This window comes from Oryza sativa, chromosome 10 (genome assembly GCF_034140825.1).
Source record: "Oryza sativa Japonica Group chromosome 10, ASM3414082v1".
Lineage (NCBI taxonomy): Eukaryota > Viridiplantae > Streptophyta > Magnoliopsida > Poales > Poaceae > Oryza > Oryza sativa.
The window spans coordinates 23,587,763-23,724,850 of record NC_089044.1 but is presented as its reverse complement, the minus strand read 5'-3'; the positions used below and the strand labels follow the sequence as shown (position 1 = coordinate 23,724,850).

General features: G+C 44.9%; 19 protein-coding genes and 1 long non-coding RNA gene across 24 annotated transcripts in view; 11 read left to right on the top strand and 9 right to left on the bottom strand.

Annotated features, from left to right (window-relative positions):
- Nucleotides 1–510, bottom strand: part of LOC4349500 (probable inactive shikimate kinase like 2, chloroplastic) — a 2,871-nt gene extending 2,361 nt beyond the window's left edge. The window contains exon 1 of the mRNA NM_001423112.1: nt 198–510. Coding sequence (NP_001410041.1) covers nt 198–410 — 213 coding nt within the window. The 5' untranslated portion in view covers nt 411–510. The remainder of the gene's footprint in view (nt 1–197) is intronic.
- A 482-nt stretch (nt 511–992) lies between these two features.
- On the bottom strand, nt 993–7,109 carry LOC4349499 (lysine-specific demethylase JMJ706-like). Of its 2 annotated transcripts, none has more exons than XM_066304461.1 (11): nt 6,923–7,002; nt 4,975–5,384; nt 4,696–4,852; nt 4,399–4,618; nt 4,230–4,283; nt 4,064–4,143; nt 3,700–3,977; nt 3,217–3,618; nt 2,821–3,143; nt 2,483–2,746; nt 993–1,883 (listed from the first exon to the last, which is right to left on the bottom strand). In XM_066304461.1, exons 2-11 carry the CDS (start codon nt 5,363–5,365, stop codon nt 1,476–1,478), a joined length of 2,577 nt encoding a protein of 858 aa, XP_066160558.1. In that variant the 5' UTR covers nt 5,366–5,384; nt 6,923–7,002; the 3' UTR covers nt 993–1,475. The 2 variants fall into 2 exon arrangements, with proteins under 2 accessions (XP_066160558.1, NP_001410040.1); NM_001423111.1 differs by having other exon boundaries at nt 1,015–1,883; nt 6,664–7,109.
- A 14,037-nt stretch (nt 7,110–21,146) lies between these two features.
- On the top strand, nt 21,147–24,378 carry LOC4349498 (probable xyloglucan endotransglucosylase/hydrolase protein 29). Its single transcript, XM_015757492.3, has 3 exons — nt 21,147–21,607; nt 21,718–21,818; nt 23,557–24,378. The coding sequence occupies exons 1-3, from the start codon at nt 21,421–21,423 to the stop codon at nt 24,238–24,240; spliced, it is 972 nt and encodes a 323-aa protein (XP_015612978.1). The 5' UTR covers nt 21,147–21,420; the 3' UTR covers nt 24,241–24,378.
- Nucleotides 24,379–25,423: 1,045 nt separating this feature from the next.
- LOC4349497 (uncharacterized) lies at nt 25,424–27,474 on the top strand. Its single transcript, XM_015758706.3, has 2 exons — nt 25,424–25,933; nt 26,686–27,474. Exons 1-2 carry the CDS (start codon nt 25,448–25,450, stop codon nt 27,250–27,252), a joined length of 1,053 nt encoding a protein of 350 aa, XP_015614192.1. The 5' UTR covers nt 25,424–25,447; the 3' UTR covers nt 27,253–27,474.
- A 6,739-nt stretch (nt 27,475–34,213) lies between these two features.
- On the top strand, nt 34,214–35,685 carry LOC4349496 (protein HAIKU1-like). The gene has a single exon (XM_015758711.3). The coding sequence runs from the start codon at nt 34,409–34,411 to the stop codon at nt 35,291–35,293; it is 885 nt and encodes a 294-aa protein (XP_015614197.2). The 5' UTR covers nt 34,214–34,408; the 3' UTR covers nt 35,294–35,685.
- A 1,405-nt stretch (nt 35,686–37,090) lies between these two features.
- LOC136353678 (uncharacterized) lies at nt 37,091–42,343 on the top strand. Its single transcript, XR_010737070.1, has 2 exons — nt 37,091–38,456; nt 41,971–42,343. It is a non-coding gene; the product is annotated as an uncharacterized lncRNA (long non-coding RNA).
- Nucleotides 38,715–41,577, bottom strand: LOC107276704 (putative WEB family protein At1g65010, chloroplastic). The gene has a single exon (XM_015758261.3). The coding sequence runs from the start codon at nt 41,513–41,515 to the stop codon at nt 38,885–38,887; it is 2,631 nt and encodes an 876-aa protein (XP_015613747.2). The 5' UTR covers nt 41,516–41,577; the 3' UTR covers nt 38,715–38,884.
- A 789-nt stretch (nt 42,344–43,132) lies between the features above and the next one.
- LOC4349495 (uncharacterized) lies at nt 43,133–46,152 on the top strand. Of its 2 annotated transcripts, none has more exons than XM_015758708.3 (7): nt 43,133–43,426; nt 43,495–43,596; nt 43,887–44,001; nt 44,689–44,804; nt 44,922–45,110; nt 45,278–45,417; nt 45,796–46,152. In XM_015758708.3, the coding sequence occupies exons 1-7, from the start codon at nt 43,290–43,292 to the stop codon at nt 45,975–45,977; spliced, it is 981 nt and encodes a 326-aa protein (XP_015614194.1). In that variant the 5' UTR covers nt 43,133–43,289; the 3' UTR covers nt 45,978–46,152. The 2 variants fall into 2 exon arrangements, with proteins under 2 accessions (XP_015614194.1, XP_015614193.1); XM_015758707.3 differs by having other exon boundaries at nt 45,278–45,423.
- Nucleotides 46,153–46,779: 627 nt separating this feature from the next.
- On the bottom strand, nt 46,780–51,351 carry LOC4349494 (cinnamoyl-CoA reductase-like SNL6). Its single transcript, XM_015758710.3, has 4 exons — nt 50,949–51,351; nt 50,131–50,340; nt 47,270–47,616; nt 46,780–47,156 (listed from the first exon to the last, which is right to left on the bottom strand). The coding sequence occupies exons 1-4, from the start codon at nt 51,252–51,254 to the stop codon at nt 47,060–47,062; spliced, it is 960 nt and encodes a 319-aa protein (XP_015614196.1). The 5' UTR covers nt 51,255–51,351; the 3' UTR covers nt 46,780–47,059.
- A 15,718-nt stretch (nt 51,352–67,069) lies between these two features.
- On the top strand, nt 67,070–68,556 carry LOC4349493 (uncharacterized). The gene is made up of 2 exons (XM_015757227.3): nt 67,070–67,699; nt 67,802–68,556. Exons 1-2 carry the CDS (start codon nt 67,122–67,124, stop codon nt 67,905–67,907), a joined length of 684 nt encoding a protein of 227 aa, XP_015612713.1. The 5' UTR covers nt 67,070–67,121; the 3' UTR covers nt 67,908–68,556.
- A 621-nt stretch (nt 68,557–69,177) lies between these two features.
- LOC136353661 (uncharacterized) lies at nt 69,178–71,243 on the bottom strand. Its single transcript, XM_066304793.1, has 5 exons — nt 71,043–71,243; nt 70,708–70,966; nt 70,330–70,615; nt 70,108–70,239; nt 69,178–70,044 (listed from the first exon to the last, which is right to left on the bottom strand). Exons 1-5 carry the CDS (start codon nt 71,156–71,158, stop codon nt 69,755–69,757), a joined length of 1,083 nt encoding a protein of 360 aa, XP_066160890.1. The 5' UTR covers nt 71,159–71,243; the 3' UTR covers nt 69,178–69,754.
- On the bottom strand, nt 71,232–73,374 carry LOC136353662 (serine/threonine-protein phosphatase 7 long form homolog). The gene is made up of 4 exons (XM_066304794.1): nt 72,371–73,374; nt 71,929–72,298; nt 71,434–71,844; nt 71,232–71,341 (listed from the first exon to the last, which is right to left on the bottom strand). The coding sequence occupies exons 1-4, from the start codon at nt 72,547–72,549 to the stop codon at nt 71,255–71,257; spliced, it is 1,047 nt and encodes a 348-aa protein (XP_066160891.1). The 5' UTR covers nt 72,550–73,374; the 3' UTR covers nt 71,232–71,254.
- A 3,429-nt stretch (nt 73,375–76,803) lies between these two features.
- On the top strand, nt 76,804–80,057 carry LOC107279122 (uncharacterized). The gene is made up of 2 exons (XM_066304847.1): nt 76,804–77,084; nt 78,813–80,057. The coding sequence occupies exon 2, from the start codon at nt 78,816–78,818 to the stop codon at nt 79,443–79,445; it is 630 nt and encodes a 209-aa protein (XP_066160944.1). The 5' UTR covers nt 76,804–77,084; nt 78,813–78,815; the 3' UTR covers nt 79,446–80,057.
- A 7,375-nt stretch (nt 80,058–87,432) lies between these two features.
- LOC4349492 (inositol-tetrakisphosphate 1-kinase 5-like) lies at nt 87,433–89,150 on the top strand. Its single transcript, NM_001423110.1, has one exon. It carries the CDS (start codon nt 87,562–87,564, stop codon nt 88,588–88,590), a length of 1,029 nt encoding a protein of 342 aa, NP_001410039.1. The 5' UTR covers nt 87,433–87,561; the 3' UTR covers nt 88,591–89,150.
- A 2,597-nt stretch (nt 89,151–91,747) lies between these two features.
- LOC4349491 (NADH dehydrogenase [ubiquinone] 1 beta subcomplex subunit 10-B) lies at nt 91,748–93,679 on the bottom strand. The gene is made up of 3 exons (XM_015758591.3): nt 93,333–93,679; nt 93,170–93,234; nt 91,748–91,976 (listed from the first exon to the last, which is right to left on the bottom strand). The coding sequence occupies exons 1-2, from the start codon at nt 93,616–93,618 to the stop codon at nt 93,203–93,205; spliced, it is 318 nt and encodes a 105-aa protein (XP_015614077.1). The 5' UTR covers nt 93,619–93,679; the 3' UTR covers nt 91,748–91,976; nt 93,170–93,202.
- Nucleotides 93,680–93,822: 143 nt separating this feature from the next.
- Nucleotides 93,823–94,746, top strand: LOC9269879 (protein SAMBA). 2 transcript variants are annotated; one of them, XM_015758594.3, is made up of 3 exons: nt 93,823–93,977; nt 94,065–94,175; nt 94,350–94,746. In XM_015758594.3, the coding sequence occupies exons 1-3, from the start codon at nt 93,863–93,865 to the stop codon at nt 94,421–94,423; spliced, it is 300 nt and encodes a 99-aa protein (XP_015614080.1). In that variant the 5' UTR covers nt 93,823–93,862; the 3' UTR covers nt 94,424–94,746. The 2 variants fall into 2 exon arrangements, with proteins under 2 accessions (XP_015614080.1, XP_015614078.1); XM_015758592.3 differs by having other exon boundaries at nt 94,342–94,746.
- Nucleotides 94,747–96,839: 2,093 nt separating this feature from the next.
- On the bottom strand, nt 96,840–97,814 carry LOC107276615 (uncharacterized). The gene is made up of 3 exons (XM_015758589.3): nt 97,515–97,814; nt 97,399–97,440; nt 96,840–97,291 (listed from the first exon to the last, which is right to left on the bottom strand). Exons 1-3 carry the CDS (start codon nt 97,735–97,737, stop codon nt 97,179–97,181), a joined length of 378 nt encoding a protein of 125 aa, XP_015614075.1. The 5' UTR covers nt 97,738–97,814; the 3' UTR covers nt 96,840–97,178.
- A 1,986-nt stretch (nt 97,815–99,800) lies between these two features.
- On the top strand, nt 99,801–109,684 carry LOC4349490 (uncharacterized). The gene is made up of 19 exons (XM_015758585.3): nt 99,801–100,177; nt 100,294–100,456; nt 100,750–101,058; nt 101,151–101,240; nt 101,768–102,214; nt 102,311–102,418; nt 102,512–102,642; nt 102,722–102,854; nt 102,927–103,290; nt 103,422–103,909; nt 104,020–104,199; nt 104,285–104,443; nt 104,790–104,864; nt 105,099–105,243; nt 105,410–105,603; nt 106,305–106,517; nt 107,858–108,502; nt 108,591–108,701; nt 109,194–109,684. The coding sequence occupies exons 1-17, from the start codon at nt 99,966–99,968 to the stop codon at nt 108,494–108,496; spliced, it is 4,050 nt and encodes a 1,349-aa protein (XP_015614071.1). The 5' UTR covers nt 99,801–99,965; the 3' UTR covers nt 108,497–108,502; nt 108,591–108,701; nt 109,194–109,684.
- LOC4349489 (probable plastid-lipid-associated protein 3, chloroplastic) lies at nt 109,645–112,201 on the bottom strand. Its single transcript, NM_001423109.1, is given in 3 exon segments — nt 109,645–110,169; nt 111,039–111,234; nt 111,510–112,201. Coding segments are annotated over 3 exon segments (1,125 nt in total). The 5' UTR covers nt 112,121–112,201; the 3' UTR covers nt 109,645–109,851.
- Nucleotides 112,202–116,448: 4,247 nt separating this feature from the next.
- Nucleotides 116,449–122,182, top strand: LOC4349488 (homeobox-leucine zipper protein ROC3-like). Of its 2 annotated transcripts, NM_001423107.1 has the most exons (12): nt 116,449–116,675; nt 116,878–117,150; nt 117,234–117,499; nt 117,630–117,747; nt 117,852–118,040; nt 118,127–118,651; nt 118,745–118,852; nt 118,953–119,168; nt 119,240–119,414; nt 119,565–119,833; nt 119,935–120,030; nt 120,904–122,182. In NM_001423107.1, exons 2-12 carry the CDS (start codon nt 116,965–116,967, stop codon nt 121,402–121,404), a joined length of 2,649 nt encoding a protein of 882 aa, NP_001410036.1. In that variant the 5' UTR covers nt 116,449–116,675; nt 116,878–116,964; the 3' UTR covers nt 121,405–122,182. The 2 variants fall into 2 exon arrangements, with proteins under 2 accessions (NP_001410036.1, NP_001410037.1); NM_001423108.1 differs by lacking the exon at nt 116,449–116,675 and having other exon boundaries at nt 116,767–117,150.
- The last annotated feature ends 14,906 nt before the right edge of the window (nt 122,183–137,088 follow it).

Sequence of the window (137,088 nt, the reverse complement as noted above, 5' to 3'; positions counted from 1 at the left end):
GATCCCAAATTCCTGATTGCCTAATTGGGTTTCAGGGTCAGTGAGTTAAAAAAACTCCATTGCTGCTTAATTGGGTTTAGGATTTAACGGACAGAGACTGTGACCCGCGTAGATAGATAAACTAAACAGCAGAAGAGCAAGCAAGCAAGAAGATGAAATACTAGTATGTGGAGAGAAGAGCAGGTTGCTTTGCTTGCCTCGTAGTCTTTCGCTGGGGCGGTCGATGACGAGACGGAGGCGCGGGGGAGGGGGCGGGTCGGCGGTGGGAAGGCACCAAGAAGAAGAAGAGAGCGAGGCCAAGGTGGGCGAGCGGGAGGCCTGAAGCAGCAGCAGAGAGTGGCGAGGTGGGTCGGGATTGACGGGGAGGAGGAGGAGGGCGGCGGGGCGGAGAAGCAAGTGGAGGCCAACATGACTCACAGTCACAATCAGCAGCCGGTGAGGAGTGCAGCAGGCTCAGCTGCAGCACCGCCACCGCAGGAGGAAGAAGATGACTCCCTCCATCTCTCTCTCACTTCCCTCTCTTTCTTGGGCTGGGCCGGGCCTGGCCTGGCCTTGTACAGTACGTTGCAGTAACATGCAACACCGTGCGACAGACACTACGAGCCAACCTTACATTGTAGCGAGGGTGTGTTTACTTCGCGAAAAGAAAATTAATTTTTATGTGTCATATCGGACATTTGACTATTTGACCAGATGTCGGAAAGGGTTTTCAGACACGAATAAAAAAACTAATTTCATAACTCGTCTGGAAACCACGAGACGAATTTATTAAGCTTAATTAATCCATCATTAGACTAATTAAGCTTAAAAGATTCAATGTAACGTTTTTTGAAAAAAAAAAAGGAACTAAACAAGGCCTAAATTCCCTCACATGAGATGATGCCTACCCTAGCCTACCTTGCTGCATCATCACAGTTTGGGAAAATTCAATTGCAACATCTCAGTCACCACCAAACATCATTCCATACCATTGCATATTTGCATTCCATCCAGAAAGAACGATGATTCACTATTGAATCAATGGCATTAAGCAGCAGATTAACTTGATGGAACAAGCGTATGAAAGAATACAGTTAGCTATAGAGTAGCAGCAGCTAAGGTTGCTGACAAAGAAGAAGAAAAATAGAGAGATATAATCAAAGGGTAGAGCGAGGTCCTATAGTGTGTGTACGTCACTTGCAGTGCAGGCATCAAACAGCAGCAAAGCAGTGACCCAGAACCTCCAGCAACAAGAATCGTCATGTGTCTGTCTCTTCTAACCGTGCCTAGATGTGCCTCAAATTGGAGGCACTGCTGCACAAAGAATCGATTAACCAGCCTTCTAAAGTCAGTCAGCTTCTGTGCTAATCATTTATATTCAACCTCATCGATCCATCCCAGCCCTATCATTTCGTGTAGTCAACAGCCCCACCTAAACAAGGAAATCTTTATCTCCATCAGAGGTTAGCACCTGCGTCAGCATTTTTTTCTAAATTCTAAATTGCAGGCCAACAACCAAGCGACTTGTCATCCCTTGTAAATCTTTGCCCTGAACTGCCCTGCTCAACCACTCTGTTCGTGCTAGAAGAAGGTAGCCGGATTTTCAGTCGCTTTGGTCGGACTTCTGCAGCAGCATCTCTACTCATTTCCACAAACTCTCCTCGGAAAGAATAGCTGGTGGATGGATACGAGTACGACTTCTGCTTTGCAGAATAACTGCTCTCATCCTGCTGAGTCTCCAACTGCCGCCGCTTCATCCTCCAGTGTTCTTCACCACATGAGGAGGATGAATTCAAATTCTTCATACTCATACGACCTGAGGGAACTGAACAGTGACCATAGTCTTCTGGTCGCTTATTGTGCTGTTGTATTTCAGGGCGCACCTTCTTCAACCGCCTGAGAACCTGATTCCAGTATTTTACATCAGAACCAAAAGTAAGCACTATCTAAAATAGGACAACTAAATGCTATGGGCCCGTATGTCATCCTTCATATAAAGACCCTTGGACCTTGGTGTAAAATGGTACAGGAACTTAATTAATACATAACTAGAGCTGCAACTTATTTATTTATGACATGATTGCCCATTATTATCTATCAAATGACCTCGACAACTGGAGATGCCTGGCCATTTATATAGCATGTCATTTATTCTTACATGAAGTATTTTCCCTTAAACAGTGCAATTACTCCCTCCGGTTCCATTTTAATTGACATTTTGGACAATGACACGGTCTACAAGATATATCTTTGACCTTATTTTTCTACTATAATATATATAATAAATAAATACATGTTTACTTTTATTATAGTGCTTTAAAAGACAAATCTATATATGTTGTTTTAGTTTCTTTAAACTAAATATTTTTAAAGTTATTGATGGTCAAAGTTATAAAAAATTGATCTCAACCTTGTCCAAAACGTCAATTAATTTAGAACCGGAGGGAGTACCTAAAAGTTGATGATAAGCCAAAGGGGTGTAAAAGATGAAAATTTAACGTACCTGTTGATCAGACAAGTTTGATGTCTTGGCATCAGATGCAGGCTTTACTGATACGCCAGACCTGCGCTTGACTCGAAATATTTCAGATTCAGAATCTGAATTTCCACTGTATTCCACAGCTGAAGCATTACAAGAACCAGTTCCGTTATTAGCATCAGCCATGCTGGATGAATTTGCACCCACAGCATCAGTTCCTTTGACTAAAGGTGAGCTGATGGTTTGCTCGGTGGTGGAGTATAATTGGTCGGCTTGATTAGCACAGACCTAAATAAAATAACAAGAACATTAACCCAACAGAAAGATAACAGCTGGAAATATATGCATGATGGTAAACCTACAATTGCTTCAGCAAGAACAGGCACATCATGTTGTGCAAAAGATGTCAGTGTTGACGTTGCAGGAGAACTCTTTGCAGCATCAGCAGCAGTTGCTCCTGAGAAGGCATCCTCTATCAAATTTACTTCAGTGTTCCTGAGGTTCCGAGTTATCTCAAAAAATGGCTCATTCTTTTCGGCCTGCTTGTATGAGTCAAAACCACTTATTTCCTTATCCAAGCAAATATCCTTCTCAAATTTTCTTGATAGAGCTTCTAGCTCCTGTATGTCCTCCCTAACGTAGACAACCTGGTTAGATTTACAAGGGCAGCTCCGGAGTTCTTGTTCTGCAGTCCAATAACCAAAGTATTAGGTAAAATACAAAAGAAAGTGCAAAAGAGCAATGCTAACATTTCCTACCGTGATGAAGACAGACTGGGTCAAAGTTGCATCCACACAACACATGTGTAATGTAGCAATCACGCCGACACATGCTACATGAGAGATTCGGGTATGTTTTTGGCTTATAATGTATCTGAGAGCCCATTTTAGCAAGTAGGCCACGTGTGTTTCTCTGGAATCGCATCAACTGCACAAAGCAAGACTTCAAACAACGCTGTGAATGTGGATGCTCAGATTTATTGAGGGATTTTGGGTCGCTGTTTAACAGTTTGTGGGACAGAAGCACTGCAGAACGGCAAAGTAACTCCTCGTGTGCAAGCAAGGGTGTTCTGTTCAGAAGCGCGTAGCGTCTGCTGGCCACAGAACCCAGAGGAAACCAGTCACTGATAGCAAAGTTGACAGCCTCGCCACAATTGAAGCCTGGGTAGTTGAAACATTCCTTAGAATACTATGCATATGATAGTGGCGTTATAACACATGCACAAACTGAAAGATACATACCGTGGCTGAAACCCGCGTGGTAGGAACGAGGGAAAGTAATGACAAACTCCCCAGGTTTTTGCACAGCTTTATAAACAGGAACGTTGTGGTCTAACAAGACATTTGGGGGGAACATTGTTGTCTTCCCCAAGAGAACATCAAATGCTGCATCCTCTCCTTCACCAACCAAAATATCCTTGTTGTATACAAACTGGCTAGCCACCTTTTCAAACCCAGGAGCAGCATCACCCGGTATGCCATACCATGTCTTAAATGCCCCACAATGATGGTAATTGATGCTGGTCATATGAATAAAATGTCAGAACACCAGTATTAATTACGAGCAAAAAAGAAAGAGTAACCATGGAGAACCGAGAATTTATACCTGTACAAATAATGATCTTCCACATGCCAAGCAAACATGCTGAAGAGCATCCCGATATAAAGCATTGGATCTGTTACTCCCTGTTTTGGATGAGTGTAATACAATCATGAAATTTTGGCCATGTTAAAGAATGTGAAACACATTAAGTAGTAAATAAATGACTTACTGGAATTGGTGTCTGCAGAAGTCTAAGCACAGAATTGGAAAGCCGTGAAAAATTCTACGAAACAAAAAAATACGATCAGTAAAACACATACTACCAGTGAGCAAATATTTAAACATGCACTCATGTGACGACACATCCACACACACAAACACAGAAGAGAGTTAGTCACCTTCAAGTTCCAGTTGCTTTTCCCAAGTTGATCATGAGGAGAAGAGGAGAAAGCACTACCATCAACATCACAGGCATATTCAACAAAATCCATTTTACCAAAAGCAATTTCGCGCCAGAATTCCTCCTCCACGTACTTAGCTGGGAGACAACTAGCACTTGAGTATTTCTTGGCGAACACCTTGTTGGCCATTTTCTCATAATCCCGGAAAGTGTACTTTCTGCAAAATCATGCCAAGCATCATGAGACCTGGGAGATAAGCAGCCAATAATGAAAATGAACCAAGAAATACCACACCTTTCGCTCATGAAGAAAGTGACCGTGTCATCTTCAGCCCATTTGGCGAGGCGAAGCGGCTGAACCCTGGTCATGAACTTGAAACCAGGCTGTTCCTTCATCAACACGACACCAGCAGGAACAGAAGCGCTTACTGGAGATACGATTTTGCAAATTCCTGGGGAGAAAATAATAGCCCATGATCATTCATTTAGAAAGTAAGATTCTGCGTAGACTGGCAGATCAATCAGTAATACACTGTCAACAGACGATGAGGGCAACGAGAAACGGAAGCAGTACCGTATTTCGAAGCCACAGGTGCAATCTTCTGTATATAACCAATGGGATCCTCGAACTCCTCCTTGGTAGGATAGTACACAGGGCATTCTTCGATCTTGTCAATCCATTCTAGGCTAGACATATCAAACTTGTCCACCCTGCGCTTTGCAAAAGGGTCCTTGTTCTGGGTGGTTCTGCTAGGTAGAGCTGTGCCATTGTTAGCATGCAACCTGACCCCGCAGTTTGCGGGAGTCCTTAGCGCATCCCCACCGCTCCTTGCGGGCACCGGAGGACCGTCGCCGGCATTGTTCTGAGCAGTCAAACGCATCCTCTCAAGCCGGCGCCTCTTGAGCGTCTCGAGGCCAATCCTGACCTCCGCAGGAAGACAGTTCCTGCCCTCCACCTGTTGCATAGGTGTTTCTGCCCTCCACCTGTTGCATAGGTAAACGGACACATTACGGAATGAAGGAGCAACGAAGAAGGTTCATGTGCAAAATCTGGGAAGGCCAGTGGCATTGACCAACAGAGACAGCAGAGTGAACAAGCACCAACGGTTTGTATGAATTGGTCACAGCCAGGTAGCACCGAAAGAAGGGCAAGTCCCAACCAAGTCAAAGAAAGCTACAGTATTGGATTCAGACACGGCACATTGGGGTGGTTTTCCCCTACCACAGCCAGAAGTCACAATCAACCAGCCATTAATTAATTGTATTAGTATTTTAGTTGTATAAAAAATGGTAGCAGTGCTGCATCTCTAACGATTCGTGGCAATGGTGGGTGCTCACACGAACAGAAACCATTACATGAGTTAGAGAGAGAAAATAACGGCGGATTCAGATTGAGGATGAGGAGAAGAAGGGCATATAAATGTGGAGTAGTACAAAAATGTAGGGCCTTGGAAGAGAAAAAGAGAAGAAAAGGTTAAAATTTTTGCAGTGGACTGGACGTGGTCAGAGGGGGGGAATTACGCACATGCGATATGACCAGGCCATTTTAGAGAGACGAAGAAATCGTCAAAAAAGAAAGATGAGAGGAGAGGAGATGCCCCCTGAACCCCACACGGCAAGAATGGAAGACCGCCTCTTGACTACTCTACTACAGTAGTAGTAATATCCCATCCATACAGAGAGTAATGAATACTAAAAACTACTCCTACTACAGTAGTACTCCAGGATGGAGGAACGACTAGTGGTGTGGTGGTAAATGAAATGAATTGAGCGCGTTGACTTGTGGCCCGGTCTAAGGTAAGGTAAATCTAGGTGTCAATCTAGTCTTGCATTCTGTTGCAGCGACCCGGGGCCAAATTAGGATTCCAACTTTCTTGTCTCTGTTTGATTAGATACCGGTGGTTCTGTACCTCCTCTCCTCTACGCGTCGTCGTCAAATTAAGATTAAGGAAGAAGAAAAGTGGTACTTTTTCCAAACATCAACGGACGGACGGCAATTAGTAGTAAGAAAAAGAAGGCGGTAATCCGTGGGGCTGAGGAGGGTGAGGGAAAATGGTGTGATTTGATGAGGAATCTAGGGTAAATTGGATGGGGGGGAACAGACAACAAACTAGATTGTAGTATTGCGGTAAAGGAGGGTGCGAAATTAAGGAGGAGAAGAGCTTCTTGCACCAGATCTAAAAGAGGGTGCGAAATTAAGGAACGCAAGCAAATTGTAGTCCCGGTGGGAGAGAGAAGAATTTGTGAGAAAGAGGATGGTCACCTGGAGGATCCCCTCCCCTGCTACTGCTCGCCACCTCCCCTCCCCTGTCGACGATGGCGCAAGGAGCCGAGACGGGAGACTTTCTTTCTTTGTTTTACGGCAAGGGGGGAAGGTAAGGATGCCACATTCCCCTCCGGCGGCGAGCCCTGCCCTGCCCTGCCGTGCCGGAGTGGTAGTTAGCTGGGGCGTGCGGCGGGGAGCTCGGCAATGGGCGGGCGGGCGGCGGAGGAGGAAAGAGGGGAACGGAACGGAGGCGTACCGTGCGTTGCGCGGGGACTAGTTGCGTTGCCCCTCTCTCTCTCTCTCCTCTCGTGTGGTGTCGTGTCGTCACAAACACACAAAAAAAAAAGGGTAGGAGGAGGGGTGGGTTGAGACTTGAGAAGATGATGAAACGGAGTCCGGTTGCGGTAGGAAGGAAGGAGGAAACAAAAGCAGCCACTCCATCTCTCTCTCTCTTTCTCTATTTATTTATTATTTATATTATTATATGCTCATGTTCTTTTCGCTTTATTTGCTTCGCTGTTCTACTGGCACCGGTTTTTCTTTTCTTTTTCTATTATTATATTTGGGGTCTTGCAGTATACTAACTACTACTCCCAACTAGGCTACTACAGTAGTATAATACTCCACTACTACTCTGTTTATTATTTTTCACTGTTATTATATATTGGAGGAAAGGAGAAAAGGAGTAGTATTTTCCTTTTATTTACTTATTTATTACTCCATGACGGGAAAGGGAGAAGAGAGCCCGTGACGGACTCCATCCGTTTTGCGTTTTTGCAACTTGGCTCTCCTCTCCTCTCCTCTCCTCTCCTACTGTTGGTATAGCCACCCAGCTCAGCCTCAGCTGCATAGTATCCTGTATGTATGTGTGTATGTTGTCGACTGGTTTGCCTCGCAAACTTTTTCAATACTCTATCTACTAGACGCCTCTCCAAGTAGCAGCCTACTACGATTAGTAGGAAATTAAGGTAATACAGTAGCTAGCTGGATGAAAGCAAGGAACAGCCAACCAACCCAACCCAACCCAACCAACTAACTAACCAACCAACGTCTTCCTTCTCTCCGATATTCCATCCATCTACTACTTCGCCGGTTTCATTTTGGAACAAAATTAACAAGCAAATCTACCCTCTCCTTACAACATCTCCAACAGCTTCTTCATCAAACTCTCCAAGTTAAATTTTAGCAACTTCAACAGAAAATAATACTCCAACAGACTCTCTACTCAGATGGCCAAGTTAAATGACTGACTAAACTCCTCTCCTAACTGGTCAAATTTGGCCATCCAAACAGACTAGGCCCCACCATCTCTCCTCTCTCACGCCATCCTCCCTCTCTCCGTACCCGTGCGGCCGTACCCACCGTCGCACCTTCGTCGTCCCCAGGCCGCCGCCCCGCCGCCGTCGCCCCCAGGACGCTGCCGCGCCGTCCGCCGCCCTCTGCGCCGCCCCACCGCGCCGCGCCGCCCCCACCGCCTCTGCCAGCGACACCGCCGCCCCGTCGTCGTCGCCGCGCACAGCCACCACTGGCCCGTTGTCGCCGCGCCCACCTCCGCCGGCGACATCGCCGCCCCGTCTTCGTCGCCACGCACGGCCACCGCCGGCCCGTCGTCGTCGCCGCCGCGCGGCCACTGTTGGCTCGCCGTCGCCGTGCACGGCCACCACTGGCCCGTCGTCGCCCCCACCTCCGCCAGCGACACCGCCGCCCCGTTGTCGTCGCCGCGCACGGCCACCGTTGGCCCGCCGTCGCCGCAAGCAAAAGGGGCTTGGAGAAGAGGGGGGAGCAGGATGACGACGTATATAGGCTGACAGGTGGGTCCCGCTGTCATAGACCTAGAATAGAGAGGATGAATGGAGAGGTTGTTGGAGTAAACAACGAATTAACTTGCCAAATTAAATAGAGAGTTGGCTAAATAGATATTTAGAGAGTGGGATTTGAAGAGACCGTTGAAGATGCTCTTATCTTCTCTTCTGTATAGTCGATCTCACACTTCCGTTCCGTTGTTGTTCTTCTTCTTCTTCTTCTTCATGGCCGGCCTCCGTACTGTTGTACTCCCGGCCCCCTCGTCCTAGGGACACAAGAAATAAGACATCACAAGCCATGCCTGACCTTTAGCCTAGCTTAGCTGCCTAAGCAACTTGTATAGGCTATGTTTAGATTTAAGGGTGTAAAATTGTAAAGTGCCACATCGAGTATTATATAGGATGTCGTATGAGGTGTTTAGACACTAATAAAAAAATAAATTATAGAATCCGTCAGTCAACCGCGAGACGAATTTATTAAGCCTAATTAGTCCATTATTAGCAAATGTTTACTGTAGCACCACAATGTCAAATTATAGAGCAATTAAACTTAAAAGATTTGTATCCCAAATTAGTCGCAATCCATAGGATTAGTTATTTTTTAGCTTATATTTGATATTTATGAATGTCTTCAAACGTTCGATGTGATAGGATATAAAATTTTAGGGTGGGATCTAAAATTACATACGGTACGGTACCTTTGCCTCCCAAACTACCTTTCCTCCTGTCCATTAACTATAATACTGCTCCTTGCCTCCTTGGTCACTCGCGGTTGCTCTACTTTAAAGGTTTTCTCAAAATGATTATTTTCTCTATTTGTGCAAAAAAAATGAAATATGCATCATAAAATGCTCTATATTCAGGTCCTGTTTAGTTAAAAAAAATTCATGCTGTCACATCGAATGTTTAGACACATGCATAAAGTATTAAATGTAGAAAAAACAACCAATTACACGGGTAAATTACGAGACGAATCTTTTAAGCCTAATTGCGCCATGATTTGACAATGTGGTGCTACAATAAATATTTGCTAATGACGAATTAATTAGGGTTAATAAATTCATCTCACGGTTTTCTAGTGGAAACTATAATTTGTTTTGTTATTAGACTACATTTAATACTTCAAATGTGTGTCCATATATCCAATGTGATAACCAAAACCAAAAAAAAATTCCCCAAATAAACATGCCTCATTCATGCAGCAAATCAAGATTAATTTCTATTTGTTCAACCCATACAACATTTAAAGTATGAATGAGTTTTTATTTCACATGAAACGACAGAGCACTTTAGTCGATGAGAATTAATTTTAAAATAATAGATGTCTTGGTGTTTTTTGTCTTGATATTTTTTGTTTATGGGATGATCAAATTACGGTAGAGGGGTATTACCATTCTCAATACTCATACACAAGGTAAAACACAAACACACACAGAAAATATTGTTATGTAGTACTAGTACGACAGACCAAAACTACGTTAATTTCAGTATCAGTATAAACTAGGGAAATTAAATAATCGAGGAGTATATACTACTAGCACTGTATGTCACTACACTGGATCAGGTCAGCACTGACGGGCTCAAACCATCAACTTTGACGGGTTCAGCTCCCGGTTAGAGATTAGTGGTCACTGATGACTTGAGTCACCTGTAACGGGTGAAGACCCATCAGAATTAAGAGCCACCTCAAACGGCCCCCAACTAAAACCCATCACAGGTGAGAGTTACCTCTGACTGGTCCCAACCAAAACCCGTCACAGGTGAGAGTCACCTCAAACGGCCCAACTAATTGGGGCCGTCACTGGTGTGAAAAAAAAGGGGAAAAAAAGAGAAACACCGTCCTCCTAGGTTACCATCACATTCATTTCGACCGATTGCATTTGGCATTCACAAATCAAAAAAATCGTCACAATTCTTCTTTGTTCCATCGCAGTTGTCCCAATCACAAAATAAAATCACAAGAATCTCAATCACCATAGGACTCAGAATTATCAATCACAATAGCAACAATTGGAACAATATGAACAACACAAGACAAAATACATGGGTGAAAGAGGACTTGCTGGCAGAGGGCGGAGGCGGAGGCGCAGCTGGAGGCGTCGCCGGCAGAGGCGGCGGAGGTGGAGACCGCTGCCGCTGTCGGGCCTCGGCCGCCTCCCCTCCCGCCGTCGGCCACCACCGCGCCATGGCTCCAGATCCGTCGTCCGCCACCGCGCCTCCCCTCGCCCCTGCCGGATCTGGCAACCGGACCGCCGCCGCGCCTCCCCACCTGCCCCTGCCGGATTTGGCGGCCGGGCCGCCGCCGCCGCCGTCGCCGGCTCGGCACCGCCGCGCCTCCCCTCCCGCCCCTGCCGGATCTGGCGGCCGGGCCGCCGCCGCCCTAGCCGGCCCGGCGCCGCCGCGCCTCCCCTCGCCACGGCACAGAGAAAGAGAGGAGAGATAGAGAGAAGAAGTGGAAGAGATAGAGGAGAAGTGGAGAAGAGGGAGCCGGCCGGCCTTATCTCCTCATGTGGGCCCCGCTGGGAGAGGAGACATATATATACAGTGGCAGAAGTCATCTCAAACGGGCTGGGACTTAAAAGCCGTTTGAGGTGAGTAAACCTCGCCTCTGACGGGCTGTCCGGCTGCGACCCGTCACAGATAACTAGTCACCTGTGACGGGTTAGGACTTAAACCCGTTTGAGGTGAGGTAACCTCACCTGTGACAGGTATCCCGTCAGAGATGTGAGGATCTGGTGTAGTGTGTATAAACCCAAAAGAAAGAATATAAAAGAGGATGAGGCAGTTGGCATCTGGTTATGGCGTGCATACCACTAGAGTCTAGCAGCGGAAGGTAGGTTGGTGGTTGTTAATTGTTGCTGTTGGCTGGCTGCTCCCAAGTCCCAACTCTCAACCCAACATCCTTCAAATATTTATGTATAAATTTCACATATACTTTTATCAATTTAGCACAAAACTATACATTTTAAGATGTGTACAACAGATTTAACATCATACCTTTTTTTTTTATGAAACTACACATGTAACATCAGTTTTATCATAACACTACAACTTTTTTTGAACTCTAAAATCTGTAGTTATAATTTCATCATCACTAAATCTGTAATTTATCTGTAATTTAGTGATATGATATCTTAAAACTAGTCATCCTAGCTAAGCTATCTAATCGTCCTCCCTCGTGGGGGAGATAGAGGTGCATGTGATGAGGGATCCATGAGAGAGAGCCATCTCTGACGTGGGCTCACCTCTCAGAAATCCATCCCTTGAACTTGAGAGGAGCTTCTTCATGTGCACGCGGGCGTGGCCAGCAATAACAAGCAGGTGTGTTCGGTTGCATATGCCATGCCAATTTCATTCGTTATTGTTACAAGTATTTTTTTGTGTACTCCTACATGTGGGCCGGTTGACTAGTGGAGTAGTAGTACGTTGGCTAGTGGAGCAGCACCACCGCAGCACTTCACTAGCGGAGTATAAATTGTTGCCATCGCCTTGCAAATGCAACACGAGCTTAGCTATGGAAAAAGAAAACACTTTTACCGTGGAGACTTGAAACAAATTAAGCTGGACTGCTTCAGGACTCAAGAGGAGAGCATTCAGGTCTGAAAACACAACCCCAGCAGTCCAGCACGCACTCGCCACTCTCGCTCCTACGGAGTGGAGTATATCCATCCATCTTCTGAAATGCGCTCTCTCCTGTAAAAAGAAAAAAAACAATCTTTATTTCTAGTTACTTAACCAACAAATATATAGCTAAAAATAAAACCCCATTATTTAAATACGTATGCTAGAAAAAAACATATGAACGAAAAAAAACACATGAATCAAATTAAAGTAGATTTTTTTAATTAATTCTATACGAATTGAAAACATATGAAATAGGAATAGAAGCCATTAGCATATGATTGATTGATTATTAACTACTTTAAACTTTAAAATGGAATTGATATGGTTTTCAAAACAGCTTTCTATATATTTTCTTAAGAAAAAACAGCCTTTAACATTTGTTTCAAAATAAGTTCATTTTTATCTTTATACCTACCTTAAGTCTACAAATCAAGTAATATTATCTCTTAAATACTCCTTACCTACCGTACTAGTTTATTCTCCTAAACATCCACTCTCTTTTTTTTAAAACAATCCACACAAAACAGTGCGACGTTTCTATTGATAGAGTAGAAAAAAAAACCCCATCCGTCTCTAAATTAGTTCTTTTCCTATCATTTGATTCACTGTTAAATATACTTTTATGTATACATATAGTTTTACATATTTTACAAAAGTTTTCGAATAAGACGAACGATCAAACATGTTTAAAAAAAGTCAATGGCGCCAAATATTTAGGGACGAAGGGAATACAAGCTATTGCTCTAGGAGATTATAGTCAAGAAAAGAAAAAAGCAACAACCACACCACGCGTTTACATTTGATCTAGATGTTGAAAGCAAAACAAGCATACAACACCCCTAAGAAACGAATCTTCTGAACGATGCTGAAAGCATCGCCGTCGCCCATCCTGGGGAGCTAGGACGCGGTTTTCACCTAAAAAAGCATTGGGAAGAGGAGTAAACACGCAACAATGCCCCCAAGGGTCGAGAATACGACACCCGCAGGCATCGTCGTTGCTAGCCCGAAGGCTAGGCTTTTAACCGTAGTTTTCCTACCCTCCTGCGAATGCCTATCAGGTTCAGCAGCCAACCACCATCTAAAGCCTTTCAACGCGCAGCCACCGCACCAACGTCTCGCTGTTGGCCGGCCATCAAAGCAGGATTTCAACCTCCGACGCACACTAGATCCATCCATGTAAACGGGTTGGAGAGGGAGAGGGTGAGAGAAAAATATGGATACCCTCTTCTCCGCACTTGCCAGCATAGCGTTGCCATCTGGTGGCGGCAAGGCGCCACTGAAAGAGGACAAACGCCTGGAGAGGAACTTGTCGTAGTCTTCAAAGCCCACCTCATGGCGCTACTCGTCGTCGCCTCGGCCAGGCTGCCGTGTCATCCGCAGCAGGTTGCTTGGTCGCATTGCTGTCGACTTTGCCGTCCTCCCACAACGGCGGTCTCGTCGCCACATTGGTCATGTCGCCCTGGTCGCCTCCACACTGCACTCGCCAACACGAGCCACCCTGTCGCGCTCGCTGGCCACTCATGTCCCAGCGCCGCCGACACCTTCATTGCAGGCCATCGCACGGGGCTCCTGTTGCCATCGACGCCGCTCACACCGACCACGGCGTCATGCTGGTGTTGACGCTGCTAGCTCTGTCGCGCCGTCCACAGCCTCGCGTCATGCGGCGTGTCGTCCCCGCCCCCGTCTTGCACCACCGCCCGCACCGGCTGCTCCCTAGCCAGTTCTGAGCGAGGGCGCCAGATTTGGTTGTGGGGGGACCGGATTCGCTGCCCCCATGCGGGAGAAGCTGTCGCTGCCCTCTGACTTCCAAGCTTCGCCTCCTCCTCCCTGCGCCAAAGGTTTGGCCCTGCCGCCGTCATCCTTGCTCGCTGCCCGGTTCTCCTAGCGGCACACTACGGCGACGGCGAGACGGAGATGAGGAGGTGAGGCGCGGCTTCCCTCAATTATCACACTTTTTTTCTATGATGTGTCCTTTTGCTAATTCCTTAAAAATTTTAAAAGAATATTATTTTTTTATATATTATAGGATGGATGAAGTAGTAATGTCACCTGTACTAATTTTCTTTTTTTTCCCAGCTATACTAGTCTACTGCTACTCCAGACTCCAGGCCTCCGCCTTTCCGGCCGGCTGATTGCTTTTGTGTTTCCTGCAAGACAAGCCATATTTCTTGTTGTTTGTGTGTGTGGCTCCCTCCTCTCCAGGCGCCACAGAATTGTACAGTACACTTTGTTGAGTTGGCGTGTTGCAGGCCACGGACATGGCCGTCACGTCGCCTCACCTCGCTAGCTTCGTACTAGTGTACTGTAGCACTAGTACCTACATAAAAAGCCATCCATCCTTTCCTGCATGGAGTAGGATCAGGCAGCAGGAAGGAACGGAGGACGTTTCAGTTTGGAGCAGCATTCGTTTTCGTTTCCTTTCCTTTGTGCTTTCTTGTGATCCACAGAATACTGAACGGATATGATTCTCTCACTCCGATCCTAGCTTTGTGGGGGAGGGGAGGCTGCATTGCATGCGCGCGTATATGTATGTCGTGGTCGATCGTCCTTCCAGTTCCATGTGGAGTAGGAGGAGTATTTATCTCTGGGATTCGATTCATGTATATATGATGAACAGAGCTCAATCGATATAGATCGCTAGCTAAGAATCGATCCAGAATATACTGGACTACTCCACTATAGTGGTAGGTACTAAAAGTACTTGATACATATGCTTCCATTCCTTTTGCTTTTGCTTTTCTACTTGCATTGCTGGCCGCCTACCTAAGCTTGTGGCACCAAATAACCCAGCCTCACGCTCCAAGGATATTAATTTGACCAGATCGATTCCTACTACATGTGCTTTTGCCATGCATCAAACCGTATACCACTGGCTGGGGCGGATCCAGGAAAAAAAATAGGGGGCTCAATTGTACAGTTTCTTCAACCTACAGCCATTTAGGAACCTTTAGTTTATTATTCATGGTAGAAAAATTAAAGAGGGTGCTTCAGAGGTATCCATAGATCTTGTGGGTGTAGAAGGGACTCGAGTCCCCCCTGCAGCCACGTTGGATCCGCCCCTGCACTGCCACATGGACCGGTTTAATTAATGTCATATCTTAGCTGATTATGCTATATATATATATATATATATATATATATATATATATATATATATATATATATATATATATATATATATATATATATATATATATATATATATATATATATATATATATATGCTCTCTCTAAGTAGTTGTAGATCGATCCTGATGCATGCCAGTTTAATTATTTGACATTTTACACTACCAAATATTGATATATATACGTCGTTACTTTTTAAAAATGATGAAGTGATCGAACAAGCCTAAACAGAAAAAGGCACATCTACCATTCCATAATCTATCCACGTGCGCGCGCGCGCATATATATATATATATATATATATATATATATATATATATATATATATATATATATATATATATATATATATTGTTTGGTGCTCTATGGTGCCCGGGCACCATTGTTGAAATTGAGTATATACCCAATTCAAATGAGTATGAAACTTTTTCAATTACTTAGGTATTAACATTAACTACTTTACTAACTAGTTCAAAGCATGTTTGTACTGAATTTGAACTTGTTTTTGTTAGATTTTGATTCTAGGTATATAGCATCCATACATATAATTAGTTAGGTATGTAATCATGGATTGTGAAATAAAGTTAAATTTGAGTTGTTTTGTTGATAGGTATAGATATGAATCGAATTATTATAACTAGGTATATACTCACAATTTGAAAATTTTGAAAAATTTGAGTGATTTTGTACATTAGATACCATGGTGCCCGGGCACCATGGTGCCCCATATGAGTGTCCTATATATATATATATATATATATATATATATATATATATATATATATATATATATATATATATATATATATATATATATATATGAGTGCTCACTACTACTACACCACAGGCCGGATCGATCGAGTACGTACGTGGGTGCATTTGAGTGACAGATCTCCAGATACACGAGAATTGAAGCAGCAGCTGGTCCATCATCCCATTTGGCCGGAGCCCGGATGCGGATGATCCTTTCCACTCGGACCTACTTACTGACACCATACACAAATCTGACCAAATTAAAGGCCACACGCACGAATTGGAGTAATCCATCCATTACAGATACAGAAGTGGGACGGTGAGAAATTAAATTTGAAAATATATTATTGATTTATTTTTATCTCAAAAATATCAGGGATAAATTTTTTTAGCAGGAATATACCGTCGATCTCGCATAAACGGTATGTGAAAAAGGACGTGGCGTGACGACGTGGCGATAGCGCGAGACTGTGCGGTCTCACGTGACGTAATAATGAGACCGAACGATCTCTCATAAATAATCAGCGAGACCGAACGTCTTGTCCAAAGGTGCTGCTTAATTTGTGATTAATTACTCTAATTAACTACCCCTCTATCTACTTTTGATAGTCATATTTTCAAATCTGAAAAATTTATTTTTGATAGGCATATTTCAATTCAACAATCTATCATATCATCTTAATGACTTTCTCGGATTTAATGCGTGACTCTCCATTCTTCAACACAAGATTTGCTACATGAGCATCGAAAAATGTAAATATTAATGAATCTTTAACACAAGATTGGCTACATGAGCATCGAGAAATGCAAATATTAATAAATCGCTTGTTTACGAGGAATGACTGGTAGCATGTTTAAATGGATGATAAGTAAAATTGCTTATTCTTGCTCTGTGTGCCAAGACGACGAAATATGACTATCAAAAGTAGCTGGAGTGAGTATTAATCAATAATAATTTGTAAGTAACTAATAATTAATTAATCACTAATTAATAATTTTCAATCGCCATGGCAGTCGGTATCGCTGGATGGTTCAGTCGGTCTCGCGGTTAACGGTTATGCGGAATCGACGGTTTACATTCCGAATAAAAAAAATAAAATCAACAGTATATTTTTTAAATTTAATTCGGACGGAGAGGTATAGTATGTTCTGCCGATTCTAGTTTAATTAATCACAGTGAACTTTTTTTTTAGTGAGAGAGCGTGCGCAATTAGTAGTGCTGTCTTTGACATTACTACCGGTACGAAACTCCTACTTGCCCTCTCCGTACCGTCTACACCAGGTAGGATATTTCATATTACCCTGTAATTCACGTTTTCTCTTTCTTTCTTGTTTAAAGAAGTCCGTCAAAATATTTTACCAGAACACTCACCTTTGAATTATTTTTTTTCTTATTTTGCACCATTAACTATTAAATACAGTTAATTTACTTTCTAATGGTATTTCTCTTTATTTCTTTATCTATTAATTGTATTTGGAACTGCACTGAAATTTAGTAGGATGATATATGCATTATCCATTATGTACAACTTAACTAATCCTACATCTTAAACGCTTTTAAAGAATTTGTTAGTACTGGTTAACAAGGTTGAAAACTCCTAAGATTAACTTACACATTGATATTTTAAAGTTCAAGCAAAAGTTAAAGAATAATTTTAACTTTGATAATGGTGTCACCTAGATAAATCAGCTTAAAATACGACTTATATAAAGAGGAAAAATAATATTATTAAATAGTAAAACGAACAATTTTCTAACACTTGAAAGGTAAATTGAGAATAAGATAGTTTGGGGTTAAATAATCTAATGAGATAGTACGAGGGAGCTAAATGGATTCTTCTTCTTTCGTCGTTGTGGTGCACACAGCAATTGTTGTGCGCGTGAGTGACCTTATACAGATGTAGGCCTGTTGTGGGAGTCGTCAGCCCAATGGGCCAGCCTATTCAATTAAGGGGCCCAATATTATTCTACAGGGCTCATCAGCACCGTCCATCTCAATATTCTTCTCCTCACAAGGGACGACGTACGGTAGTCACAAAAAGAAAAAAAAAGCATTTTCGCCCGTTCAAAAGCAATGTAAAAAGGCGATACTGTTAGTGTTGATTCTTCTCATACAATTACATTCAATTAACATATCATAATTATTATTAAAGAGTTCTTATATTTTTCTTGATAATTGCAGTGATTCCTTGCACAAAGCACTGACAGAGATGTGAAGTGCCCTACTCCAATGCATGCTTGAACTTTTCCTCTATGCTTACGAATAAAACCGGCTATATTTGAGACTTTGGATATCCTTGCCTAGTGATTTTTCTTCTATGCTTACGAACAAAACCGGCTATTTTGAGACTTTGGATATCCTTGCCTGGTGATTTTGTCGGATGATAAATAATAGAGAAAATCCAAGGAATGTTATTGACAAGCGTCAAATTCAATAAATACATTGGCAACGCGAGTTCTATAAACTGTCATCATGCAAGCTACTTTTTCCTATAAATGTCATCGCTGTTAGAATTCCTTCCATCCAGTCCCGTTGAATGCAACATTCAGCCTATAGCATTTAACGAATGTCTGCTAATTAACATAACCTAACAGTAATGATATTTCTGTGACAAAGTTACTGATACGATGGCATATTATGAAACTCACACTTATTGATGGTATTTTTAAAAAGTTAGACGCTTATCAATAGTATTTCTTGGATTTTCCTCAATAATAATAGTAGAGGATACTTTTTCAGTGATATTTTCACCATAACATTTTCATTCCACATTTTTGTAGGCTTAAGTTATTATATTATGAATGTTCGTCAGCCGGGGTGCGAAGTAGCTAGCCAGGTACCAACTACTCAGAGACGACTAATTAACAAGAGGACGGCATGCATGCGCTGCAGGTTGGGAGTCGTATATGCAATATTAATGCATGGTGACCTCAGCTCATCGTCCTGATCAAGTTGAATTGTGGACGGGTAAAACATCCTAATCACTCGCGGATGGACTAATTAATCAACACTTGGCCGGTGCGTGCGTGTGTACTAGCTATCGTGACATGGAGTACACATGTAAGACCATCGCTCCATCGGCTACTTGATATAAAATTAAAAATTACAGAGAAAGAGTGTTAGCGCAGCCGGGCTGACGTTCCCGTTAATTGTAGAATTATTGGCAGTAGCTAGCCAGCGAATAATTTGCTTTCCAGGTCGATCGCGCCTCCCGGCAGGAAGGCACACGTACACGATGTGGACAAGCTATATACTGTATATATTTTTTTAAAAAATACTATGGCATAATTTAAGATCGATCAAGTCAATATACGCCTCGTGGTCCATGGGTATATCATTTATCGTTGAACAAATAATTAGCCCTAAATATAACCACCCATATCTATGACTAAACTTGAGTAGACAAGTTTCACCACACAAGAAACCTTAACCAAGTTGGCCTATGCTCACTATATATATATATATATATATATATATATATATATATATATATATATATATATATATATATATATATATATATATATGTATGTATGTATGTATGTATGTATGTATGTATGTATGTATGTATGTATGTATGTATGTATGTATGTATGTATGTATGTATGTATGTATGCCATATACCAAATCCGCTATATATATATTTATACTAGATAAATGCATTTATCGTCCTCTGCAAAAATAATACTATTCATCACCATGTTTCCCATGCAATTTGTTCGGAGCGAAATTAATTTATTTGGAAATATAATCACATTAGTTCAAAATATAACATAATTATTATAGTTCTTTTTTTTTATAATGGATTAAATCTGGTCTTTGCTTCAATACAAGCTACAACTACTTGTTACAACTGTAAGCATTTCTGGAGGTTTTTATGTGAATTGAAGAAGTACCACGTAGGTGAAAATGACTAGGAAAAGGTTGTAATTTAGTTGGGAAGAGAAAGTAGGTAATGAGAAATTAAACAAAGATATGAGGGGTAGGTGGAGAGATAGTTTCATTTCGAGACAACTTGAGTGTAGTAATAGCCTTATTTTGGATGGAAGAAGTGCATAGCCACCAACAACAAGGAAGGGACACAATTTATTCATTAGCCTACAATGGATTAATTCTATAAAATACATATTGTAATATCTTTACAACTATATTATTAATATACCTTGGTATAGAGTTATGATCTAGATTTATCACGCAAATTGTATAGATTTTTAGATTTGCAAAAGAAAAAAAATTCGACAGTTATTCTCCCCTAAACATTTGAATTTTCATCCATTGGACATACTTCAAGATACGTGATGACGAGAGAGGGGAGGTAAGATTCGCGTGGGCTAGACGGGAATTGAAGCTGGGACACATGGTTCTCCTCTCGTCGTGGTAACTATTTGTGTGCTAGTGGGAATTTGTGATATATAAGTGCAAGTTAGTATAAATTATATTCTAGTTACATGCTAGTTATTACAATGTAATTACAATAATTTATTGTGTAGTTATATTGGAAAGTTTTTCATCGAATTTTACATAGCTAGCTTTCTTTCGTAGCTTTCTTTCAGTAAGATAATACTATAAATAGATTTATTATTATTATTTCTGGATGATATATGGATACTATTTTCATCCCAAAATATAGAGATAATCCCTTATATACTACTGAAAATTGGTCTGATCCCTTATATGCCACTGAAAATTGGCTATTCCCTTATATACCATTGATCCAAATTTGCACATCCTCTCATTCCACTCCCGTCAGTTGACCGTGTATTGACCATTAATTCTCAAGGAAAAAAGACTTATTTACCCTTCTGAGTATAGGACATGCCTAACAACTCAGAGAGGGCAAATATGTCCTTTTTACTTGAGAGTTAACGGTCAATACACGGTCAACTGACGGGAGTGGAATGAGAGGATGTGCAAATTTGGATCAATGATATATAAGGGAATAGCCAATTTTCAATGGTATATAAGAGATCAGACCAATTTTCAGTGGCATATAAGGGATTCTCTCCAAAATATAAGACACTTTGGATTATCCATAATATTTTTGGAGGAAGCAGAAGCAGAGTAGGAGCGATGTAAACTGAGTAGGAGTAGATGTAAAGTGATCCCACGCGCAGGTATCTCGTTGCTTGTACCAAAGCTTGCCCATAAATTTCCAAGCCTTAAACTGTCTACGCAAAACACAAGAGAGAGAGAGAGAGAGAGGAATGAGCTGAATATATAAATATGTTGATGGAGACATGCGCGCGCACAGGAGACGAACGACTTGCGAAAAGTTCACCTTGCTTAGCTTTATGGAGTACCAGTAGTCAGTTTGCTTTCTTTTCTGCATATTATTATATATGCAACGACGCGACGGTCAGATCGATTTATAGCAGAGCAGTAGTTACGTTGATCGATCAGTTTGAGAGTTTGCTAGCGCTAGATAGAGCTATAGTATAGGGCTCGAAGATGACGACGAGCTCATGGAGCGGCCTGCTTGTGATATCCTGTATGTTATTGATGAGCTGGGCGGCGGCGGCGGTGGACATGTCGCCGGTGCGGTTCGACGCCGCCTACATGCCGCTCTTCGGAGGGGACAACCTCGTTCCCTCGCCTCACGCCCGCACCGTCCTCCTCAAACTCGACCGCTTCACCGGTAATTTGTTTATTTATGAATACTAATTAATTTGATTTATTGCTAGCTAGCATGTATAGAATCAATCGATCAGTCCATCGATCAATTAGAGATAAATATATATGCCGCAGGTTCTGGATTCGTGTCCAAGTCGGCGTACCACCATGGATTCTTCAGTGCTTCCATCAAGCTTCCTCATGACTACACCGCCGGCGTCGTCGTCGCCTTCTACGTATGTCTTATACCAACCTTCTTCAATTTTCTAAATTATGATATCGCTATCTCCAAGTTAATTCATACGTACCGTACGTATGTGGATCGATCGATCGATTAATTGATCAGTGCTAACTAAAAGTTAATGATCAATTAATTTGTTTGTGCCCAAACTAATTTGTGCTTCAATCTAGCTCATAACCAATTTAATTTGTGTGGAGTACGTACGTTGTAACGATTATGAATTTGGACGGTGGAGCTACGTACCCTCGCTGTTATCTTGTTGACAATTTAATTTCTTTTTGCAACTTCGATCGATCTTTTGCGAGCGAGCATGGTGTTATCTTGTTGACGACGTCCACCTGCAAAAGATCGACGTACGTAGCAGCCGTGCACTCATCTCATCTTAATTAATTGGTCCGTTAAGTTGGTACGTGTTAAGTTAGTTGGTTCATAAATTCTAAGCAATTGTGTGGGTTTGAAATTTGGATGGCGATGACAAAGGCAAAAGGCAATATGTATATCAATAGAGAAAGGTCGACAGATGGGTGGTGGATATTAATAAACCTATAGCTAGTTATCTTATACTCTGTCCGGACATAATTAATTGACATTTTCAAACAACTATAGTATATTTTTTTAGAATTACATAGCAACAACGCGGAGACTATAGTATATAATTTACAAAGAAAATAAGCCTGCAAAACATTTGTCTGAAACGCAAAGTTATAAAGCTGAGCCTACTAATTAACATATTTTTTAATGTGAATTTTGAGTTGATAATTATCACGTATTTTCTCTACCCCATAAAACACTACTCAAATGATGTCGGATTAGATTATTTTAAGATAGAGGGAGTGCATACTACACGCATATAGCTGAGGTACCTATTTGTTTGTTATTGTCGCGCTCGATTAGTAGGTGAGTGCGCATTGCACGCGCGCACATATGCATATATGCCGCCACACCCAGCATATCCATCCATTATACTCATTGGCCATATTATGCATATGGAGTATATACATCGGGCAATGCAATAGGGTATAGTAGCTAGCCCATGCCCGGCCTCCATCAATCAAAAATCGCCGCCCAATCTTCTTTTCTTCTCGATGGGTGGAGGAGATTGATTATTCACCCTCAATGGTAGGCGACATGTACCTGTCACACCTTTTCCTTTTTCCCCCTCTTCAATTTTATAGCCAAAAAGCAAACAAATATATACTAGAATACATGTATATACTAGTATACATACCACACAAATATATCTTGTACGCATAACAAATAAATATCACCAAATTTTTTTCAAAAAATATACTTCCAATAATATTATACATATGTATAAAGTATACATATGTGTTTGTATTTATTTGTATAACGGATTTATACTCTTAAAAATAGCTGATTTTTACTTTAAAAAAATTTCTAAATTTTCGATGATATTTATTATGTCAGTTGGTATTACATCCGTCCAAAATATAGCAATCTAGACTGGAATGAGATGTTTTAGGGCATTGTAGAACTACAAATATAAGGCATGTCTAGACGTTTTAGGATGGAGGGAGTATGTATAATGTGTATACTCAGATTTTGTGTCTTTAGTGAGGGATTTTTTTTTTCAAAAGTGACGGCTGTATGCTACACCTATTCTACGTGTGCGTGTTTGCTAGTACGTACTACTGTACGTATTTCCTTGGGTTGATTTTAGAGACCAGTAAAAACATCACAAATTAATTTATGTTTGAATACAATGCATGCAGCTGTCCAATGGCGACGTGTTCCCGGGGCAGCACGACGAGCTGGACTTCGAGCTGTTGGGCAACCGGCGAGGCCACGCATGGCACGTCCAGACCAACATGTACGGCAACGGCAGCACCGGGCGCGGCCGCGAGGAGCGCTACCTCCTCCCCTTCGACCCCACCGCCGCCCCGCACTCGTACGCCATCGCCTGGACCCCCGCCGCCGTCATCTTCTACATCGACGCCATCCCCATCCGCGAGCTCGTTCGCTGCTCCTCCGGCGACTACCCCGCCAAGCCCATGTCCGTCTACGCCACCATCTGGGACGGCTCCGCCTGGGCCACCGACGGCGGCAGGCACAAGGTCGACTACGCCTACGCGCCCTTCACCGCCGTCTTCTCCGACCTCGTCGTCACCGGTGGTACTGACGACGACCACTGCGCCGCCATGGGCCTGATGACGTCGGAGGTGGCCGTGATGACGCCGGCGAAGCGCGGCTCCATGCGGCGGTTCCGGTCGCGGCACCTGACGTACAGCGCGTGCTACGACACGGTGCGCTACAACGGCACCGGCGTCGTCTTCCCGGAGTGCGACGAGTCGGAGCAAGACAACTTCCACGCATGGGGCGAGTCCAAGCGTGTCATCAACAGCAGATCCAGTTCCAGCGCCACATACGCCACTGGTTCAGGCGTGCGCATCGACTAATTTATTTACTAGTACTGTGTAATCTCAATCATGCATTATTCCACCAGTTGATCCTGCTTCTAGATGATCGATGATGAGTTTGTACGTACGTGCACACTGACACATTTTCCAGTTCATATATATACTCGTATTTCCTTCGGTCGTTCGATTCGATTCGATTCAATTATTTGGTGATTTTGCTATCAACCGGGTGTACCCTATGATCTTTTATATCTCAATTTTTAAAAGGGTTGCATGCATGTTAATTCCTATACTATAAAAGATAATAATAATGATAGGTGACATCTTTGCCACCAGCTTACCACCACCAACTTTTTAACTTGTTTTACAAATTAGTTATTGATGACATTTTTTGATATTTTATTTGGATTCCAGTGAATAGACTGGGCATTTACCCATAGCAAAGGCATGTGCGTTTTACTAGTGTTTTGCGCTTTGGTTATTCTAGGATCGACGGCGCGTTTTGCGCACCCTAACATACAGTTAATTAATTATTCCAACTAGTGTAGTGGCTAGCATTTTTTTTAGAAAATGTAAAATAATAATTATATTTAGTGTTTTTGAAATATAGTAGATATTTTTTTAGATAATAAATATAGTAGATATAATTTCACACTTTATCGTGAACACAAAAAAATATTAAAAATGATAGTATAATTATGTTTAGAATGGATTAATTGTAATGTAAAGCTTAAAGAATAAAATAGATACTCCTACTTGTATGTCCCCACAATTTCAGTTATCCATGTTTAACACAACTATTTACTCAGCTCACGTGTTTCATTAACAAATGGATGATAAAATAGTTAAACGCTAAATGTAAGGGTGGCAAATAGTTATATGCGGCCTTGGTGTCAGCCCGTAGAGACTAGCAGGCCAGGGTTGAGGTTGAAGGCGTACATGTGCTAGATGGACTGGGCCGTAGTACGTATGTGGGCCTAGTTGCAACGGCTAGTAGGTGGCGTGTAGACGGAGACGGGAGGCGAGGCGAGCGGCGCCGCGGAACGGGACAACGGTCATATTACCGACCGTTGTACTCCACCACCCACGAACGAACGAACGGCTACGCACTTGCGTTTAAACTTTAAAGCAGCAGCAGCAGCAGCCGCCGCCTCCGTCCGTCCGTCCGTCTCTCTCTCTCTCTCTTCTTCTCTTGTCAGTCTCGCGCCTCCTCCTCCTCCTCATACGCAGCAGCAAGCAGCCAAGCATGGAGACGCCCCTCTCCAGCAGGAGGATCACCCGCTCCATGGCCAAGGCCTCCGCCGCCGCCCCCGACGCCACGTCCACGGCCCACCCGCCGCGCCCCGCCCTGCACGACATCACCAACGACTCCCCCATCGTCGGCCTCGCCTCCTCGGGCCTCCGCACGCCGGCCTCCACCGCCGCCAAGGCCCGCCCCACCAGGGCCTCCCGCCGCACCCCCGGATCCGGCGAGGCACTCCTCCGCGGCCAGGTCAAGACGCTCCTCCAGAAGGTCCACCACGACGCCTCCTCCTCCTCCTCCTGCGCCGCAGCCGCTCCTCCCTCCCCCAACATCCTCCGCATCCACGCGCCCATCGGTCTCGCCAGGTCGCCCGCCCACCTCCTCGCCCCCACGCCGGCCAACACGCCGCACCTCACCGCCGCCGCCCCTCACGCCTTCACCATGACGGTGCCATGCGTCCTCGAGGAGGAGTTGCTTTCCAAGCTGCAGGTAAACATTAACCTAATTTTGCCCCCCCCCCCCCCCCATTCCTCCTCCCTTGCTTGCTTCCCAATATGGTTTCCTTTGCTTCTGTTCCACCAATCAATCATGCGTGCAATCATTTTCTTCAAATAATCCAATCCAATCCAATCTATATGTGTGTGTGTTTTGTTATGCGCGAAATTGCTGTTCTAGCTGTAGGACATCCAACATTAGGCGAATTCTGTTCGATTAACCATGCGTCGCAGCAATCATTTTCTAGGATAACATTTCGTTTCTTCACTTGCTGCCCATTCCAAATATATTAGACCCAAGGATTCAGAAGATGGTACTGTATTTGCTTATTGCTGCGCTTACATTACCTGTAACACGACCTCTGCATTACGTAATGCAGATTTGACAAGGACATTTGTCAGGTGTTGTACATGAAATTCAATTTGTCTATATCTTCAGTCTGGTATTGATTCTACACTGGGTGCTATTCTGTTGGATTGTTCTAAGATAGTAATGTTTGGTTTCCTGGCTTGCTGCATTCAAAATAGATTGGACAAAAGGATCCAGAAGATGCTTATCGCTCTTCTTACATGACCTGTAACACCAACTCTGCACAAGGACATTTGTCATGTGTTTGCAGTACATACAGTAGTACATGCATAAACTTACTTGCCCAAATGTTTGTGTTTGTGTTTGTGAAGCTATCCATGTGTAGTTATTGTTGCAATTGGTCTTGAGCTGATTTGGTCCCTCTGTCTGTGGTGCAGGTCATTGCAGATGCCCTGCCGCCACCTCCAGCTCAGGCGGAGGAGAACCACCTTGGAGAGTGCAACCGTGCACTGGTGTTCGACGACTCCCCCGGGAAATCGGACCTGTCCAATGCTGCCTCGGTGCTCTCGTCGTCGTCCCTCTCGTTCCAGGACAGCAGCAGCACCGACAGATCACCGGACGACGACAGCTCATCGGCTTGGTCAATCCAGGTCAATGCCAGCTCCGAGAAGGGCGACGAGGACACGTTCACTGATCAAGACCCAGAGGAGGAGGAGGAGGAGTGGCTAACAGAAGATGATGATGATGATGAGTGCTTTGATGATCTGTGTGAGGGGATGAGCAAGATGTCTGTGTTTGACGATGAGGAGGAGGAGGACAAGAAGGCTGGGCTGCCTGCGTTTCAGGGGAAGCACACCAGGTTCATCTACGACAGCGACGGCGAGATGGAGAGGGAGGACGTGGCGCATGTGCCGGTGGAGAACTGCACCATGGTTCTGAGGGGCCTGCCGGTGCCGGAGGGGAAGCATCTCCGCTTCCACGAGGTGGAGGAGGATGAGGAATAGAATGACATTGCTACCAGTGATACACTTCGCATCCAAGCAACAAAAACAACATTGCTACTATAGTAGCTTCTTCTTTTTCTTTTCATCTGGACAGACACATTGATTCAGTCTACTGCAATATAATGCCTTCTGTGTTTCGCTTCATGTTTCAGTTCTTCTGAATGCCTTTTGAATGTTACAACTGAATAATGCAATGCAATGCAAATATGCAATGTTCCATTACCCTTCGTTCAGTTGCATGTTTATGTGAAAGCATCAATTACCCTTCGTTTTTCGAAAGAAGGAGAAGAAGTTCAGACAAGGTCTGAACTTCAATTCCTGTTAGCTGCCTGGCATATTACTATTTGCAGAGCAATTTCTTTCTTGGCCCAATTGGACCATTCCTGATACTGGAATGTGGAAACTATCCGAAGGAAGAAGAAATCATTAAATCAACGAAGCAATACAGGGAGATGGAGATTAAAAGATTTTCCCTCCATTTAATATTACAAATCGTTTTAACTTATCTTTAAGTCAAAATTCTTTAAGACTAAATTTATCAAAAACATAGTGACATTTTCAACACAAAATAAGCATACTATCTAAATGCCCCCTCCGTTTTAGGTTATAGATGTCAAACTGCTTTAAATTTGATTAAGTTTAGAGACAAATATAGTAATATTTACACTACCAAATTAGTTTTTATTAAATTAATAATTAAATATATTTTTATAATAGATTTATCTTGGATCGAAAATATTACTATTTTTTATACAAACTTGGTTAAACTTGAAACAATTTGATTTTTTGACCAAAGTCAAAACATTTTATAACCTGAAACGGATGGATGGATGTAGCGCCCGTTCCGTCGTGGCGCCTAGCGGGAAAATTATCTCCTAAAAACCCTAATTTCGAAATTTGTTTCTTCGCTTGTTGTCTAGTGTCCGTGCCATCTCAAGATCTCAATCCCCGATCTATCGTCGAGTTCAATTCCGAATCCAAATCCTTCCAAATCAAATTCCTCCGCAAAAGTCCATTTTGCCTCCCCCAAGGTCGATGGGTCGAATCCCGCTCGGCCCATCTCTCCCCCGGCCCCCTCTCTCCCGGGCGCCCTCGCTCTCTCTCTCTCTCTCGCCCCCTCACCTCCCCGGCGCGCTCCGATTCCCCCCCCCCCCCCCCCCCCCGCTCAGCTCCGCTCCGCCTCGCCCGCGCGCCGCGCGCGCAAGCGCGTGAGCCGCCCGCGCCGAGCCGAGTCTTCCCTCTCCGCTCCCTCGCTGCCGCTCCCCGCGCTCGTTCGCGCGCGCGCCCGCGTGGTTGCCGCCCGTGTCGCGTCGCGTCTGCGCTGCCCGGTCCCGCTGCCCTGCCGCCTGCAGCCGCGCAGCCGCATGGCCCCGCGAGCCAGCGCGCGTGCCCGAGCCGCGCCACTCCATCCGCCGCGCCTCCCGTTGCAAGCCGCGTGCGCGTGCCGTGGTGGCCGACCGCCCGTTCGCCGCCGCCGTCAGCCTCTGCACGCGCCTGTCGCCAGTGTCGCCGCTCTGCTCCAAACCGCCCCGCCGTCATCGCCGTCGTCATCGCCTGGCCCCGCCACTCCGCGCGCAAGCCGCCAAGGGACGGAGGCAGCATCCCTCCTCCCTCTGCCGCGTCGCCCCCGCTCACCTCCCCCTTTTTCCCGAATCGGCAAAGGGGCAAGCCCCCTTTCTCCCCCTCCTTTTCCCCTTTTTCCTCCTCGTCGGCGTCATCCTCCCTGTCGCCGCTTTGGCCGCGACCGCCGAGCGCCAGCTCGCGCCCTTGACCGCGCAAGTCGGTTCCCAAACCGACATTGCCGCCCATTTAAACCCCAGCCTCCCATTTCCCTTCCTCTTCCATTCGCCTCCGTGCCATTGTTGCCGCTCCCGTGCTCTGTCCCGCCTCCGCCGTCCATCGCCAAGCGCCGGGAGAGCCGGTGCGTTCGTGGACGCGGAAGGGGACTCCGGGCGCGCCCTCTTTTTCCTCTTCCTCGGCCCGAGGCCGGAGAGATCACTCCCGCGCCGTCGGCCTCTCGTCACCGCGCCCGTCCCGCACGGTAGTGCCTCCCTCCGTTCTTCCTCCTCGCTCCATCTCCCCCCCCTTAGCTTTCGGTAGTAGCTCGAGTAGTCTCCCCGAAGTTAGCCGGCGCCGCCCCGACCGTTGCCGTCGCTCGCCGTGTGCTCGCCGCCGTCGCCGCCCGAGCTCGGAAGCGCCGCTCGTCGCCGGCCTCGCTCGGCGTAGTTCCGCCCAATCCGACGCTAGCATCGGATTCCCGTAACCGCGTAGATGCTCTCGCCGCCGGGAATTAGCCCCTAGTGACCTCGTCGCCGTTTCCCCCTTCTCCCGCCGCCGGTTGCCTCCGCCGCAATCCGCCGCCGTCGAGCAACCCCCAGCAAATCCGAGCCGTTGGTTCGTCTCCCCTCGTCACGTGCAACCGCCCGGTGTGCTCGCTTTTGCCCGTATCGCCGTGGTTCGCTCCGTCGCTCGCCGCTGTCGACCGCCGTCCGTTCCGGCCGGCGTCGTCGTCTACCTCCCGCCGGCCCGCGTGGCAGCCACGTAGGCGCCACGTCGGCGCCAGCTCAGCCTAGACCGGGTCGAGCCGACCCCGGTCAGTCCCTCCCCGTGCGCGCGTTCCACCGCGAGCCGTGAGGCTGCGCGTGGGCCCGCCACACCTGCGTCCACCGCGAACCACGTGCGTGCACCACGTCCATCCTTCACCCTAGCGCCGCGCCGCGTGCTCCCTCCGCACGGTGAGCCGAGCCGCTGACCGCGCGTGGTGAGCCCGGTCCACCAGACTCTCTATCCTTCCTCCGCGCGCGCGCGTCTTGGGCCGCCTTGGGCCACCTTCTTGGGCCGGCCGGCCCGTTAAGCTCGGCCGAGCCGCCCTTTCTCTCGGGCCGCGCCCTAGCCGCCCGAGGGAAGTCTATATTCCCTCCCTCTCCCTTTTTCTTTTCTTTCTTTTCCAAAAAGGATTTAATTAAATCCTTTTCCTTTAGACCAAAAATCCAATAATCTTAGAAATTCAATATCTTCCCTACCGTAAATCCGTTTGACTCCGTTCAACTTCCAAAATTCCCCAAATCTCGAGATCTATCTAATGGCACGCTTAGAGGTCATTAATAGGGCTTTATTTTCGCCGTTTGTTGAGTTGTCCCATTTCGCGTGTAGTTCCGGAGCCCGAAGACCCGCAGTGCGAGGATTTCGAGGATCAAGCTCCAGATCTCGAGCAAGGCAAGCCACCTTTGAACATCTTGAGCCTATATTTGAAATTTAATTATATTGCTTGCAAAATATTATGCATTGATAGGATCGCACTTAATCTGTTGTTCCGTCTGCAAGGCAGATTGGCGGACCTGCCTAATTTGTTGCATTTGATCCTTCCTTTTTTAATTGTTATACCATGTCCCCTTGTAACCACCCAGTTGCGCCTCGATATTCGTGCACTCTGTGCGAGTATCGACGGTCACCTTCAAACTTAAAATCTGAGAAACAACTTGGGTAAAACTTGGGTTTTACAAAAGACTTGGAAAACCCGACACCTAGGTCGGTGCTTGCGAACTAAATGAATTTCTAAAACCGCGGACCGGGGAACGTACCGGGTGTACGGTTTTCCCGCTCCCGCACTTAAGGACCGATTCCTTGGAATTTCATCCGAACATAGGACAAGTACGACCACATGGGTGGAATGGGACACCCCTGGCTGAGTAACTAGCTTATCAGGGGAGCCATGATGCCGAGAGACATGTGGATTCGCCGGGGTGGTGTCGGAGAGGACCCCCTAGGCTTCCTGGCACAGTATGGTCTGGGACCTAACCTGTTGTTGGTCTGGGACCCCTCTCGTCGGCATATGGTAAGCCTGTGTCGGCTTTGGAAATGCCTTGTCATGAAAGCTTGGAGGTCTCCCGACGTGGCTGATCCCCACGGGCTGGGTGATCCGGATTAGTAATGTCGTGTGGGTAAAGTGTACCCCCTCTGCAGAGGTTAACAAACTGTTCGAACAGCCGTGCCCACGGTCATGGGCGGATGTGAGGTGATTCCTAGCGTAGTTTTGTTTGACAACTGCTTGTGAAATTACTGTTGTGAAAAAGGGTTCGATGTTTGAAAAATCAGCAGCTGACGGGATCAGCTAGGCCCGGGTGGCCGTTTGAAAAGCTGTTGGCCGGGTGCCAACCTTGTTTTAAGATCTAAAGATTGATACATTGCACATACTCCGACCGGACGGGACGCACTGTCTCAACCGTGTCGTTTGAGAAGCACTCACCTAGATGTTTTTAGAAAAGAGTTCAAATAAAATCAATTACGAAAACAACAGCCTTTCCTTGAAGCCTGCATTAAACACTTATTTCCCCTAGCTTGCTGAGTACTCCCGTACTCACCCTTGCTCTATATAAATATCCCCCCAGTTGCTGATAAAGATGAAGCGGATCCTGCTGATGAGGAGTTCTTCCAGGAGCAAGCCGGTTACGATGAGTTTTAGGGTTTCGGCCTAGTTCCCAAGTCGCGCCTGTGTTGTTTGGTCCAAGTCCCGGCTTCCGTTTCCCTTTTGTAATGCAGTTGTAAGCTCGGGATCTGTCCGCAGCCCAACATGACTGTACTCCTACTCTATAATAAAGAGACCTCTGTTGCTGTGATATTCTATCTTCCTGTGATACCAGCACTGTTTCCTGGGACTGGTATCGATTAACAGGTTAATTTAGAGCGTCACGGGCTAATTCCAGTCGGGACTAGCTCGGGGCGTGACAATGGAGTAATTAATTTGAAGTAATTTAATGAAATAACAGATTTAGTGAAATTAATTTGAAGTAAATGATTTGCTTTTTTTTATAAATTTAGTTAAACTTAAGGAAGATTGATAAGAAAAAAGTTTAAACGATTTATAATATAAAACGGGAGGAATATTATAGTATTTTTGTTTTTGAGGGGAAGTGTATTATAGTACTTGAGGAGCAAAAACGACATGCATCGTCGTTGACTGTCATTTTGTCTTGTTTGGCTTTAGTTTCCTTGCTTTCGCTTGGCGTTGCCCTGCCAACATCAGCTTAGTTTCCCTGCTAATTACGTCTTCACAAATTTCCTGTTCATAAATAAACCCTACTATGTCTTCACAAAAGCTTGTTATTCCTGCAGTTTTCCACAAGTTCGGTGTTATCGCAAGGAAAAAAATGTTGAGTTCAGAAGAAGACGTTTCTCAAAAAAAAAAAAAGTTCAGAAGAAGACATGGAATAATTTGCTGGATGTGCATGCAACAGCTGGCCCAAGTCAACTTAATCGGTTGATGTAAGAAAGAATGTTTCTTTTACACAAAAAGGAAATTATATAAGCAAAGCAGGTATCTCGAGAAATTATTAATTTGTCTAGCTTGTTCAACTCTATTTCATAAGTAAGTAGAACCGATCTCCATAGCTTGGCGTTTAGATTAGCTTATGAATTAGGTTGGGTTTTTTTAGGACGGAAGGAGTAGTTCCTTATGTCGGTAGAACATGTCGTTTGGGGCTTTCTGCAAAGGTCCAGAAAAAAGACTGAAGTTTTACCTCATTCTCAGTATAACGACTACGTTCAGTAAAGAAGCAGTATCATTTCCCTTAATTTGATACAATATCAAGATGTCTCAATAATCATTACTATCAAAATCATTATGCACCTTGTATGCATATACAGATACTCTTGTACTGTACTAGATTTATTTTTGACCTGAAGAAGCAGGACTTGATGATTGTTAGCATCGTTGTTGGTCAATGGCTATTAGTAGTAGCTATGACTGTGTTTAGTAGGTCTTGGATTCCATATTCAGAACGCGGAGGATAATATGTGGTCATCTGGACACGCTATTGCAATTGCAGGCATTGATATCTGAAGCGCGTTGAAGTGGAGTGCCCTCTAGCTCCCTCCCTGCTTGCTGATGCCGCAGTTCGTACGTGAGTTTTGGTTAACGTTTGAGTAAATTAAGATAAGCACCCGTGTTAAGTCTCACCGAATAAACTGAATAAGAAGAAGAAGGCACATCCGATCCTATCACCTATGGCGATGTTTGTTCAATACTTGAGTCCTTTTTTTTAGATAAATACAGTACTTCGGTCTGGTGTATTTTGTGGTGCAATTTAACTCCATAAATTACTTTCAGAAATGTGCAGACCTAGCAATGTAATTTCAAGGTCTAGTAATGTAAATGAGTGAAAGAAAACATGAAGAAAATGAAAGCTGCTAGGGTTTGCTGGCAAGAAAGAGAGGATTGAGAACCAAAACTCGTCAAAACAAACACAAGTGAAATGATTTGGTTCCACTAATTTCGTGTATTATTAATTGACAGTTTTGTGCGAAGGAAAAAAATACAAAGGGGTTTTCTACACAATTCTAGATGCAATTTTTTAATCCTACAAAATATGCCATGAGTACAAGGTATGCTCATAGATAGTTAGATGGATAAATGACTCTTTTTATTTACATTAGTAATTTAAATGTGTATTTTTAAAGTAAAGTGACTTGTCTAAATAAGCTGGATTACCCTTTATACATTTTACTTTAATCTCTTTGTCTCCTTTATCTTGCAGAGACTGTAAATTCATGAGGTGATGAGATTATTACTGCAAATTGGATATGGAGAAGTTGTTCTTTTTTTCTTGTGAAAGAGCGAGAAGTTGAGACTGAGAAGAGCAGCCAGCAATGGACACAGGAAATGGGAGCAAGAATCTTGCTATATGTACGACCGAGCCGTACGATTTGTTTCCGACCGAGTCATGCAACCAATCACTGAAATTATGCTTATACATACACCAGTCCAATGGATGGGTCGGACGTATAGCAATTTCGTGGGAGCAAATAGGGATCAGTAGTACTGTAGTAGTAGTAGATTCGCTTGCCGTCACTCTCGTCCCGTTTGCCGCTGCACTGCACTGTTGCCCTCGGCCGCTGGCTGCCTGGATTAGTGGTGGTGACCCAAAAGTCAAGAAAAGAAAAAACAAGTTGCACTTGCAGTTTTGCGGCTCACTTCCCCTTCTCCTTCCCCTTCCGTGTGCATCCCGGCTTCCTCTAGCTCCGCCCTCGACGCCAACCCCACCAATCCGCCGCCTCCATGCCCTCCCCTTCCTCCCCGGCCTGAGATTAGCTTCGCCGCCGCGCCCAATCGCCCCGCCCTGCTGCTCCCCGCCGCCGATTCCGTCCCCCGTCCACCGCCATGGATCGCAGCAGCAGCAGCAGCAGCAACAGCAACCCGCATCTCGGGGTCAACAAGCTCGGCCGCAACATCCGCAAGGCCACGCCACCGCCGCCGCAGCCGCAGCCGCCGTCACGCCCGCCGCAGCCGCAGCCGCAGGTCTACAACATCAGCAAGAACCAGTTCCGCGACATAGTCCAGCAGCTCACCGCGGGGACCCCCTCCCCGCCTCCGCCGCCGCAGCCACAGCACCAGCACCACCCGCACCGCCCGCTGCCGCCGCAGCACCAGCAGCCCAAGCCCCCATCCATGCGCCTTCAGAAGATCCGCCCGCCTCCCATCTCCACCCCCGTCGCGCGGCCCCCTCCCGTCCACAACCACCAGATCCCCAACCCTAACCACAACCCCGCCTTCCACCGCCCACCGCCGCCGCAGCCCATGCCCATGCCTATGCCTGGTCCCCCCGTCTGGGCTGACTCACCGGTCACCGCCTACATGCGCATCCTCGAGAACTCCCTCTTCAGCGCCACCCCGCCAGGCGCCGCCGCCGCCGCTGCCGCTGCCGCCGCTGCTGCTACGGGACAACAGGCCCCTCCGCACCACCCTCATCCCCCACCCCCGCCGCCGGTGCCGTCGCCAGGGATACTCCCCTCGCCGAGCGGCTTTCTCAACCTGCTCTCGCCCACGCCCAGGTCGCCCTACCCGCTGCTATCGCCGGGCTTCCAGCACCCGGGGCCACTCACGCCCAACTTCCCCGCGCTGTCGCCGCTGCCGGGCACTGGGATCCTGGGTCCAGGGCCCATGGCTCCGCCGTCGCCTGGCCTCTGGTTCCCGCAGTCGCCGTCAGGGCTGCTCTCGCCCTCCGGGTTCTTGCCAATTCTGAGCCCAAGGTGGAGAGAGATGTAGTGCACATCGCTCGCCGCAGCGCAGCACAAAGCTCCCGTGAAGGCCACAGCCGGGTAACATTTGACGCTAGGGTTGTAGCTACTGTGAGGTGAATTGGTCGCTGCCCCGGAGATGGGCGCAGGTGGGTTGCAGCTTCGGACACCACTATTTGTTGCTCTCACTTACTGCTTGTGTGATTAGTCAGTCATTATATCAGTCAGTCTATAAGGTGGTTGCTCATATATTTGTAATTGTATAACTGGGAAAGTTTTTAATTCATTCACTTCTCTTAGCTGCAAAAACCTGGACAGCAAAAACTGGGCATGTTGTAGTTTAGACTCTTGAGTGATTAGGCTTGAAACATGTAATTGTAAAACTTTAGTTCATTAAAGATTAGCCCTTTCTCACTGTTATTTTGCTTACGAGTGATGTTTGGTTTACCTACTCTTGAGCAGAATGTTTGCCCTACCTTTTTCTTTCCTAGGGGGAAGCTAACTTTTAGACATCAGCTTGACAGGAGATCAGCAACTCTGTCTTATTTGTACCAACACCTATCAGATGAGAGTTGAGGTTTAGTACATCATTGTTATCGCTATCACTTTTTGAGCGCTTGCCAGATATACTCATATATCTTTACAGTAATATGGAATTAATATTCCTTATCCCTAAGTGTGTGATGTATATCTTTACATTGTGATAGATACCGCAGCAATGTTACTTTCGAATTTGGGAAATGCCACAATGTGAATCATGCTAGTCTTTTCATGCATCCATGGAGCTTGATAAGCTTGGTTAGTTGGTTGCATATCCATGGTTGAAAAGTATTGGTTACTGGTTTCTGCCAGGGATATATATACCTTTTTGGTCCCAGTTATTAGCATCCAAAAATGTCCATATACCTTTTTGTACGAATGGGGATACACTGATATACTCTTTGGCTCTTGTATGCTACTGATTCATTTTCTTGTGTACCTACAATGTGTGATGGACCCAAAAGTTATGCAACACACTACCAATAATATATCCTCTGATTGAAACTTTCAATGTGCAAAAAAAAAAATTCTAGATAAATTTGATATTTCTTGAAATGGTGTGGTTGATGTGTATTATTCTGTGCATCACAGAAATGCTGTTGCTTTTGCAAGTGAGGGTTCCTGGGTTATCTTAATTTTCTTCTAGGTTCTAGCCTTTTGAGTTATATGGCTTATTATAGTCTGCTATTCCTCTGTTCTAGGATTAATTTGACATCTCCTTGTGAATCCTGGCCTTGTAATGATAAGGTAGGGAATAACTTAAGGGTGGTTCGTGTTGTTCTCTATATATAGGCAATCAGTATTCTTTGTGCACCTCATACCTTTGTAAGTTAAAGAGTATTATTGCAATCATTATCAAATTTTGTAAGTTAAAGAGTATTATTGCTATCATTATCAAATTTCATGGTAATGGCATGATAGTTTTTCTGAAAAGGAACAAGGTGTATGACCATGCCATGCTTGCTTGTCGAAGCTAGGGCAGCTTCCAGAAAGCAATACCGTTGCTACATTGTGGTATTGTTGCATAATACTTTCAAGGATGAAAATTTGAATCTCTGGATGGCTTTCTTTTACAGCTTTTGGTCCCTTATACTCCGGATTCAGGGAATCTCATGCTGCACATAAGTAACCTTTCCAATTCTCTTTACCTGTTCTAATGCAATACTGGTATTTCTCCACTTATTTTGAAGAAATTAAAGACATTGCATTTGCCATATCAACTACACCATTGCACCATACTTTCCTGCTGTTTCTGGTCTGTATCCAAGCATATTTGCTTCAGGGTAACAAGTTAAATACCAGGGTGACACGAGTGACAAGTAATTAGCCAGCTGTAACTCTAGTGTTTTTGAAGGCTTGTGTTGGTTAGCAGGCGTGCCAATCATGCCGGATAGCTTAGAAGCGTTACACTGTCTTTGTATTCGTGAAGATAAATTTGGCAGACGTGGTACAATTTTTTTTAATAAAAAATGTAAAGCAGTACTAGCTGTTTGCCTCGTCGTAGAAGTAGAAGGGATATATTCATTTGGTGATGCGGTATTTGTGTAAGCAAATGGATGTTGCTAATGCTTGGCGTGTCCGTGTGGAGAAGAAGAATAAATAATCCTTGCATAGCTTTCCGGGGTCAGCCGAAAATATGGGCAATTACAGGACGTAAGACATTTCTGTGGTCAAGTAAATGACGTGGCAAATTCCAGTTTACTTTAAGGGACATATATTTGCGTGGGGGCCGTGGACGGCTGACGTGGAAATGGGCCAGCAACCTTTATTTGTAGTGCTTCATTATATTGCTTGCTGATTCTGGATCTGGTCAAATCAAATCTGGATCGAATTCTTCACATTCACAGGTTAGAGCGTACTGCGTGTGGCGAGCAGATTAACCCTCTGTTGATCTGGCTGGCACCACTTGACTGGCTAAGCTAAAATGCTCTTCTTATACAAAGTGGCTGTCACCATCACTCATGTACCTTGTTTTTCATTTTCTTTGTAAGTATTTTTTTTGGTCACTTTGTTCTTGTGGGATATAATCGGCGTGTTCTTTGCAATTTGCAAAAGAAAAGCGGGGAGAATATGGCAAGAGGCAGGCACAGCACATATACTAGAGAAGATGATGATTATGATAGTGATGTGCTTCCAGTCCACAAACCGGCCTCTATCCGAGCTGGTGGAGCGCCTGCTGGTAGCCTGGTAGTATGTTGTTTGTTTGGCAACCCACAATTATCAATAATACAAGTATGTACTCCTTTTGCCTTGACTAAACGAGACATTTCTTATACAACGAATCTGGACATGTAAGACATTTCTGTATTCTAATTATTTTGGGAGAGAGGGAGTATCTATCTACATATTGCTACTGCTAAGCTATTACTACTAGGAGTACTCCAGAATCTGATGAAGACGATTAATCCAATCCATCCTGCAGGCTGCAGGAGGACAGGAGTGGAGGGAGACGGACCACCACCCATGTATCTGCATCTGTATCATTCCCAGTGGCCCAGATCTATCGATATGATAATGATGATGATGATGATGATGGGAAAGACAAATTAATTATTGACTTTTCAAAGCACACCCTCATCCGCCTCGCTGAAATCTTTGACCAGGACGACGACTACTGGAGCCTGCAGCCGCCTGATGCATCCAATCCAACGGTAACAAACTGGGGGACCTCTTTTCTTATCTTCTCTTCCCTTCTGTTATTATAGTACTAGTATACTCCATGATGAATATCAACGGTTTTAGATTTCAATTCTGCTAGCATGTCCAACTATCATGCCTACATACTGAGGGAGTAGATAGTACTTTTTTTTTTTTTGAAAGGAGTGGGAGTAGATAGTACTAGCAGCTGTGATATTTATTTAACAGCAAAATGGGTGATTTCTGGATTCAGAGTTTCAGACATTTCATATGGATACATGTTGCTTCTGTACGTTTATGGTTCGGTGACAAAATCACTCAATGGGTACAAATTAACGAGCCTAACACTAGTACCAAAAACCAATAACCTGAACATATATGGAGTAGTTGCGAGGAAATTAAAGAACGGGTTGTTAGCATAGGGTGTACATGGAATTCGAGTTTAAGATACTAGTTTGGCATGGCTGTTCAACTTGGTGAAATGAGCTTTCTTCTTGAGCAGGCTCCCGAATTTCTTCAGCAAAGCCTTCTTCTTCTTATGCTGGTTGTGCTGCTCCTTGTTGAAAGACGACGTCGGCCCATGAATCAGCGGTCCATTCATCTGCTCTACAGCTGCATCGTCTCCCTGCGACTCGATCTCCTCATCGTCGCTCGACTCATTATCATCGTCGTCCCTATGCTTGCTTATGTCATCTTCTATGATCTTGCTGTTCTCAAGAGTCTTCACCTCCATTGCTAAAGCCTCCTCCTTTCCATGCTTCACTATCACCTGCTGCTGCTGCTGCTTCATGATCACCGTCTCCACTTCGACGTGCTTAATCTCATCCTCTTGGGTTCTCCTGTTGCTGCTGTTCACATCATCTCGCACATTGTCCATGGGCGAGCAGATCATCTTCCGGAACATGTTGTGCTGCTTCTCTGGGCTCCTGATAGCCGCCACTCCATTAGCCGAGTACTCTCCTGCTAGCTTCCTAGCTGTGGAGGCCTCTGCAACCAGTGAAGAGAGCTCATCGATCTTCGCTTGCGCAGCGGCCTCTCTCGTCCGCAGGCCGTCGTACTCTCGTGCAATGCTCAGTAGCTCCTCCTCCTTCTCCGCAAGCGTCTCCTTCAACCTTAGGCTGCTGATTTTCTCTTCTTCGGCGGTCAGGTTGGCCTCGGTCATCTTGGACTCGAGCAGCCTCAGCTTGGCCTGCAGCTGAGCCTTGTCATCCTTGGCAGCATTTGCTTCTTGCTCTGCTGCTTTCAGTGATCCCAGCAACTTGTCCATTTCCAGCTTCATCAGTAGTACCTTGGATTTCTCTGTGCCTTTTGCCGCCTCTTCTTCTTCGGCTTTCTTCGCAGTTGCCTCTGCTAGTAGCTTTGAGAGCTCGTTGGCCTTTGCCAAGGCAGCTGTCTCTCTGAGACGAAGGTCAGTGACCTCATCATTCAGAGCAAGCACTTCCTTCTCCTTTCTTGACACAAGGTCCTTGAGGCCTACTGTGCTCTCGGACTCATCAGCTGTTTGTTGAACGCCAGTAGATGAGATGCTACTACCTTCTGAATTGGTGAGTTCAGATTGTTTCAGTTTATCAAGCAGCTGGGTTCTCTCTGCCTTGAGCTCCTGCACTTGCTTCTCTGCAGCTCCAAGTGACACCATTAGACTGCTCATCTCTGACTTGATAGAGCTCATTTCTTCTTCTGATCTCCTGATCATTTCTACAAACCCGGCCTCTTTCGATGCCCATTCGTCGTTGGAAATCTTGGCTTCTGAACCCAGCTTCTCAACTGTCTTGCTGATGCATTCAACCTCGCTCTTGGATTCATCAAGCATTAGCTGGTACCTGTCCTGTGCATTCTTCATCTCTGCCTTGAGCTCGGATATCTGAAGCTGTGCACTGTCCAGCTCTGTCTGTTTTGCCAGTACACGTTCCTTGGCTTCTCTTGCTTCCGATGACACTTCGCGCAGCGCAGCCGCTAAATCTTCGACGGCCTTCTTGGCCTTATCCCTCTCATCTCTGGCACCATCGAGCTCCTGCTCAATCCTGATCTTGTCTTGAGACAGCAGGCTGATCTGCGAGTTCACCGTCTTCTCGTTGGTGACAACCTGCTGATGTGCTTCGTTGAGCAGCTTATGTTGAGAGGTCAAGCGATCAATGGTGGCCTGCAGCTGATGCGACTCCTTGGTTGCAACGTCGAGGCGCCTGTTGGTCTCCAAGAAGCACTCCTTGTACTCGCGCGCTTCCTTCTCCAAGGATGACACCTTCTCTTTGAGCTGGACGACCTGGGATTGCTCGTGCTGCAGCATGGATTTGCATTCGTCGAAGCTGCTCGTCAGTGACTGGAGCGAGTCCTCGTTGGATTTGTTGAGAGAGGAGAGTTCGTGGAGGCGAGCTTGAAGCGACTCTGCCTTGGTCTTCCACTCCTGGGCGGCGAGGTTGGCATCGGCCTCTGCCCTCTTGGCGTAGGCGATGTCAACCTTGAGGCCATGGAGAAGCTGCTCTGCTCTGCCCACGTCCTCCTTCCGAGACGCCTCTGCGTTCTGGAGCTCGGCTCGTAGCCCGGAGGCCTCGGACTCCAGCTTGGCGACGATCGCCGTGGCCTCCTCTGCTTTCGTCTCCAGCTCCGACTGGAGGCGGGACACCTCCGCCGCCAGGGTCGCCGCCTTGTCGGCGTTGGCGTCGGCGATCTGCCTGGCCGTGTTCGTGGCCTCGACGGCCAGTGCCAGCTCGTCCTTGACCCTGCCGAGCTCGGCGGCGAGCTCGGCGCGGCGCAGGTCGATGGCGTGGCACCTGGCGTTCCAGTCGCGTTCTTTCGTCTGCGCCAGGTCGATGGCGAGCTGCTCACGCTCGATGGACTTGAAGCGCTCGAGGTCGAGGGCCTCCTCGGCGGCGCTCTGAGCGGCGTGGGCGTCATCGGCGAGGCGGCGGGCGAGGGAGAGGTCGTGGAGGAGCTGGGCCTTGTCCCTGTCGATGACGGCCAGGTGTTCCCGCGCGTTCTTGAGGTCCTCCTGCACCGCGTTCAGCTGCGCCTGCAGCAGCTGCTCCGCCGCCGACGCCGCCGCGGGCCTCGCATTCGCTCCGCGCGCTTTCTGCATTCTCTTCGATCCACCACATATCAACCGATCAATCTAAGAAATCTATAAAAACTGAATTCGTTGATCGATCGATGAGAATGCATTTGATCCAAGTTAGTTGGGGAAACGTACATCGGGAGTTGTGGCCCGGGATGCCTTGAAGGATCGTCGTTCTGGCTTGGGTATGTCCATGGAAGATTTGTCGAGCAGCGCATTCGCATTCGCATGCGCATTGTTGGAGGTGGAAGCAGCTGATGATGGCCTGACCTGCTGCAGCCTAGCAACTCTAGGCACCGATGAGGAAGCCCTGCAGACGATTTAGCTTTGATCACCATCTATCCATCTTGTTACTCCAATTAAGAGAATCAAATACTAGACATGAATACATATCTGACGACTGACTATTGATGCAGCAGCAGCAGTAATAAAGCTAGTATTAGATGCCTTAAAATTAACACAGTGCAAATGCAATGCAGGGAGATGCACACATACTTGGGCTTGGATGCTTGCTGCATTTTGTTGGCCGGCCGGAGCGTACAGTTTTAAGTTGAGAGATGGAGCATGCTGCAATGCACACAGACAAATGATCTCTCGTCCTATTTGTTAGTATGAGCTACTCCTATATGATAGTATCGATCCATCGATGATATATCCAGGTCCAGTATGGCAACAATGGACGTGCTGGGCTGTTTCGTCCCTTAATAATTATGGCATGCAGACCACTACTCTAATGTTATACGCATGTTGAGCTGGTGATGATCGATACGATCAGTGCTTTTGCCTGACGTTGATGCCCAACACTAAACACGATTACATCATACTCTTTAACTCATGGCCCCATGTTTGACACACGTACTATTCTTCTTCAAGGTTTTATTTTGCTTGATGATTTCTTATTTAAAATAATGGCATGCCAACACAAACCTGAATTCTAAACTCTAAAACTAAGGAATTTTGTGGCTTCCAAGTTATGGCAACTTTGAGGAATAAAAAAAATATAGTTGTTGATGTTTTATATGTGAGGTGTATGAATAAATGCAGTTGCATAAGATTTTTGTCTTTCAACTTGGGCCTTATTATGGTCCATTTGATCACTCAGCCTGTCGAAATACAGCTAGTCGCCCCAATTGTCTTATTATCAAAGACACCACCACCATTAGTGAAGTGTTTGAGAGCACAAGCAACTATCCAGCTCCAAATTAAGGTTCTTATATATTACTGAATGTGATATTTTTGTGTCCCCAAATTTTGGATCCATACCAAGTGTATAATATAAAACGGTATTTCTTGACTATAACAGATGATTTTTTTTTGACACCAACAGATGATTCGTTGGTTGACAGTAGTACCAACACAGATGCAAGTAAAACATGAATCTGAATTCTGAAGTTGTCCGTTCAAAAAAAAAAAAAAGAATTCTGAAGTTGTCGAGGAAGGAGACAAAAAAGTGTAAGTTTACGGAGTTTGATAACTGGGCCATTGGACCGTTCGAAAAAGATAAGTGGGCCATTGGTATGAGGCCCAGCAGATAGGCATAAGGCGAGGCCAGCCCATGGGGCAGTATTCCTTTCTTTCAACTTTTGGCAGAGTCCATGCTTAGTGGCTAAGCTAAAGCAGAGGAGGACGACAGACAAACTCAAGTGAAGACTGGAGATTTCTTTCTTTCTTTCATTCCTTTCCTCCTGCGAGTGCGAGTGCGATCCGGGGCAAGGCAAATCCGATTCCGAGCTCAGAGGCATCAGGCGTCGAGTTCGTCGATCGATCGCTGCAGAGAAGCAGAGAGAGATCGAGAGAGATGTGGGTGGAGATTCTGTGCGGGCTGTTGGCGTACAAGATCATCCGCCGCGTCTTCTTCGCCGACTCCGACGACCCCGCGCACCTCGCCGACCTCGATTCCGCCCACTCCGACCTCTGCTTCGCCCTCGCCTCCAGGTTCCGTCTCCCGCCCCCTCCCCTAATCCTCCCCCGATGCCCTAAATCCCCTATCTCCCTCCCTCCAGGCTCGAGAAGCTCTACTCCGCCCGCTGCTTCGTCGGCCTCCGCATCCCCGACCCCGACGCCGGCGAGCGCCAGCATGTCGACCTCGTCCTCCTTACCAACAGGTACGTCCTTCCTTTCGTCCCCCCGTCTTCCGCCCCATTAGTACCTCTACCCTACATCCCCTGCTTATTACAGATTTCTTCAATTCTATGTACGGATTTGTACCACCTCTCTACTGCACCTCACAAGTTCACAACACTAGAATCGACCAATCCACACTGGCCTTCACTGTAATTTGCATACCGCACTACAATTCATGGATCATTAATGTGTGCGTTTGTATCATCCATGTTCAATTACTTGTGGGGATATTGCTTTGTGCAACCAACTTCTCACCTTCTTTCCTCAACAGGGAGGTCATGGTAGTGGCTATCCACAACATTTCTGGTTTTGTTGAGGTCGATAAGGATGGCAACTGGACTTGCCCCAGTGATAAGAAGAACAAGCATGGTGTTATCCCAAACCCGGTATGTCATTTATTTCCTTCACTGCCTCATTATGACCCATTGCCATTGCCTCTTGCAGTAAGGCACCATGTATATTGCAACTCTTGTTTTCATTCGGTGCTATACTCTTGGGTGAAAAAACAAAAAACAAAGGCAACATACATAATTAGGCTCCGTTTGACATTTTGGTAGATTATGGTCATCTTGCTTGGTGCAACTTCTTTTAGACATTTCAGCGTTCGGCAAATTTCTTTTCTCTCGATCTTTGTTGCAGATGATAACTATTATGTTCCGAAAATTTGGAATAGTTGTGAGAAACATAACAGTTGATGGCATATTTTTCTAACCTTAAGTTTATATAATTAAAAGGAACTGTACCGATTATAAATTTCCATTTCCACAGCAACTTCAAAGTAAGTTATAATGATGCTAACTGTCATTGGTCAGTGAGGCTTACAACAAACTCTAACCTGTGTACAGATTCTGTCTTGTGACGAAAACTCTTCATGTTGAATTCTTCTGTCAGTAAACTTTATGCTGCTTAGTCCCTTACTCCCTTGCTATTATTGTCTTCCAAACCATAAACATATGTGCATATCAGGTCGGAATCTGATTTGGGATTTTGAGTGTTTGAGCGTGCACAGTTGATAGCCCTTCTCATGTTGAGCATTTTGTTTTGCTAATTGTTTCTTACATTTTGTTCTGTAGGTACTGCAAGTCAATAGACTGGCTGCCAATCTTCAATCGTACTTGGAGAAGAGGGGAGCAAAACTGCCTGATGGTCATATAACTGGAAAGATTGTACTGCCAAATCCCAACTGCAGGTTAGTTCTTCATATTGAGCTATGTTCTTTGTGATCGTACTTGCAGAATTTTTCTTTCTGTTTTTTGTTTGTCTTTTTATTTTTTAAGTTTTAACTATCTAACAAGTGCTCCACCAGGCCTTCCTATGCCATCACTCTTCAACCAGAAGTTATCTTGTACGATCAATGGAAAGATCTTAAAGCAGATTCCAAAGGTGGACTTTCAACATGGATTAAAGGTGCATTCAGTGGAAGCAAAGGTGACATGCAAGATTCGTTACTCCAAAATCTACATTTCATTCTCAGCACGTCGCCTATGTGGGACAGGTAAAGAACATGGCCATGAACACTTAAAGCGAACAGCCAAGAAGCAATCTAAAATTTATTCCGATAATCGAATCGCAGCCTATCACAGAACATCCGTTACCTGTTAGTTCTGCACAAAGATGTAGAGGCTGAGGTCAAACTTTTATAGTTGATATTTCCTTGTGTAGGTTGGAACTCAAAGGGGACAGGAATATTCTTGGTGAATTCATTGAATTCAAAGGCAGGCACGATGATATTCAGGCCTTGAAATGTCTGAAGAGATCAAAAGTTTGCCGATTCATAGTCCAGAAATCAACTCTGTTTGGAGGTTTTGGTAACTTTTCTGCACTGTACCTTCTTGTTATTCTGTTTGCGAAGCACTCCTGTGAACGTACATGGGTCGAATAATACTCTAAGGTTGTCAGAAAAATGCATTTGTTTCCTGGAAGCTATGCTAGTACAAAATGAAATAAGAAATGAGAATAGATCAACTGATATGCACGGAAATTGCTTATTGATGTCTTGCACTAATTCATATTTGTAAAATAAAAGGTGATGTCTTGCACTAATTCATATTTGTAAAATAAAAGGTAAATTATATAATTCAGTAGCAGTAGATGATTCTGTTGTCATAAATAAATGAGATAATTAGCTTGATTGACTTGCTACATTTACCTTACCTGGTCGTTTTGTTATTGCATTGCAGGTCGGTCAAGAGTGCAAATATTGTATTCACCACGAGATTATCGTGCTGAAGGAACTTCATCCTCTGAATGGAAAGAGATATCAGTGAAACAATATACAGAAATTCTTTTTCAGCCATTGCACTCGAAAAAAGTTAAGAAGTTCAAGCTGTCAAGTGTTGCTTCTGTGACACTGAGTGCCTAGTGAGTTGAAATTTTATCCACGGGGTACTTCCTGTTGCAGTAGTATATAGAGTACCTTCCTGGCTTCTGTATGTGCTCCTCAGTTAAAGTTTGTCTTGTTGTTTCTGTACACCAACCTGTACTTACTTTAAGATGTCAGTTAGCATGAAATTAGAAAAAAATGAATGATTTGAATATGCCTCTTAATCGTTGATATTTAGTTTCATATCTGTCACTGGAAGCGGAGTCCCTATCCCTTCACAGTATTGCTGGTAGGGATTGTCGGTCTAGTTTATTTTGTTCTTTCTTCATCTATGCGCTAAAGATGTGAGTGGTCATTTTCTCTTCTCCGGACCCACCTCATTGATTCACAAGATGGACCTGGAACATTTCCTTGCTGGCCATGTGCTTTTAGTCTATGAATTCGTATGCATCAAGAAAATCGTGTACAAATTGTCAAGGAGTTGTGTTGTTTTGGGACTAAGGGCAGAAAGATAAGAGAAATCGTGAACTGTAATACATATTGTCAACGAGTGATGTTGTGTTGCGACTCAAGAGAGGGCAGAGAGATAGGAGGGACGTTTACAATGCTATCTGTATCTGACTGACTAGGGTCTCCGTCAGATGTCAAACATGATTTTATTATTATTATTTCCCATGGTTTTTGTTTAAAGGTTGGTGATCTTGACCTCTTTGGATAGGGTATTTGATGTTTGTCAAAGTTGTGGTTAAACCATGATAATGGATGGATACATTAAAACTGATGTGCAACTATATCTTTCTCGTCCCTTCAACATGACTACATCACAAAATGGCTTTGCATAGAGAGTTAACACAGCTGCAAATATATTTTCCTAGTGTTTGATCACCTAGGGATTTTGTTTGTTGGTATATAAGTAATCATTGAAATGATCTTACCCTCTGTAAGAATGGAATACATGTGGCAGCTTGGCCATGTACAACATGTACATTTGACCAAACCAAATTTCCCTCCCTTTAGAGGAGAAAGAATAAAAGAAATAGAAGAAGATACAAGAGGAGTAGTACATGTCTAGTTGCACGTGTGATATATAAAATAAAGGAAGGCAAATCCCCTAGTTTAATTTAATTTATGTCCCCGTATACGCCACTGGTGAAGTCCAGCATGAGTTTGTTGAGCTTCTTTGTGTGGATCCTCTGTGGGATCACCTTGAGCTCATCACTGCAATTTGCAAACAAATAAAAAGGTCCATATTAATCAATTGATACTAATTCATATTAATTAATTAATTAATCTAATCTAAATGACGAAGAAGAGGAAGACGATGAAGGAACCTCGGCGGCGCAGGGGGTCGCGGCGCGGCGGCGGAGGAGATGAGCATCTGGGCGAGCTTGGCGGCGTCCTCCGGGCGGCAGATGGCGTTGTTGAAGCAGAGGTAGCGTCCGTAGGCGGTGGGGCACTCGTAGGCGGCGATGTGGGCGTCGGCGAGGAAGTCGACGTCGACGGTGACGAGGACGCCGTGGTCGTACATGTCGGGTGCACCCTTGAGGTAAGGGTGGCCGGCGGTGAGGCCGGGGCCGGTGAGCAGGCCGGCGTTGATGGCCACCATGTCTACTCCTCTGTCCATTGCCAGGGCCCACGCCGTCCTCTCCGATAGCGTCTTGGCCAGAGCGTGCCACAGCTGCAATTGATTTAAACACAATGTCACTCTCACTCACTGTGCAATTCTTCTTCTTCCTAACACAATTCATCAATAAGCTATAATCCGCTACTTGGATGGCTGTCAATTTCATGATCCAATGAACAAGTAAATTATTAAAGGAGTCTGATACTACCTCTTTTTTTTTAAGAGACAATCCATTATATGCCACTGAGTTTGTCATAGCTCTACGATTTGCCACTGACTTTGTCACGTTCTATAATATACCATCGACTTTTACTTAACTTCTATGATTTACCATTGCCGTCCAGTTAGTCTCCGTTAGTACTGTACAATTTTGTCCAAATGACCAAAATACCCCTGGGATAAAACTTCCAAAATGTGGACAAAAATTCTGAAATACCATATTATAAACATAAGATTGTAAACATTCAAAATTTGTCCAAAAACTTAAAGTCTGACATTTCAGATTTTTTATCCAAAATTTGAAAGTTTTTGTCTCAGGGGTATTTTGGTCATTTGGATGAAAGTGTACAGTACTAACGGAGACTAACCGGATGGCGGTGGTAAATCGTAGAAGTTAAGCAAAAATCGATGGCATATTATAGAACGTGACAAAGTCAGTGGCAAATTGTAGACCTATGACAAACTCAGTGGCATACAATGGATTATCTCTTTTTTTATGTAGGAATATCGTATCTAGTAAACAAAGGAGTAGGTGATTATAATAATGAAGAGAAGCAGAAAAAGGGTGGGCTGGGATACGTGTGATCGTTTTCCGTAGGTGTCCTAATCCCAACAGCTCAAGAGTCGCACTCATTCATTCGACGTGCATGCGTATGCGTATGCGTGTCCATCCTCTTCTCTTCTTCTTCTTGGCGCAGCCACACACTCTCAGCTGGTTTGGGAATGAAAGAGGACCTTTTGTTGCGGTCAAGACTTGCCAATTCTTCTCTTGGACACCTGGATTGTACTCCACTTATCAGGCGAAGCAAGAGTTGACATATTCAGAAGCCACCCACACTAGCTAGTAGTAGCAGCTTGTTGTTGCTTTTACTCTCAAGGGTTTGGTTTGGTTTGGTTTGTTGTTGAACCTGCTGCTTTGCATGCTTGCTTCTAGATAGGCTTTGCTATTAGTGTTTGCGATACAAAGAGGGAGGGAGGTTGGTAAGAGGGAAAGCCTTGATGTTTAAGATGACCCTATTTATATCGGTGATCTTTGTGTGAGCGAAATTGAATTGCTTGCACACTTTTGTACTACTAATACAAGCACTAGGAGGATTGGTGGCGAAAAGGGAAGTGATTAAATATTAAGGTGTAGTCACTCATGTACTAGTGGCTCTGGTGATGGCGAAAGGTACCGGCCGCCAGCCACCCAGCCAGGCCATATATGGTTGAGCTGAGTAGAATTGACCGGCCATATGGTATAGTACAAGTATGTACTATCTCCGTTCTAAAATCCGTGCCCAACATTTGACCGTCCGTCTTATTTGAAAAATTTATGAAAAATTTAAAAATATTTAGTCACACATAAAGTACTAGTCATGTTTTATCATCTAATAGCAATAAAAATACTAATCATATAAAATTTTCAAATAAGACGAACGGTCAAACGTTAAACGTGAATAGTGTAAAACTGCACTTATTTTGGGACGGAGGGAGTAGTGTAGTACTCCCTCTGTCCCATGATATAAGGAATTTTAAGTTTTTACTTGTATTATTTGACCACTTGTCTTATTCAAAAAAAATTGTGCAAATATAAAAAACGAAAAGTTGTGCTTAAAATACTTTGGATAATAAAGTAAGTCACAAAAAAATAAATAATAATTCCAAATTTTTTTTGAATAAGACGAGTGATCAGAGAGTGCAAACAAAAACTCAAAATTTCTTATATTATGGGACGGAGGGAGTATATTGATGAGTAGAGTAACCTCCGTACTTGTAAAGGAAAATCGTTTTTGACAGCGACATGGTCTCCAAAACACAACTTTGACTTCTTATTTCTATAAAAATATTTATTGAAAGTGATATATGTATACTTTGATGAAAGTATTTTTCAAGACAAATCTATTCATATAATTTTTATATTTTCAACCTCAACAAACTGAGAGTTATTCATGATTTATATTTGTAAGGTTTGACTTAAATTTTGTTCTAAACGATTTTTTTTATGAGTATAGTGTAGTACTCGGTAACATTTGTTGTTGTTGGGTGGTGCATGCAATAACTAGTTTGTTCAGCTACTTGGACCAGCGCTACTGCCGTACCAATATTACTAATTTGCCATTGCGTTATCAATGAGCGGTGTACTGCTGTGCCACTAGTTGATCGAATCGATCAGTGACGACACGCATATATGATAGAATATAATAATAAAAGGATCGGCATGATGCGAATCAAGTGAATTGCAGATTTTGAGTGGAATAATAATACAGTAATACTAATAAAGAAAAGTACTACTAGTACAGTAGAGTATTATTAATAATTGAAAATAAAAAGAAAGGAAGATGGAGGAGGAAAAGGGAGCACACGTGCCTTGAATCTTCTGCAGAAGGTGAGGTCGCTCCAGGTGTTCTCGTCCAATTGCAAGGCAGCGTCATCGTCCTCCTCCGGCTGAGGCCTCCACACGACGGCGGTGACGGAGGAGTTGAAGACCACCCTCTCCATGGTGTCCGTCTGCGCGCACGCCTCCAGAATGTTGTGCGCCGCTCGCACCTCCGCCTCCACCATACCCTCCTCCTCATCCTGTTTTTTTTTTTTTGGTAAATTCAATCAGTTAGGATTAACATAATACATAATCAAGCCAAGTCATTCTCATGCTCCTACTCCGGCCGGTAGTTCGCCGGAGGAGCAGTGTGTACATGCAAAGCAGGGCAGGGGCATTAATTGATTGACGCGGAAAGGCTGGTTGGTAGGTGCAGTTATTAGTGTCATCGGTCATCCTCTTCTCGGAGCCAGCTAGCTGAAACTAGAACTGTGGAACTGGAAGGAGGAAGAAGGAGCTAGATAGATGATGATGATGATGATGATATGAGGCGCGCCATTGCCCATTAATGAAAGGGCAGCAGACCCAGCTCAGCACCATCTCATCTCTACTGTACTTGACATGCCAAATTAATGGCCGGCTCGATCGGTGCCAACCTAGCCATGCTCTCTTCCAGTATCATGCATCTACTAGTAGTACTATCCTTGACCTTGAGTTGTTAAGGATTGCGTAGTATCATCATCCTCAGATTTATGTATGTATGTACATATGCACAAGTAAGTAAAAAAAATGAAAAGGCTTGGTTTGATGCATGATTTTGTATGTAGAGCTAAATCGATCGAACAGGAGGAGAGAGAGAAAGACGTACTAGGAAGCAGGAGTGCGATTGCGATTGCGAGGAGGAAGGGGTGTTGAAGATGGCGAAGAGGCCGGAGCAGCCATGGACGGCGTCGGCGATGGCGTGGTAGTCCAAGGGGTCGGCGCGGAACAGCTTCAGGCGGGGGTGCTGCTGGTACTCTTCTTCTGGATGGTGGTGGTGGTGGGGGTAGGTGGCGGCGTGGACGGTGTAGCCTCGGCGGAGGAGACGGGCGACGAGGGCGTGGCCGAGCGGGCCGGACGCGTCCATCACGCACACGCTCTTCTTCTCCTCCTCGTTGCTCTCCCTCATCCTCATGCCCAACCAAAACTTGTCAACGACCAACAATAAGACGAGAGAGAGAGAGCTGGAACTGGAAGAAGAGATAGATGATGATAAAGCGGCCTATTGCACTACCCATCCAACTCCAGCAACCTTATATATACACTTGTACTCTGCCTCTCTGAGAGAGAGTATCTAGAAAGAAACAAAGAGAGAGCACGGATGGGGATGTGGGGGTTGGAATCGGAATTGGAGCCGGCCGGATTCGGAGGTGTCTTCAATTCTACTAGCTTGTTGCTTCATTCAAAGGGTGTGTTGTGTAGCTAAGCTAAGCTGCGCTGTGCTGTGGCCGCCAACAAACCAAACCATCCATACAAGAGAAGAATTGAAAGAGAAAAAAATACTCCCTCCATTTCGAAATGTTTGACACCATTGACTTTCTAGCACATGTTTGACCGTTCGTCTTATTCAAAAACTTTTATAAAATATGTAAAATTATATGCCTACATAAAAATATATTTAATAATGAATCAAATAATAGAAAAAGAATTAATAATTACTTAAATTTTTTGAATAAGACGAACGGTCAAACATGTTTAAAAAAGTCAACGGCGTCAAGCATTTCGAAACGGAGGGAGTACTAATCAACAAGACGTACGACGACTCTCGACTCTCATCGATCAACCTGCCTGCGGGCTGCGGCCGTTGTTAGTTGGGAGGATGACGGGCAGATATCAGTTAGTTGGCCGATTCATCGCCCTTCCTTCCTTCGATTAATTCTACCCGTTGGATCATTCGATCACTAACCTATACCGATCCATCCGCTTAACTGCTTCTTTAAATGTTTAATTAACTATTTCTTACTCTTAATAATTACTTATCATCAACTGGAGTAAAAGCTTATACACTTAATTTTGTGCCCATCAGCATCAGTCGGGCCACCTGGAGCTTAAGCCACCATGTAATTAAGGTGGCCACGTATACACTTAAATTACCCACTGGCCAGTCTCCACTTCCACGTGATCATGCATATATGGACGACGCATCTGCACATCCACCATTCCATCGCCATTCAACCAATTGTAAATCTCCTCTTCTGTAGCCACCAGTTCATTGCTACTCCTTGACTCTACGAGTATGTACGTATCATGCATCTAGGATCGCCCATGGACATACTAGCTTTAACAAAAGGATGTGTTTTTTTGCTCATTAGGATAACAAAACATGTGACCTCTTTCCTAGCTCTTTCTTTTCCTAGATTATAATTAATTAGCATAAGATTGTGCTCTTTCATTAAATATATATTGGGAGAAAATACAACCCTTAAGGATGTGAAAAGGGGAAAAGCACCTTATAAGTCATATACACTGTTTGGTAAGAACTCCCGAAATCACTTTGCTCATGCCAGAGCCCAAGTACGTCCTAGCTTCTTTCTTAATTTTATCAAAGAGGTTGGCTGTCATGGTCTCCTTGTGCTAAGATTCATCGCTTCCTCTCATTTCAGATCACCCAAACGACGACGAGGATTAAAGTGCGCAATCCCCATTTTGAAACACTTGTCATGTTTACTAGTGTCTCTCATTAGTCTTGCCCTTTTTGGGTTGCTTCCCAAAGCTCAAGATCGAGCTGATGATAGGCCATCCAAGTGGTTACCGGGTTTCATATTCTTTTCTTTTCGTGTATATGCAATTGGCCAAGAGGTGGAGAGTCATTTTGACTTCTCTACAGCAAAGAGGTTAGTGACATTTTGTCATTCTCTGGTTGCGAGCCGATCCCAAGTCTAAACCATATTTTGAATGACCAACCACGTGCAGAATTTGTATTTCCCTGGCGTCCATGTTTTCCGAATCAGTGAATCGAAGCCCGTGCTTTGTTGCCCCTAGACGGCACTGTGCCTGGTAGACTGACGATGCTGGAGTAATGCCCATGCACAATTTGATCAGGTTCCTCACCCTCCAACTGGATGTTTCCTAGCTAGCTCTTCATTTTCTCAAATATTATCACGATGTTCTTCCTTTTCTAAAAGAAAATCGTGTGTGATCAGATAAGTCATGGATGATCCCACCTCACCAGCAGACAGCAGTAAGTCAACTTTCCTGGCTATATCAAGCTGTTGGTGTGCCATTCAGTGATGGAGCAAATTAAACAGGCCAGGCGATCGTTCAAGGATGCACTCGCATTTCGGTTGCGAGGGAGGTGCATTAATTAAACAGTGTCGTGCGTGCGTGCAGCACCGGAGATACAGTTGCTCGCTGGCCGCTGGAGTACCTCTCCTTCTTTTAATTTCTTCCTCACTTTATAAATGAAATAAGTACTCACTCCGTTGAATATATTCAGTCGATCGGCCTACTAGTATACTATTGCACATGAAATTAAACGAGGAAATTATATAAGGTGGTTTAATTTGATTCGATCGGCGGAAAACCATAACCAAAATTGCCTGTCTGTCTAGTATCTGCCCGCCTGCCTGTACTGTGGTCTGTGCACAGCTAGCTAGCGCACACAGCAACCGTCCATCCGTATGATCGAGATATTGCATTCGATCACCAATTAATTCACCTGCAATCCTAATCGAAATGAAAGGAGAAAATAATTGGTATATTCTGCTATATATATATTGTTAAAAGTGAGGTTTGCTGAAACGCCATCTCACAGATAGGCCGGGTTTCGTTAAAACTTCATTATTATAAGAAGGGCGTCAACACGTTACAACACCGTTTCTTCTTGATCATTAAATGAATTTTTGCATTTCTTTTTCTTAGCGCGCGAGCCGATCAAAATACCCCTCGATCTGGATTTCATCTTTTTTTCTCTTTCTGTCTCTCCCTCTCCTTAGCTTTGTGGCCATCACCGGCGAGCTCATGTGTGGCAGCCTGCTGTGTCCCTGGCCTGTAGGCTGTAGCTCCTCCTCACGCTTGGTCGGTGCTATATATAGATCCAACCGTACGTCAACTGGGAATTAAGCACCATCATCTATCGAGCTCCCACACAGCCATCGATCATTCTTGAGCTCGCTCTCAATCCACCACCAATATTATTCTCGTACGTTGAGCTCCGTCCGATACCTAGCTTGGTAAAGGAAAGGGAGAGAACTCTGCCTCGCTCAATTGTCGCAGGAAGGCATGCAGAGCTGCGTGTTGTGTTATGTTAGCTAGACTGTTACTGTTGAGTTGTGATCCAAATTTATTTGCACTTAATAAAGGCTACCTGGGATGCCCGGGGGTGCGGGGGCGGAGCCCCCGCGAAACAGATCGTCATCCCTTTTAGGGTTCTACCAGATATATACCTCTTGTAAGCCGTCGTACGGCGATGTAACCTCACTCCAGATATAGTGAAGATATTTTGCTGGCTGGCGCTCGTGGTTTTTTTCTCTCCTGTTTTAAAAGGGTTTTCTACGTTAAATCTTGTGTCTTCTGTGATTGATCTATTGTTTTTTATCGTTTGTTCGCTTTATCGTTTTCTAACAGTTAGTTGCTGTCCTGTAGATCGACTAGTGGTGATGACTGAGAGAGTTAGCTAGTACTCCATACAAGATTAGCTGGTATATATGGCTTGCTAGGTGGTTAGGGTACGTAGTAGCTACCATAAATTAAATGACCGAAACTAAGTCGCGATCGATTGGTCTTCTAAGCCATCATTCCGTTCCGCGTGTTTACGTGCTCTTTAATTAATTGTTAACTGTACTAGACTGATCGAATGGATATGGATCGAGCGCTATACAAACTAACTCATTGCTTAATTAGCATGTGATATATATGTCCCTCGCTACTAAGTGGAGTATACTGGATTACTACAGTGGAGTGGAGGAGTATGTTCCACACACACATTCGATCAGTTTGCACGCAGCTGGCAGAGTACGTATGTGTCTATGCATGCGACACTGTTGCATTCAAAAGGCACAACTTAATTTTGTGGATGTAGTTAATTAGCACAGATCATTAATTGTTGAAGTTACGAAGCAAATCGTCGTGATATCATTTGATTAGTTTGGTTCGGTGTGCTGGTGTTAAAGCAAAAGATGTACGAGGTCCAGCACTTAGCGAGCCTGAATTGCATACTGGACTGGAGTACACTCCAAGCAGCAGACAAGGACAACCAATTCCATGAGAAATTAAGTTGAAAAGGTTGTTGGTGCTGTGTAAATTAATTTAACTAAAGTTGGATATAGAGACAAATTATCTTTCCGTTTTGGCCCATGAATTATTTTAGACCCACAAACCTCAGCTCTTTCCAGGCCTAAATTAGCCCAACCATTCTAACCGCAAACCAAGGCCCAAGTTTGGTGGCCCATCCTCATCCCCTCCGCCGGACAAGCTCAGGGAGATCCATCGATCGATGCAGAGGAGAGGAGGGAGTACAAGGACGGACCACATCGGAATTCAATTCGGTACCAACTCTCTTTCTTTCCTTTCTTATCCATACCGTGCTCTTATCTTTCTGCTGCGATCATCAGATTGCGCATTAACAACTTCCCTCACTAGCTTAGCTTCTAATCAGGTTTGCACTTTACAGTAAAATGCTAGTATTGCATTAGTTGCTCACTTCAATTAGAATTACCTCCAGTACAGTATATGCATGAATTAAAAAAAAGTGAATATATAGTAGGAAAGGACCTAATATCAATTAATTAGAAGGGGTGAGACTTCGAACCCAGACCGGCTATCCCACCATCTTGTGGAGCTAGCCGAAAGACCCCCTGAGTGTTTCTCAGTATATGCATGAATTCACTACACATTCTTGAAATGTGTTAGTTACAGTTGGTGTATCTAACAAAATTAATTAGTTACTTTTCACTATAGTAAGGAATAATAATTAATACTATTTCGCTGCATACAACTCTATTGGTGCTCCATATTATCACAAAAATTGTTAAATATGTGATCCAAATTTTGGGTCCACAATATATTCAAATAAGTTTACTAATAGAACTTAACTATTAGGATTAGTTCCCTAGTATGACTCTAAGTCTTTACCCACTAGTACTCCTCGATATCTCTATGTATCGCTTGTAAGCCGCACGGGGAGGGTGTGTAGTCTAATATGTCCTCCGTTTGTATCAATTCATCTATAGTGATCATTGCCGGTCTACGCCCGTGGTTTTTTCCCGTAAGGGTTTTCCACGTAAAATTCGTATATTCGTTACGCATATATTTTCATAACAAAAACAATGAAGTCGATCGGATCCTTCCTTGTTCTAACACATTGAATTAGCGTGTCAATGATATATACCTTCAGCTTTTAATTTGGATTGACTTGTATGGCTTTCAGCACTGGCCAATGATTGTTTTTGCCTCATTTTTCAGGTCTCCATGTTGTTCTTATACTGTTGATCACGGGTTGTTTGGTTAGATTTATTGCTTTCAGAGCTCACCGTTTCTCTTGTACTTCTTGCTCGATCTCCATCTTGTTGACTTGCATAGCATTTGTTTGCTGCAAAACACTACGACTAAGCAAGCTAGTAAAACTGCATTATCTATCCTAGTGGGTTTTCTGATAAACATTTTTAGTGGGAAAAGACACAGGGTTTCGATCGGCTTCCTGTTGTGCATGTTGACAAGTTTTTGTGTTAATTTGTCCAAACCATAAAACAGGACTAATTTCTCCAAACCTTGTGAATCGTGATATAATATGAGTAACACCTTGTTTATGGCTTTCCAGATCGAATGATGCTGGAGGCATCTTAGAATTAGTCGGTGGCATGCTGATCGATGGAAACAGTTCTTTTCATCATCAGATCATCTAGTAAAGAATTGGGCCCTTCTTCTGTTCCAAGACAAAAAAAAAAAGTTCAGTAGACCTTTTTGTTTCAGATTCAATAGTCAGTGCTGGTAAGGATATATATGGCTGAAGTTTCACCTTCTGAACAATACGAAGGATGGGAAATATGTTGTAAATGTAGCCGGACAAAGTAAGTGTTCTGAGGGGTCGTATCAAGAGGACTTAATTGTGAAGACCTTCAGTTATATATTTCATGAAAATATAAATCTCTTTTAATTTGGCATCACGGTGAAGTTGTAATTGATATGCTTTATGCCAGTGCACAATCTATCCGATCATCAGGATTTTGCGCATTCGAAAAAAATATATCCGATCATCAAGATAATAAATACATCACGCGCACCTTGTCAATAGTATGAAAAGGTCCATACGTAATAATATTGATTAAGATGGGAGTTTCGATACGGCTTTACTTGGACTTGAGATGTAAGCAGCCAGTATAATATTGCACCGTCAGAGAGTTTTTTTTTTTTTTCATTTGAGGTAACCGTCAGAGTGTTGACCGGCCGGTCTTAAACATGATGGTTTTGGTAGCAGCTACGAGTTGAATACGGCGAAGAAGACACGTCCATAATTTCATGCGCAGGACGTATAGATTACTCCATGCACCGACCGATCGATCGATGGACGGTCCATTTGGAAGAAAAAAATATTTTTCGGGCGCAGGCCGGATATGTTACTTAACTAGTAATCCCTCCTTCCCTAAATGTTTAACGCCGTTGACTTTTTTAAACATGTTTAACCGTTCGTCTTATTTAAAATCTTTTGTGAAATGTGTAAAACTATATGTATATATAAAAGTATATATATTTAACAATAAATCAAATGATAGAAAAATAATTAATAACTACTTAAATTTTTTTTAATAAGATGAACGGTCAAGTATTTTTAAAAAGTCAACTGCGTCAAACATATTGGGATGGAGGGATTACTTATTACTCCATGAATTGTGAGGTCAATGTAAGTAGTTCAAAGTACTCGTAGCTAGCATGTGAATACTAGTAGTAGTCTTGAATTCGCTGTGGACAAGGAACAAGTGACATCTGGGCACTAGTATCGTCGATGCATTGCATCTGTATATCCTGATGATTCATTTAACGGTGAATTATTCGTATATATGGCGTACGCACGTAAAGTGCAGCGAACTAGCGCAAGTCGGTCGATCGATCGATCAATCGCTTGATTGGTTTCGTTGGCTACTCTTACGTACTATACATATCTTTCGGTGATTATTTAATTTAATCTCGCTTCCTACCTGCGGTATTCATCTTCAGTTTAAATTCGAGTTAATTAATTCCCAGTTTATGTCTGAGTTTAAATCGGTTGTACGACTGTATAGCAGTTTGCGTTCAAAAAAGAAACAAATTATTAGCGCATGATTAATCGAGCATTAGTTATAAACTTAAAAATAAATTTGTTTAATTATTCATGAGAAGTTTATACAAAACACATCATTTATTAGCAGTTCGAAAAACGTGTTAATGGATAACACGCGAGTTGCTGAAGCCAGCGGCCCCAACAAGTGAGGCCTAACTTGGCCAGACGACTATTTTACAGTCAACCATGCGTGGATAGTGCCCCAATAGAGGTCGCTTGAGGTGCCATGGACATGGAGGAATGATGTACGTCACGAGTGGGCAACTTAGGTAATATGTCATATTTGTTGCTAGTTTAGAGTGCAATACTGACTGCCAATCCGATATACATGATTTAACTTGGATGATGTAATTAAAATCATGTTTGTCTATACTGTATGGTGTAATCATCTCAATACATAGGCGGATTCAGGGGTGGTCCCAATGACCCTGAACCACCAAAAAAAATCCTAGTGCAATGCATATATATACATATGTGAAAAGAAACTTTTAAAAAAAAGAAAAAAAACTTCTTTATTAATATACTATGATGCACATTTAATCAATTTATTTTTTAGATAATGAAATTTAATCCCGGCATTTGCTGAAAGAGATACAGTCAATTATTATACCAACTCAACAAAAACTCACACCTGAATAAACAAAAGTACACACAAACTAATAAAAACTCACACAGCATAAAAGATCACAAAAATTATTGAATTCTATTTGTGAATCTCCATCCAAAATTAGCGAACAGTTGCATAACCAATGACTTAAGATTACGACATACAACTTTCACTGATTTGATTTTTTCATCACACTTTAATAGCTGAGCTCAAGACCAGAGTCAGTATTTGATCAATTTATACGTATGACTTTGCTATATTTAGAGTATTTATAAAAGAATTACATAAGTTAGACTACCCATATACGTCAATGTCTCAATAATTATATTTGTTGAAATCGTTTTTTACTTTCTCGTAGTAAAATTTGATCAGGGCACTTCTTTACCGTTGAACGGTGAAAAAGTAAGAGTAATGAGAGGTACTACACGTACGTACTTACATGCACGGTGGTGTAGTATATACATCTGCATACGACGATATTGGCTTATTGGTATCTACCGTAGCATACCGCATGGGCAGGAAGGCACAGGTGCATGCATCTCGATCGTCTCTGATACAAGTACATATGCAAGTAGAGAGTATATAGCGGTGGCAAGCAGCTATATACTCAATCGACCTTTTCTTAGCATGTTTTAGATGTACTCACTGTGACGGCCCGTAAAATTTAGTTATGTTACAGACTGTTTGAGATGAGAGGATCTGTACTACTTCCTCTGTTTCACGATATAAGTCACTCTATCATTTTCTACATTCGTATTGATGTTAATGAATATATATATATATATATATATATATATATATATATATATATATATATATATATATATTAACATCAATATAAATGTGAAAAATGCTAAAGTGACTTACATTGTGAAACGGATGGAGTAGCTAGTGACATCTGCATACGACGATTGGCTTGGTATCTAGTATAGCATACCGCAGGCAGGTGCATGCATGCATCTCGATCGATCGTCTCTGATACAAGTATATATACAAGTAGAGTATATAGCGGTGGCAATTAATTAAGCAGAATATATAGCAAGACGTACGTATATATTCCAAAAGAAGCAGAAAAGAAGGAATTGAAGTGGTTGTTGGAACAGATGGATCGATGAATATATAGATGATGGAGACTAGTACAGTGAAAGTGGCTGATCGAATATAGCACAAGCAGCCAATGCAAGCTTCGCCAGAAGCCAGAGATATTGGCAAGTGATCGAAACCGCCCGCCGCGCGCGCGGTTGTCCGTTGATACATACGTACGGCGGTTTGCTGGTTTTTCTTTCCAAACGCCTCTCATCGATCGATCGATGGACGATGGATGCGCAAACCGTCTGCTCCTCTCCGCTAACTGACAACGTAACGTAACTTGGCCGCCCAATTGGCAATCGCTACGCCCTACTATACTGCCATAGTTTTCAGGTGAAGTTTCTTTCACACAAACACGATCGATCGGCGACATCGACCGGGCTGTCTCATCTCATGATCGGCCAAGATATTCGCCCGCCCGTCTCGCTGCCACCTGCATATATATGTGATCGCACTATATATCACGTACAGTTATGTTTATATTTATATATTATGTTCATATGTATAGTATTAACAAAAGATAATCTCGCTAAAAAAATACTCCCTCCATCTATTTTTGATAGTCATATTTCCAAATCTAAAAATTTTATTTTTGATAGGCATATTTCAATCCAACAAATTATCATCTTAATTGCTTTCTTGGATTTAATGCATGACTCTTCATTCTTCCACACATGATTGACTACATAGACATTGAGAAATGTAAATATTAATGAATCGCTTGTTTACGAGGAATGACTAGTAGCATATTTAAATGAATGATAAGTAGAATTACTTATCCTTGGTCTATGTGCCAAGATGAAATATTACTATCAAAAATAGATGGAGAGAGTATTAATTAGGGGAAAGCATTGTTGTTTTTCCATAAAAGTAAGACAATCCAACACTCTTTCTCTTTTAAAAAAAGATTTGGTAAACGGTGTGCCCAGATCTATTAAAAGATGTAAATTATTTCCGTTATAAAATAAAAGTATTAAGCAGATTCACCCCTAAGCACTAGAGCAAGTCCAATAGTATAGCCAACTACTGGCTCCAAATCATTTATAGCTAATCTAATAGCCCATTTATACAATAATTACTTATAAAAATATACTACACCATTAATACCCGGTCCTACCTCCCATACACACATAATGTTTTGGAGTCCGTGTTGTAGTCGGCTATAAATCTGTAGCCTGCTTTCTTCTCTCTCTTCTCTTTTCTTCTCAATATGTGATTATGGCTGGTTTACAACTTGCTACTCTACCTACCCAACTACTCCTATGGAGGCTCCGAGCAAAATATAAATGTAATATATATATATATATATATATATATATATATATATATATATATATATATATATATCTGTGTGTGTGTGTGTGTATGTATGTATGCGCACTGGTGCCAGCTAGCTAGAGTTATGGCCAAGAAACTAACCCACCTATGAGGCTATGATGATGATCTACTCCCTCCGTCTTATAATATAAAACTATAAGGGATTTTGACATTTTGTTTATACTGTTTGACCATTCATCTTATTTAAAAAAATTAAAAATTATTATCTATTTTTTTACTTACTTTATTATCTAATGTACTTTAAGCACAACTTTTTTGTTTTTTATATTTGTAATTTTTTTTAATAAGACGAGTGGTCAAACAGTGCAATCAAAATGTCAAAATTTCTTATATTATGGGACTAAGGGAGTAGCTAGCTTGGTAGAAAAGAATAGCTGTAGCGATTTAGGCCGAATTCTTATCTCCATTTAACCAACTCACCTCACTCGTTTTTTACGCGCACGCTTTTCAAACTGCTAAATGATACGTTTCTTGTAAAAATTTTCTATATGAAAGTTATTTTAAAAAAATCATATTAATCCATTTTTAAAATTTATTTTAGCTAATACTTAATTAATCATACGCTAAACACTGCTTTGTTTTACGTGCTAGGGAGTGAGGCCCTCACTCCTGAACACAAGATTTTCTTACTAATTAAGTGGAAAAATTAAATTGTTATTATTTGGAACGCCCGTGTAAATCACCGTTCAACTTTCCATCATTTAATTGAGAACATGCAAGTTATCAGCGGCTTATCAGTGCTAGAAATTTACTTAATAACTCCACAGAGGTAGTGCTAGTAGCTCTTATACTATGCAGATGACCAAAGGAAGTAAGGAAGGATTTAGAGATGCACAGGTGTGCAACACGTTGGTAATGTACGTGTCGTACATGCAGCTTTAAATTATAGAAAAACATATCCACAGAACTGACCTGCTGCTTGGCTGTACGGCACACTCAGCTGCAGTACTGGCTTCGCTTGTCTCTGCACACCCAGTGTCGTCGCATTCGCATCTTCTAAAGTCCAATGTTTATCCCTTTTCATTTCATTTCAATTATTATTTTCTTCCTGGAAACAAACAAGGACGGAGAAGTATTCGTAATTAAATAATGAAGAGATAACAATAACGGAGCAGCAGCTGGTTTGTCATCTTCACTCACGCCGTGCTTCATATACACTGTGAGCTGAGCTTGCTAGCTATTCCTACTAGCTAGCCAGGTCCCGTTTGTCTTGATGCCATCCATTCACGTAAATTAAAGAGTAAATTGTTTTTCTTAATAAATGTGCAAAGTTATATTGATAGAGTGGAAAAAAATTACGAGATTACGATATAAAGGTCGTAATCAGAAAAAAGAAAAAAAATATAAGTAGAGCCAACAATTTTACTCTTATCATTGCTTGATATTTTAGTAAGGTTATTTACACAAAATTTATTAGGTTTGCATGGGAAAATTAGTACTCTTCAGGTGTTAGTGAAAAAGTTACGAGGTTAATTAGCCAGACCAACAGCTTGTACGTAGCTAGTATATGAATTTGTAAAATATTCGTTTTACTATTCGAACTTATTATGCCTCTGTGCAAACTAAGGCCACAGAATATTAATAAACCTAATCCTCCTAATTTAAATGTTGATTATTTTACTACATAATCAAATCCGAGCTACGAACATGTAGCACTATGTCTAAATTTGTAACCAGGAGTTGAGTGATGGTGTTAGGGGTTGTTTGGTTCACTACCACAGTTTGTCTCACCATGCCACAACTTAGGTTAGCCAAGTTCGACTAAGTTAGACATCTGTTTGGTTCATGCCACACTTATGGCAAGATTCCTTCATCATGATGTGGGTCCCACATGTCATTGGCACGTAAAAGTGTGGCAAGTTTGTTCTCCTATGGCTGAAATGTGGCTTCGAATTTATTGGCCACATGTTAGACATGTTAGCTAAATTAAGTATGGCAAGCTTTGGTAATGTGGGTATACTAACCAAACAACCTTAGTGACAAGAATGCCACATAGGCTTGCGTCTGTTCAGTAAAAAGTTCTATAAAGCCTAAGGATTGCATGGAGAAAATATAAAAACATTGAGATAGAACAAAGAATAATGAAACAGAAAATCAAGTTTATAAATATAGCATGTCTCAGTCTTATGTCCATTTCACGTGTGTACGTCATGTTCTAAACCCACGTCTAACTTGATAAAAGTTGTTGTGTTGTGTCTTTTTTACCTTAGTTCGTACGGAGTATGTACCTTACAAACTCATACACCAAAATGATAGTTTTATAAATTGATATATTAATTAAATTAAACCTACCTAACATATTTATATACCATCAAAATAATTTACTTTAAATTAAATATGATAATACCCATCATCTCAAATATAAAATACATTATAGTAACGTTTAAAAAGAGGGAGAGGGAGGGAGGGAGGGGGCGCCTGATGGGCGATCGCTCGCTTAAGCGATCGGTCCCCCCTCCTTTCTCCCCTTCCTCCTCCCCTTCTTTTCCTATTATAGTACACCACAAAAAATTTTAAAAAAACAAAAAAGTTAGAAAAATTTATGTATAAAAAATTTGAATTCAAATTCAAATTTGAATCGGGTACGTAAACTTTTGACTTATAAACTTTGGATCTATAAACTTTAGATGTATAGAAATACTATTGTTGACGAAAAAATCGAACACACCGGCCTGGGAGATCTGCTTAGCTTCTGTGCAGGTCCAAAGGTTGATGAGATGCGGGCGTGCCAGTCAGTTTAATCCTGCAACTGACAAGATTTGCAAATAATAGATCAAACAGCCGATCGGCTAACAAGCCGATGGAGTAGTTCCAGCCGATAGCCGATACCGATACTAGCCGATAGCGATAGGGTTTAAGCAATCGGCTATATGTCCAATGTAGATAATGATATAAAGACAATCGGCTGATGATAATATAATATAGTAATATAATCTAGTAGAAACCAATCGGCTAACAATATGAAATAGTAGAACAAGTATTGATCCAAAGGTTAAAGCACACATCGGCTGGAGGTCCGATGTCATAAGATCCACAAGATTAGATTAAACAGTAAAACCTTTGTTGCCATTGGCTAAATCCAACTTATATGTATATGCAATCCCTACAAGCCGATGCAACGTCCAGATAACTTATCAGCTAGCACCCCGATAAAACATTAGCATGAATCTATCGGCTTAACAAGACTTATATTATCAACAACAATCTAGTAGATCGAACCTAACCGATGCAGCACGAGATTGTATATGATAATCTAATACTCGATGAGCTGATAGATCTATCTAATGTGATGGATATAACAAATCTATTTAGAACAGCATTATGATTGTAGAGATATATCGGCTAAGACAGGAGATCAGACCTAATCGAGACAGTCCCAACTAAACCGATGCGTCTCTAATCACAATGCAATTAGAGATAGAATTGAGATATTAGGTAGGCAAATATATCAATAAAACCAGAGCGATCCAAGAGATCGAATCGATGCAGCCTTGAACAACACCAACGTAGCCGACAGATTCACCAGGGCCCGACAGAACGTAGGACTTACCCCTTCGCTGGAAATCGAAAGCCGATGCAGCCCTGCGTCAGGTGCCCAAGTTCCGCCGGAAGATAAGTAAAAACCTCAGGGAAGAGAGTGGTGATACGCCGAGAGTATTATTGATCGATAGATTGATAGATTACATAGACCCCGGCTGTACATATTTATACCCATAGGGAGATACTAGTCCTTGTCGGACAAGAAAGAAACTAAAAATGAAAAGATAAAGTCCTTATCGGACACTAAACACACTTTCCTAAGATAAAAGGAAACTAATAAACTATGCCTAATTAATAGATAATTGTTATGTCGCATCCTTCTTGAACTCGAACTCTTCTAGATAAGCTTCCTTTGATTGATCCGACTCCACCAAGAACACGACATCGTGGCGACTTGACTCCCATCGGCTGATTCTAGAACTTTGAAGCCGATACTGACTCTAAATCGATGGTAACTTTGGGCTTACCAAATTTCACTGTTAACAACTATATATAGAAAATATTTGAATTATTTGAATTCAAATTCAAATTTGAATCGGGTGTATAAACTTTAGGTGTATATACTTTAGATGTATAGAAATACTATATATAAAAAGTATTTGAATTCAAATTCAAATTTGAATCGGATATATAAACTTTTGACTTATAAACTTTTGGTCTCTAAATTTTAGATGTGTAAACTTGAGGTGTATAAACTTTAGGTGCATAAATTTACTAAAATAGAAAAGTAATGCGGTGCCAAAAAAGTAAACCAGGTGGAGAGAGGGAGAGGGAGGGAGGGAGGGGGGAACCGATCGCTTGCCCAGTAGCATTTCCGGGGAGGGAGAGAGAAGGGGGGGGGGGGGAGGGGGGCAAGGGCATACGAGATCGAAATGACCCAGGAGAGCTTCGATCATGATCATCATGCGGATGCCGATAGGTTTGGACATTTCGATGGATGGGTGCTTTGCATGTGCGCCGCAATTACAAGCGCCCTGGTCCGTCCATGCATACACCTTTGCATCCATAATTAACTTAATCACTTGTCGCCTTCTCGAGCCAATTATATATGTGTTGTGTTTTATGAAAGAAAATTAAATTTCCAATGCAAGGTAGTATCTATTTTTCTTTTTTAACTTGGCGTTTGGTTAATTCAAAACTAAACTAACGAAACGTCAAATTAAAAAGGAAAAAGAGATACTACTTTGTAAATAAAAGCAAAATTAAAAGGGCTAGACTAGTAGTGGCTTATGTTACTGTCTGTAATGTGTAAAAGTTGAATGTTTGCCATACCCATGGAAAAATTAAGAAAGATGGAGGGGGAGCAAATGTATATACCCAAGTGATATCTGTGTGTGTGTGTGTATATATATATCCTATTTATAACTCCTTCGTTGTTGAATAATTGACAATTTAACCAGACCATTAATTAATTGTTTCAAAATATATACTTATCGTGAACATGCTTTCATTAATAAAAATTGCAATTTTGCCCCATACTTATATTTTGGTTCAGCCCTTTCCTGCACCTCCACTTTATTTAGTTCATTAATTGAATTGCCTAACAATTGACAAGGGCAAATTGATCCTAAATTTTGAGCTAAATTGTTGCATTGTTCCACATGACATGTTACGTACGGTCAAAATGTCTATTACTATTGAAGAAGGATGGGAGTAACATGTTTTAATACTCCAATTAATATGTTATGAGACCGTGTTAGATATATCCATTAAAATGTATAACTATATAGTATATGTCTTTGTATTTTTAACCAAAAAGAAAAAAACATAAAACTGTTAAAGTTTATGCGTCCACGGAGAGGATGAATTATTTCATTAGCAAGAAACAAGAAAAAAACAAGGAAAGAAATACATTACATACAATTGGCTAGATGCAGTGATTACAAGCAGCAGCAGCAGCAAGTGCATTTGGCTGGATGGAGACTTGGAGAAAGGTGGTACTCCAGTGTGGAGTAGAAAGAAACCAGCAGCGGAGGCCAACAAAACCGAGGGCATGGGACGGCCGCGTGTACTACGGGACGGCCGCTTCACGTGCTCCCCCAGCCGACTGCCTCACGCCGTCAATCTCGCCGTCACCTGCTTCTTCTCCTCTATAAAACTCACTCACCCCGCCGGCGAGCTCAAGCTCAAGCTCAGCCTCAGCGATCGACAAGTAAGTAGATCCAAATCCATCCATGGAAGCCACCGGCACACGGCTGACGCGCTCCGCCTCCCTCTCCCCACGCCTCCGCCGCTCCCCCACAGCCTTGTGCGTCTCCCCGCGCAGCATGCATCATCATCATCAGCAGCAGCAGCAGAGCCTCCGCCGCGCCACCTCCGACGCCGACATCGCCAGATCCGCGCCCGCGACGGCATCATCGCCGCTGCCCCTCCTCCTCCGCGACATCCTGGAGGAGGACGTGGTCGTGGTGGTGGACGGCGCCGGGCGCGGCAAGGGCAACGACGACGACGACAAGACGTCCGGGCGCGGCGGAGGCGGCGGCGGGCACATGGACATGGGGGAGTACTACCGGCGGGTTCTGAGGGTGGAGCCGGAGAACCCGCTGGTGCTGCGCAACTACGGGAGGTACCTGCAGGAGGTGGAGGGCGACCTGGGCGGCGCGGAGGAGTGCTACGCCAGGGCGCTGCTGGCCTCCCCCGACGACGGCGACCTGCTCAGCCTCTACGGCCAGCTGCTGTGGGAGACGAGTCAGGACAAGGACCGCGCCGCCGCCTACCTGGAGCGCGCCGTCCAGGCCGCGCCCGATGACTGGTACTAATTATTACTACTAAATTTGCTGATTGATTGATTAAAGACAGAGAATCAAACAATTAACGAAACGGTTGGATTTGATGCGTGCGTGCGTGCGTGCAGCTACGTGCTTGGATCGTACGCGAGTTTCCTGTGGGACGCGGAAGAGGATGAAGACGACGAAGCAGAGGATGAGATGAAACCGCCGCTGGTGCCGGCGTCCTGCTAACCCAACCCGGCGTTTGCCTTTGCTTGTGTACATATGAGAGCTTGCTTTTGTCAAAGGCAGATCGAGACACGATCCATCCTGGTGTGCCTGCCTGCCTGCCTGCGCTTGTACAAATTAATTACTAGCACATCGATCCTTGCTCCATCAGTTTGCTTCTTCTGTACATACTCCAGTAGCTAGCGCCTTCTTGATGATGGATCGTTGGCTACATCCATCGTCAATACACACACTGATGAACACCAGAGATCAATTCAACTGCAGTGCAAGCCAGGGCGCGCGGCGGCGAGCAGATCGAGCAATTTGGAAGATGCAAATCAGGCCGCCGAGCAGAGCAGAGCAGCTCAGTTCAAGTGCGGACGGACGGCTGGATGATTCATCCACACCGTACCACACTTTGCACATGGATAACCAGACTTGTTGCTTCTTTATGTAACACCTCATAATAAATTCACTCTGCTAATTAATTATACTCGAGTCAAATGCTAGCTACTACTACCTCTTTCAAGCTAGTTTCATTTCATCTCCCTCCTCACTGCCAGGATGTATTCCTTCCTAATTGTATTGTATTGTATACTCCTACAATACAACTTTTGTTTTCTATTTCCATGTCCATCCATTAATACATCCATCCGTTGGGACATTGGTGTGAGTGAGATCATCCATCGCACAACACAGCATATTCAGGAATTTTTTTTATTTATAATTTTTTTTATTAAAAGTTTTACAAAAATAATTTTCCATTTTGAAAATTGACGGAAATAGTCGCCTACCGCCCTCTGGGAGGGCGATTTTTAAAAATCGCCCTCCCAGAGGGCGGCGAAAATGACGTGGCAGACGGCCGTTCGCTCTCGGGCGACGGCCGTCAACGAAATTTGCAGGCGGCCCCCTTGCCGCCCTCCGCGAGGGCGATTTTGTACTGTGCGGGGGGCCGCCTGCAAATGGGCGGCGAGGGGGGGCATGGAAATTTGCAGGCGGCCCCCTTGCCGCCCTCCGCGAGGGCGATTTTGCACTGTGCGGGGGCCCGCCTGCAAATGGGCGGCGAGGGGGCATGGAATTTTGCAGGCGGCCCCCTTGCCGCCCTGGGGGAGGGCGATTTTGTACTGTGCTCTATATTTTTTTATATAAATATCAATAGTTATCAAATCTTTTTATATTGAAAACTATACAAGATTAAAATCTCCAAGATTGGTAAAATACAATTTTATTATTTTTTAGGCATATTTGGAATGTTACCGTACAAATATTTTGTTAATGCCAAAATATAAGCAAGTTTTGGCACTACCAAATATTTGGTAAGGTAAAATTGCATTTGATCATATTTGGTTTGCTGCCAAAATGTAAAATTGTAGTGAAGAATGTTGTACATAATCTCAATTCTAGATTACGTATTACCAATTAATAGGCTTCCATTTTCGTGTGTGGTGTGGTAGTGGGAAAGAAGATATGAAGAGGTTGCCTTCAGATTGTCAATTATATAGCGTCGTTTTCACTGCAATATATGTGAACTCAATGAGATACATTATTCATTAGATGTGACAAGACGATCACGCGTGGGCGTGATTCACTTTATGTCAACAGGCAGCGCCGAAAGTTGATAGTGATAACTCGAGCTGCCGCTTTTCATGTGTGCTGTTGTGGACTGTGCGCGCTACTGGATATGGCACTACCGTGAAGCGCCGAAAGTGTGTTGTTGTGAGCATAAGTTGTTCAAGCACCATACGAATGAAAAGAACTACGTAGACGAGACAAACACAAGTAGTACTGCAGTAGTAATAGCAAAAGTAGTACTGCTTTACAAGTTTGTAAGCCAAAAGAAACGGTCACATAAGGACTGAAGAGGTAGAACACTACTGACGAGGCCTCTTACCCCTGTCCCTCCTACCCTGCGCCCTAATGTGCCCCTGGGAGTACGTGAGTCGGTCCGGGGGTACGGCACGGCCAACCCGTCCTGCCTGTACAGGTGTGACCTCTGGCTGCTCCTGAGTGTGCGCCTCTGGAGCTCCTCCAAGCTGAGAGGAGCCTAGTACGTCCTGGTGGTCTGCACCGTGCAAGTCATCGTCGTAGAACTGGCTAGTAGGACCAGTCCTACCGGCGTGAGACGAAGAGGCCCCAGTACCGAAGATCCCGGCTGCAAATCCTGCTGGACAAGGACCATCAGTTTCGTATAGGTATTTAACAGTATTAATAAAAAGTAAAGTACCGTGTGGGCGAGGGATCGACGCTCCGTGAGAGGAAGAGCTGGCGAACGCGCCTGAAGAGGTGGCGAACGCCCCTGCGGAGCTCGCGGAAGCGCCGGTCGTGCCTGCGAACGCGCTCGAAGGCATACGAGGTCCTGCGATGAGGAAACGTGCAGTTAAAACATGGTGACACATTCGTGCAAAAGCTGAAACAAAAATGAACTAATATCTGGGCTGAACTGTACCGTGCGAAACCGGTGCTGTAGGTCGCACTGCTCCGAAGCTAGGGGCGCTCGAAGACAAACGAGGTCCTGCTCCGACGGTAGGACCGCGAGGCCGTGGGTGTACCGGACCAGCTGGAGGTACGACGTCCACGGCGCTGCGACAGGAGAAGACGCGCATGACCGCACGCATCTTCTCCTGCATCCGGTCGAAGGTCGACCTCTGCTCAACGTCAGTCAAGTGCAAACCTCTGTTCAACCTCACCTGGACTGCGGTGATATCGGCACTGATATCCCGTGCCGCATCAGCCTATGCAAGATGGAAATAAAAAATTCAGTAGTTGTCCTATATTATGCAAGATAAATGACATAATTGTTGGAAGTAATACAAATTGGACGTACCGCCACGAAGTAGTCTCGGTCACGGTGCGTGGGATACGCGTCCGTGACAGCGGCAACGTGCGGCTCTGGGGCGTCTGGAGTGAAGGTCACACGCGCACGAGTGCGAGGAAGGTACCAGCGAAGGTAGTCACGGTAGTTCTCCTCCGTGTGTGGGAAGAGCTCGTTGATCACCTCCTCTGTAGCTAACACCCAGTCGTCAACGTACTGCTGTACACGTGGAGCCCAAAGTGCGCCTGCTAGCTGTCCCCGTCGAGTCAACCTGTGAAGAGAGGTAAATTGTATGGCTCGATGATGTAATTATCATAAAAATTTAGAAATGAACAATCCGAACTCACGAGTGGTCGGCAGGGGGGACGGTCGGCTGCACGTTGCCGGGAAACACCTGCCTAAGTCCGAACTGTCTCATCACACGCTGCGGCCAGTGAGGCTCAACGAAAATGTCGAACACCATCGGCAGGATGGTGAGCCAGTAAGCCTGGTCGCGTGTGCACAAGGACGAAAGTCCTAGCGGTGCTCTCGCAGCGACGGCCTCTTCTGTGTACGGCTCCTAGATGACGTCGCTCGGCTGGAGACGGTCAAACTCGAACACGAAGTCCGGGTAACCACGTCTCACCTGGACGTGAGCGTAACGACGCTGCAATAAACATGATCGGAATTAGACATGTTATGTGAAGGAAAAAAAAGAAGAGGACTGATAAACTTATAACGCAGCGAAGTTGCACTAACCCCACGTCGACACCAGTAAGTCCCCATCGTGGGACCGTCCTCTGGCCACTGCGCGCTGCGACCAACCCCGTAGGGTGCGCTGTCCACCACTGGTCGCCCTATGGCAAACCTCTCGGCTGCCCAAAGCTGAAGCAACATAGGACAGCCAGCGATGATCGCTCCCGCGTCAGTCTTCGTGCACGCCTCACAGAGGGCACGGTACGTGGCTGCTAGCACGGCAGAACCCCAGCTCCACTGCGGCACGTCCTGTGGCTGAGCATCCGCGATGGACCGTGCGTAGTGGACCAGCCGGAAGTCCACAGCGTGCCCGTGGGTGCTAGTGAACATCACCCACCCGAACAACCACAACAGGTACGCCTCAAGGGAGCGTCGGACCGAGTAATCATCAGCGTCAGGGTGCAGAAGGTCCGCCTACAGTTAAGAATGAAATGTTAGTACAAAACACTGATCCGGTCGCAAATAAGCACGTATGATAATAACAACTTATTTACTTACAGTGAACTGGAGCAACCAAGCCTTGCTAGGCCCGACTGTAGAGTACGGAGGAAGGGTGGTGGTCGGTCCTAGGTGTGGAAGGCGCATCACCTGCTCGAAGCGCGCAGTGATATCCTCCTTCCACCCAAAAACACCGTCGACGGGACCAACTGGTGCTCCCGCCAGCGGTAGCCCGAGCAGGTACGACACGTCCTGCAGTGTCGGAGCCATCTCCCCACAGGGAAGGTGGAACGTGTGCGTCTCAGGTCTCCAGCGGTCTACAAGAGCGGCAAGGAGTGACCGGTCTGCATCCCACCGCTTCGCTGGGTCACGGTCGTCCGCCGCCGCCTCAACAAGCCTACAAAGTGGTAGAAGGCCTGCCGCACGCAACCTGTATAGAGCAAACTTCAAACATAAGTATAAAACAAAGCAAAGTTGAGTTGAAATGTGAACATACGCGTACCAAGGAACGTGACGGGGGTCGACACGCAACCACTCGCGCGACGTGCGTGGACGGAAGGTGCCGAGCTGTGCACCCTCGACTGCTGACAGGAACGAGCGGTGGTTCCTGTCAATCCCACGGTTCAACAGCGCCGGTGTGTCGTACGCCATACCTGCATCAAATAGGTTGATCAGAAACATATAAATAATTAGTTCAACATAAGTAATAAATGTTCATAAGCGAATTACTAACACATATTAAACAAGAGTACAAACAAACAAAAGTGTTTAGTCCGAACACTCATCACGATAACATTATGATACAACACCGAATAGTTCGCAATACTACTAGTACAACAATAGTCGGAGGTACTCATTACAACAAGATTGAATTGAAATTACACGATAGAAGTATTTAGTCCGAACACTCATTACATCATTTTATTTCCTAAATCGAAAGCATTGTTACACCATGGAATCGCCTGCTGCGCGACGACGCCTTGGCCTTGCGCGCCTGCTTGTTGTTCCTTCACCAGGTGGTCGCCTACCATCACTTGCCTGTCCAGATGGACTAGCATCTGCGCCGCTTGGAACTTCTGCATTCTTCGGGCATGTCTTGTAAGTATGGCCGCGCAGATCACACTTGCTGCAGCGTAAAGTCCTCCCACCTGCTTCTGACTCATCCATATCATTTCTGATGCGTCTAGTTTGGCGTCGACCCTTTTTCACCCTAAACTTAGATGGATCTGGAATATAAAAAACTTGGGCACTCAGCGTTGTGTAAGATCCTGAGATCCCGAACCCATATATCTCCTCACTCCATGTATGAAAGATTGCTTCTTTCCTGAAATAATTTGAGACGTACACATTGGGAGATATGCCACAATCACCGGCAGCAGCAAGAACGTGTGAGCAAGGAAGGTGATGAAGCTTCGGCTTCATACAACTGCAGGTACATCCACCATCCGCCTTCAAGACACATTCCTGCACGGCTTGCTTGCGATAGATACCACGCCTGCTCCTATCAACACACATTATTTCATACCGATGCACTTGTGTGCCTTGAGCAACAACTCTATGTCTCCGTGCCTTTTTGATTTTATCTTCCATGTACTTTGTCACTACGTTGCCAAACACTATGTTGTTATCGGCCATGGACGGACCAATTTTCTTGTATCGATCCCTAAAGTAGGCTTGCGTGCCGTGAAGGATGAATTCAACAATAGCAACCAATGGAAGTACTCGAACTCCTCGCATTACCCAGTTGTACACCTCTGCCAAATTGGTTGTCATTATGCCATACCGAGATCCATCGGTGTCGAACAATAGAGCCCACTTCTCCTTAGGCTCATTCTCAATCCACTGAGAGAAATTTCTGATGGCCGACCCTGACCTCCTTCTCATTGTTGGTGGGTCATCATGTAATGCACCAAGAGGTATGGGAGGCTCGTCACCTTCAACTTGTGGTCTGCGAGATTGCTCATCTGTTTGCTTCGTTGTCAACTCATCCAACTTGTCCCACAACTCATTAAATTTCTTCTCTTGGTTCTGTGCACAGAGCCTCTTAAAGAGCTCCATAAGATGCTTGTTCTTGAATTGCTTGTAGAAATTTGCACCCATGTGACGCATGCACCACCGACTCCGAACATCAGGCCACTTAGCTGGAAGTCCCTTCTCATCCCAACCGTTCTGCAAGTAGTCAATAGCCCGCAACATACCCGCATGACGATCATGTATAAGGCAAACGTTGGGCCTCATACGCACCACTGCAATGTGCACTCTCTCTAGGAACCAGTACCAGCTTTCAGTGTTCTCACTCTCTACAAATGCAAAAGCCATAGGTAGAACCTGGTTGTTCCCATCACACCCAATTGCTGTCAATATCTGACCTCGGTATTTACCTGTCATAAAAGTTCCATCTATGCATAGAACAGGTCGACAATGCACAAAAGCATTGATGCAAGCACCCAATGAGAAAAAGGCTCTTTGCAGCACACTCTTTGTTCTATCTTCAACCGATGTAAATGTATGTAGGTCATAGTAAGTATTATTATTCCTCTGGGCAATGGTGGCTAACAAACGAGGCAAATTATCATAAGAAGCTTCAAATGTGCCATACCTCATCTCAATGATCTTTTGTTTGGCTCTCCAGGCCTTTGCATAGCTTATGGTGTACTTGAATTTGTTCTCGATGTGCCTAATAATTGATTTTGGTTCAAAGCCAATGTTACCAACAACACTGCTGTACATCTCACTTGCCACAAAAGCTGAAGTGATGTTTCGGTGATACTTCTCCACCCCTTGTAAGTAGCACTTGTGCTCGGTCACAATGCTAACTTTCCAATAATCATTCCATTTACCCTTATATGCATGGACACGCCACGGACAATCTTCCTTCATGCACCTCACTTCATACACATAATTTGTTGACTTGACCACCCTAAACTCTCTCTGCAATGAAACTGCCCAATGCTTCACCGCCTCCTTCATCTCATCCTTATGAGCATACCTTGCACCCTCAATTACCTCGTACTCCTTATACTCCCAGGGTACATGATCACCCTCTGATATAACAAGACCAGAGAAGTCCTCATTTGCCCAATCAGTGGCCATTACATCACCTTCCTCATCGGATGATGCGTCGTCCTCCGCTTGCTCATTATCCGAATCTTCCCTCTCCATTTCATCAACAATTATACCGACTCTCTCCCCCTCATCCGCCATGCCCATGGCCTGCTCCTCCCTTGGTTGATTTTCCTCATTTTGCATCGATGGTCCAACAACATCCCCTGCATTGCTAGGACCCTCCACATCTTCGGTTTGCATTGAAACATTTGTATCTTTCTCTGGTACCGACACAAATATAACGAGGGGCCATGACCGTTCAAAAGCCATTTCCACATACCGTCTCCAAGCAGCAGTGCTGTCCATCGGCATTAGTTCCCAAAAATAACCTTCTATTGCACGACTCACTACAACAGATACTGACATTGTGTAGACTTCTTGGTCTATTCTAAATCCTCTCAACAACCAACTATAAATTGACTGAAATGTTCTCTCCGCAGGCCTATCGATGCCCTTAGATGTCATTACAAAATCTGACAGATCAACACCATCTGGACCAAATCTAATATTTCCTTCACCGTGAACTATCTGAAATGTGACCTTACTTGACATTGTGCCTGATGAAAACAATAACTGCGTTAACCTCGCATTTCTGTACTACGCCCTAAGTTACATTCTCTACAATATTGTTCTCTAAATTTCTAAAAGTAGGTTACATTCTCCAGATCAAACTAAACTACATCTTACAATTAACACTACTGTCTATGTCTCAATTCATACTATTATATTCTATGCTCTGGATCTACACATATGTGCTGTGTGCTACAGATCTGCTAAAATATATGGAACTAAAACTAAAACGCAACATATGTACTCAAACGTAATATATTAGTACAAATGCAAAAGATGTATGGGAGCATACCTGTGATGAAGTGAGCGAACCAGCAGGGCTTCGCCGCTCCCCTTCTGCTGCCCTCCCCTCTCTCTCTCTTTCGTTTTTTTTGGATTTTTAGTGAATATAATGAAATTTCATAGGGGAGGGGCTGGGCTTTATAGGGGGGAGGCAAAAATCGCCCTCCCCCAGGGCGGCAAGGGGGCCGCCTGCAAAATTCCATGCCCCCTCGCCGCCCATTTGCAGACGGCCCCCCGCACAGTGCAAAATCGCCCTCGCGGAGGGCGGCAAGGGGGCCGCCTGCAAATTTCCATGCCCCCCCTCGCCGCCCATTTGCAGGCGGCCCCCCGCACAGTACAAAATCGCCCTCGCGGAGGGCGGCAAGGGGGCCGCCTGCAAATTTCGTTGACGGCCGTCGCCCGAGAGCGAACGGCCGTCTGCCACGTCATTTTCGCCGCCCTCTGGGAGGGCGATTTTAAAAATCGCCCTCCCAGAGGGCGGTAGGCGACTATTTCCGTCAATTTTCAAAATGGAAAATTATTTTTGTAAAACTTTTAATAAGAAAAATTATAAATAAAAAAAATTCCATATTCAGCATACTCTTTCAAGTTGTTGGTTCGATCGAGCAAGAATTTATGTTGGGCTTACGTGAGGGCAGGCCACACACTCGGCCCAGGCGTCGTCCTGGATCGGAACGAGGTTCATGTTGACCATTATGGGCCGTGCATCCTCTTCCCTTAATCCTTCCAGCCCGGCCCATGTATGACTCCTACTGTTGGATCCATGGTGTTGGTCGCACGGGTGTCGCCTGTCCTCTCCTTCCATTGACACCTGGACGGGGTTGGCGACCGCACAGATCCACGCTCACGCACGCGTTGTCGTTGTTACGAATATTATCTCCATGGGGAGATAAAGATTTAACATCCGAATCGGATTTAGAGATAATACCGTTCTTATCAGAGGGGCAGGGGTGCCCATCATTGTACACACAATCATTAATTAATAAAGAGAGAGCTCCACCCCTATATCCTGTGTCTATTGTCTCCTGTGGAGTGATTGTTTAGGAAGGGATACGGGATTCTACATCTTCTCACGCCCCATCTTCTGCGGGAGGGAAGGGAGCGGATCTGGGCGATCCGTTGTCGTAGCCGTTCACAACACGTTATCAGCAGCTCTACCACTGGGCTGACGTTGACGGGTTGCTACGACAAGATCTGCTAACTCGTCACCGCAATCGACTTGCCACTGCTTCGAGTCCCACTGCGCCGATCAATCTACGGTAAAAATTGTTGGTTGCAATTAGTAGATTGATTAGGTTTTCTTGCCTTTCATCATGTTTTTGATGCAATAATAGCAGTAGATTGGTTTTTCATGCACATGATCTAGCAGTAGATTAATTTCATGTTTTAGATCTATTTGCATCTATTGCTTTATGATGAAAACCGGAAGAAAACCGTGTGTTCTAATTGGAAAATTGACCGGATGCCTGTTTTGGGACCGAACCCGGTTCGGCTGGGCCGAACCGGTCGTCCTCGCGTACGCCCCCAAATCCCCCCGCATCCCTCAATTTTTCTCTCTCTCTCAGCCATCTACCTCGCCGGAGCCATGCCGGGAGCACGCGAGCCGCCGCCGGACCACCCACGTCGATGGGTTTTGGTGCCGCGCCGGGTGGCCGCCGCTCGCCGTCGCTGATGGAACGCCACCGACCCTCGCGTCGGCGCCGTTGCGGGAAACCGCCTACGACGAGGCAGACCAACACCCCATGTCGCCGCCGCCGCAGGACCTAATGCCGAGGACGGGCAGCCGCCGCCGTCAACCTCTTGCCGACGCGCCCTGAGCCGTGGTGGGAGGAGGATGGGACGACCGGCCGCCGACTTCGGATTAGCTTCCGTCGGGACGCCATGGCCGGACGCGATCGGTTGTCGTCGCTGGTGTTTTGGCCGTCGACGTCGAGCACGCTCCGCCGCCGTCTTCTGGACGTGTGGGTCGTGGCGGAGCTCCGCCGGACGTCGCCGAACCACCGCCGCACCGAACGCCGCTCGGGAGCGACACCGCCGTCGCCGTCTTGCCGCCGGGCGAAGATGGGTCGTCGGCCGGAGTCCTCGCCGTGCGCCGCCTCAATCCCCTCCGACACTGACAGTCGGCGCCTTCCGTCGCCGCCACCGTGCCTCTCCGGCCGGCTTGCTGGGTGACAGGTGCCGGTGGGAGAGGGGAAACCCTAATCCCCTCTCACCCCCCTCCTCTTGCGGTTCCTCATTGGGCCGGCTGGGCCGGCCTGCTCTCTCCTCGGACCAACCGCAATGGCCCATCAGATCGAGACAGCCCACACAAAGGAATCTAAAAATAGTAAATTAGAAATTCTAATGGACCTAGAGTGTAGCATTCGGTCCAATAGGATATTTGGGCCGCTACGGTAAAAACCGACCCAATAAGACCGTAGACCGAACGGCGTTTCGGCCCGGTTATTCTAATCTACTGAAAATTTGCGTATAAATCCCTTCGGATGGTTGATTTTACGCCTAAAGTTCACTGTTGAAAGTATTTTTTTACTTTTTGGACCCTATTTTTTTCCCTTTGTGTACATAGGCTACAACTTTGTAGTTTAGGCCTTGTTCTAGTTGGTTTTTTTGCATGTGAGTCCCTGGACTCGTTAACAACCATGTAATGGTGTTTTTAAGCAATTTAATTGCTTTTAACTCTGATGCAACTCCAACTAAAATCTAGATAAGGTTTCTAGATTAATGCTTCCATAAAATTGTGCTCACCTAGTGTAAGTGACCCCTCCCCGGAAGCATTATTTGGGTTTATTTTCTTGCATATGTAATGTTTTCTGTGGGCATAATTCTTGATATTAAATGCCATAAGGCCAATAATAATCACAGAAAATCAACAAATGCAAGACAAACTCCGGGAAAATACCAGTAATTACATATGACTATGCTACTTTGTTCTGTGACTTTGTTTTCATGCAAGTTAACCCGGCGTTGATTTTTTGCATGTTAAACAGGCCATGTCTGATGCGGATTACGCCAAGAAAGAGTTCCCCATCCTCACCGTTAACGGTGGGAACTACCAGACCTGGTCCATGGACTGTGAAATCAACCTTACCGCGATGGAACTGTCAGAATCCATCCGACGACAAGGAGCCGGTGTTGCCCCGCTTCCCATGCCGAAGCGGGCAAAGGCACTTGCGTTCATCAGGAAGCACATTCACGAGGACCTCAAGGTTGAGTACCTCGAGCTGCGTGGGCCTCTCCTGCTGTTGGAGGCCCTGAGAGAACGGTACACCGCGGAGAAGACTGCTATTCTCCCGAAGGCTAGAGCAGAATGGGCTCAGCTTCGGTTCTGTGATTTCAAGACCGTGGAAAGCTACAACAGTGCCGTGCATCGCATCGTCAGCAAACTTCGTTTCTGTAACCAAGTTGTGACAGACGAAGACATGATTGAAAAGACTCTTGACACATTCCACCCCAAGAATTCCATGATGCAGGAGCAGTACCGTGAGGCTAAGTACACTAAGTACTCCAAGCTCATTCAGTCGTTGTTAAACGCTGAAGTCCACAGTAAACTTCTGATGACCAACTTCAACAATCGTTATGTTGGTTCACAGCCTATTCCAGAGGCTCACGTTGTTCATTAGAAGGGTAACAACTCTGGACAAGGTTCCTCCAAGGGGAAGGGATCCGGTAGCCGCACACTACCTAATGGAAGACACTTCAAGAGGGTCGTCAAGAGGGGCAAGAAGCCCCGCAGTCGCAAGGGTCGCAAGGGCAACCCGGCGAGTGGCGCTGCTGACGATGCTAGTGGAGGATCCCAACAGGGCGGTGAGGGTTGCTACCATTGTGGCTCAAAGAAGCATTGGGCACGCAATTGCAACACAGAACCTCACCTCATTGAGATGTACCAGGATTGGAAGAAGAAGCAGGGGCCGGAAAATCACTTTGTTAAAGTGACTGGAACTGATACCCCTCCTGCTGATGCTCCCATGGAGGTTGATCCCAAGACTGCTGCTGCAGCTGATAACAGCCTTGGGGATGACGATATTGACCTCGGGGAATTCGACGGGGACGGCGAGACCGATGACCTCATGAATGAGGACATACATGGGGACATGCAGTAGTTCCCAAGTTATCAAATATGTGTCTTAAGTCTAGGCTATCATGTGTTAGTATGATTTAGCTCATCATACTGAGTCAGTGTGATTTATTTTTCAGAACATTGAGTCATCTATGTAATAATGATGCTTTAGCAAAGCATCCTGGTCAGTGTGTTTAGGATGGTCCTTTGCATTAATAAAGTTTTCCCGTTGAGTTATGTTTGGCCTTTGTCTTGTTCTATGTTCTTGCTTTTCATTCTTTCAATTAACTTGAAACAATGCAATCTCTCATATAGAACAAGCGTAGTACAATCCAATGGAGCCTGAGACGTGCTTGGTTGATAGCACGGCAACGCACACGATACTACGGGAGACTAAGTACTTCACGACACTGCGTAAGAGGGATGAGAACATCCTCACCATTGCTGGGAGTAATGGTCTCATAGTTGGCTCAGGGAAAGCCACAGTCGTCCTCCCTATGGGTACAAGGATCTTCATTGAAGAAGCATTCCTATACCCAAGTGCTGAACGCACACTCCTTACCTTTAAGGATATTCGTCGCTGCGGTTACCACCTTGCCACAACCCGTGAAGGAGGAGAAAAATTTCTCTTCATGACATCGTCTGAGGGCGATGAGACCACGGTGGTTGAGAAAATGCCAGGGAGCTTCGATGGACTGTACTACACTAAGATAAAACCCCCATATGAATACATTGCGATGCAGACCATCTTTAAGAACCCAAAGTCTTTCAGAATCTGGCATGAGAGATTAGGTCATCCTGGATTGACTATGATGCGGAAAATAGTCACAAGCTCACTAGGTCATAGCATAAACACTAAAAACTTCCCTAAGGAGTTCGTGTGTCCCGCTTGTGCAACGGGAAAGCTGATCATTCGACCCTCCTTCGAGGTTCTTGGATAGAATTCAAGGGGATATCTGTGGGCCTATTAACCCTTGGTCAGGGCCATTCAGATATTTCATGGTGTTGATAGATGCTTCTACAAGGTGGAGCCATGTATGCTTGTTGTCTACGAGGAATCACGCTTTTGCCAAATTCATCGCACAGATCATCCGTCTGTGTGCCGAGTTCCCCGAGAACCGCATTAAAACGATTTGGATGGATAATGCGGGTGAATTCACATCAAAGGCATTCAATGACTATTGTATGGCCTTGGGCATTAATGTAGAGCATTCAGTTCCCCATGTTCACACTCAGAATGGACTTGCTGAGTCACTGATTAAAAGGATCAAATTAATTGCTAGACCGTTGCTGCAGGGTAGCAATTTACCCACTACGTGTTGGGGCCATGCAGTATTGCATGCTGCAAAGCTAATCCAGTATAGACCGTCTGCATATCACTCTGCTTCACCCCGTCAACTGGCGCGTGGTCAAGAGCCGGTGGTTTCCCATCTGCGAAAGTTCAGTTGTGCTGTGTATGTGCCGATCTCACCACCCCAGCGTACAGCAATGGGACCGCACCGTAAGGTGGGGGTCTATGTGGGTTATGAGTCTCCGTCCATAATCTACTACTTGGAGCCTAAAATTGGGGATCTGTTTACGGCTCGGTACGCTGATTGCATCTTTGATGAAGAGCATTTTCCGGCATTAGGGGGAGGAAAGTACCTCGACTCTAAGGAATGCCGTGAAATAGAATGGAACTCAAGTAGTATCCATACTCTTGACCCGCGTTCGCCAGATGCTGAACAAGAAGTTCAACGTATCATACACCTTCAGAACTTAGCTAATGATCTACCAGATGCTTTTACTGATCTAAGAGGAGTGTCAAAGTTGCATATCCCTGCGGCAAATGCACCGGAGAGAGTAGAGATACCCATGGAGGGAGACTTTACTCCAGCCCCTAAGCCTAGGAAAAGGGGGAGAGACCCGGATGGTCTGATTCATGCTAAGCGGAGACGTCCGCAAGAGCTGAACACAGTACCGCTCGCATCACGCTCCCATTCAGTAGTCTCAAAGGAGATCCATCCTGGGGACGGACGCCAAAACGACAAAACGCCCAGTAGACTAGCATGCGCACCTAGTCCAACTGGTGCATCGGAACCCTCTCCTGTTTTGGGAAACCAGGATGAGGAAATGAGTGAAGAAATTGCCACAGATTATGCCATCACGGGAGAATTGTATAATCGGAAGACTACACATGTCGACATAAATTTTGTCTCCAAGATCGCTGAAATAGTGGATCATGATCTTGAACCTAAGTCCATGGCAGAGTGCAGAAAGCGCTCAGATTGGGTCAAATGGAAAGAAGCGATTGAGACATAATTACGCTCGCTTGCTAAGAGGCGTGTCTTCGGGCCGGTAAGCCTGACACCCCCCACTGTGCACCCTGTTGGGTACAAGTGGGTTTTCGTCCAGAAGCAGAACGAAAACAATGAGGTGGTGAGATATAAAGCGAGGCTTGTAGCACAAGGGTTCACGTAGAGACCCGGCATCGATTATGATGAAACTTACTCCCCAGTGATGAGTGGCATAACGTTCTGATACTTAATGTCTATGGCAGCTGGCATGGAATTGAAAATGCAGTTGATGGATGTGGTGACCGCATATCTGTACGGATCGTTGGATGGAGATTCACATGCGAGTCCCTGACGGGTTGAAGGTCCCGGACAAAGCAAATCGCAACATGTACAGTGTGAAATTAGAAAGATCGCTGTATGGGTTAAAACAGTCTGGTCGTATGCGGTACAACCGACTGAGTGACTTCCTTTTGGGGAAAGGATATGTCAATAGTGAGGATTGTCCCTGCATGTTCATCAGAAAGTCACAGAGTGATTTCTGTATCATCTCAGTCTATGTTGATGATTTGAACATCATTGACCACGTAGAGGACATTGAGGAGGCGACTGCCTATCTCAAGACGGAGTTTGAGATGAAAGACTTGGGTCAAACCAAGTTCTGCTTGGTCCTTCAGGTCGAGCATCTCCCTAATGGGATTTTAGTGCACCAGTCGACCTATACTAAAAAGGTCCTTGAGAGATTTAACATGTCAAAGGCTCATCCTTTGAAGACACCCATGGTTGTGAGATCCCTTGATAAGGATAAAGACCTATTCCGTCCTAGGAGTGAAACTGAGGAAGAGTTGGGACCGGAAATCCCATACTTAAGCGCCATTGGAGCACTGATGTACCTTGCGAACTGCACCAGGCCTGATATTGCGTTCGTGGTAAATCTTCTAGCAAGATACAGTGTGTCTCCTACAAGGAGACATTGGGTTGGCGTTAAGACAGTACTCAGGTACCTCCAGGGTACGCAAGATCTCGGCCTCTTCTTTCCAAGGCAACGAGACTTAACCATGGTGGGCTATGCAGATGCAGGATATCTGTCTGATCCCCATAATGCCCGATCTCAAACTGGTTTTGTATTTCTCTGTGGTGGTACAGCCATTTCGTGGCGGTCTAGTAAACAGACCTTGGTAGCGACGTCTACAAACCACTCAGAGATCATTGCACTATATGAAGCCACACGTGAGTGTGCATGGCTTAGAAGGATGACTCACCATATTGAACGGTCTTGTGGTTTGAGTATCTCCAATGCCCCCACGATTATCTATGAAGATAATGCAGCATGTGTCGCACAGATGCAACTAGGCTATGTTAAGAACAATATGACGAAGCATATTGCTCCTAAATTCTTCTATTCTCATGAGCTTCAGAAGCAAGGTGAGGTGAAGATCCTGCAATCCAAGTCATGTGACAATTTGGCAGATTTGTTTACTAAGTCTCTCCCAGCATGTACTTTCCAAAAATTCGTTAGAGACATTGGGATGAGAAGACTTAGAGACTTGCAGGGTTTAGGGGGAGAGAAACCCCTGAATTTGGCCTAGTTAGTGGACAGGTGAGTTCACAACGTTGTACTCTTTTCCTTAGTTGAGTGGAGCTTGCGATCCTCACAAAGGTTTTTAATGAGGCAACGGTGTGTGATGCATGGCGACAACTGTGTACTCTTTCTCCTAGCCTTTTTCCCACAGGGTTTTGGTAGGAGTTTTGACGAGGCATAAGTTGGTCGTGGATAGGTCCAAGGGGGAGTGTTACGAATATTATCTCCATGGGGAGATAAGATTCTAACTTGTGGACCAATCCGAATCGGTTTTAGAGATAAAACCGTTCTTATCTCTAAGACTCCCTCTACCTATAAATAGAGGGGCAGGGGTGCCCATCATTGTACACACAATCATTGATTAATAAAGAGAGAGCTCCACCCCTATATCCTGTGTCCATTGTCTCCTATGGTATGATTGTTTGGGAAGGGATACGGGATTCTACATCTTCTCGCGCCCCATCTTCTGTGGGAGGGAAGGGAGCGGATCTGGGCGATCCGTTGACGTAGCCGTTCTACAACAGTCGTGTCCCTCGCACTCATTTCATCACAAGAAATTGGACATTCTGCCACTACCAAAAGAGAGAGTTTCGCTATTTTGCCGATTGTATTCGTTAAAATGCTACCCCCAACCAAGCATTTGTTTTGCCATATTCACCATTTTACTCCATTTCCACCAATTTTTGCACCTGGGTTGACCAAAATACCCTTTCTTCTAGCTCAGCTCTTCTCTTTTGGCCACTCATCGAGCTCTAGAAAGGGGATCCATGCGCGTCCAGTGGCGGTAGGGGAGTAGCATGACGGACAACGGCCTCATCCGGTACGTCCGGCACGGCCTCGATGCCGCCGCTGGCGGTAGGGTCACCACCTCCCCCTCTACCGCTGCAACCGAGGGTGGTGTTGTCGCCTCGCAGCCGTCGTGCCCACCTCGGCCCCAAACCACCCGCCCGCCACTATGGCGTCCGCCGCGTTGGCCATGGGGTTCCAGCTCCAGCGCCGCCGTCACCACCGCCGCATCCGATGGTGCTTCGGCCTCCGCTGCCTCTCGTCCACCGTGACCATCGCGCCCGCCTTTGCCGTATGGGCTGCCTCTTCGAGAGCCCTGAGACGGAGGCTGCGGCCGGCACCACCGACGCCGGATCGAGCTCCGCCGCCGCATCCACCTCTCATGGCCGCTTCCTCAGCTCGACGAGTGGCCAAGGAGAGAGAAGGGTTGAGCTAGAAGAAGCCACCTAAAGGGGTATTTTGGTCAGCCCGGGTGCAAAAAATGGTGAAAATGGAATGAAATGGCGAATATGGCAAAACAAATGCTTCGCATCGCTTGGGGGTGGCATTTTATCAAATCAAATCGGCGGAATGGCATTATAGCGAAACCCTCTTTTGGTAGCGGTAGAATGTCCAATTTCTCTTTCATCACCATTCTCCGCTCCGATGATGTATGTGCTCGGGGTGGGTCCTTTCTTCTCATGGACCACATCCACATTCCACGCACAACATATACTAACACCTCCCCTTGCTTAAGTGTCGTGACTCCTTGGAGGAGATGAAGATAAAGATAAAGATTAAGTGCTTCACGTAAAACGAGGTGGTAATAATGTGTGATTAATTGAGTTTTAATTATTACAAACTTGAAAAATAGATTAATCAGATATTTTAGAACAACTTTCATATATAAAATTTTCGCACGAAACACCATTTATCAGTTTGAAAAGCGTGCCATTTTTATCCAAAATTTTTAGTGTATTCGAACGGGGACCTAGACGGACAAAAAACTTCTATAGCATCACATGGCACCTCTTGTATCCCCGCGGAATTTTGCTCGGGGTCCTAGCGCTAACACGAATATTACAGCACTTATACCTTCTAAACCGTATCAGGTGCGGTGCCACTTATACCATGCATGCATGGATCTCATGGACCATGTCCACACAATAACAAACACCTCCAGGTGAGATTCACTGACTATAGTTGACTAATCACCACTCTTAACACTAGCTAACAACACGTCCTCCTTCAACCTTCTACTACTAATTAATCATCTCACTATCGTGTCATCCCCTACACCCTTCTTACTAGCAAACCTTGTCATTAACTAATCTCTCACTTGCGGCGAGGCCCAGTACTGTTTATTTGACTTTTTTCTTTTGTTCTTCTTTTCTTACCTATATTATTGCACTAAATTTCTAATGTGATGACATGTTCAACCTACGTCAAAATGTTCCTCTTAATGCTTTTCTTTCTTTCTATTCACATCAATCCACCTCTATGACCTCACATATATACATGGTTTCTGCTTACGTGCTATTGTGATCCAAAAATGTAATCAAATGTATCAACGAAGATTTACCAAATTAGGGAGAAGCGTTTTAAGGACTTGTTTGATTAATCCCTCTCACGAAAAAATTTAAAGAAAATTTATTCCATATCTATTATATCTATTATGGTGTTAAATTATTTTTCTCAATCCCGACCCTCGAATCCCTCCATATTAAGAATTAAACAAACAAACAAGATCTAAAGGAGCTACAACGGAACACTATGCCCCTCCTAGAAAATGATATCCATAGATAAGATAAAATTACGATAAAACACATAAGATTACAAAAATGACCCATTTCAAGATAAAGTTTAATATATTGGATCATATTATTATGCTAGATAAAAACATTGCTTCTTTATTTGCTGACTCTCGTTCGATAGAAAAAATCAAAAGAGAGTTCTTATACATTTTCTACTATCCAATTCGAATCAAGATTATGCTATATGTTTCTTCCTTCTGACTCCAGCAATATCTGATGGAGAGAATGTGGTGGTGACCCCTCCTGATTTAGATCTTTGGTTGAGAAGGGACAAAATGAGGGTTAGATAAAGAGGGTGAGTTTAGAGGGAGATTAAGGTGAGATCTAGAGGCTTAACGGCGGTGGTGCTGTCGGTAATAGCCAAAGATGAGGAAGGGATGGACGATACAAAATTAAGGCAAAATTTGTGTAGGAGTATGCATGCCTGCACAAATAAAGAAAAACAACGGTTACGGCTAAACCTAAAAATAATGGTTGTTAGATATATATTGCGGTTCAAGGTTTATAAGATGAAGACACTCGAGCTATATTACGTACTACCTCTATGACGTCGTTGATTTTTTATCCAACATTTGACCAATCGTCTTATTCAAAAAATTTATGTAATTATCATTTATTTTATTATGACTTGATTCGTCATCAAATGTTCTTTGAGCATGACATAAATATTTTTATATTTACACAAAAAATTTGAATGAAACGAATAGTCAAACGTTGATCGAAAAGTCAACGCGTCATATATTAAAATATTAAAATATGGAGGGAGTATTTTGTGAAGGCAAATCTCATCCATTATTTCATTTGCAACTACGTTAATTTGATACGAAGGATGCCAGTAGATAGTACTAGTATCTGTAGATGGATAAGGTAGTGCTCTCTACAAATGTAAAAATGAACTAATCAACGCCATACAGTACATGGTTAGGGATGATGTAGTAGTATATATAATTGTAAAATGTACTACTAGTATAAGTGACGTGACAAGAGTGGTGCAGTGAAGTGTACGGGAAGGCCACGAGGAACCTGGTTCATATGGAAGCAAAAAGCGAGGAGAAGAGAGCCCCCCCTCTCCCACTCCCACCTTCTTTTTATCTGTCTCGTCTCTTCTGATAAAATAAAAGAAAGAAAAAAAAAGAAAAAACAAAGGAAATCGCGTGGGCGAGGAGGAGGGAGGAGAGAGAGCCGCTTCCGCTTGATTCGATTCGAAGCAAAACCAACCCAACCCAACCCAACTCAACCGAATCGATGGCCGGCGACGAGCCCCTCCCCGGCGACGGGCAGCGGCGGCGCTACCTCATCGGCTACGCCCTGGCGCCGAAGAAGCAGCAGAGCTTCATCCAGCCGTCGCTGGTGTCGCGCGCGGCGGGGCGCGGCATGGACCTCGTCCCCGTCGACCCCTCGCGGCCCCTCCCCGAGCAGGGGCCCTTCCACCTCCTCATCCACAAGCTCTACGGCGAGGAGTGGCGCGGTCAGCTGGACGCCTTCTCCGCCGCGCACCCAGCCGTCCCCGTCGTCGACCCGCCCCACGCCATCGACCGCCTCCACAACCGCATCTCCATGCTCCAGGTCGTCTCCGAGCTCGACGTCCCGCTCCACGCCCACCACCACCACACCTTCGGCATCCCCTCCCAGGTCGTCGTCTACGACGCCGCCGCCCTCTCCGACTCCGGCCTCCTCGCCGCCCTCCGCTTCCCCCTCATCGCCAAGCCCCTCGTCGCCGACGGCACCGCCAAGTCCCACAAGATGTCCCTCGTCTACCACCGCGAGGGCCTCCGCAAGCTCCGCCCCCCGCTCGTCCTCCAGGAGTTCGTCAACCACGGCGGCGTCATCTTCAAGGTCTACGTCGTCGGCGCCCACGTCACCTGCGTCAAGCGCCGCAGCCTCCCCGACGTCTCCAGCGACGTCCTCCAGGACGCCTCCGCCGAGGGCTCCCTCTCCTTCTCCCAGGTCTCCAACCTCCCCAACGAGCGCACCGCCCAGGAGTACTACGACGACATGCGCCTCGAGGACGCCATCATGCCACCCACCGCCTTCATCAACGACATCGCCGCCGCCCTCCGCCGCGCCCTCGGCCTCCACCTCTTCAACTTCGACATGATCCGGGACGCCCGCGCTGGGGATCGCTACCTCGTCATTGACATCAACTACTTCCCCGGCTATGCCAAGATGCCCGGATACGAGACTGTGCTCACCGATTTCTTCTGGGAGATGGTTCACAAGGACGACGACACGCCCAACCTCAACCCCAACCCCAATGACGAGGATGTCAAATGAGCCACATCAATTTCGACTGCCATGCTCGCAAACGTGCAATGCCTGGATGTCAGCGCGAGGTACCAGGTATGCTGGTTGCAGAAAATCTGATGAGGGGAATAACGAGCAAGCAATTAGGATGGGGAGATCGGGATTAACGGATTCCTGACCATGTCGGGGTTTCACCGGTGCCATGCACAGACCCTACCTGCGGTGTAAATCCTTTCTCCTAACTCCTTTCATACTGGTTGTTTTAGGTATCCTTCTGTTCTTCGTAATTTGCTTCATCTAGTTTAGTTAGAGCAGCCAAGAGAGAGAAAAGAAATGAAGAACGAAGTTCTCAAAGAAAATTTGCTCGGTGCACAAAACTTTTGTTCCTGAGTACTGGATGAATTTTTGTTCTTGAGTCGCCAAATTTGCTCATATTTTTTTTCTCTTATGTACCTACCTACCAGAATGCTGGTAGACTGGTAGTAGCGTGAACTAGATGAACTAGTTTAGAAAAATTTAGAAAAAAAAAGACTCTCTTAGTGCAAGTAATAACATAGTAGTGATAAATGGTTTAATCTCATCCCCTGATCAATCACTGGGTCCTTTCTTTCCTCTGGATATCCTTAACAGTACTGCGATGATCAACGTTTCTCAATTAAATTAAAAATTGATACATGTGAAACCCTTGGGTGATGCATACCTTCTATCCTTTGGTCATTTGCATGCAGAATAGATTCTTATTCTGTTTATGTCACCAGTTCTATTATCATCATTATTGTTAAATCAGTGAACAAGGTTGAATATGCTTCGGAAAGGATGCTATATTGTTATGTCTACCTGATTGATTCTTTGTTTATTAAGTTGGTTTGAGCCTGGTCATTTCCATCTTATTTCTTTTGAGCATGTCTCTGCACTAATTGGCTGAATTTAAAGTGCTTCCATTGGTTGGAACCTTGCCCAGCAAGTGCTGGGCAGTGAATCGCTGCGGCGCCAAAACTGGCGTAGCGACAAGCTGTGCCGCGTCAAAGTTGCATAATGACAGGCTGCCCCTTTCTTATTCCTTCATACTGTGAGATATTTTAAGTTTGGCGCATCTCAAATTTGTTCTATCTGTGTTCTGTACTGTCTAATATTCAGTGTCCATTGATCACTTGATTGACCTACGGATAGTTCCCTTTTATGTCCAGGGCAAGCTATATGTATCTTGTTTTGTTTGTAGCGTAAGTTGCATCGTGCAGTTTATCCATTTTATTGAAAGGGAAATGGTAGGATATGATTGAACATTTATATCCTGCATTAATAATATGTCTCAACGGCCCTTTATCCTCTTCAGTTTAAAAGGTGAAAAAAATGGAATGCTCACATTTCCAAGAGTACATATTTTTTTTCTGACTTCTGAGTGTAATTGGTGGCAAATATAATACGAGGATCCCAACATATAAGGCCTATAAACCTGGTTGATATTGTTATTTGAACTTCTTGATGTTGTTGTGACTATGATATGTTAATGTTTTGTTCATCTGGTGGACTGCTGTTGAAAACGATTTTTTTAGAAAAATATATATGACTCTTTCCTTCTGGTGCACCCTTTATTTTCATTCAGCTTTGTAGCCTCTGATGTGTTTCTTTTCAACTGCTTAGTTCATTTATCTTGTTCTCTGATGCCACAATTATCCCAATACTTGCATGGTTTGTGCACATGATTGCTTCAGAGGGAGTTTTTTTTTTGTGTGTGTGTGTGTAAAGAGAGTAATTTTTATGGTATAGTTTTGGAGTTAAAATTTGTGAGAAACAGCACATTAACTGTTTATAGTAGTTAGGGCAAAGAAATATGGAAATATTAACACTGTTATCTAAACACACTAGCCTTAACAGCTTTGCAGTTTCTCATATTGTTACCTCAGGCCTTTTCAGTTTCCATCTTAAATTGTAAGGCCTGGTTATGGTAAGGAGAATGTCCATAGCTCTCTTTGCATCAAAATTGGTACCGGTTAATGAACTCGAATTATTACAGAACAATGCTGTGAGTATTTCTTGTGCGCAGCATATGTAAGAAGTTTCAGGTCGTTCAATATGGTAATTTGCATAAGCTGCTTTGTACAATCGATGACATCAGTCACACTAGGATTCTCCATCCCAGCTGATGTTTTTTTTTAACACCGCCCCTTGATGTTAGAAGTTTAAAGAATAATCCTAATGTTTCATGGTGGGTGCTGTTTATGTTTTTGTGTAGTATATAACCCCTCTTTCATGCTAGATTTGTGTTGGAATTTATGGCTGTAGATCAGTACTTATTTTTTCCGTTTGCTTGCCTTACTGCTGGGGATGTGCATATCGATCTGCTTATTAATCCGTGGATTGTGGATGGATGTATGTATCATCAACATCATTTCCTGGGAATGTGATATGTGATTGGTTGTTTGTGGCCGAGACGGGTCATTATCCAGAGTGAGCATCTCATATGAAAAAAGTTTGGTTCTTTTTCTGTTTATCCAGGTCATGGATGCAACTTGCTTGCTTTTTTGCTGCATGATTCTTGTTTTTGCTCCATGTTTATTCACCCAATGTTTTTCTTGTTCTCTCGTATCAGATGCCTTGCTTTGATTTTCTCAGATACCCGTGCGTCTCCTACTCCACATTTTCCACGAAAGATGTCTCTCTGAGCACTATCCTTTCTTCAAAAAGTTCAAATGCCATTCAAATGGTTATAAAAAGATTCGAGAAAATGCAACTGTCTCACCACCGTCTTTCTGTTGTTTGCCCTTCTTTTTTGTGTTTTGCGAGATGCGAAATCACAAACAATGTAGCAGGCCAGAATCTGTGTCAAAGAGAGAATTGCAGTGGTAGAGAGTTGGTTGTTGCATTTTGGGTTGTGTTGTGTAGAACTAACATCATCGACCTCATGGATGGACCGTGGTGATCAACTGATCATTGGCAACGTCACAACATGGACATGTTACCTAACACAAACAGCAACTAAAATAGGCTATCTCTTTCAAGTCACACGTTTATATGTGTCAAATACACTGGAGCAAACTAGATAACGATCGGTTTGCAACACGCCATGTAATCATCAGTCAGAGCTTGACAACGGCTCGGAATCAGCAATCAGCTAGTGCTCGACAGAGCATTAATCCAAAAAGAAACTTGCACTGCATTTGGCATCACGGGAGACTATGGCGCAGGGTAAATGAAAACTAAATATCATTCATATCGTTGAGTACAAGAACAAGGCAGATAAATTCAAGCATGTATTTGCTCGGCTCTTATAGAACGGGCAGGGAAAAATACAGGCAACACACAACAATGTTACTTCGACATCATCATTTATTGTAAATCCATGAGCAACTAGAGAGGTCAAAATAAGGACTGCAGCAGTTCATTTTTACTCCTTTCAAATCCAATAGAAAGATAACCTGCACAAAAGATAAAAGCGATTCAAGTCATGATCTATAACTATACAACATAAATATAGTTGTACCTTTTCCCATTCCATTTTTCTTCAACAGATGATAAATCAAATGCTAGTTATATGGTGCTTCAGAGGTAGCAAAAGATATCAAGCAAATAATTATCAATACATATAGTAGCACAAGCATGATGGACAAGGCAGGATTTGTGATGTGGAGTAAATAGCGAACTTAACTGCGCCATGTCTGTGAACGATCACACTCGGGCACTAGAAATATGATATATTAAAATCAAACAAAAGAGATTCCAGAGTCATCACAAAATGACCATATTATAATCAGCATTTTTCCCTCTTGGAATGGGAATATCACATGATCACATCAGATTAAGAGGCTGGAGATTATGTTTGCACAAAATATTTCCACATGTATTCTTCTATTCGATCTTACGAGGCAAGCAAAGATAAGGTCAAGAGATTGAGAGGGATCTTCAATAAAGAGCGATAGCAGAATATCATGACATATGGAGAATCCCATGCTAGAGGATGCTTTTAAGATTTTTTTTGAATGTATGTGGAGTGTTTCTAAGCCATTCAATTGTCCTTAGAAATAAATTTAAACAAACTAAATAGCTGACAGCACTAATGGTAAATATAGAGTTATTCCAAAGGAAAAAAGATTGGTGCCCCCTTCACACGTATCCACTTTTCCCTTTACCCATTGTTCCTTACGTTATATGCCCTGAGAGCAGGAATGGTCTTTTTTATGGCATATGCTGAATTTGTTCATTAGAAGGTATCCCTACAACTACATACAATGGAAACGGTAGGCAGTCTCAAGACTCCGAACCTTCCTAAACGAAAACGCTTCCTATATTCACACAAAATCCCCAATCAAATCGAACAACAGGTTATGCCCCACGCAAAACATAGAACAGGGTATTGCAGCTCTAATTAATTACTCAAGTGTGTGTGCTGAATTGCAAACATCCTCTAAATGCTAGGATAAGTATTGTTAGAATGATGATGGTTAAGTTTAACAACAAATCATTCATTTTAAGCTGCATAATTGACACAAAATAGATAAGTATTGTAGAATGATGGAAGTTAATATTAACAACAAATCATTCATTTTAAGCTGCATAATTGACACATAATAGATAAAATTGGAGTGCTTCATCAGACAAGAAATAGCCTCACCTCTCCAGCCCAGGAACAGCAGCAGCAGCAAAGCTACTCGTCGGCCTCAACCACCTTCTTGGGATCTGCGCAACACCAACAAGGCAATGGTATCATCAATCAAGTAGAGAAAACGAAACTAGAGGAAGCGAAATGGTAGAGCTGGGGGATCATCTCATCGGACCGTGCAGCTCCGGCGGGCGGGCGTCCTTGCCCCATCCGACGCCGCGGGTGGCCTCGAGGTACTGGTCGACGAGGTGGCGGCACTTCTGGTGGTGGTTGACGCCCTCGATGCGGTAGCACCAGCGGAGGCGGTCGCGGATGATCTTGGCGGTCTCGATCTGGATCCACTTCTCCCTCACCAGGTGCTCCCTGTACTCCAGCATCGCCACCGGGTCCCCGTACGGGTTCTTCGGGTCGAAGTCATCCGGCGGGCTCTCGTCGAACTCGACCTTCGCCTTCCTCACCATCTCCGCTCGCCGCCGCCGCCCTTCTCTTCCTCCTCCGATTGGGTTGGGGATTTCTGCTTCTGTTCGATCTCCGCTGCGAAGACGCAACTAGTGGACACTAAATGGGCCGTCTCCATCTCGCGTTAACAGGCCGGCCCAATAACGCGGGCCCATTAATTTCTCGTCGTCTCCCTTTTCTCAAACAGTAGAGACTGACTCCAATTCGATTTCACCCAGAAAAGGGGAAAAGCATCGCGTGATTCCGATGAGCTCTCCGGCGAGGTCGACCGTGTCGGCGGCCAGCGCGGGCGCGATCTCGGCCTCCGACGACGTCGCCGACTCCATCGACGCGCTCTACCGCAAGGATGAGGCCATGGCAGGCAAACCCTCACGCAAGCCCTAGCTTTTCCGCTCCTCCTCTCCTTTTGGATTCTGAATCGGCTATGTTTGTGGTTGCTTCCCCGCAGAGCTCAAGTCGGAGGTGATGGAGGCGCTGCAAAAGGAGGTCAGGTCGCTCGATGACGACAGCTGGATGTTCGCCGCGCCCCGCTCCCGCATCAACCTCGTCTCTATGTCTGGTAACATCGACGAAACTACAGCTCTCAGCTCACTCAGTTTACTTGTGGTTTACGAATAAGATATAGCTTACTGTCTAGTAGTTGACCACCAGCTTACTTTGCCCTTATTTAATTGGAGTTAGAGCCATCGCCCGCTGCGAATTAGTGGTTGATTCAGGATCTTAAGAATTTCAGGTGGTTACCTACGCAAGCAGCAGGAAAAATTGGCTGACCTCGGTCAAGCATCCAAGAAGACGAGGAATTTCTAGGAACTAGGTGTCTTCCAGGGAAGCCTCTGCAAGTTTACAAGTCCAGAATTCTACCAGGCATCTGTTTGAAGGGAATCAAGGAACTGTGACCCGGTGTCAATCCATTGCGGTTGTGTCCTGCACCCAAATTTGGTATGAGTAATCCTTTCATGCCATTGTAATGTAGACAAGAAAAAAATCAAAACACTTCACCAGCATGTTCAGCTAGGCTTAAAGCTCAGTACCATGCAATCCTTATAAACCGTTTATCTAAATGAAAAATGTAGGCGGATTTTCATTTTCCACCTCAAAGCAATGCATTTCACAGTGAAATTACGGTTTAACTTAGCGAGGTTTTGATATTTTTGCTTTTGTTCCGCTTATTTGTGAACTACCGGTGTCCTGCTCCTGGTGAAACCCCCACACTTGTCTACGGTTTTTGTGCCATGTTGAACACAAGCCCATATTGTTCTTCAGGTTAGAGCAGGAAAATGTCTTGGGCAAATTATATAGATAATGGTATCTGTAGCTATATCATATTATCATGGTCGATTAATTAGATAATAGTTTGTAGGAGTGCAAGATGGTACAGGCTGAGGGTATGCTATAATATTTTTCCAAATTGCAATGATTGAAACTTCAGAAAAAAAGCTCGTATGCTGGTGCGTGCAAAAGAATTTGATTTTGCACCATTCCTTTTTGTTTCCAGAGATAATGTTCAGTGCCTGGCCATATCCTCTAAAAGAATGATGCTTCAACTTGAGCCTGAAATTGACTTTGTGTGAGTTTGGTTGCCATAGTGGACAATAACTACAGAATTGGTTGATAATTTGGTACCATGCCACTATTTTTTTTCTGTGTTTTTATCATGTATGATAGTGGCCTAGAATATCAAGTAAGCTGTCTGCTGCACTACTTCGGATTTGAATGCAGTGAAAGTAATTGGCAAATAAAATCCGGGTGATTCTTTTGGTTGCCTTTGAGGTACCATGGAGTATGTTGTTAGTTGTATCTCATGCCTCGTGTTATAAGTGTCACGTATATGAAATGTACATCATGTATCCTGGTCTGCTGTGCTGTTTAATCTGGTAAAGAGTTTCTCTTCAATGTTTTATTCCTCTTTTTTTTTGTTCCCTCGTTTTCAAAAAGCCAAGGTTGAATGTGGGGATAATGAACATGTTTAATACAGAGACGCGAGAGGCGAATGGATCTTGTATTGCATCGATCATCCTTTTTTTTTTTTACCCCCTGGACTGGAAGTTTCTGTTTACTCGAGTTATATACTCCAGTTGTGTGTGACTCTGTGTGTGTGTGTTTAAGCTCCTTGTCGGTGGATAGCATGGAGGAATCGACCGTGAAAGAAGGCCTGGCTATTGCCCTACAGTTATACAGCATTATGGTGCCCGTGCTCGCCGACACCATTTAGTAAATTTTTTGTTTCATTTTTAAGAGGAAACTGTTAGTTATGTCATGTACTCGTGTCGAGCAGGAGGCTGCATGATCCGTGGACCCCGGCCTGCTGTCTTCCCTGATGGTAAAACCAGGGTTGATTTTTTGTTAATTACACATTTCTGTGATGGTAATTACACATGACAGAAGAGGGGTGTCCTGTATGAATTACACATCCATGCTGTGTTGTCTTGTGCCCAGTGTTTGTTACTCCCTCCATCCCATAATATACTCCCTCCGTATTTTAATGTATGGCACCGTTGACATCTTTGACCATTCGTTCTCAAAATACAACTTCTCCACCGACATTCTCTTCACAACTAATCACAATCCTCCACCATTCACTTTTTCCACTATTTATTTTTATCTACTTTTTTAATGGCTGTGTCTAACTCTAAAATTTTTTATATTATGAGATGGAGGAAATTTTTTATATTATGAGACGGAGAGAGTAGTATACAGTGTTGAAGACAAAGGCAGGCAGTACAGGGGACAAAAAATTTCTTTGTGATGAGCAGCAATGTAAACAAACTGTGCCCACCCAGCCATGACCATGAGCCACCCAGGTAGCAGCTGGAACCAACCAACAACAGAGTTATGAGTGATGACCCCCTTGCTTCTGTTGTGTGATGTACCAGGCGCCATTCTCCACAACACTGGGCACGCTTTCTTTCTGTCTTTCTTTATCGGTTCACCCGTTCGTTCTACTGCAAATCTGACGATAGACGGAGGACTCTACGTCTATGATCTAAAAGCTCTAACCAGAACGGTCGAAATCAGCTTCCTCGCCAAAAAAGAAAAAGTGAGAAGGGTCTACAACAGCCAATAGCAACATCAATCAATTAATCAAAGGTTGTACAGTGGATAATGGAGACTCTGCCTAATTAATTACTCCATCAAACTAGAGGCGATCAGCTGGAGCTGTCCATCTGGCTCTGATCAACAGTGTCAGTCGGTCAGTCACTCACAGGGCACAAGAAATAGTACATCAGCAAATAGGAGTACTCCAATAGCATGAACCAAACCAAAAGTGGATGGAATCGAATCGAAGTATGAACATATGGCTAATCCAATTCTCATGGCCAAGATAAGAAGAAGATCACAAGATATAATACATATAGTAGCACTGTTGAACTGCCAACGTAATCTTGTGGTGCTATGGTTGGAGTTGGAGAGATCCCAAGGAAGAAAAGAGAGGAGGAAAAGAGAAAGATGAGAGACTCCTCCCTCGTCGGCTTCTCTGACTTTTTGGCACCTTCGATTCCAACAACGAATCCAACGGCTAGCTGCGCTGCGCTGACGTCACATCCAGCCTTAGCCTTAGCCGTCAGCGCCGCCGCCGCAGCGCCATCCCCATCCTTCGGCCGCGGGCCAGCCTCGGCTCCTGCTTTAACCGGCGGTGGACGCCGCCGCTGCGGGCGATGGACGCCGTCGTTTCCGCTGCAGTAACAGACCAGCACTTGCATTTGATGAGAGGCAAAGGAGCAGAGAGAGAGGCAAGCGCGACTGAATCAATCCATGCGAGTAGAGTAGAGACGAGTAATCACCTGTGGCCTCGAGGGTGCGAGCGGCGGCCAGCACCGGCGAATCTGTACGGGAGCAGAGGAGGATTAGGCGGTTGGTTGCGGCGGCGAGGGGAGGGGATAGCGTTGTTGTTACCGACCGGTGGCGATGGCGAGGGAGGAGGAAGCCGGGTCGTGGGAGAGAAGGAAGAGGACGAGGAAGCAGAGGAGCGTGAGCACGGGGATGATGTGGATGGACCTGTCCGGCGCCGCCCGCCCCGCCTTCCCGGCCTTCTCCTCCTCCTCCTCCTCCTCCCCCGCCGCCGCGCCGCCCTCGAGGAGGCGGGGCTTGCCGCCTGCCGATCCCACGGAGAGGCGCTGCATTGCGTGGTGGCGGCGGCGGCGGCGGCGGCGGCGGAAGGGAAGGGGATAGGTGAGGTGTGTGTGCCTCTGCCTTGCCTGCCTGGACTCCTGGACTGGGTGGCCTTTTGCATTTGCTGCAGGGGACCAGTTTGTAAGGGGGAAAAAAATACTCCCAAGGGGATAAGATTTACATGTAACTCCTTTTGGCTGTGGGTGTATGCAAGGAAGGAATGAATTTGCCAGCATGGCTTTCCCCGTTTTGTACGCGCCAAGTGTAAATTCCTGGTTTTATTACTCCCTCCGTTTTATAATGTACTGACTTTTTAGCATTGTCTACATTCATTTATTCTAGCATTACCCATATTTATTTAGATGTTAATAAATCTAGACATGAATGTGGGTAATGCTAGAAAGTCTTATATTGTGAAACGGAGGAAGTATGTGTTTGTTACAGCTGTAGAACAGCACGGGGGGTGTTAGTGTTACCATGTTTGTGCTCTTTTGGTGGAGTAGGGGCCTGTTTAGATCCCTGGTAAAATTTTACACCATGTCACATCGAATATTTGGATACATGTATATAGTATTAAATATAAATAAAATAAAAAACAATTATATAGATTGTGTGTAAATTGCAAGACGAATCTTTTAAGCATAATTGCACCATGTTTCGACAATGTGGTGCTATAGTAAACACTTACTAATGACGGATTAATTAAGCTTAATAAATTCGTCTCGCAGTTTCCTGGCAGAATCTGTAATTTGTTTTGTTATTAGACAATGTTTAATACTTCAAATATATGTCCGTATATCTAAACTTTACGCCCATAGATCTAAACACAGAGTTCCTGCACCATATGTATGTAGTGCTGGCTTGATACGGCTGAGCCGGATGAAGTTGTGAACACTTCCTCCATTGCACGCAATACGAAATGACGGTTCAGCGTATGTCTAAATAAGTATTAGCTAAAAAATTCATGAATAGAATAATATGATTTTTAAAGCAATTTTTCTACATTTTCTTAAAAACACGTCGTTTAACAATTTGGGAAGCATGCATATAATGAAAAAACGAGGGATATGAAGTTGGGAAAGTAGTAGACTAAGTGCCTATTTAGTTCCCAAATAACATTTCCCACGCTGTCATATCAAATGTGTGGACATATGCATGGAGTATTAAATGTAGAAAAAATCAATTACACAGTTCGTCAGGAAATTGCGAGACGAATCTTTTAAGCATAATTGCGCCATGATTCGACAATGTGGTGCTATAGTAAATATTTGCTAATGACGGATTAATTAAGCTTAATAAATTCGTCTCGCAGTTTCCTGGTGGAATCTGCAATTTTTGTTATTAGACAACGTTTAATACTTCAAATGTGCGTCCATATATCCGTATATCCGATGTGGTATGTAGGTTTTTTTTTCCAACTAAACAGGCCCTAAAGATCACAGCCGTACAATTGTACTGGAGTAGTACCTTCTTGTTAATTGTCACCTGCCATCTGTATGTTTTTCTTTCTACCTTACTACTGGAGTGTATTGGTTAGGACTCGGCAGGATCTACCTCTACTATACACTGTTGTCTTTGTACAAATTTACCACAAAAATCATCCAAACGTTATCTCTTAATCATTGGCTAGATAGGAAAACAACTAATTTGTTTAGTCGGCTGGATGAGAGAGAATGAGATGAGAACAGTAAATTTTTAATTAACAAAAAAATATTTTAATTATCACTAATCTTTCCATAATCGACATAATAATTAACAACAAAATATACTATCCATAGAGAGAGATAGGCAAAAGAGGGGAGAATGGTAGAGAGAAGGAAGAAGATTAGTCACTAACACACGGAGGCTACATGGGTCATACGCTAACTTGTCTTGTCAGTTAAAACTGGACACGATGGAGCCTTGGTTACACCAATATTATGAGTTGAGGATCAAAAGTGAACTTATTCCTTACTATTATTCCGTCCGTACACGTAGATGGCCCGGGGTAGAAGCCCATGCCAACGAGGCCTAGATGCGGAAATCACAATACCGTTTGCCATACATGTACACGTAAAGTCGAAGTACGCTTCCTGGCCTTTGGCCTGTGGGTGTCGTCTTCTCCAGAGGAACGAAACGAAACCTGAGGAGGTCTCTCGAGTTGTCGACTCGCAGTCGCACCAACGCAGCAGCAGCAACTCGACTGTAGTCCTTGCGCTACCTCCCGCAGCCAAGCTTCCTCGCCGTCGCCACCTCCGAGATGGAGATGGAGGCTGCTGCTGCTGCGGCCGCGGCGGCCTCCGACGAAACCCTAGCCGCCATCTTTGCTCAGCTCAAGCCCCACACCGTCACCCTCCTCGACCTCATCCGCACCCGCACCCCGGCCTCCAAGTCCGCCGCGGCTTCCTCCCTCCGCGCCATGGCCTCCTTCCTCCGCTCCGCCCCCGCCCCGGCCTTGCAGCTCTGCTTCGAGTACCCACTCCTCTCCTCTCCTCTCCCCCGCCCCAAGTGTCTGCGCGTGTTGGTTTTTGTTTATTTGGTTGGTTGTGCTAATGTATGGCTTGTTTGGTGCTGTGTGGGGTGCCTAGTTACACCGTGTTTCCATTGCTCCTGCTCCTGGATGCTGCGGTGCAATGCAGGAAGGAAGCCAATGCGTCAGGGGAGCTCGACATCTCTGATGCCATCGCCGAAGGCGGTCTTGCGTGCCTAGAGGTGCTCCTTACCAAATGCCGCCTCACCTCGGTCAATCAGGTGCTTCATTTTTTTTTCTCTGCTTCCGTATACCTGATGATTCTCTAGTTTAATATTCTATCATCTCCAACTAGAACCTGTACACATTAGCTGCATTAGTAATAACTTGTTAACCAATCTGTGTATTATTTTATCTGACAATTGATCTCGAACAACTGAGGACAGTATGAAACCATAATTTCCTGTGTGCTGTGTAGCTCATGGCAGGCAGAACTTTTCTGAAATCCTGGATCCTAATCTTAATGAGTCTCATCACATATTTGACATGAGTTTCTTTTTGTTTGCCTTACTAGATGGTTGCATTGCTAAAGAAGTTAACTTTCGGGGCAATGCTTTCACCTTCGGAGGCTTCAGAGGAATTCCGCCAAGGCATCATAAGATGCTTCAGAGCCATGATTCTGCAGCTACACCCATGCTTGGACCGCTCTTGTTCTTGCAAACAAGCAACTGCATTGTCTACAGCCCTATCTTTTACAAGTTTGGAAGTTGGCACTATAGTTACCCCAAAATACTCGGCACAACCAGAAGAGTGCTTGCTTGCGTTCCTCCAGTCCCAAAACGCTTCAGCTGCTGTGGGGCACTGGCTTTCACTACTTCTCCAGGTACATCATTCATTTACTTTTATCTTCTGATTCACTTGATTTTTCTTTTCTTTTATTGTCTTTTTGGTTGATATGACACCTTTCACTTTCAGTCATCAGAACTTGAGGCATCAAGGGGTCACCGTGGCAGTGCAGATGTTAGAAAAGAATCACTGATTACACTGCGTGTTCTTATTGGCAAGGTGAGAAGTTTTTTGCAAGCAACACATGGATGGGTCACTAGCCAAGACACTTGTGTTGTTCAGGAAATGCTTAATCATAATGTCGATTAGCATTTTTCTTTGCTGTCATTTCTCCTGCAGAACTGTAAAGCCATGAAAAGATGAAGGCTAAAAAAAACCAGCAGTATCTGTTTAGCTGTTGCATTGGCATAATGACCAGGCTTTTTTTTTGTTCTTTTTGAGAGGATGACAAGGCTAGTTGTTTTACTCTTTTTTTTTTTAAAAAAAGAGAGAATAAAATATATTGAACTGATGTTAGATACACCAACCTTCAGAGATGATAGATACCCAGTTTCCTCTGATTCATAGCAAGAATCAGCCTCACTGTTTTTCTTAGTATATCCATTATCTTTCTTTAGGGCATGATACCTCTGTGTAAAAGCATGTTACAGAGGTTTTAGTTTTCTCTGGGGCATGACTCCTTCCGAGGCTATTATTTTGTTTTCCCATTGTACAAACAATTCAGTAAACTTACTCTTCTTGTTTAGGTAGGTTCTGCGGATGCACTTGCCTTTTTCCTTCCTGGACTTGTCAGTCGTCTTGGAAAGGTTCTTTACACATCTAAGAATATGATAAGTGGTGCTGCTGGGAGTGCTTTGAGCATTGAACAAGCTGTTCTTGGATTGACCGAGGCCTTGATCGTAGTCCTAAATGACAAGGAGAATTTGAGTGAACTTGATATTTCCAGCGTTGAGAATGTGGCTCTTTGTTCTGGTGGCAATAGTTCTAGTGAACATGTATTGCAGATGCTTCGCCAATTACCGGCCAAAACTTTATCTAAGCAGATCGGCAGTGGTGAAGCTACAGAAGATGTGAACGCTGATGGCAGTAAAACCTCTGCTGATAGAAGAGAACTGCATGTTAAACGGACAAAAAAATGGCTTGAGGAAACAGCTAATAATGTTGATAAATTACTCTCTGCGACATTTCCACATGTATGCCAGTATTTTTCTTCTCTGTTATTTTTATTTAGTGTTTGAGTGGTTATTTGGACCATCAAAAGTGAATATTAGAGCTATTTTTTTTTGCAGCTTTCTATTCATTCATCTGAGAAAGTAAGGAGGTCGGTGGTTAATGGTATAAGAGTCCTTTTGTCCAGCTGCAGCTATACACTAAGGAAAAGCAAGATGTTGCTTGTGGTAAGTACACATATGATATTTTATCACTTGTTGAGGTGTTGTGCCTAGAATTATGCTATATGTTTATTTTTAACTTCTCAAAGATGGTTGCAGGAATGCTTATGTATTCTGGCATGTGATGATGCAGCATCTGTGTCTGAGGCTGCGCAAGACTCTCTTGATTATCTTTTCATTGAGGGTGAGAGAGTTCTAACAGAAGATGATGTTTCTGATATTTTTACCAGGTTCGTTCTATTTTACTCTGTGTTAACAACACAAGTGATAGTTTGGGTAAAGTTCTCAACCATTTGACATGTAAAACAGGTTTGTTGAAAAGTTACCACAAATGGTACTTGGTAGTGAGGAGACCACTGCTATTTCGCATGCTAGAAGACTACTAGCTCTAACTTATTATGCAGGCCCTCAGTTTTTGGCAAATTATCTTCACCGTTCTCCTGTAAGTTATCTACATCCCTTTTGTTGGATCAATGATTCTTTTGCTTTTAACTTTATCCTGTTCCACTTTCAGGTTGTTGCAGCTCGTTTATTTGACTGTTTGGGTTTATGTATCAGTCAAAGTTCACAATTTTCTGGTTCCATGGACAAGCTAATTGTTTCAAAGCCACTGTCTGTTGGATATCTATTTTCTGTTGCTGAGTTAAAAAGTGGTGCCTATCCTAAAGATGAAAACTATGGTTTTCAGCATGCCATGCCTGCATCAACAGCCACCAAAATATCTGTTATCCATGATAATGGTTTGCCAAATACAACACATAGTTCAGTTGACTATGAGTTACCCCATGTACCTCCATGGTTTGTTCACGTGAATAGTCAGAAGCTTTATTTTGCTCTTGCTGGAATTGTTAGGCTTGTTGGTCTATCGGCAGTTTCAGGTACTTTCTCGACTATGTTGTATGCCTGCCAACATTATCATTTAGGGTTAATCTCAGTCTTGCATTTTGTATCCAGTGGTGCCACGTATGGTACTTGAATCTTATGTTTTGGTTGCTTTTGATGATACTAGGCGAAGAAACCAGTGCATCACTGTCTCTCTTTGTTGATATCCTACTTGATCAGTTCAGGAGGTTGAGCACTGAGCTGCGGAGTGGTGGGCAGAGGTGGTACATGAAAAGTGATGCTGGGCAAACACTACGCCAGGCAAGCTCTGCTGTTTGCATGCTCAATGAGCTCATATATGGTCTATCTGATCGTTCCCTCAGTATATGTTTACAAATATTCAACAAGAACTCAGCACAGATGATAGGAGCACCTGGTCAAAATGATCAGTTAACTGCTTTTGGCCAGAATAATGGAGGCACTAACAGAAATATTTGGAAGATCAGTGAGCAAATGGGCACGAAAAACCACATTATTCATTGTATCGGAAGTATTCTGCATGAATATATGGCACCAGAAGTTTGGGATCTTCCAACAGAACCGGACTCTGAACTATCCCTAACAGAGTTGAATATTCCCTTGTATTTCTTTCGTGATACTGCTGCATTGCACCAAGTAATATGCACTTACAATTTGCCAGTTGGTCTTTCAAAAGTTCTCCTTTTGCTTGTTCTGTTCTGGACTGTCTTGTTTGCTCAAGCTCAATTTTTGATCTTTTTTATCAGGTAATGATTGAAGGAATTGGAGTATTTGGTGTTGTGCTTGGCCAAGATTTTGCAAGTAGTGGATTTATGCACTCTTCACTTTATCTTCTGCTTCGAAAACTTATCAGCTCAAGTGTACAGATAAGAATTGCTTCAGATGCTGTCTTAAGAGCACTCGCTGCTGCTGGAGGTTACTGTTCGGTAATACATGGCCTTATTTCTTGCAAGTTTTTTTTTCCTTATCTTCTGGACTTTGCATTTATGTTTTTTCTTCCTCCCTGTACAGGTTGGTCAATTTGTTGTGGCAAATGCCGACTACATTGTTGACTCTCTTTGCAGACAGTTGCACCATTTGGATCTCAATCCCCACGTCCCTGATATTCTTGCTTCTATGCTGTGTTATATTGGTGCTTCTCGTGACATTTTACCATTCCTGGAAGAACCGGTATGATGATTAGGGTGGCTATGAATCTCAGAATCAGAAATATCCATTTAATCCATTCTTTGTATATTCCTTTTTTAAAAAAACAGTCTTGTTGTAAGAGAAGTGCCCAACATCTGTTGTTCTAATTGCTGAACCAGTCAAATTGGTTGGCCCTTATTTGCTCTGAAAAGTGGAAACACTTATTTTTACAGAGCACTTTAAAATATATGGCTAAGAGGATGTAATTAGTATGGGGTAGAAAGGGGCAAATGTTATCCTTTAATCGGAACAAATTTTGATGTCCTTTTGCACTTGAAGCAGGTGCCTTTTTTGTAATGTCTGTGTCAATACATTTTTATTCTTGCAGATGCGTGCTGTTTCTTCAGAGCTGGAGGTTCTTGGTAGGCATGATCACCCGCATTTAACTGTTCCATTTCTGAAGGTACTAAAAAATAAAGTTTTGATAAGTGATAACATGTTGTATCTGTCTATTGTTCTACTTTAAGGGGATTTGAATTTCTCGCTGGTCTGATCATTTTAACTCTCATTTCTTAGATTGCTAAGTTGATCTTTTACACCAAGGATAACTTTATTGGGGTCATATTTTGTTTACGCTTTACTTAAATTACCCGTCTAACAGAGCCAGTTTTCCCCTTTCTTTTTTGGGTTTCTCTAGGCTGTTTCTGAGGTTGCTAAGGCATCTCGACATGAATCTGTTAGTTTGCCAGATGAGGTGGAATCATTCTTTATGAAGGTTAGATCGGAAGGTGAAGCAATCCAAAGTTTGATAGAGAAGAGAAGGGATACCTGTGCAATGCCTGGTAATAGCTTGATAAGTTTAATAATTAATTACAATATCTTCTACATTAGGTAGCAATATAATAATTATGGAAGTAAATATTGCATGCATCTCCTGTTCTGACTTCTCTATGCAATATTTTATTCGTGTAGTCCCTATCTCATAACCTCTCTTTGCGATTGCATCAGAAAGAATGGATGTTGATGCTCAGCCTGATTTTATGGGATTAGAATATTGGGAGGATCTACTTTGCAAACTAAATGAGATGAGAAGATACAGGAGAATAGTAGGATCTCTTGTTGGCTCTTGTGTAGTAGCTTCCACTCCACTTCTATCTTCAACAAAAGAAGCAGCTTGTCTTGTGGCCCTTGACATTGTAGAGGTATTGTTCCCCTGCTAATGTAGACAAGGTTTTGGTTCCATTTCATAAGATATTTTACTTGCAATGTCAATATAATTCTCCTACAACTTCGTCTAACAATAGTTTTTGGTCATCTTTTCATGGCGTTCCAAATACTTCTTTTTTCAAAAAATGATATTATGATATCTTGACCTATCTTCCATTATTTCTCACAAGAAATGTCAAGCTCTAAAGTATTTCAACTAGGAAGAAAATTTCTTCTAATTCTGGTGAAATAGGGAGCATTTTTTTTATTTTGTACTGTTTTCATCCTTACCAAAATTTGGCGACGTGACAATCCAAACGTCCCAAATGACTTTCCATACCAAAATTTGGTGATTCAAGAAAGTTACCTAACAGGACACCAAAAATTGTTAAGGCATCAAAACAAACATACCTTCACACACCTCTAGCTTAGCAAAAGTTGGCAATGCCACAGAGCATTGCCAAAATTTGGTATGGTTAAATTTGGCATCAAAACGAACATGCCCATAGCCCTTATATCTCCATTTCTGTTGTCATTTGGTAGTAAATAAAAGGAAAAGGTATGCTGCATTTATGCTAACACTTTAATGCTAATTATAAGGAATAATTGCTTGAGTTCTTTTCATTCATCCTGGCATGAAGTTCGCTATGAGCCTATGATAGACGAAGTTACATTAAAAAAAAATTCCTTTGTCCAGAATGCTATTATGTCTATAGCCAAGGTTGAGGAAGCCTATAAGTGTGAAAGTCGATGCAAAGCAGTTATTGAGGAGACAATTCAATTATTATCAGTGGATGAACTTCATGATGACATGGATGCTGCAGAAGATGTTGATGAGAATAGACTACTCCCAGCTGTGAACAAGCTATGGCCATACTTGGTTATTTGTCTTGGGAACAAAATCTCAGTGGTACAATTTCTTGCATGCTGTTAATCATTGGTTTGCAACAAAAAGATTGTTAGCTTTCTTTTCTCTCTTTTTTTTATTTAAACAGATGCTTACATTCATTCATTGGTGTTGGTGTTTCATGTCTCACTTGCACGAAATGAATATTGAGGGCTCTTGATCTGTAGAGCATCTGAAACCATAACACGATCAATATAGAGAACATCAAAACTCCTGCCTTTTCCTTTTAACAAAGGGTTAATTGGATACATACCATTAAAAAATTTCTAGTTTTGAAATATGCCACTGGTATTCATGTATTTGGAAATATGCCATTATAATTTCACACAAATTCAATATTTGTTACCATAATCAGACATTGGACTTTGGGAGTTGGAGTTGACTGTACCATAGTTTCTTTTTAAGTTCGTAATTTTCTTTTCACTGTTTACTTTGTTGGATTAGAAGGGTCCTATAGTTGCTTGTGAATCCAGGTACTTTTGTGTGATCAAACTCAAATACTTTACCAATACTTCCATTATCCCGTGACATGTTAGTATGTTACTACTCCCGCCATTCCACATTATAAGACATTTTGGCATCTCTATCCCTCGTCTAGATTCACTAACATTTATATGAATTTAGACACATATATGAAGGTACATACATGAACCCATGCATGAATTTATTCAAAACCCAAAACATCTTATAATGTGAAACATAGGAAGTAATTGTTATTTTGGGGCCTGTCCTCATTCAGTAACTTCACCTCTTAAATGACACCTAGGCATTTCTAGATCTTGTTTGATGACTTGCCATGGGGAGTTGATCCATAATCCAATGCCTCAATATATTTGCATCTCTGTGAGATACAAGTTTGCATAAGAAATTCCGAAGTAAACAGATTACAACTATATTCAGCATTTTCAGAACAGAACATAGTGCTGCCAGACCTTTTTCCATGTTCTTGATCATCTTTATTGATCAATAATCAGATGGATGCAATACATGTTGCTGAGTATTTAGGTATACAATACGCCCCAAACACCACCTGAAGTTGCAACCTTATAACTTTGTCATATACTGATTCTTCTTATCACTCGTACACTTGTTGCCATCGTTGAGGGTTTAATTGGTTCTTCTGTCATAAAATAAAATGCTTTTGGACTGACTAGTCTAAAAACAGTGTGCATGAAGTGGGCCCTATACAATTTTTTTTGGAAAACATGTATCAGGAATATGCTAAAATAGGGAGTTTTCATTTTCTTGTTGTTTACTTTGTATGCATGCTTTTGATCTATTTTTGCCTTGTTGGTTCCTTCTGTATGTTATCCTTATAGCTTACATTATTATGGTATTTGCAGTCTGTTGTCAGAAAATGCACAGAGGTGTTAAGTAAAGTCATTCAGATATCTGGAGGCGATTTTTTTGTACGCCGGTTTCATAAGGATGGATCTGTTATTTGGAGGTTGCTAACCTTATCTCCCTTCCAACGAAAAAGAATGGCACTGATGGATGAGAAAGCTATTATTTTACCATATAGGAATACCTCACTTACATCCGAGGAGCCTATGGCTGAGATATCCAGCCAAAAGATTCAGATTGCAGTGCTGGACATGCTCGCTGAAATATCTTCCAACAAACGAAGTGCTATTGCTCTGGGAAGTGTACTAAAGAAGGTTTGTGGACTTGTGGTGGGAATTGCCTATAGTGGTTTGATCGGCCTGCGAGAAGCTGCTATAAGGGCATTGACGGGAATTGCTTCTATTGATTCTGACCTTGTCTGGCTTCTTATGGCCGATGTGTATTATTCATTGAACCAAAGGGATATTCCTTTACCACCTAAACAAGATCTAGTGGAGCTGTCTGACCTTTTGCCCCCTCCAATGTCATCAAGAGAGTATCTCTTTGTGCTGTATGGAGGTGAGGGTGTTAGATGTGATATAGATCCTTCATCTGTACGTGAGGTTTTCAAAAGTATGCAGGATACAGTCTTAACATGAAATCTGGTAAAGCACAAAGCTCAGGCATGTTATGGTTAAAGGTTTTTCTTATTTGGTTCATTTCTTTATTTTACAGTACCACTGTGTATTTCAGGTCTGTTGAATATGCCTCCCTGACTCCCTGCTGTCACCTTGGCACCTTCCTGAGGGACTTGTGTCATGCTGAGGTCACTGTGATAAAATGTTATATCGGCACTGTCAAAGGGTAATATGCCATGCAAATTAATGTTTAGCAAATGAGAAAAAATAAATACCTACATCAACAAGGGTCTAGTGGTAAAAGCTAATGCTTGCAGTGAATTTCGAGTCATATATTATTGTTTTTGTGATTTCATTTAATCTCTATTCGGGAACTACTACTGCTGAACCGCTGATTCCATTGCTAAGCATCACTGTTAAGAGGATATGTACGTTTAGCCCATTTCCAAATTGTTTCCTTTTTGGAACCCTATGCTTAAATTTCCAGACATGAACATGGCAACACTATGTTCCTTTTTAATAGTTAATTAATATGCAAAAAAAAAGAAAGTTACCTAACAGATGTTGTGTGTAGCGTTAACATATTTTCAAGGAATATCCTATCTTTAACATGAATACATGATGAATAGTCATTTTTATCATGTCAGTAGACATTTTAATATCATGCATTTGTGTCTTTACTTGGGGTCTAATTGGCCTATTCTTTACAAAAATGCAGGATTCATGATGAAAGATAATCCAGAGCTACAGAAAAACATTCCTCAAACGGGGTTGGTTGATTTGGGCAGAAGCTTGCGGACTTGCGGCCTTGCCTTTGATGCAAATGTTGCTATGTTGTCTGCCGTCTGTATGTATTTTCATGTTTGGTTCCCCTTGAGTTTTGGCAGTAGCATGGTAATAACAGTAGAAGTAGAACTCTAGAAGTCAAGACCTCAAGGTACAGTTATCTGCAATTTAGTCAGAAGAGAGGATCAGAGGAGCGATAAGGAGAAGTCGCTCGTCTTTAAAGATCTGGACCTGTTCTTTTAGAGGATACGGAATGGGGTTCTTTTGATAGAATGTTTTATGTAATTACATGGTTGAAGGAAAAAGGTAAAGGTCATTCGACTGTACACCTGCCTAGATACGAAGTGTGTCAAGCTCAAGCACCAATCATTTGTTAAGATGTGAACATTTGGCAAAAAGCTTATATACAGTTGATCCAAGAAATGCCTTGTGTTTACCATTTGATTAGAAAAGAACTAGTCGATTCAATGTGTTGCTGAGAATTTGAGTACTGTACTAAGCAGCTGCTAGTGCATTTTTCGGGGGGGGGGGGGGGGGGGGGGTAAATGATGTGTAGCTTTATCGTAGTAATCTGTTACATGATATTATATCTATAATTGATCTAGTAGAGGGCTACCCTCTTTGACAAGAATGAAGAGACCTCCATCACCTCTGGAGATCCTGAGGTCCTTGTCTAGGTAGGTCGTCAGCAGCCAAGACCGGGCCCTGTTGTTGCCAGGGATGGGTAACTTGAGGGGTGGCTGCCCAGAAATGGATCCTGCAATACTTGCAAAGGCTTGCTGCAGAGGGTTCAGCACCTGCTGGACTGGGCCCAAGCTGATCTTCTGCCCAAATATATCAACCTCTGCAGGTAGGTCTACCGATGATGATATCTTCGGTGGCTGAAAGCTTCCCTCTTTGAATTGGACCTTCATTGGAATGACCATCAACATGTCAGTTTGGTCAATGTACATATTTGCACAAGAAAGTTGATGATCAGAAATCTCAATAATTTCTATGCACATCTCAAGCTTCTGGTGCACCGAGGTTTGTGTAGAAATCCTTGATAAATACAGGTTCAACAAGCAGAAATATTTGTACAAGTCTATAATCCTCCTTGTTATGTGTCTTCAGATCTATGGATACACATTTTGGATCCTACAAGATTTGAGCTAGCGAGTTGTGCAGATTTTAGCTAGCGAGAATCATATCTATGCCTAACCAGGAAAGGTCCCCCTCGGCCCCTCCCCCAGCTATTCCATATTGTTCAAGCCTAGAAGTAGCATCTAATAGAAACTGCATAATCCATATTGTTCAATCCTAGCATCTAATAGAAACTGCATATTCCATACTGTTCAAGCCTATAAGTAGCATCTAATAGTAACTTGGTTGATGAACTAGAAAACCTTTTTGATTAAAAGGAACGGAAATCTCTGACGTTGAGTTGATGTACGACCATCAAAGACAAAATTAGCGGCTTGTCAATTCAGGCATGCATAGTGTACCCTTTTATGGCAGGAAACAGAAGTCATAAAACTTACTTTAACATTTGTGTTGCTAACTGAATTCCACTAGAATTAGTAGGTAGAGATATCTAGCAAAGTAAACTTAATACAGGTTATTGGAAGAAATCAAACAAGGTAGCATGGCATTTTTAGTTTCCCAACAAACAAACGGTCAAAAAAATTCTTTTAGATTACCTATATTCATGACTGAATAAACAGCTCTATTCCAAACAAGATGATGGTACTGAATCCAAAGAAGCACAAGATTCATTTTATAGCAAGGAATTTTGTACCTCTATCCTTGATGGACTCTGTACATCAAAAGAAGCAGTGGCACTGAAAGAAAACGAAGCGAATGGACTTGAGATAGTTGAGGCATTGACTATGGTCATGCTATTTGTGTCAATTTCTTGCGATATCTCATCGACTTTGAACAATGGTGCTGCACCAACTGCTAGGATAGGTAGAAGCTCAGAATACGCTGTATATCTGCAAGTAAATGACCATGCACAATTGAGACGATCAGTTATCTAGTAAAAAGATGCTGATGACATCAACACAAGACATATTTCAGGAACAGCAAACGTTTTCATTGAAAATGAAAATCTAATAAATGATGTTAAGCTTAGCATTTGACATTTCACCAATAACAACTAGTAGTAGTTGAGTGGTATTGTAGTCCAATGAAGACAATGTAGTAGTAGAAGAAGGAAGAAAGGAAGTAGAGGAGAGCGTGTGTAGAGAGTAGAATAGTAAGTACTGACATGAGGATCCAGTTGCCGGCGAGGAGGTGGGTGGCCTGGACGGGCTCGGGCGTGGGATTGGTGGCCTCGAGCTGGGTGACGAGCTCTAGCACCTCCCCCCTCACCTCGGAGGACGCCCGGAAGCCCAGGTCGGAGCCGTACACAGTGTCCACCAAGCAGCGCTTGAGCTCCTCCCGCCTTTCCTCCTCGTTGTCTTCCTCCGGCACAGGAGGTGGCGGTGGCGGTGGCGCCGGATCCCCACCCCACTCGTCGTCGTTGGTAGGGGGGTCGGCGGCGGAGGTGGATTGGGGCTCGGGCACACCCGGCTCGCCCCACTCGTCGGTGACGAGGACGGGGCGAGAGTTCCCGGAGGCGGAGGGGTCGTCGCGGCCCCACTCGTCGTCGTCGATGGGGGGGTCGGGCTGGGAGGGCGGCTCGGGCGCGGAGGGCGAGCGGTCGCCCCACTCGTCGGGGACGCCAGAGGCAGCTGCTGCTGCGACGGGCGGGCGGCGGGAGGAGCGGAGGGGGAGGCGGAAGGGGCGGCGAGATCCGGTGGAGCTGTGGATGGTGGGGGAGGGGAGGAGGAGGGAGGCGTGGGAGGCGGCGGCGAAGAGCGGGGGAGGCATGGCCATGGCGTGAGGTGCGGTGCGGGAGGAAGACGAACACCGAACACGAGTTCACGAGAGGAGAGAAAAAGGTAGAGGTGGCACGCGACGCGACATTTCAGGGTGGGAGTTGGGATATTATTATTGTTTTGGGCCGTTTGTTGATGGGCTATTAGTTATTACCTTGGACTGGGCCACCGTGATTTCGGCCTAGTCGATCGATCCATCGAGGCCCAGCTCAGTTTAGGCGAGGCCGTGACGGCATTTTCTGTTTCCTTTCCTTTTTTTTTTCTTTTCAGGGCGTAAGTGGAGTGGTGCGTCAGGAGGGGGAAGGTGGCGCACATGCACAACCCACGGCCACGTATACATCTCCGTCTCGGGTTTCTGCTACCTGCACTGCAATTGCGTTTCACTATCTGATTCGGCAATGAGTCAGATTTTGGTACTAGTGTGCATACACGCCAGCTTTCACAATCCCAAAAACTTTTGATTCGAATCTAACTACAGTTTAGTGTCGGTTTGATTTCTGGTACTGATGAGGGATTACTATCTAACACCGAAGTTATTTTCTCTGGTAGTGAATTAGATATGAGGAGTTTCGCTGGCATTTTGCCGAGAGAAGAGGAGAGCTCGATCTACATGCAGGTGGTGGTATGGCCTGGGAGAGGAGCCAGGAAGGAGGCGCAGCGGTGCAGTGAGTCGTGCGGCTTGGGAGATCGAAGACGATGTGATATACTCCCTCAAAATGTTTTTGACACCGTTGACCTTTTAATACGTGTTTGACCATTCGTCTTATTAAAAAAATTTAAATAATTATTTATTCTTTTCATATTATTTGATTCATTATTAAATATACTTTCATGTACACATGTAGTTTTACATATTTTTTATTTTTTTAAAATAAGACGAACAGTTAAACATGTGCTAAAAAGTCAACAATATCAAACATTTTAAAACGGAGGGAGTATATGATGGGGTGGATAAAAACAAGAGCCAGTTAATCTGATAAAATGAATAGAATGTGCGCTGCTTGTGTTTCTTGCATGCATGCGTGTGCCCAATAGCATATTTGTGGTTAACATGCATGCACGGTACGCGTCGGGGCGTACGGACGCAAAGATCACATGGGGCGGAGTAAATACGTGTTTGGGAATAGTCGTAGCGATGGCATGCAATATGGCATGGTGCGCATGCACTAGATAAGCAGTACGTGTACGTGTTGGATGAATAAATAGATCGATCCCGGCCGGCCAGCATGCACCAGTACGTACTACGTACACGGTACACCCCACTGCCCTGCTACACTGCGACCTCACCTAGCTTAAGCTAGCTAGCTCAACTCGATATATAGATTGCCACCACTCCACTCCGCCCGCCCACAGCTAGCTGGCTGCCCCCGAAATGAACTCTATATATCAGCATATATATCATATCGGTCGGTATGCAATTAACTGAATGAACTGGTTGGATTATATGTATGTATATAGCTAAACATTATATAGCATGCATCATCATCGATGATCGATCGAACAAGCTCGAGCTGATCGACCATTAAACACCGTTAGTTCATGGCGACCTCAGCTCTTACATCGTCACCAGCCAGCTGGATGGATCGAGCTAGCTAGCTAGCAACTGCTAGAGGAACATGGTGAAGCAGAAAAGACAAGATAAAACGGAGGGAAACATGCATGACCGGATAATATATTGAACATTTTCTTTAGATAATATATTGGACATATTCCACGAAAAAATCCAAGCAAAGAAAAACATTATTGGCCTCCAATATATATATGCTAGTATATAGTACTTCACACGAAATAAAAGAAAAAACAGCTAGCTAGCTAGCTTGCCATACCATTTTTCAGTTTCCAAACACCTGTCCAGTACGCATGCATGCATGTGCTCTCCCTTCAAACTAGTTTAGAGAAACTCATCATCACAACTATAACAGACTGATCTTCTGGTTTTCTTTGATATATATGTGCGGTCCAAACTCAAATTAATTAAACTGTTCTAGTAGCTCCTCATACTCATGCATCCAGCATGCAGGGGATATAGGAAGCATGAATCAAAAACGGAGGAGGATGGGCCATGCATGCATGCTATCAAACACACACACACAAGTACAACAACCTTGGAGAACATTCTTCCATGGATGATCTAGAGCTAGTAGCTAGCTAGTCGATCGACACATTAAAGTAGTAAATTAAAAATAAACTAATAGTGAAGTACTCCCTCCGTTTCAAAATGTTTGACACCGTTGACTTTTTAGCACATGTTTGACCGTTCGTCTTATTCAAAAAAGTTAGTGAAATATGTAAAACTACATGTGTACATGAAAGTATATTTAACAATGAATCAAATGATATAAAAAGAATAAATAATTACTTAATTTTTTTGGAATAAAACGAATGATCAAACACGTACTAAAAAGTCAGCGGTGTCAAACATTTTGAAACGGAGGGAGCAGTAGTATTAGCTTAGGAGTAGCAACTGTGTTACTGATCCTTAGGAGTAGCAAAATGCATATGGAGGACCATGGCCCGCTTTAATTAGCTAGTTTTCTCTTAAATGTATGTATTAAGAGTCTCGGCCAGTTCTTGTACCCACTGAAATTAACACTTAACGTGCTCTTTTGTTTTCAGCGATTCTGCACTTGTATGTCTTGTATTTTGCTAGCTATGTACAATATAATATACTGTACATATATTTCACACAAACGAACGTGGCATGCTATTCATCAATTGAAGTTATGATCAAAACTATAAAAGTACGTACCTTAATATATACTCCCTCCTTCCAAAATTTTGAGATATATTTCTTTTTCATCAAAAACAAGAAGCAATTAACTCACTCACTATGTGGCAAAACCAATGAATATGCAATCAATAAGTACTAGAATGGCTTCTTTATTTCCGATCAACAATTTCATTTAGCATATAGTGACTAAAAATATAACTCAGATTTTTGGAGAAACCAAAGAATAAAATAGTTCTCAGATTTTTGGAATGAGGGAGTATAATGGCATGCATGTCAGCATGTGTATAATACTTCCCCATCCTAAAAACATACACCATATGTACTAGGAAAACAAATCAACTTTTAGGGATAAATCTGAACATATGCTTGTTCGAATTGGTATCAGAAGTCAATTTTTTTAGACGGAAGGAGTAGCAACTTTTCCACCTTCTCAGTCGTCTCAGTCAGAATCATCTTTTAAATAATTATTTTTCGCTTATTTTCTTGTCACAATCAATCATAACCATCTCTTATTTATTTTCACATATTTCCTTAATCACCACGGATAATTTCAGAAATCCATATATTTGAGGGCATAGGGAGTGGTATTCTTGTTTTTTGAGCGAGGATATGTATACAAGTAAGTATTTTGTAGCAGGAAATTAAACAAATTAAAACTAGCCAGACAAAAAAGGATATAAAAAGGATATCAATGTGGTGATATCTTTGGCAGGAAAGGCATATATGGATATGAATACCCAACACAACACAATCACACATGACATGGGTGTGACTGCCCTATAGCAAAAGTGAAATTAAGCAGAGAGATACGGGCGATGATGCTGGATGATATGGAGCAGTTACTGTTTACTCCTATCCTACCTACAGCTATAGCTGCGTGCCGGGGTTGGGGCTGGCTGTACATACAAATCTTACAAATTAATTGCTGCACGATATGATATGGCCACTCGCACACATGCTGCTCCAGAGACCCCCTCGCGCCGTAACGCGGCTTCGCTACGGACGGCCCAGATCTCTCTTCCTCTCTCTATCTGTTCGTGGCTGGATCGGACGGACGAGATCGACCGCATCGCATGCATGCAGTTGACCTGGTCTCTCTGTCTGTATTTCAGCCGGTGGGTGGGGGAAAAAAAAAAGAAAAGAAAAGAAAAGGAAAAAAAGAGCGGGGATTCGCAGCGTTACGACTTACCCACTGTTGCCGCGCGAGCATTTACTCTGTCAGTCTCACTGTAATCCGCTCTCCTAATTACCGCATTAACTCCCTTCCCTTCCCACCACTACAGTACCCCGCTCCACCCTCTCCCAGTGACACGTGGGTCCCCCCTTTCCTCCGCGCTTTACGTGGGGACCACCCCGCGACTGCCGCGGAGAAGGCGTCGTCGTCGTCGTCACCGGGTCTTCGTCGAGACCCTGACGGGGGAGGGTCGCTGCCTCGTGGGCCCCGCTGGTGCGGATTCAACGGTGGGACCGGGGCGTCAGTGAGCGGGGAGCACGCGCGGCGACGTGAGTGACGTGGTGAGGGCGGAATAAGGGGGGAGGAGGTCAAAGAGCGTCACAGTAGCTACTAGACAAGATAAGCGCCAGCCAAAGCCATCGGTTACTCCTCTTCCTCGCTCGCTCGCTCGCTGCCTTAGCCTTGACCTCCATCGATATTGCAACCATAAAGAGGAGGAGGAAGAGGAGGCGAGAAAGAGAGAGAGATCGTCTTCTTCTCCAGCCAGCCAGCCAGCCGTGATTGATCTCAAGGGGGAAGGCAGCTGCAGGGATCAAGAAGAAGGAGAAGAAGTGATCAAGGAAGGAAGGCCACGGAACAACCGACAGGGTATTTACTCCGGCCATTTACTCCGCTTGTCTCCTTTCACCACCACCTCTCCTCTTCCCTCCTGCTCCGCCGTAGTCCATCTCCATCCTCCAATCTCTTTCTCTTCTTCTTCTCTTCTCTTCTTCTCGGGAGTTAGGAGTGTGTGAGTGATTGACTAGGGCCATGCTCCTTCGTCTTTGATTTTTTTTTCTACTACTGCTAGGCAGGAGGGCGCTGGCCGGATCGCCGGAGAAGGAACCACTAGCTAGCTAGCTAGCTACTCCTATTGAAGATATCGCCGGCCGGACATATGCGCAGGATGTTCGGGGACTGCCAGGTCCTGTCGTCCATGGCCGCCATGGCCGGGGCCGCCTCCTCCGCCGACGCGCTCTTCGCCTCGCCGCTCATCCCCAACCCCGCTCTCGCCGGCTTCATGTCCTCCTCCGCCGCCATGCCCTTCCACCACTTCTCCAACGCCGCCGCCACCTTAATACCTGTAAGCTAATCTCTTCTTTTCTCTTTTCCTTTCTTTCTTTGCATAGCCTCATGACACTAGCTATATACGTGCGTGCGGTGCAGAAGGAGGAGGGGTTGATGGGCGGCCTCCATGTGGCCAAGGACGAGGGGATGGACCTCGAGATGGACATGGAGCTCAGTGGCGGCTCCGGCAGCGCCCACCTCGACGGCCTCCTCAGCTTCGCCGACGTCGACGACGACCACAAGCCGCAGCACAGCGGCCATGACCAGCCGCCCGACGCCGCCCAGCCCAGCGGCGCCGCGGGGGGCAACGCCAAGAAGAAGCGCTACCACCGCCACACGGCGCACCAGATCCAGCAGATGGAGGCGTACGGTTTTCATCTCCATCTTCTTCTTCCTCTTCAATGCCATTGCCAGCCGTTTCGATCGATTCGTCTCCATTAAACCTTGCTGATATTGTGATACTGACAAGTGGCGTGCATGCATCCATCCATGCAGGCTGTTCAAGGAGTGCCCGCATCCGGACGACAAGCAGCGGCTGAAGCTGAGCCAGGAACTGGGCCTCAAACCTCGCCAGGTCAAGTTCTGGTTCCAGAATCGCCGGACCCAGATGAAGGTACTATATATATGCAAATTAATAATTCCATATATACGCTACTGTATTTGCAAATGCAAATGGCAATATGTTCATGATGCATTGGCTGGGTTGAATATGTTCAGGCGCAGCAGGACAGGGCGGACAACGTGATTCTGCGCGCGGAGAACGAGAACCTCAAGAGCGACAACTTCCGCCTCCAGGCCGCCATCCGCAACGTCGTCTGCCCCAACTGCGGCCACGCCGCCGTCCTCGCCGACATGTCCTACGAGGAGCAGCAGCTCCGCATCGAGAACGCCAGGCTCAAAGACGAGGTCGCTAGCTCCCTAAAACCCTACCTACCATTCATTCCCAATTCCCAACACATAATACTCCTCCTATATATGCTTCCTGGCTGCAGCTTGACCGCTTGGCCTGCATCGCCACCCGCTACGGCGGCGGCGGCGGACGGCAGCCGGTGCTGTCGACGTCGGCCCTGAGCTGCATCTCGGCGCCGCCGCCGGTCCTCATGCCACCGCTCGACCTCGACATGAACGTCTACTCGCGGCACTTCGCCGAGCAGGCGCCGGTCATGGGCTGCGGCGACCTCATCCCGCCACCCGTCGTGCCGCAGCACGATGGCGCGGCGGCGTACATGGGCGCCATGATGGCGCCCGTGCAGGAGCAGGACAAGCAGCTGGTGGTCGACCTCGCCGCCACGGCGGCGGACCAGCTCGCCAGGATGTGCCGCGCCGGCGAGCCGCTGTGGGTGCGGCAGCGTGGCGCGGAGGTGATGGCCGTGGAGGAGCACGCGCGGATGTTCAGCTGGCCGGTGGACGGCGCGAAGCAGGGAGACGGCGGCGCGGTGGCGAGGGCGGAGGGGACGCGTGACAACGCGGTGGTCATCATGAACAGCATCAACTTGGTGGACGCCTTCCTCGATGCGGTCAGTGCAGTGCAGTGATACTGCCATTTTCCACTAGTATATGATGCTTCATTTCTAATCATCTGATTAATGTCGATTAATATTGTTTTGCAGAACAAATGGATGGAGCTGTTCCCGTCGATTGTTTGCAAGGCAAGAACAATCCAGATCATAAACCACGGAGCTGCGTCTGGTCACCTCGGCAGTGGAACTCTCCTCTTGGTAATTACTAACTGATTACTACTCCCCTACTACTGATTGATTAGATTAGTTGTTTTTGGGATGGATGGGGACTGAAATGCGCGTGGTACATGGCATGCAGATGCAAGCAGAGGTGCAGTTCTTGTCGCCTCTGGTGGCGGCGCGCGAGGTGGTGTTCTTCCGTTACTGCGTGCACAACGCCGACGAGGGGAGCTGGGCGATCGTGGATTTCCCGGCGGAAGGGTTTGAGGAGGGGCTCCTCCAAGCCTCGGTGGTCAGGTGCCGGCGGCGGCCGTCCGGCTGCATCATCCAGGACATGCCCAATGGATACTCCAGGGTACGTACATACGCTTGCATTGGGTGTTAATTTGAGCATGAACATGAATGGAGGTGACAATGGCAATGCAGGTGGTGTGGGTGGAGCACATGGAGATGGTCGGGGAGGAGAAGCCGCTGCAGCCGGTGTTCAGGGACTACGTCGCCAGCGGCGCCGCCTTCGGGGCCACGCGCTGGCTCTCCATCCTCCAGCGCCAGTGCGAGCGCCTCGCCAGTGAGCTCGCCCGTAACATCGCCGACCTCGGAGGTGCGCATTACCACTAGCTATTTGTAAATTGTGAGAATTCAGAATCCACAGTTTGTGTAGAGTTGTGGATTCTGAATTCTCACAATTCACAAAATCCATCCTGACCATTTATGATATAATCTTCTCGATCCCTTTGTTTCTGATTCACAGTGATCCGCACCCCTGAGGCAAGAACAAATATGATGAAGCTGTCGCAGCGGATGATCACCACTTTCTGTGCTAACATCAGTGCTTCTGGAACCCAATCTTGGACGGCCCTCTCGGATTCAACCCAGGACACTATCAGGGTTACAACTCGGAAGAACACTGAGCCCGGACAGCCCAGCGGTGTCATCCTCACCGCTGTCTCCACAAGCTGGCTTCCTTTTACCCATCAGCAGGTGTTTGAGCTTCTTGCAGATGAACAACAGCGCTGCCAGGTACAATGAAGAGCCATATAATATACTCAGTCCATACTGAAAATTGTTGTTGTTCACCTTATAATTCGTTGTGGTCATGTTTGTTAATTTGCCTTTTGCAGCTTGAGATTTTGTCAAACGGCGGCTCCCTTCATGAGGTGGCACATATTGCAAATGGATCACATCCAAGGAATTGCATCTCTCTTCTTCGCATTAACGTGAGTACCCAATTACCACCTCTCTGAATGATGCCATGTTTTTTCGTCCTTGTAGTAGTTAATTTCCTGATTCAAGAGCATGATCATAATAATTGAAGTGCTTAATGGTGCATAATATCTAGTAGCTTTGATTAAAGAGCAAAATCACGACGACTTAGCTAGCTCTTAAATGATTCTGATCAAGAATATTATGTAGTACTTATTGTCTAGGTTTGTCTAGTTTCTTCCATAGTTGCAGAATTATGGATTACTAATGGTGAGCATGTGAATATCTCCCCCCGTCCTGTAGAGTCCTGAAGGGACATGAAAACATGAGTCAATATGCACACGTTGTGTGTTTATGTCTTATACAGTAAAAACTAGAAAAAGATAGGGAAATTAATTATTGTAGTATAAATTGTAATAGCTCAATGGTAGCAATGGTAGCTACTGAGTTACTGCTGTAACTGCACTCTCTGGTGAAGAACTGTTGTTCAATTCAATAGTTTCAAGCACTCACTGTTTGCTACCAATGCCAAGGACAAGAAATTAACACCGGCTACTTGAACTGTACATGACTCAATATGCCATATTAAATGAGATTTTAGTGGTGTATGCTGGGGCTGTGTGCACATGCATCTCTGAATTTGCTGTCATTACATGGACAGTTTATGTCTGAATCTTTCTTTTTTATTTTCTGATATATATATTAGCCCCTTTTTTTCATATACTACACGTACACCTTGTAATGCTTACAATCATAATGTACCATGCACATAGATCTAGCTCATTTCATAATGAGAGTTGCTTACTTTACTTTTTTCCCTCTGCTGATTGAAACTAGATATATAACAAGAGCTGACCTTTTTCCAATTGATAAAAACTGATGTCCAGGCTGCAAGCAACTCGTCACAGAATGTGGAGCTCCTGCTGCAGGAGAGCAGCACCCACCCTGATGGTGGGAGCCTGGTGGTGTTCGCGACGGTGGACGTGGACGCAATTCAGGTGACGATGAGCGGCGAGGATCCTTCCTACATCCCTCTCCTCCCCCTGGGCTTCGCCATCTTCCCTGCCACCAGCCCATCACCTGCTGCTGCACCCACCATCAGCTCAAGCACCACCACCACCACTGGCAATGGCAATGGCGAAACCAGTAGCACTCCTCCAAGAAACAGCAGCAGCAACAACAACAATGCAGATGAGCTGCTGCCTCCCAATGGCTGCCTCCTCACCGTCGGCATGCAGGTGCTGGCCAGCGCCGTACCTTCTGCCAAGCTCAACCTCTCGAGTGTCACTGCGATCAACAGCCATGTCTGCAACGCCATTCACCAGATCACAGCTGCACTCAAAAGTTCAGCAGGTGGTGCTGGGGGTGAGCCGGCGTCCGATCAGTAGCAAAGGAGACCTGGAGGAGAGGGGATCGGAGCAACATGGGATCAGACACCAAAATGCCTCCCAATTTATTTCGCTAACATCGCAGTTTGTTTTTCTGTTAGCTCTCGGTCTGGCTGGTTCATCAGGTGCAAGGGAGGGTTTGACAAGAAGCCAACACTAACAGCTACTCAAATCTCTCCTCTCTTCCCGCCATATTTCTGCCTCTCAAAATGACGAAAATACCCCCAACCAGCCAACAAGCAAAGCCATGGGGGGCATTTTGATCATTTTGGGAAGCTACTTCTGCTGAGAAAGAAAGAAAGAAAGAAAGGGTCTTGTCAAGCTCTCACTTGCACCAACCAGCTGATTCATGAATTTGCTGACATCAGCTCTGCAGGCATTTTGGTCGTGCATCGGTTTCTTGCTACTCCATCCATCCCTCTTTAGGTTCTTCCTCCCTTTCCTCATCAAAAGTGAGAACTGCATGTGAAGAAGGTTAGCTCCTTGTTTTGAATTTTTGTAATAATAAGATGGAAGAAGAAGACTTGGTAGCTTGAGTGTGTGGTTTGTGTTAAGATCGAGCTAGACTTTGTGTAAGGTTGAAGAAGAAGAAGACATTAAGCAGATTGTTATTAGGAGATGAGATAAGAGAAAGGAGGAGAGGAGAAGTCAAGAGCGAACCAGTTGTGACCCTTCTTCACACTAGAAGGGGGTCTTGGTTCGGGAATTGACTTGTTACCTCTCTGCACTCTTTGTCTGTAACCTTTGCCCTATCTTATTATTACTACTAGTATTGTTCATTTTTTACCTGTCCTTTTGCTACTATGCTGCATTGACTTGCTCTGTTCTTCTGCAATGTATGCTGTGGGGTGGTTGAAGGGGAGTAAATGTGTCCATGGTGGCTTGTGTTTTTTGTGCCAACCTAATATGTGCCCAGCCATGAATGCCCTGCCTTTCTGCTGCTGCATTGCATTTCATTGCCTCATTGCCCATTGCATTGGATCCCTCCTACACTACAATCCTCCTTTCTTCCTTCCTTTGCGTTGCTTGAAATATTCTGACAAGCTACCACTGTGGATCCTGGACCAATTTTTGAGCTGCAATGCAATGCTCTATGCCTCTATGGCAATGCAATGCAAGCATCAGCTGCTGCTTATTTATTCCCCTGTACTATACACGGAGATGCTGTGTCTGTTTGGTTGGTGAGGAGATGCCTCTCATAAATACCAATGGAGGGAGGGACCGGCTGCCCAGCCTCTTCTTCCTCCCTTGCTTGCTAATTTGCTTGCATACTGGACAGCCATGGCATGGCTGGATCTCCCTGTCTACTGGAGTACTACCTCCGTCCCAAAATATAGCTATTTCTAGCACAGTACTTTATCCTAAAATGAAGCTATTTTTCTACCTACCTTCTCCTCTCAACCAATCACAACCATTCTTTTTCACCTACTTTGTCTTTTCAACCAATCATACACCTTCTTCAATCATTCTCATCTACTTTTTTAATACCCGTGCCAACCTCAAAAATGCTTACATTTTAGGACGGAGGAAGTATCTATGAACTACTAGTACTTATTACTACTGTCTTTCTTCTACCCTCCTACCTACGAGTAGATAACTAGATTTGTCCTGTGTTCGTGTACCTAAGCTAGTGTTGTGTTGTTCCTCTGTGTGATCGATATGCATGTGTGTTTGCGTGTGCCATTCATGCTTGCCTAAGCTGGATCAGGAATCCCTATGTCTTTCTAGCTGGGTTCTTGGGGGGTTTTCTGACAATGACAACAGAAAGTGAGAAGGTGTTAGTGTAGTTGTAGCCCCCTGGATGCAAGCTTAATGGCATGATGGACCATGCATCCTCTGATGATGATTGATGAATGGACCATGCAGCATTTGCTAATGTTTTTCTGTGTGCTGTTGAGGGAGACAGCAACTCAACCCAATCATCAACTGATGGCATTTACAAGCATCTGTTTAGTCCTAACAAGCAAGCTGCATTTGAGATGTCACTACACTAATGAGGATGTTAACAAGATGAGCATCTGCCTCCTGTGCCCTACATGGCTGACATAGTAGCTGTTGAGTGAATGGAGGAGGATCTGTAGGTGGCATAGGGCGAGAGACAGGTGACATGCATGGACCATGATGCTGCATCAGCTCCTCTGCCTGGTCTCTCCATGCCAATGCCAATGGCAATGGCAAATGTCTTGCATCCCCATTTCTCTGCTCTCTGCATTTCTCTGCTCCACGCATTGGCTCTCTAGTGTCAGCGTACAGCCTGCCCAGAACATATGAGGTGTCTATCTCCTGCTGGTTCATACTCTCTCTCTATTTTACTTGTTCTTGAGTACTACTAAATTGTGAATTGTAATGGTTTATTATGACATGATGAAGTGGTCGAGTTCAGAGTTCTTTTTGTTTTGCCCAACAGAAAGTTCAGAGTTCTGGCTGTCTGAAATGCTACATTTCGTCTTGTCAAAGTGACAGACACTGGACAGAATGACAAAGGAGAACGATTAAGGGCCTGTTTAGTTCACTGTCGAAACAAGATTTCGGCAATAATAAAAGGGGTGGCTATCAAGCTAGGAAAGTGGATGGGTTTAGAGACAAGGAATTTTATACAGGTTCATGCTTTCTTATTAAAGAAGTAATACCCTACTCCTGTCCGGGGATAATTCCGCCGAGTGTGTTATTGATTGTATGATTGGGAGAAAAAAGAATCGTGCCCCAAGAAGCACACGGACCCTCCTTATATAGGGGAAGGGATCCGTAATACAAGGTACAGTCCATATCCTAACGGAATATGGGATTATAGATAAAATACAATCGTAGCCGACTAGGATCCCGGGTATTTTCTTGACATACAAGTTGAGAACCTACCCCGAGTCCTCATAAAGATATTCTATCTATATTTGGTACCATATATCCGATTAAAGTATAACTGTCATGCAGATATGGGGTATCCATAATCTCCACAGTAGCCCCCGAGACCTTCGCAGTTGACGAAACAACCTTCTCGAAACAAAAACTAGTAGTCCGAGTGCTTCAATTCAACTTGCTCCAGCTTGCCGAGTACTAAAAATCAAAAACTGTGAAGGGCAAAAATAAAACATGGTGCATCGAGTAGATGCACCTAATTAGGTGTAGCCCTTGACTATGTGATTAGTTAAAAAACTAAACATATAGTCAAGCACCGAGTGGTTTTATAGCGAAGCACGCATGGTACTTAGTAAGATACCCAGCCGACTGCTTCTCAACTTGAATATATCAAGGACAAAAAATACAAGAAGGGCCGAGTGACAAACACTCAAAAGGCCCAAAAATAGATATATTTGGTAGGAATCCGAGCAAGAAACTCTTAAAATGATCCACCAAAAATGACAGAAAATTATGGTAATTAATGAGTCTAACAGCCTAGGCTGTGACTCTTACCATAGCCAAAATAAGCATATAACATGCTAGGAGAATGACTACTAATAAACCAGTCATCTCAAATTAACCCAACAGCTCCTGTAGCCTAAAAAAGCTTAAAAAAATGGTATAACACCTTTCTGTCAGGCACCTTTTCATGTGCATCATAATAATTCCAAAGAATTATTGAATCGCGTTAAAAAGGATTTTAACAGCATCGGGCCGTGTCATTGTGAGCACATATTGCCAAAGCAAAAAGCGCCTAAGTCCCTTAGGATCACAACGGGCCACGCTGAAAACATAATTGGGCTGAAGTACTGTACAGGCCTAGGCCCATTAGTACTCCCGATACCCTAAAAATACCGAAGTCCAAACGTCGCTTCGTCTTCCCCGCCGAGACTCTCGCCATTCCCCACTCCGTGCTACAGTACAGAACCGCGCCGACGAAGTTAGGGTTCATCAATCCGCTCCAATCCATCCTCAAAAACTTCACAAAATTTCTCCCCGCATCCACCGCTCCGATTCCCCATCTCTTTTCAGCCGTATCTCGAGCTAAATCAAACCATCTAGTTCACATTCATGGCGGAAGAAAGAGAAAGCTTCGAGAGTCAGTGGGCGCCCTCCGATGTGATGGAAGACAATCTGAAGGAGATGGTGGCGCACGGCTTTCTTCCAGCAAAAGAGATCATCGGGTGGTGATGTCACGCCCCGAGCTAGTCCCGACTGGAATTAGCCCGTGATGCTCCAAATTAACCTGTTAATCGATACCAGTCCCAGGAAACAGTGCTGGTATCACAGGAAGATAGAATATCACAGCAACAGAGGTCTCTTTATTATAGAGTAGGAGTACAGTCATGTTGGGCTGCGGACAGATCCCGAGCTCACAACTGCATTACAAAAGGGAAACGGAAGCCGGGACTTGGACCAAACAACACAGGCGCGACTTGGGAACTAGGCCGAAACCCTAAAACTCATCGTAACCGGCTTGCTCCTGGAAGAACTCCTCATCAGCAGGATCCGCTTCATCTTCATCAGCAACAGGGGGGGAAGTATTTATATAGAGCAAGGGTGAGTACGGGAGTACTCAGCAAGCCAGGGGAAATAAGTGTTTAATACAGGCTTCAAGGAAAGGCTGTTGTTTTCGTAATTGATTTTATTTGAACTCTTTTCTAAAAACATCTAGGTGAGTGCTTCTCAAACGACACGGTTGAGACAGTGCGTCCCGTCCGGTCGGAGTATGTGCAATGTATCAATCTTTAGATCTTAAAACAAGGTTGGCACCCGGCCAACAGCTTTTCAAACGGCCACCCGGGCCAACAACTTTTCAAACGGCCACCCGGGCCTAGCTGATCCCGTCAGCTGCTGATTTTTCAAACATCGAACCCCTTTTCACAACAGTAATTTCACAAGCAGTTGTCAAACAAAACTACGCTAGGAATCACCTCACATCCGCCCATGACCGTGGGCACGGCTGTTCGAACAGTTTGTTAACCTCTGCAGAGGGGGTACACTTTACCCACACGACATTACTAACCCGGATCACCCAGCCCGTGGGGATCAGCCACGTCGGGAGACCTCCAAGCTTTCATGACAAGGCATTTCCAAAGCCGACACAGGCTTACCATATGCCGACGAGAGGGGTCCCAGACCAACAACAGGTTAGGTCCCAGACCATACTGTGCCAGGAAGCCCAGGGGGTCCTCTCCGACACCACCCCGGCGAATCCACATGTCTCTCGGCATCATGGCTCCCCTGATAAGCTAGTTACTCAGCCAGAGGTGTCCCATTCCACCCATGTGGTCGTACTTGTCTTATGTTCGGATGAAATTCCAAGGAATCGGTCCTTAAGTGCGGGAGCGGGAAAACCATACACCCGGTACGTTCCCCGGTCCGCGATTTTAGAAATTCATTTAGTTTGCAAGCACCGACCCAGGTGTCGGGTTTTCCAAGTCTTTTGTAAAACCCAAGTTTTACCCAAGTTGTTTTTTAGATTTTAAGTTTGAAGGCGACCGTCGATACTCGCACAGAGTGCACGAATATCGAGGCGCAACTGGGTGGTTACAAGGGGACATGGTATAACAATTAACAAAGGAAGGATCAAATGCAACAAATTAGGCAGGTCCGCCAATCTGCCTTGCAGACGGGACAACAGATTAAGTGCGATCCTATCAATGCATAATATTTTGCAAGCAATATAATTAAATTTCAAATATAGGCTCAAGATGTTCAAAGGTGGCTTGCCTTGCTCGAGATCTGGAGCTTGATCCTCGAAATCCTCGCACTGCGGGTCTTCGGGCTCCGAAACTACACGCGAAACGGGACAACTCAACAAACGGCGGAAATAAAGCCCTATTAATGACCTCTAAGCGTGCCATTAGATAGATCTCGAGATTTGGGGAATTTTGGAAGTTGAACGGAGTCAAACGGATTTATGGTGGGGAAGATATTGAATTTCTAAGATTATTGGATTTTTGGTCTAAAGGAAAAGGATTTAATTAAATCCTTTTTGGAAAAGATAAAGAAAAGAAAAGAGGGAGAGATTATAGACTTTTCTCGGGCGGCTAGGGCGTGGCCCGAGAGAAAGAGCGGCACGGCCGAGCTTAACGGGCCGGCCGGCCCAAGAAGGCGGCCCAGAGCGGCTCAAGACGCGCGCGCGCGGAGGAAGGAGAGAGAGTCCGGTGGACCGGGCTCACCACGCGCGGTCCCGGGTGGGACCCGCTTGTCAGCGGCTCGGCTCACCGTGCGGAGGGAGCACGCGGCGCGGCGCTAGGGTGGAGAATGGACGTGGTGCACGCACGCAGTTCGCGGAGGACACAGGTGCGGCGGGCCCACGCGCAGCCTCACGGCTCGCGGTGGAACGCGCGCACGGGGAGGGACTGACCGGGGTCGGCCCGTCCCGACCTCGGCTGAGCTGGCGCCGACGTGGCGCCTACGTGGCTGCCACGTGGGCTGGCGGGAGGTAGACGACGACCCGGCCGCGAATGGACGGCGGGCGGCGGCGGCGAGCGGCGGAGCGAACCACGGCGATACGGGCAAAAGCGAGCACACCGGGCGGTTGTTCGTGATGAGGGGAGACGAGCCAACGGCTCGGATTCGCCGGAGGGAGCTTGACGGCGGCGAATCGCGGCGGCGACAACCGGCGGGGAGGGAAGAGGGAAACGGCGACGAGGCCACGAGGGGTCGATTCCCGGCGGTGAGAGCATCTACGCGGTTTCGGGAACTCGATGCTAGCGTCGGATTGGACGGAGCTACGCCGAGCGAGGCTGGCGACGTGCGGGTGCTACGGAGCTCGAGCGGCGATGGCGGCGAGCATACGGCGAGCGACGGCAACGGTTGGGGCGGCGCCGGCTAGCTACGGGAAGTCTACTCGTGCTACCACCGAAAACTAAGGGGGGGGGAGATGGAGCGAGGAGGAAGAACGGAGGGAGACACTACCGTGCGGGACGGGGCGCTGTGACGAGAGGCCGACGGCGCGGGAGTAATCTCTCCGGCCTCGGGCCGGGGAAGAGGAAGAAGAGGGCGTGGTCGAAGTCCCCTTCCGCGTCCTCGAATGCACCGGTTCTCCCGGTGCTCGGCGAAGGACGGCAGAGGCGAGACAGAGCTCGGGGGCGGCGGCAATGGCACGGAGGCGAATGGAAGAGGAAGGGAAAGGGGAGGCTGGGGTTTAAATGGGCGGCAATGTCGGTTTGGGAACCGACTTGCGCGGTCAAAGGCGCGAGCTGGTGCTCGGCGGTCGCGGCCAAAGCGGCGACAGGGAGGATGACACCGGCGAGGAGGAAAAAGGGGAAAAGGAGGGGGAGAAAGGGGGCTTGCCCCTTTGCCGATTCGGGAAAAAGGAGGAGGTGAGCGGGGGCGACGCGGCAGAGGGAGGAGGGATGCTGCCTCCGTCCCTTGGCGGCTCGCGCGCGGAGTGGCGGGGCCGGGCGATGACGACGGCGATGACGGCGGGGCGGTTTGGAGCGGAGCGGCGACACTGGCGACAGGCGCGTGCAGAGGCTGACAGCGGCGGCGACCGGGCGGTCGGCCACCACGGCACGCGCGCGTGGCTTGCAACGGGAGGCGCGGCGGATGGAGTGGCGCAGCTCGGGCACGCGCGCTGGCTCGCGGGGCCAAGCGGCTGCGCGGCTGCAGGCGGCAGGGCAGCGGGACCGGGCGGCGCAGACGCGACGCGACACGGGCGGCAACCACGCGGGCGCGCGCGCGAACGAGCGCGGGGAGCGGCAGCGAGGGAGCGGAGAGGGAAGACTCGGCTCGGCGCGGGCGGCTCACGTGCACGCGCGCGGGCAGAGCGGAGAGGCGCAGGGCGCGGCTCTCGCGCTTGCGCGCGGCTCGCGAGGGAGGGGCACTCGGCGCGGCGACGCGCGCTCGCGCGCGCGATGCGGGGCGGAGCGGAGGGAGAGAGGGAGAGAGGGAGTGCGCCGGGGGAGAGAGGGGAAAGGGCCGGGGGAGAGGGGAAGATGGGCCGAGAGAAAATCGGCCCATCGACCCCGGGGGAGGCAAAATGGACTTTTGCGGAGGAATTTGATTTGGAAGGATTTGGATTCGGAAATGAACTCGACGATAGATCGGGGATTGAGATCTTGAGATGGCACGGACACTAGACAACAAGCAAAGAAACAAAATTCGCAATTAGGGTTTTTAGGAGATAATTTTCCCGCTAGGCGCCACGACGGAACGGGCGCTACAGGCGACCAGCATTTGGTGAGGCATTCCCGACCCCCGACACACACGAAATCGTGGTATTCGCTCATTTCTTCTATGGCGGATTTTCTCTTCCAACCTCAAGATTTTTCCGGGGCATTCTGAACTTCTACGGGATTAGCTTGCATCACTTGAATCCAAACTCCATAGTACATATTGCCAATTTTATCCACGCCTGCGAAGCTTTTCTAGGCATTAGGCCTCATTTCGCCTTGTTCCGCTGCATCTTCTTCCTCAAGCCCCAGCCAAACAAAAGCAAGCCGTGCGTTGTTGGGGGAGCTGGCTTCCAACTCAGAGGAACCTTGAGCCAAAAATATTTCTCCATGCCCTTCAAAACCTCAAACAAAGGCTGGCATGTGAACTGGTTCTATGTTCAGAATCCTGAGCCCGCACTCCCCGAGTACTGTTGTCTTCCTCCGGTTTACCAGGACACATGGGACTCATTGCCTATAGGAGATGAAGCTGCTCAGGCAGTAGAACTGATGGAGAGGATGATAAAGCTAAAAGAACAGGGTCTTCAAGGAAAGCAGATCACCCGGCACTTTATCAAGTGTCGGTTAGCTCCAATCAAAGAAAGATCCCGCACAGCTTTTGAGTTCGATGGCAAGCATGATCCAAATCGGGAAGATCCAGATTCTCTTGACTTTAAGGTCATGAAAGAAAGAATGTACAAGATCTTCTCAAACGCTATTGTTGTCAGCTATTCACATCTGCTACCCGTCGTGCCATTCAACGCATTCAACCCTCCTCCACCGGTATGCACTCAAACATTTCAACCTTCCTCAAGATATGATCTTGTCTTCCTATTGAATCAATTAACAATGAAAGATATTGCACCCAGGAATTTGCTTTGATGAAATCGGATCCCCCAATCGCTCAACGCCGATCTCCCCGCCACCAAACTGGGCAAGGGAGCGGAGGACCAAGAATTCGGTCTGAAACTCAACCAAGTGCTTTTGATCCAGTCGGCCAGTCAGACTCTCGAAAGAGGAAGCTGGTTCTGAGTGATGACGAAGCCGATGATACTACCAGGAGGCCTGGAGACCGAGAGACAACCAAGAAACTACCAAAACAGGCTACTCCAAGGAAGAAAACATCCAGTCGCCCCGCGCCAAAGATCAGGAAGTCTTCCAGGTACAACTCATACAACGATCTCTCTTGCATTGATGCGCATCCATTGCGGCAATAATACTGATAATCAAACTTGCAGGAAACCATCTGACATAGATCCGTCTGGGAAAGACTCTGACCCGACTAGCGTGGACGCAAGTTCTTCCAAAGAAACCAGGCCATCTGCCGAGGACCGTCCGAGTGACAATCAGCCGGCAACCGATAATGTAGAATCTGGTGATTAACCACCGACTGGGAATCAGTCGGTCGAAGCCGAAGCCAGGGTTAATCAGGAGCCCCCGACTAGAAACCAGTCGGACGCAGGGCCAAGCCAAGAGATTCCAGAAGTTGGAGCTCAAGCAGACAGCCTTCGCGGACAAGACGCCAGCAATGACCAGAGATCTGGATCTCCTTTAAAGGCATCCGAACCCACTCGTCCTCGTCCAGAAATCATTACGGGTAAAACACTTTGTCTGAAACCATGTCGACCCAAATAACTCTGACCAATTGTCTAACCTCTGTCAGTGGATACATTAGGACCAATGATCGGTGATGATGAAGAAATTCCCCGCATACAAGCAGCTGAGGATTCACGCCCTCCGATTCTGGTCAAGTGGTGGGATGACAACATGCAGCCTCAAGGGATCATGATAAATAAGCAAAAAGAGGACGAAGAGTTACGCCTACTGAAGAAGGCACTTGGTCAGGCAACCCGCATTGTAAATGTAAGCCCTCTGGTACCTGATCTCAACCATCTTGTTTGCCATTTAATTCATGCGCTAATTAAACTGTCTTGCAGAGGATTCATCTTAGGAACGAAGCTAAAACGGCGACCTTAGAGAAGCTAGTCCCTCATCTCGGGACCCTCGAAGCCACCAGGAGTCTGCTGCACGAGACAAAAGAGCTTGCCAGGAAAAATGAGCATGATCTGAGGAATCGAATTGCTGAGCTCCAGGAATCCAATTTTGAACTGAGTGGCTCATCAAAAGGTTTGCGCAAACTCTGCCCAACTGATTTGTGCTGTTATCTCTGTAATCCTGATTAACCGAAGTTAATGTAGTGCAAGCTGCCAAGATATCTCAACTAGAGAAGCAGATCTAAATTCTGGAAAATAACAAGGCAGAGCTGGCAAGACAAAGAGACCTGGCTTCAAAGGAAGTTGAAGGTATCAACAATCAATACCTCAAAATCCATTATCCTCCATATGCTGACTTATTAATGTGAATCTGTCGATGCAGACCGCAAGATCAAATCTCAAGCTCAATTTGACGTCCTGGTTGGCAAGATCAAAAAACTTGAAGGAGCCCGGGATGAGGTTGCTAACACTGCTGCCCCAATTGTTCAAGCGATGTTCCTCAATAACAACGGCCCGAGTGCACTTGATGTTTCTGAAATTTTCGACAAGCTGAGAGTTGCTCGGATATATATTTCAAGAACATCAAAGAAGCTGGAAGTATAGGAGCAAGTATGGCGTTGGCGATGACTAAATCCCTTTATCCGAGAGTTGATATTGACGCCATTGATGGCTTTGCAGACGGGACGAGCGAAGAAGCTGCTCTTGACCTCATCAGTGATGCGAAAAAAGCGGCTGACAAAATTGCTGCTGATGTAGTTGAGAGATTTCAGGACAACGATCTTCGACCGACTGGTCCTGAAAATTCTGATGATGAAAAGACTGATACCGATTAATGTACCGATAACTTTGATGATTAACGATGATGGAGGCACAATTTGTACAATACTGATGAATTTATGCTGTGCTTGATATCTTAGCTTAGCTCCTGATTTCTTAAAAGTTTTTGTCAAACCTTGTTGAGCCTAAAACCCACAAAAGTTGTTAAAAAACTTTCAGTCCTCATTGACTAAGCCAAGAAATCAAACAGGGCAATGATACATCAAGTAAGCAAACTGAATTGATAAAAATCACACTCCATTATTATTATAGTAGCCCCCTGACTAAAAACTTCGAGGAAAAACTTGAAGTTAGCAGTCAAAGAGGAAAGATACAAACGAAATGCCTAAGCGTAAAATCGACGAAGGTGTTCAATATTCCAAGAATTGTTAATGATAGTACCATCTTCGCGCTTGAGTCGATAAGAACCAGGCCGAGTGACTTCAGCAATTATGAACGGTCCTTCCCATAAAGGAGATAATTTATGCTGATCCTGTGTTGTTTGAATTTTCCTCAGAACCAGGTCACCGACTAAAAAGGCTCGCGATCGGACATTCTGATTATGATAACGACGCAACCCTTGCAAATATCGAGTCGATTGAATTAAAGCTGCTTCTCGGGCTTCTTCTAGTCGGTTGATGTCGTCTACTCGGCCCTCTTCATAGCCCTCCTCGTTGAAGTTCCGAAATCGTAGTGATTCAAATTCCACTTCACTCGGCAATATTGCTTCTGCGCCATAAACCAAAAAGAACGACGACTGGCCGGTAGCCCGACTAGGAGTAGTACGTAAAGACCAAAGTACGGACGGCAGCTGATCTACCCACTTGCCAGCATAGGGGCGTAGTCGGTCGAAAACTCGTGCTTTGATCCCTTGCAGTATCATGCCGTTAGCTCGCTCAACTTGTCCGTTACTCATGGGGTGTGCCACGGAGGCATAACAAATTTTAATGCCGAAGTCTTCACAAAAGTCTTTAAATGCTCCGCCGGTGAATTGAGTGCCATTATCAGTGATGATCCAATTAGGTACCCCAAACCGATGCACAGTGTTGATGAAAAAATCTCTAGCTTTATCTGCTGTGATCGTGATGACCGGTTTTGCCTCAATCCACTTGGAGAATTTGTCGATAGCCACAAAGAGATGCGTGTAACCGCCGACTGCCCTTTTAAATGGGCCGACCATGTCAAGCCCCCAGACAGCAAACGGCCAGGACAACGGGATGGTTTGCAACTCTTGGGCTGGCAAATGAGTTTGTCTGGCAAAAAATTGATAACCTTCGCATGTCCGCACAATCTCGTCCGCATCGGACACAGCTGTAGGCCAGAAAAAACCTTGTCGGTAAGCCTTGCCGACGATGGTCCGTGCAGCAGCATGATTACCACAAATGCCAGAATGTATATCCTTCAACAATTGTCTCCCTTCCTCCAAAGATACACAGCGCTGCAGTATTCTTGATGGACTTTTCTTGTATAGTTCAGCTTCGTGAATAATGTAAAGTCTGCTGCGCCTGGAAATCTGCTCGGCTTCATTTTTGTCTTGAAGGAGTTCTCGTTTGGTAAAAAATTCTATGAGAGGTTCTCTCCAGTCGGTTTCAATCATGCTTACGCCTTGAGTATCCATGGCTTCAGTTGTCTCTTTTCTGGGCACGGTCGGTTCGTAAAGATGTTCGACGAATACATCTGAAGGAGCTGCTTCCCGTTTTGAACCAAAATTGGCCAGTCTGTCGGCTGCCTCATTGTTATGTCGGAGGACATGGGTGAGCTCGAGTCCATCGAATTTGTCTTCTAACTTGCGTACCTCTTGTCGATAAGCAGTCATATTATCATCTAGACAAGACCACTCTTGCATGACTTGATTAACAACCAACTGAGAGTCTCCACGGACGATTAATCGGCGAATGCTTAAAGAGATTGCAATCCTTAATCCATGGAGTAGCGCCTCGTATTCCGCCACGTTATGGGACGCAGAAAAATGTATCCACAATACGTAGCTCAATCTTTCTCCAGTCGGGGAAATTAAGACGACCCCAGCTCCAGTGCCTGTAAGCCTCTTCGACCCATCAAAATGCATAGTCCAATATTCCATCTTTTCCTCTGGCATGTCTTCTTGGCACTTGGTCCACTCGGCAAGGAAATCAGCTAAAGCTTGTGACTTGATCAAAGTTCGTGGTTTGAAAGATATGTCCAAAGACATCAATTCTAAGGCCCACTTCGCAATCCGTCTGTTTGCTTCGCGATTATGAAGTATATCCCCGAGTGGAAACGATGTGACCACCGTGACCGAGTGACTTTGAAAATAGTGAGATAATTTCCTGACGGTAATTAAAACACCATATAATAACTTTTGAACCTGAGGATACCTTGTCTTGGAGTCGGCTAAAACCTCGCTGACAAAATAGATTGGTCGTTGGACTTTTTGAATATGGCCTTCCTCTTCACGCTCGACAACCAGGACCGTACTCACAACCTGGGAGGTTGCCGACACATATAACAGTAGTGGCTCTTGTGGATGTGGCGAGGCCAAAACTGGTGGAGTGGTGAGGAGTTCCTTGAAGTCTTCGAAGGCTTTCTGTGCTTCGGGTCCCCACTGGAAATTGTCAGTCTTCTTCAGCAGCTTGAAGAAAGGCATCCCCCGCTCGCCGAGTCGTGAGACGAACCGGCTGAGCGCCGCCATGCAACCAGTCAACTTTTGGACGTCTTTTTGGGAGCTTGGCGGTTTCATGTTGAGGATGGCATTGATTTTCTCCGGGTTGGCCTGTATGCCTCTCTGAGATACCATAAATCCGAGCAACTTCCCTGATGGTACTCCGAAGATGCACTTTTCCGGGTTTAGTTTCATCTTGAAAGCACGAATGCTTGTGAAAGTTTCTTCTAAATCCGCAATCAGGTCATCCTTCTGCTTGGTCTTGACGACTACATCATCAACATAGGCTTCAACATTGCGACCGATCTGAGTTGAAAAACACCTTTGAATCATGCGTTGATAGGTTGCTCCTGCGTTCTTCAATCCAAAGGGCATGGTGATGTAGCAGTAGGCCCCAAAGGGTGTAATAAACGAGGTCTTCAAGCAGTCAGATTCTTTTAGTCGGATCTGATGATATCCCAAGTAACAGTCCAAGAAGCTGAGTAACTCGCAGCCGGCCGTTGAGTCAACCACCTGGTCAATGCGAGGTAACCCAAAAGGGTCTTTGGGACAAGATTTGTTGAGGTCAGTATAATCGACACACATGCGCCATTGCCCCGTCTTTTTCCGAACCAGGACTGGGTTAGCCAGCCAGTCGAGATGAAAGACTTCCTTTATGAAGCCTGCTGCTAATAGCTTGGTTAATTCCTCCTTGATCGCATCCTTCCTGTCTTGTGCAAAACGGCGGAGTCGTTGCTTGATGGGTTTGGCGTCTTCCTTAACATGTAAAGAGTGCTCAATCACCTCTCTGGGGATACCAGGCATATCGAATGGTTTCCACGCAAAAATATCTTTATTATTCTGAAGAAATGTGATGAGCGCGCTTTCCTATTTACAATCTAACTCAGCGCCTATTACAGCAGTCTTATCAGGATTGGAGGGATCTAGGGGAATCTTTTTCGTCTTGGCATCACTTTCTTCGGTCTTCGTCAGCTTGGTTGCAGGCACTTCTCCCTCGCTTGCCGTGGTTGCAGCTAGTCGGATCTCTTCGCGAGCAAGAGTTGTCTCATGGGTTTGGGCCATCTCGCAGCTTTCTTTGTCACATGTGACGGCCTACTTGATGTCGCTCCGTAGTGATATGACCCCTCGAGGACCAGGCATCTTCATCATCATGTAGGTGTAGTGTGGGACGGCCATAAATTTGGCTAAAGCCGGTCGTCCAAGTTGTCACATCCTGATTTTTGTTTCAGGATTTATAAATTATTTAATAAATTATTACTAGAATTTATATTAAATGTTCATTAATTTACAAGTGAAGTTAAATGTGGGAAATAAATTTTCCTAAATTTAAAGCATGGATGGATTTAACTTTTATTAAATTCTCCATGATTAAGTATACTCTCTGAAATTTTCTCGGATTTTTCGGAGCTCAATTCCTAAATGATACAAAGAACAGTTTAGTAATTATTTGATCATTAATGATCTAATTATAATTGTTAAGAGCTTTTCTTGTTTAAAAATCCTTAAATTATAAATTGTTGTTTAAAAGGAATTATTAGAAATGATCTTAAAAGCCTAAAAGAGAAGATCTAATTTTAATTTGCTAAATCTCAATATAAAATTGGGCTAGATAAAATTTTGTTAGATACTTCTCTTGAATCTTTAGTTCCTAGATTTTTCTGGGATTTATTTGAGCCAAGAAAGTATTTTTAATAAATGGAATTGCATTTCATGAATAATTTAAAAAGGTTTTTAAAGTCTCTTTTGGCTTTGGGCCGAAAGCCGGCCCAAAACCTCTCTCTCTCTCCCTCGGCCCAGTCGGCCCAGTCCGGCAGCAGCCGCCCGCGCGCGCGTCCGCCCGCTGACAGGTGGCAGGGCTGTCTTCCTCCTCCAGCCGTCGCCCGGCCGAACCCTAGCCGTGCGCCGCCGCTGCCTTTCCAATTTCGCTCGCCCCTTTCTCGATCCGGTGAAATCAATAGAGGGGAAATGATCTTCTCGATCTCCTCTACCTTTTCTCCTTTGGAATCATCGCCTAATTCGGTTTGGAAACTCGTGGATTCGATCTCGAATCGGATTCGTCTCTCCCTCCGAACCCTAACCTTTCCTTCGCGTCGCCGGTCGCCGTGGGCCTTCGCCACCGCCTCCTTGCCCCTATAAAAGGACCCCCGAGCTCCCCTCTACCCGCAGCCACTCT

Bases quoted from the DNA above. Each gene is read 5' to 3' on its own strand.
- LOC107276704 (XM_015758261.3), bottom strand. From the start codon at position 41,515: ATGCAGAAAGCGCGCGGAGCGAATGCGAGGCCCGCGGCGGCGTCGGCG.
- LOC107276615 (XM_015758589.3), bottom strand. From the start codon at position 97,737: ATGCAGCGCCTCTCCGTGGGATCGGCAGGCGGCAAGCCCCGCCTCCTC. The intron at 97,441-97,514 runs GTCGGTAACAAC...GCTCCCGTACAG, and splicing joins CTCCCTCGCCATCGCCACCG to ATTCGCCGGTGCTGGCCGCC. The intron at 97,292-97,398 runs GTGATTACTCGT...CTGTTACTGCAG, and splicing joins TCGCACCCTCGAGGCCACAG to CGGAAACGACGGCGTCCATC.
- LOC4349498 (XM_015757492.3), top strand. From the start codon at position 21,421: ATGACGACGAGCTCATGGAGCGGCCTGCTTGTGATATCCTGTATGTTA. The intron at 21,608-21,717 runs GTAATTTGTTTA...TATATGCCGCAG, and splicing joins CAAACTCGACCGCTTCACCG to GTTCTGGATTCGTGTCCAAG. The intron at 21,819-23,556 runs GTATGTCTTATA...CAATGCATGCAG, and splicing joins GCGTCGTCGTCGCCTTCTAC to CTGTCCAATGGCGACGTGTT.
- LOC107279122 (XM_066304847.1), top strand. From the start codon at position 78,816: ATGTCTGATGCGGATTACGCCAAGAAAGAGTTCCCCATCCTCACCGTT.
- LOC4349488 (NM_001423107.1), top strand. From the start codon at position 116,965: ATGCGCAGGATGTTCGGGGACTGCCAGGTCCTGTCGTCCATGGCCGCC. The intron at 118,041-118,126 runs GTCGCTAGCTCC...TCCTGGCTGCAG, and splicing joins ACGCCAGGCTCAAAGACGAG to CTTGACCGCTTGGCCTGCAT. The intron at 119,415-119,564 runs GTGCGCATTACC...TCTGATTCACAG, and splicing joins TAACATCGCCGACCTCGGAG to TGATCCGCACCCCTGAGGCA.
- LOC4349497 (XM_015758706.3), top strand. From the start codon at position 25,448: ATGGAGACGCCCCTCTCCAGCAGGAGGATCACCCGCTCCATGGCCAAG. The intron at 25,934-26,685 runs GTAAACATTAAC...TCTGTGGTGCAG, and splicing joins AGTTGCTTTCCAAGCTGCAG to GTCATTGCAGATGCCCTGCC.
- LOC4349496 (XM_015758711.3), top strand. From the start codon at position 34,409: ATGGATCGCAGCAGCAGCAGCAGCAGCAACAGCAACCCGCATCTCGGG.
- LOC4349492 (NM_001423110.1), top strand. From the start codon at position 87,562: ATGGCCGGCGACGAGCCCCTCCCCGGCGACGGGCAGCGGCGGCGCTAC.
- LOC4349495 (XM_015758707.3), top strand. From the start codon at position 43,290: ATGTGGGTGGAGATTCTGTGCGGGCTGTTGGCGTACAAGATCATCCGC. The intron at 44,002-44,688 runs GTATGTCATTTA...TTTGTTCTGTAG, and splicing joins ATGGTGTTATCCCAAACCCG to GTACTGCAAGTCAATAGACT. The intron at 45,111-45,277 runs GTAAAGAACATG...TTCCTTGTGTAG, and splicing joins ACGTCGCCTATGTGGGACAG to GTTGGAACTCAAAGGGGACA.
- LOC9269879 (XM_015758592.3), top strand. From the start codon at position 93,863: ATGAGCTCTCCGGCGAGGTCGACCGTGTCGGCGGCCAGCGCGGGCGCG. The intron at 93,978-94,064 runs GCAAACCCTCAC...GCTTCCCCGCAG, and splicing joins CAAGGATGAGGCCATGGCAG to AGCTCAAGTCGGAGGTGATG. The intron at 94,176-94,341 runs GTAACATCGACG...CAGGATCTTAAG, and splicing joins CAACCTCGTCTCTATGTCTG to AATTTCAGGTGGTTACCTAC.
- LOC4349494 (XM_015758710.3), bottom strand. From the start codon at position 51,254: ATGAGGATGAGGGAGAGCAACGAGGAGGAGAAGAAGAGCGTGTGCGTG. The intron at 50,341-50,948 runs GTACGTCTTTCT...AAAAAAAAACAG, and splicing joins AATCGCACTCCTGCTTCCTA to GATGAGGAGGAGGGTATGGT. The intron at 47,157-47,269 runs GTTCCTTCATCG...TGCAAATTGCAG, and splicing joins CGACCCCCTGCGCCGCCGAG to TGATGAGCTCAAGGTGATCC.
- LOC4349490 (XM_015758585.3), top strand. From the start codon at position 99,966: ATGGAGATGGAGGCTGCTGCTGCTGCGGCCGCGGCGGCCTCCGACGAA. The intron at 101,241-101,767 runs GTGAGAAGTTTT...CTTCTTGTTTAG, and splicing joins TGCGTGTTCTTATTGGCAAG to GTAGGTTCTGCGGATGCACT. The intron at 104,200-104,284 runs GTAATACATGGC...CTCCCTGTACAG, and splicing joins CTGCTGGAGGTTACTGTTCG to GTTGGTCAATTTGTTGTGGC.
- LOC136353662 (XM_066304794.1), bottom strand. From the start codon at position 72,549: ATGTTTCTGATCAACCTATTTGATGCAGGTATGGCGTACGACACACCG. The intron at 72,299-72,370 runs GTACGCGTATGT...TGCTCTATACAG, and splicing joins GACCCCCGTCACGTTCCTTG to GTTGCGTGCGGCAGGCCTTC. The intron at 71,845-71,928 runs GTAAGTAAATAA...TCTTAACTGTAG, and splicing joins CTTGGTTGCTCCAGTTCACT to GCGGACCTTCTGCACCCTGA.
- LOC4349499 (NM_001423111.1), bottom strand. From the start codon at position 5,365: ATGCAACAGGTGGAGGGCAGGAACTGTCTTCCTGCGGAGGTCAGGATT. The intron at 4,619-4,695 runs GTGTGGTATTTC...ATGATTTTGCAG, and splicing joins ACTTTCTTCATGAGCGAAAG to AAAGTACACTTTCCGGGATT. The intron at 3,978-4,063 runs GTATAAATTCTC...TCATATGACCAG, and splicing joins GAAGATCATTATTTGTACAG to CATCAATTACCATCATTGTG.
- LOC4349491 (XM_015758591.3), bottom strand. From the start codon at position 93,618: ATGGTGAGGAAGGCGAAGGTCGAGTTCGACGAGAGCCCGCCGGATGAC. The intron at 93,235-93,332 runs GTCCGATGAGAT...GGTGTTGCGCAG, and splicing joins CCGCCCGCCGGAGCTGCACG to ATCCCAAGAAGGTGGTTGAG.
- LOC4349493 (XM_015757227.3), top strand. From the start codon at position 67,122: ATGGAAGCCACCGGCACACGGCTGACGCGCTCCGCCTCCCTCTCCCCA. The intron at 67,700-67,801 runs GTACTAATTATT...GCGTGCGTGCAG, and splicing joins CAGGCCGCGCCCGATGACTG to CTACGTGCTTGGATCGTACG.
- LOC136353661 (XM_066304793.1), bottom strand. From the start codon at position 71,158: ATGGTGTTCGACATTTTCGTTGAGCCTCACTGGCCGCAGCGTGTGATG. The intron at 70,616-70,707 runs GTACGTCCAATT...CATCTTGCATAG, and splicing joins ACCGAGACTACTTCGTGGCG to GCTGATGCGGCACGGGATAT. The intron at 70,045-70,107 runs GTACTTTACTTT...CTTGTCCAGCAG, and splicing joins GTCGATCCCTCGCCCACACG to GATTTGCAGCCGGGATCTTC.